We start from the raw sequence: 144,179 nt of genomic DNA on the forward strand, positions 1-144,179 counted from the left end.
CGCGCGATGGTTCATTTGCCAGGTGGTGGTCAAAGTCAAAGCTTTGACCATGGACCCTCGCGGGGTTGGCTTAACCCTCGCGCGATGCTCTCACTTCATCGCGCGATGGTCAACACCTGTCATTTTCACCCAGATTGCGTGTTGGTCAGGGGGCTACAGACCCATGTGACCCCGTTTTCTCGGCTGAACAGCGTTCTGGGGGGGCTCCCCTTGCACCACCTCACCCCCCACTCTCCCATCACCTTTGCCACCCCACTCCTCCACCAAGCATTTGTAACCAGCATTGCTGGCTGGTTACAAGGGCTTGGTTAGCCACCCACTAACCCTCTTCTCCTATAAATACACCCCTTTGCTTCCTTGCAAAGGGTTACAAAAAAAAACCCCTCTTTGAGAAAGAAGAAGAAAAGCTCAAGCACAAATATCTCACACTACTCACTCCCACATAATCACTCTCCAAGTCTCACCATCTCATCATGCAAGCCATTTCCAAGGCACTCAAAGCAAAGGTATAATATCTTTCTGCTCACTGTTCGAACCCCTGAGGGGGGCTGGCAGGGTCAAGGCTGGTAATTGATACCAGTTCTGGCCCTAAAGCTGGCAGAGTTTCAAGAGCCGCTAGCAGGGAAACCCTCGCGCGATGGTCCCAGATGCTCGCGCGACGATTCTGTCTGCGTGAGAATGGACCACGTGGGGAAGGGACCCTGGTATTTAAGTTTATTATCGTGCTTATAGTCTGTTAAAAGTCTTTAAAGGAGATTTAGCTCACTGCTTTGCTATCTTGCATGTTGAAAATCATTGTTAGGCTTAGTTTATAACACCTCTTGGTTTGGAATGCTTTTGGGATGCTCCTGAACATGTCTCAGAGCCCCAAGTATGCAAAGCAATTCCTGGAAGTCCAGTCAGAACAATCGCGCGGCTGTCTCATACTGTCGCGCGATGGTTCTCTCTCTCCCAGGGAATGCCCTTGCATGAGCAGCTTGGCCTTGGCCTTCGTTTAGACACCCCCACTATTTAGGGGTTGCTTTTTCATAATATTTCTATCTGTTGGCTGTAATATTGTTTACTTTCAAGTACCCATAAACTGCTTGGTTTGCACCTGGGTGAGCACTGGTCCTTCCAGAGCCCAGAAGGGAATGAAATTCAAACCATTGGTGAAACATGAACACTCGCGCGAGGGTATGGATATGTCGCGCGACGGTTTGCTTGCATGCGGATGAACTCACGCATGCAAGCTGGCTGTTTCTTCGTGCCAAAATCATACACAAGCGCTGTCTTGATGTATGATCGATGTTTTGAACTTCGTTCCATTTATTACCTGTCATCTTACTAATCCATGCCATATCTCATCACATCCTGCAAACTGTTACAGTTTTAAATCCCCGATTAACTGTTCCCCCGCCCTAATTGGCTAAAAATTGATTAATGAAACAGAATCGCAAAACAAACATTTTCGCAAATGCCTAAGTAGAGACCGATCTCCGGATTGGGCGAGAGGGGTGCCATAAAACCCTTCCCCTCTCGTAACCTGGCTCCCGAACCCAGATATGGTTATGACGGACTGGTTCTTTAACTTTTTTTCAAATCAAACAGCGCGGCAAGTGCTTCGAAATACGGTTCCTTGGGTGTCGGACCTTCAAAACCCAAGTGGCGACTCTGTATTTTGCGAGCGCTTGCTTCCCCGCTCGCGCTCCCTCGACCCGGGCATCTCGCGTCTCGGAATCCGGAAATTCCGAAGGGCACGCTGCCCACAGGTTCGTCGTCTGGTGGTGATTTATATGCAGTCCAGGCGGGTGGGTTACTGGTGGTGGGGGTGGTCTAGGTGCTTGGGGTGCTGATGGTGGTGGATGCATGCTCGGTTGAGGCAGGAGGTCGGACTTTGGGTGGTGGTGACTGTTGAATAGGTTTGGGATTTGGTTTGAGCTTTTTGGGTTGGCTTGGCCCATACTTTATATGGACTTTACTCATTTAGGTGTTTTGAGCTTGGCCCATAAGTGTTTTTGGGCTTTGTTCCATCAGGTGTTTTTCTTAATTTCATCCAATCCTTGGTTCGATTCCCCTCCCCCCATCTTAATGTACCATTTGTCAAGATTTCATCAATAAATTTGTTGTTGTTTAAAAAAAGGGAAATTTAGCCATAAGGATGGTAAAATAATTTTCATTTAGGAGAAAAAAGCCAACAAAATAATTTTCAGTGGAGGTTCTTCAACTTTTTAAATTTTTTAGCCATAAGGCCAAAACATGTTTAAACACTTTTGTAGGGTTTAAGGGTTTTAGTAGTTTAGGCACTTTCATCTGGTATTCCCCTCCCCCCATCTTAATGTACCATTTGTCAAGATTTCATCAATAAATTTGTTGTTGTTTAAAAAAAGGGAAATTTAGCTATAAGGATGGTAAAATAATTTTCATTTAGGGGAAAAACGCCAACAAAATAATTTTCAGTGGAGGTCCTTCAACTTTTTGAATTTTTTAACCATAAGGCCAAAACATGTTTAGACACTTTTGTAGGGTTTAAGGGTGCACTTTCCTATTATAGGGTTTTAATAGTTTAGGCACTTACATCGGGTCCCTTAAGATTTTAGGCACTTTCATATATAGAGTACCCTAAGATTTTAGGCACATTCATAGGCATATTTGTCCTTATATTTGATTGCAAAATGTGTTTGTCCTTGAAGTCAAAAAATATAAATATGAGGAATTTTTGGCCAAGTCTCCCTTAAAAAAAAGAGGGCGCTGCTATTCGCAGCCCTTTATTTTATCTCACAGCCCACTACGTTTCGGTAAATGGTTGTTGAAAATCATAAATAACATTTCGGTAAATTGCTGTTGAAAACAAGATTATATTTCGGTAACTACATGTTGAAAATATGTTCAACTTTCGGTAAACAACTGCCGAACATATATTTTCGGTAAATAGCTGTTGAAAATATATCTCAATTTCGGTAACTAACTGTCGAGTATAATTGAAAATTTTTAACGAGCTATGAGAGAAAATAGAGGGCTGTGAATAGCTGCGCTCAAAAAAGAATGTGATAGAATCTCCAAATTTTCTCAATAAACCTTTTGAATTGCTCCATGAAAGATTTTTATAGGATTTAATGTAGCCTTAAATTTCCAAATCTCACGTAGAAGGGCCCCATATATGCATGCAATAGTACTTACGGTAGAGTAAAATAGGTGAGATGTCTGCCGACTCATATGTCATATTTTGGGATATTTATTAATCTACACCTATCTTTTTAGTATTTATAGAATGATCCATTTGTTTACGAGTCTATTGAGCCAGACACCCATATTCTCAACTTGACTTGAATTCTTAAACAAACGACAAAACGTGATTGAGCTTGGCTTGTAATTTTTATAAACGAGTTTGAATTCTTTTTTCTCATTTTTGAGCTCTGACCGTTTGGCTACCTCATTCTAGAACTCATTGTGCAAAAATGAGTTTTTGGTTTTTAGGTTTAGAGAAGAGAAGTATGAAGTAGGGGAAGATGAGTTTTTTAACTTCTCATTTTCACTATTTTCATTCTTAATTTGTTCTTGGCGGATATTAATTATCAAAACACGTCTTTAGCCGTCATTTTCCCCACAGAATGTATTCTGCATATATCTTCCAAACACTAATTATATTGCAAAATACAGTATGCACATATTTCTCAAACACTTTACCACATTCAAAACATATTATTCTGATCAAAATTAAAAAAATTAAAAAGTTAATACTCAAAATACAAAAAGCCAAAAAATAAGTTAATAAGGTAACCAAAGTACCAAACACCTCCTGACATTTTCTAATTGAAATTTACGTTAAGCACATCCCCCAGCAAGAGGGTCTTTCCAAACACACTCCCTCTCGCCACACACACACACACCGGAAAAATGGCAGCCCCGCTTTTCCTCCGAGGGGTTCCACTCCTCCGCCTACGTCTCCACCAACACCGCTGCTCCGCCGCCGCCATACTGACGCCTCGACCGCAGTCCGCCGTCCCCGAGCCGTCGACGAGGAATCCGGACGAGCACAAATCTTGCTCAAGTCAGTCCACGGCGACGTTGGGCGTCAAAGACCCTCCCAAGTACCCTAGGTTGAACGATCTTGAGTACAGGAAGTGGAAAGATAAGGAAGACGAGATTCTCAGAGACGTTGGACCCATCATCCTGCTCACCAAAGATATTCTTCACTCCGACAGGTCCATCTTCTTGTTCTGCGGTCTTTTGCAATTACTTAGTAAATGTTTGGATAACGTTTTTCTAATAACTCCGACTAATCCTGGGGACCAATTCCACCGTTCACCCATCAATTAATTAAAGTCGGGGCAAAGCTCCGTAGCAACTGCCCAGGGAGTTGATAAAAACACATGGACGTTTCGAACATCTATACTACTCCATAAAGGGAGAGCATTGGTTTGATGTCTCCCATATTTGAAACCCCTTCCCAATAGTGATTTTGATAATTGCCCCTCTAAAAATTAAGTATTTATGACTATTTCTAACTGGCCATAAAATAATTGCTATGGGCAAAATAGTAATCAATTTAAAACCAATTATCATAATCACCACCCCATTATCCCCACCCATCCTAAAAATGTGCACACATGTTTGCCCACCTTCTAGTGAGAACTTAAGTCCTAGGCCCGACCACGGGGCCAACCCCGTGGGTTAATGTTTGGAGAAATTTTGCATGCATATGTTTTGCCTTAGGTATAAATAAAGGTAATTATCGGGTAAGTTGCAGAAAATATTTACGAAGACATGCATGTTAATGAATCAACTTTGCTGGTATGGATGTAATTTGGAGAAACCTATGAATTGTGAGACTACTCACTGTCTGTACTTAGGAGTTTGGAGTAGAGACATCTTATTTAATTGGGGAGGAAAGACTTTGAAAGATGAATTAGTGTATCAAGGCATGGAGCAAGGAAACGAGATGGGGAAGGATGAGGGAATGTTTCCGATTACTGGAACTTTTTGTTTAGGGCAAGGGGGCATGGTGAAGAATGTGTAGTGCCACCGCTGGGAGGATACCCTTGGAGATAACAATGAACGTAGCTATGTTAATGAGGTTTGCTGAAATTGATTGCGCAACAATAGGAGTGTAGGGACTTTAGAGCCTGAAGGGATGATGTAGGAGGAAGCATCTTAGGAGGCATATGACGCCGGTGTAGCTCCTTTCCATGCATTACCACATTGATTACTCACTCTTCAACCAAAACAAACATGGTTATAACAATTCCTACCTCCAATAGAAAGTACCAACTTCACTATTCATCCCTTCTCATTACCAATGTCCTTCAACCACAACATGCCTCAAATGAGGCCTTAGGAAGAAGCGGCTCTGGCTGGCAGATGTATGAATGGCTTCTAAATAAGCTCTCCTGCTTTACATTAAGCGTAGAGCGCCACTGCATTTATTGGTAGATTGGATTGAGAGTGACTTTTTCCCCTACCTATGTTTTCAAATTGATTTCACTAGCCTAAGATAAAGTGTAGGACGGTTAAACCTTCTAATAATTATTAGTGTTTCTACATTCCTTTAAAGTGAAACCATCAAAGTGTACCTATGGGGTTACGCCAGACACCAGTAACTCGGTGTTGGTTCCTTCATTATTTTAGTAAAAGTTCACGCGGCTCAAGCCAGCTTTGCGCCTTGACCTCGATTACATTACATATTTTATTTGTATTTCATATATGTCATTCCACTAAAAAATAGGCATTTCAAACCGAATGCAGGGTCCGTTTTCCAAACCAAAAGTACAATGGGCATGTTTTCGTTTTGGGAATTTCAAGCTCACACCTACCTTTGTGAGAGGGATTCTCTTGACTCTTGGACCTTCTGCACGGGCGTAACAAATAGGTACAACTTATGCTTCGTCATTCTTCCTTCTCGAATTCCCTTCAAGACAGACCAGGATAACCAGGGAGGTGTCTTTCCTTGCTTGGGACAATACTCTTATATTTTTCAAGCTCAAGAGTCCGTGATGTTGAGGCGATGAAAATCTCAAAGCTAAAAGTAGAACGGCAGAGTAGGTAAGCCAATATTCGTAATTTTTAGGCTAATCCTAGGACCAATTCCATCGTTCGTGAGCGGGGGTCCAATTAAATTCGGCCCAAAGCTCTGTAGCGACTGGCCCCAAAGAGTTGATAACACATGGGATGTTTCGAACCTGAGAATTTAAGTACCAGGACCACCAGGCCAACCCTTTGGGTTAATATTTGAGATAGTTTGCGACTTTGCGTGCATATTTTTTACCTTAGGTATGGATAAAGGTAATTATCTGGTAAGTTACAAAACATATTTACGAAGATATGCATTTTAATGAATCAATTTTGCTTGTATGGATGTAGCTTAAAGAAACCTATGTATTGTGAGACTACTCATTGTCTGTACTCAATAGTAGAGACATCTTATTTAATTGGGGAGGAAAGGCTTTGAACGATTAATTAGTGTATCAAGGCATGGAGCAAGGGCACGAAATTGAGAAGGACGAGGGAATGTTTGAACTTTTTTTAAGGGCATGGTGAAGAATGTGTGGTGCCACCGCTGGGCGGATACCCTTGGAGATAACGGTGAATATCTCCGTGTTAACAATGCTTGCTGAAGTCAATTGTGCGTGAAGAGGAATAGGAGTTAAGGGACTTTGGAGCCTGGAGAGACGATGCAGGAGGAAGCTTTGAGGAGCCAGATGATGCGGGAGAAGCCATGCAAGCAAGGGGTCTGGGTGTTGAGGGGTGGGGGGTGTTCGCAATCCAATCCGGTCGGTCTAGATCCTTTCCAGGCATTATCACATTAATCACCTCTCACTTGTCAACCAAAACAAACATGGTTATAACAATTCCTACCTCCAATCGAACTACCAACTGCACTATTTATCCCTTCTCTTTACCAATCATCCCCTTGAACCTATAACACGCCTCAAATTAGGCCTTAGGAAAAAAAGTAGCCGTGACTGGCAGATGGAAGATGTCCTTCTAAATGAGCTCTCTTGCTTTACATTCACAGCATTTATTGGTAGATTCGATTGAGAGTGACTTTTTCCCATGCCTATATTTTCAAATTGATTTCACTAGCCTAAGAGAGAGTGTAGGAGGGTCATATCTTCTCATAGTTATAAGTATTTACCCATTCCTTTAAAGCGAAACCATCAAAGTGTATCCGCCGGGTTACGCCAGTAGCTCAGTGTTGGTTCCTTCATTATTTTTAGCAAAAGTTCCTGCGGCTCAAGCCATCTTTGCTCCTTGATCTTGACGACATCACATATGTTATATTTATTTCTTAAATGTCATTCCACTCGAAAATACACTTTTAGAACCGCAGTTTCTGTTTTCCAAACCAAAAGTACAATGGGCATGTTGTTGTTTTGGGAATTTCGAGCTCACACCTACCTTTGTGAGAGAGACTCTCTCGCCACTTGGACCTCCCGCATGGATGCAACAAGTTGCTGCAACTTATGCTTCGCCACTCTTCCTTCTCGATTTAGTCAAGACGGATTGGATGACCAGGGTGTTGTCTTTCCTCGCTTGGGAGCATGCTCCTATAATATATGGGGCCGTAAAGGCCAAATATGATGGAGAAAGAACGAGATCTGTGTCATCACCCTTGAGTTCATATTTGAATCTGACAGGGGATGAATGATCAAAATGTTAAAAACATGCACTTTTGTCTTGAAAGGATGTGAAATCGTCAACATTTCCAGACTGACTAGTTGAGCCACTCCATTCTGCCTCTCGAGCTTGACAGACTGCAATGTTAAGATCGTGAAAATCTCAAAACTGAAAACAGAAAGGCGGAGTAGGTAAGAGCCCAAAAAACAAGATTACGCTAGCTGGCCGCCCCATATTTTTAATTTTTAGGCTACCTCATCTTGCTTGCTTCTAGCACGAGAGAAGGCACTGTAGTATGGCGTAAATACTATTTTTAGGTCGACCTCTATGTAGGAGCACCAGCGAAGGAAGGTATATAGACCATTCCTAAGTTGATCAAGGCAGGGGAGCATTATATGTGTGCCAGTTGATCAAAATTGTTGTAAGAAAAACCATTGATAATACGGAGTAGTCTGATTACCACACTAACTGTTCAATTTCGTCCATTGGCAAACATTATTTGAGTAATATTCTGGTTGATCCACATGAAACACACCATACTTTATTCTTGTAAAACTATACACTAGGTAACAATCAATCGGCCACTTGCACCTCCAGACTTCTCATCCCAGTTGTTATTCGTTAAAGTCCCTAGCTACTAGCCAACCAAGGTTCATCACGTGTAGTGATTGTGGGATATTGCACGGGACATCTATATGACTATGGTGGTTTCACGAGCTGGACTAGAAATCATCACCTCTTGCAATAAGTCGTTCTTGTGGTTCATTAGGATGGAACAACATGATGTAGTAAGTTCAAAAGAAGCAACTGTTGTAGGTGTGGTAGCTAGTATAAGAAGGAAGCATAAGCCACATATTGCCCATGACAAATCTTCTATCTGTCTATCTCTGGTGTGGTCCGTACTAGGTTATTAGTTAAGTATTGATCCACATGGGGGCTAAGTGTTTTCGTGCCAATCCATTGGGCATGAAGTGTATCTACCCTTTCTGTTTTCGCTGTAATTGATATCAATTGCCTAAGTCGAAAAATAACGTTTGTAGTAAGTTTTCCATCCATAAAACTAAGTTGAGTGGCACTGCGTTCGTGAAAAGTTCTTGCGTTACGAGGGACGTAGACAACCTTTGTTTCAACTTAAATGAGTGAACCTTGGTCATTTATTGTCTCCAGTGTTCTAAAACTCGGAATTACTCGGCGACGATTAATCGCTACTTGGCGCTTGGCCGAGGAGATTAAGGGCTAGTTGGTGAGATTAGTTAGCTGACCAACTAATTGGTTAGTAGTCACCGACAAATCGGCGAGTAGGGGCGCCAATTTGTTGGCGAGTCGCGACTACTCGGCGAGTCAACAAATTGGTGTAAAAAATGTAATTTTCAAAATTTAAGGGGTGTAATTGTCGTGGTTGTATAGTTTAAGGGTTGATCGTGTAGTTTTACTATGATATACTCATACCCAATGCACAAACACGATCAAAACTCTCTGTAAAATCTAAACACACCTGGTCGATAGAAGTACTAGAAATGTTGGAGTACGAGAGTTAGATGAAGAAGATTTTGTGTCGGAAGATGATACCAAAGAGGAGGTAGATGAGGATTTTGATATGGAGAAGAAGAGGAGGAGTAATTGACCAGCAATTTCGTACTTGGTTTCATTTGGTTTGAATGTTGAACTTTGCAATTGACTAGTAATTTTGTACTTGGTTTCATTTGGTTTGAACTATTAACATTGAACTTCTCATTATGGATTGACTAGTTATTTGGTAGTACTTAGTTTCTATGTCTCTATTTTGAAAAAAGTTTGATCTTGATGGATGGATATGGGATATATGCATGTTTAATGTTTTCATAATGGATGTCGTTTGGGGAATATTAAAAAAAAATTCTGAGTGATTGCTAGGCGCTGTGTAATCGCCGATTACTCAGCCTTGAAGCTCAAAGGTGGCCGGCCGCCCAAGTAGCGCCTAGCGAGTTTTAGGACATTGATTGTCTCGTATAGTATCCGCTCAATTACTCTTCGCAACCCCGTGTTGTCTCCACTTTGGTTAGGCTTAGGGTAGAAGGGTGTTGGCTAAGATACCCATCTTATAGCAAGTATCATACCTAACGTGTTAGTCTGAGGGTGATATTGCCGCTAGTAGGCACCAACCACCTCCCTCTGGTATTCTCCCTCTCGGGGCAATGCCACTCTCTCCTGCCTAAGAATGTCCAGTCTCTTCTCAATCCGTGTTCTCCAACCAGCCAAGCGCCTGCTATCTTCCCCAATGACCAAAGGCCATGTCACATCCGACATCGTACAGGCACAAATCAGGTGTTAAATGCCCAGAAGGCTTCCATTATACAAGGACCTTAAGTTAGGGGATTTCTCCATTTCTCCATTACTTTGGCTCATCTTCACTGTTGGAAGAATATGTGGATTTTGATTGATTTGACACTCTGATCCACTTCATCTATTGGGGAAGTTGAATTTAGTCTATGTCCAGATTTTAACTAGCAACTACCTGTAGAATGTTCACAAGTGCTGCTTAATCACGTCATTGTGCTCCGCAATAAGAGTGCATGTCACATGCTTGTGTAACTAACTGTTACAGAAAAAGAGTATGATATATAAATGTTCCAGTCAAAATCTAATCTGAATGTCATCTTCTGATAGAAATTTGAGAAATCTTTTTAATGTTTGTCGATATGGCGCAAAGAAACTTGCGAACAAGTTGTTTGATGACTATTTAAATAGCAATTAGCTGAGGAAGGTATATTAGTCATGAAACTTTGGTTGTCTAAAGGTCCTGCTTAATAGTGATGCAGTTTCATGTTTATTTCAATATGTCCGGCTGCGGATAATGTTTTTTCGCTTCTGTATCTGTCTAACTCCTAATACAATACAGGTAATTTACTTCTAAGGTGTCTGTATGTCTTTTCACCAGTTATTACATCTGATACTAAAGCTACTATTTTGGGATCATGGTTTTATGTCTCATATCCTCTGGGGCTGTTAAATGCTCCCAAGTCTGACTGATTTAGTTTTTAGGTACAAGGACGGGGAATGCCTCACAAGTGAAGATGAGAAAGCTGTGGTAGAAAAGCTTCTTTCTTATCATCCACATTCATTGGATAAAATTGGATGTGGGCTTGATTCCATTATGGTGAGTTATCCTTCTGCATATTCTTTTGGAGGATGCTTTAATGCAGTTGTTTGAGCTGATGAAATTTAGCTTTTCCTTTCTATCGTGCCTCGGTTTGGTTTATCCAAAATCAGAACAACTAGCTGCTGAAATTAACTTTAAAGTGCTTCACTTTTGAGTTATGAATCCTTCGTGTTTTTTTTTGGTACTTCGGAATATTATGTTATGAATCCTTGTGAATATTTGCAACCATGCCTCATATTTACTATTTATGGCAGGAGCAAGTAAAAAACAAGGTAAAAGATAAAAACGTCTGATTGCAATTATATAAGCTTTTGCTTTTCCCAATCCTCAACTCCATGTTACCGTTCTTCTTGTCTAGCACTGTGTCTTCGGTTAAATATGATTTGCCAATTCATCTCTGCAGCTCACTATCATCCACATTAAGTGATACTGGTTTCTTCTTGTGCTCAATCAATGTGGTTGGATGCAGGTCCCACATTCTTTGGCATGCTGATGAATGAATAGAGCAATGTCACCCTTTGCCTTATGATAATTAGAGTTCTCCTTTGTTTTGTCTGTCTTCTCATTCTCTATACTAGGGCATGCATATGGCATCCTATTTCAAGCACCAACACCCCTAGAGATCACTGTATCCATATCGGACACTCTGAGGACACGCAACATGCCGGGCAGCCGGGGACAAGTATGGGACACTCAGGGATAGGTATGGGACACACCATGTGGCGTGTCCATTAAATTGTACTCCTACTATTTTTCTCGTGGGACATGCTGGAAACACATGGGGACTCTGCAGCTTAGTTACACGAAGCGGGAGCGGGGACAGGAGCGGGGACGGGGGAGCGGATGATCACAGAAGTGTAGGAGCGCCATTGGGAGCGGTTAGGAAAAATTATTAAAATTATAAATATATTTTGGAATTTTATATTGTTAAATGTCAATATAAAAATATTATTCTACCACATAAAATATTACTATTAAAATTATAAGTTTCTAGTTATATTTCAACATTTTTATTGTAGCACATGATTACACAATAGAGCTCTTTGTGCATATTAAGTAGGCGTAAAAGTTAAGGGCATTAATATGACTCTAGAAGGTTAATATCAGATGTGCTCATTAACAAGATCAAAACAACTTTAAAGGTACCAATTGCAACTTGAATCGTAAGTCTCTCAACCGTTTTTTGGGTGTAAGTTCCCATATAGGTAAGGAACGAGTTCCCGTCGTCATTGGGACAGGTTTCTTGGAGTTTCCTTCGATGGGAACGCGGAAACGCGTTTCCGTCGAAGAAACGTGGGCATAGTTGAAGGTTCCTGCAACTAAGCTCTGCAGTTTTTTTTATACAATTTTTAAAAGCTTTTTCCTAGGTACAATGGTGATAACTTCAAAAGTGTTGGGCCAAAAGTGTAATATAAAAACATGTGTATGTGCATAGGCATACACCATCGGTCGATAATGTAGTCAATGTGCATAATCTAAATGTTTAGTGGTTAAAATGTAGGTTTGAATAACTAATAAAATATTGGGAAAAATGTTGTGTCACCTGTCCTGTCTGTGCCCTTATCTTTTGAGAATTGTATACTATATCCTTATCTGTGTTTCCCACCCTGTCCGTGTTAGTATCCGTGCTGCATAGGTTGTCCCTAAGTTAACAAAAACCAGCTTATTTGTGAGGTTTATGAATTTTAAAAGCTTTTCCAGGATCAAATATTTATAACTTCAAAGTGCGGGGCTGAAAGTGTAATGAAAAAAGCATGTGTATGTGTATAGACATACATTATTGGTCAGTAATTCATTTGATATGAGTCCTAACATAAATATTTAGTGGTTACAATGTAGGTTTGCATAACTAAAAAAATTATTTAAAGAAATTGTTGTGTACCTTCTTGTGTTCATGTCCTGTACCCGTTTTTGTGTGCCCCGACGTGTGTGTGTCCGTATCCGTGTTATATAAGATATCTTCAAGTTAACAAAAACCAGTTTATTAACGATTATTCATACATTACTTTTTCCAGGAGTATTTGTAGTTATGGATTGCTGTATATTAGTTGGATTAAAGGCCCCCTAAATTTGTCATCTGTGAAGGTTGATCGGCATCCTCAATTCATCTGCTCAAGGTGTTTGTTTGTTGTAAGAATCGACGGTGGATGGATAGACTTCTCCTACCAGAAGTGTCTTCGAGCATACGTTCGACTCAGGTATCCATTGCATGCGGACAAATTCATTAGAAAACATTTCAAACGTTGAAGCTGTTTATGGCGCTTCAAGGTACAAATCTTGATACTTAATTCCAATCATGATGGAGCCTTATTACATGGTTCTCAGAGACTGAGAAATAAAGATCTTCAAAAACCCATGAACCTGGCCATAACCATTGCTCGAGTGACCCACATACCCCGTTGCGCTCCCTCTTGTCAATGTAGTAGATATTAGTTGACTTACTACTCTTCATGTTTATTTTCTTCTCATGTGGACAAAGAAAAATGATTGCCATAAAATTTTAATATCTTGACTTGCATCTCTCTGTGTTTTGCTCTAGTTATAATACTTGTGGTGCCTTTTCTTTTCTCTCTCCTCTCTCTTTCCCTTTCCTATTGGCTATTGCTTTCAGCTGATAGTTAACTACAGAAAATCTGGCATAGGGGATTATTAAAGGTGCCATTTTCATATTTATGAGAGTATCATATTGCCAACTACTATGAAGAGTGCATGAGTGCCTGTCAACATGCATCATAGCCATGTTCACATTGAACCATGGGTGTTCCAAAATCCAAATCAAGTGCTCAAACCAATATCGCGATGCTCCATAGAGCGATGAGCAAGTATGCGCTCACGTGATGATCCGTCATGTAAAATGGGACTCATCATCTTCTCATTTGACGATCCAAGCCATTCGTTTTGTAAATTTCAATGTGATTATTATCTTTCTCAAAGTCAAGCTGATTGGTATCCATTTGAACGAAAACATATTGTTGCATGTTTGTATTATGCCAAGTAAGATTTTACCAGTCTGGTTAGCCTGAACTTATGCATGGACGGTGAACAGAATGAATTGCCTGGATCGTTAAATAGAATTGTAGTAGTCCCATTTTGCTTCGAAAGAGGGACCACATAAGTGATCTTCACACGAGAGTATCTTGATTTGCGAGCGATGCTCCATTTAGAGCCTCCAAAAGGCCAAAAAAAGGGATTGATTGCATTGTGACCATTTGATCGGACGACCAAGAACATGGGTCACATCAGGTGGGGACAGCCCGATTTTGGTGAAGACTAAGAACATGGGTCAGTCACCAGTAGTGGTTGAGGGCCTTGGGGGTCTTCATTTGAGTGGGTCAAAAGAGACCTACTGTTCACTATCCTCCTGTTGGGGGTGGAGTAATTTCATAAGCTTTGATTAGTCAAAGCGGTGGAGCATTGGCCGACAATGAAAAATCTCCATAATCATTGCTGGATGAGAAAATATGACACAATTCCATTTCCTTTTTGTTTGGTGTTGGTTTTTGGTAATGTCTCACGGTCTCAGAAAATCTCAATTTGGCATTGAGAGGTGCGAGGCTAGGGGTAGTGGGCTGAGCTGAGCGTTACAGTGCTTGCTTAATAACCGGCTTGCTTAATAAACGAGTCTAAAACTCAAGCTTGGTGATTTATCAAACGAGCCGAGCTTATACAAACGAGTCAAGTTTTTTTAGTAGAGTCGAGTTTTAGAGTGTTGAGTTCGACTCATTCACTATAGGAGGCTAAAACTTGAGCTCAGCTCAATTGTTAAACGAGTCGAGTCAAGCAGAACCCTAGCAAGTCAAGCATGGAGTTGCTCATGATCAGCTCGGTTCGTTTGCAGCCCTATCTGGGGCATGGTAGGGGCAAGGTAACCCTTCCTAATAGGCTGCCTTTTTAGGTGGCTCTATATCCTCCCTCTCTCTCTGTCCCATACCCATGAAACTGCAGATATTTTTAGTCGAAAGATGCTAGGAACACATCTACGTTTAGATTCGTTCTTACCTCCTCCCTCATATGCATCTGACACGGCCATGGTGAGGGCATTGTGTAGTTGGAGCGGACAATGTCACGGTTTCTCCAGTTTCATTGATGCTTGCATGGGAAGAAGTCTTGGACATACAACACGGATCGTTGGTCTCCATCAACGCAATTGTTAATTTTGGCGTGATTTTATGGTTTGTTGTTTTTTCTTTGTTTTGTTCGGATCTTTTAGATTCTTTGTACTATGTTGGCCTGTTTCAGAACACCTTGTCAAAAAATAAGTACTTATTTCATATTTTCAAACTCAAAAATAATGTAAATGAAAAATAAATTTTCAATTTTTTTTTTGCAACGTATAAAAGATCTCAATGAGATCTATCAAACAAAATTCATATCGATAGGAAAATTATTTGCGTAAGTATATGATTTTTGAGCTTGAAATTATATTTTAAAAAAATAAGTAATTATTTTCCTTTCGGGAACAGGGCGTAGTGTTTGGTCAAGGTAATTACACCTAATAGACTAGTCTTTGGATTGGGGCTTGGGGCCCTTGGCATAAATACTCATTCCAAGGGTAAACCTTTTAGAGGGCTACTATTTTATCCCAAAACGGGTTTGGGCTCTTCTGGGCATCGATCTTCTTGTATCTTGTGTGAATTCCCAATATATCTCAAAATGTTAGTAATTCCCAAAATGGGACTCAATCTTGCCAAATTCTGAGTTTTACATGCACTAGAAAAATGTTCTGGACACAGATACTTACAATTCCCCAAGGGAGAAAGTTCCTGAGTCAGTCAACTCAAATTAGTCATGAGTGGAGGAAATGCATTGCATTGCATTTCGAGGGTTTTGGTCTTGATCTTTCAGGATTAGTCAAGGTTAGCGTGTGTTGGTCCGGACGTTATCAAAAAATTTAAGTCGTGAATTTATGTTTATTTCTGGTAGCCGGCTGTGTTCGTTTTGGGTCTCAAAACCCAACTCCTCTCTTTGTGATCTCTCTCCAAACACAAACCAAACAAATTGTTACTACAAATTAATGTAAAAGGATTGATATGCATCTCTATTAGAAGATTGTAAAGGTGAAAGCACGAGGAAGAGAATTGTAGGGTAAATTGCAAATTTACCTTCTGGTAACAAAGGTCAACCCCCTTGTAATATGATGGTACAAGCTTATTTAATGAAATCTTTCTAGGTAGTTATGATGGTACAAATCATTAATGGAAAAGTAGTGTTAGCTATGCTATGATTAAGGGACAAACGTTATCATTTGAGTTCAGACTATTTGATAGATGGGACCCAAATTCCTGAAATCGTCCTAACCCAGCTGAAAGAAAACAAAAATTTTACTATTTTACTACATTAGTACTTCATCCGTCCCATAAAGTTTGGCATTTTCAGGAATGCGTGCCATTTTAAAATTGCATATATCTTTCAATCCATAATGTTTTAGGCGATTTTTTGAACTTTGTTTAATAGAACAAATTAAAATCTATCAAACAAGATCCATATTGCTTATAAAAAACATCACGGATTAAAAGATATAGCTAATTTTTTCATAGGGCTGGAATAGTGAAAGTGCCAAACTTTATGGGACGGAGGGAGTAGTAAACAAACATCTACTCATAAATGCAGAAGCGAACAAATTTGAATATAGATGCATTCGGAATTGTTAGACATGTATGCATTTTACATCTAACTTGTAAGATTCACGTGGATCGAATGGTTTTAAACACATCTGCTTCTGGATCCATGGATCCACGTGCTTCCGTATGTGTGTATAGCATTGGTTGGAATAAAAATTGACAGTGGGCAACACTCCACCCCTTACAATATTGAATTTTCCGACACGACATATGGGACTTAGGGGTTCGTCTAGTAATTAAGGCTTGAGATTTAAGGTTTTGTTCCTTCCTAAGATCTCAGGTTCAAAATCTTTCGGTGTTATCAACTTTTGTGGGGGCCTTTAATTGAGACTCTAAGAAGTAGGCGGTAGAATTGGTCCCCTAGGATTAGTTGAGGTGCACAAAAGCTGGGCCGAACACTTGAGTTATAAAAAAAAAATGAAATCAGAGTTATAATGTTGTGTAAGGTTTAAAAATGAAGAGACAAATGAAAAATCTCCCTATTTAGAAGTTAATGTTGTGGAGCATTTCGACTACAAATCTCTGCATTTTACCCTAGTTAGGTACTACGCATGCATTTGTTGTGCATTTCTCTTATTGCCCAGCATTTAATTATTTCTGCTCATGATCAATTAATTGGAGTACTTTAAATGGTGGTATCGTGTTGGTAACTAGGAATTAAATGACTTACCAAAAAAATAAAACTAGGAATTAAATGTAGCAGTAGTGAAAATTGCATAAATGCATTAGGAAGAGGCAAAAGTATCCAACTAGATTTTAGTTTCTGTTCATTCAATGGTGATATAGGATTATATGAATTTATACTAGTTTCACTTGGATATCATGTTTGATTTATTATGCGCATAAGCTGATTCGGACACCTGAGTTATAAAAAAATGTTCGGTTAATCATAGTATTAAACATGAGGTATCATTTGAATTTTTTTTTGATAGGCGAGGTGTCATTTGATTTAACGGAACACGTATTACCATTCAGCTAATACTAAGGGAAAACCAAGTGGGACCAACTTTGTTGACTAATCCCTCTGTCCCTTTTAAGTGCTCAAAACGACAGGATGTGTAATTTTTGGATAAAAATGCTTTCGTGCATAATTTTCTCAATTTCTTGGCACCAAATTAAAATTTTAATTATTTTTTTAATTTGGTGCCAAAAATTTTCAAAAATTATGCACGTATACATCTTATTTTTTTATCCGAAAATTGCACATCTTTTTGCATGAAACACTTAAAAAGGGATGAAGAGTATAAATAATTCTTGTTTCTCAATTGAAGGACTCGAGGACAATACTTCAAGTTTTCAGATGAGCAAGATTCAACCCTTCCCTAAGTTAGGTAAAATAAAATCCCCCCCCCCCCAGAAGTACCGTTAAATACTAAGGTAATTGATTTTGGTATTCCACTTTTAATAACTGGCACTCTATATTGTGTCTTGATCATGTGAGATTACAAACACAAAGTGGAGTACCACTGTCTAAAAATGGAGTGCCAAAATTATATCCCAATTCTTGTAAGGAATGATATTCCGAAGCACTTAAAAAATAAAATACTGATAACTCAAAGGTTATTCGGCTAAATAAGGCAAATGACTTATTTTTTTGTCATTATTCAAAAAAATTTCATTTGTTAGCTTTTCGTTAACTTTTTGTGGATTATTGATTCTTCATGACGAGAGAAATCTAAAAAGTAAAAAATTAGGATCGAAACCTAAATTTTTTGAACAAAGAAAAAAATAAGTCAATAAGCCAATTTTTTCCGTCTTTACGCTCAATCTTGTACTAGTGAGCGTATTATTTTTGTCGGTATACTATTTCGAATCATTGATATAAGGCCCGTTCATCTTGGTACAGGTGGTTAGGATCGAATGCATGCAAATCTCTAAATCATCCATTACTCCATTAAGATCTGAGTAGTCGATTGCCGAGATGAACGAGCCATTCTGCACCGCTTTACTGCAGCATCTCCCATTCCTTGAGATAGACTGGGCCTATTGGCTGGACCGTACGGTTTACGGATAGGCAGGCATGCATAAAGATGTTGTGATGATTGGTGAGTTCCAACAAAGGAGAAGTATAAAAAGTAGGAAATGGAATTGAAGAGAGAATTTTAAAGTGGGAGAGATCTAGTGGACTGGAGGGGTGATCTGACTTTGACCATGATCTATGAAACAGCTTTTGTGTTTTCAGATACCAAAAAAACAAGTGGCGTTTAAAAAAGGAAACCAATATACTGTAATCAGCAACAGTGAAAGAGGAAAACAGAAACAGACAAACAGTTTCTGTTAATGGTTTTTCAGAACTCGACAATTGTAGCAACCACTTGTTGGGGCAGCTCACTACCGAGCGGGTGTAGAACTGCCGATCCGGCCGTTCATCTTGGCGTGAACGGCTCGGATCGAATTTGAGCGCTTGCAAATTTGAACTGTTCATTGCGCGGTTAAGATCCGAGCTGTCAATTGCCGAGATGAGTGGCCGGATCGGCCGCTTTACGGAAAGATGCTCAGCTGCATCTCCCATTTCACAAATGAAGGGGCTCGGCCGAGCCGAGCTCTGTGGTGTTCGGGTTCGGGTCAGTTACTAAATGAACAAAAAACTCGGCTTGGCTGTAAACAAGACGAGCCCGATTCATTTACCAAACGAGCCTCTATAAACCAACCGAACCTACTTTTTCGAGCCCAACCGAGTTTTGGAGTGTTAAGCTCGGTTCGTTTGCTATACAAATTCAAAACTCAAACTCAAGTTCAGCTCCATTACTAAGCGAGTCGAGCCGAGTCTGGAGCTGCTAAATTCATTTGCAGCGCACTAGTGAATTAGTAGTGATTTGCTGCATCCACCGGATAGGTAAATTCTGCCACCAACCCATGAACTCGCTCATCAACCCTCCACCATTTTGCATTGATTTTTTTTTTTTTTTTGGTCAAGCGAAAATTTTTTTGCATTGATTTTCATCTCACCTGCTTTCGGACCTCTCCCACTAGTCTTTTCTTTTTGTCCTACTTTCTTTCTCTAGCTCCAGTACCCTTGGATATTGAGCCCTCTCTCCCATCTCTGGAGAGCAGAAAAGGTAAGGAAAGAAAAGAAGAAAGCAACCTATCATAGCTGCCATCCATCAATTGTGCACTGGCCGACAGTTGATGAGAAGTTAAAATTTACTGGGCTGGGCTCGATTATTATAGTAGTGCTAAATACAAACGTTTTGTTCGTTTGTCATTTTAGTTTTGTTTTAGTTTTATTTTTTAATTATTATTTTACTTTTTTTTCAATCATTATTCTATTTTTTTAATTATTACTTTTACATCTCTCTCTATCTCTCTCCAATCATTACCCCTATCTTCAATCATTATTCTATTTCTCTCTCCATCCACTATCAAAACTAAACAAAACTCTTAACCAAACACAAGAATTTATATTCTGAAATTACTCTGAAAAAATAAATTAACAATACAGACGCACTTCAAAATGAATTTGTACCGTTGATTTATCTTTTTGAGATACATTTTTTTTTAACTAAGAATTTCTCTTATTATTGTGGATGATAAAATTATCTTTTCGAGATACATTTTTTTTTAACTAAGAATTTCTCTTATTATTGTGGATGATAAAATTTTGGTACTGCAAAAGATCCTATTTTCCTGAGAATCCCGAATATGATGGGTGAGTCCAACTCGAGTGAGTCTCACCTAAATGACCGAAGTATAGAATACTTATTACTAGGGCTATAAATGAATTAGGTCATTCATGAACTGTTCGAGATTCTACTCAGTAAGAGTTCGTTCAAGTTCGATTTGTCTATTAAATGAATCAAACATGAACCTCATTGTTAGGTTTGTTTGATAAATGAGCCGAGCCTGAACCTTATAGTATTCTGCTCGATTAGGCTTGCGAACCTGTAATTAAATATAATTAATAATTTTTTAGCTGTCTATTTGTAAATATAAATTTTTTAAGGTTATATATATAATTTTAATACTTATTTTTTTCTCAAATTCTATACAACTAATGAGAAAGTTTGGGTTTAGTTGAGTTTAATGAGCCAAGCCGAATCAAACCCAAGTCTTGACGAGCTCAATTTGAGCTTAAATTTGGCTAGGCTCAGTTCGTTTGAGTTGAGTGAGCCGAACTCGAATCAAGATGTTCAAGCTTGAATCGAACTCGAGCCAAACTAGTACCTTAACGAACCCAACCGAGCTGAACTCGAGCTTTGAAAATTTTGAACGAGCCGAACTTGAGCCAAGTTGTTCAGACTAGTATCTTAATGAACCCAACCTAGCTGAACTCGAGCTTTGAAAATTTTTAACGAGCCGAACTTGAGCCAAGTTGTTCAAATTAGTACCTTAACGAACCCGAGCCAAACTTAACAGGGTTCGGCTCGTTTACAGCTCTAACTTAATAACAATGAAGCAAGGGTACTTCTAAAACTCCGTTGTACGTACTCATATCCGTAACGTACGAAGGAATACTTATTAGTACCAATGAAGCAAGGTACCTCTAGAACTCCATTGTACTTATATCCATAACGTATTGGGTGCCGGTACTTGACATGGTACTTGTAAATTCGTAACGGGTAACGGGTAGATGAAACGCATGTCAGAGATTTTTTCCAGTCATTTTTGCCATACCTATATACATATCAAGTCATACCCAAATGAGGCTAAGTTGATACAACTTTGTGTTTCTACACTTAGCATGATGGACTAAAGATTTTGGGCCATAAGTTCTCTAATGATATTAAAGTTTAATTTGCACATCAAAAGGTTGACGTTAAGCAGTTCTATGTTGAAATCTTATCGCCCAAGTCATTTTGCTAGAGGAGTGGATGACAGGAGGTCTACGACAGGGTATGTGTTTACATTGGCAGGTGGGTCGATTTGTTGGAGATCCATGGTACAACCTCTAGTGGCGTTATCTACTACTGAGTCTGAATACATGGTAGTGACTGAGGCTGGTAAGGAAGCATTGTGGTTGAAGGTGTTCGTGAAAGAGCTGGGCATCGATCAAGGTGGAGTTCAGTTGTATTGTGATAGTCAGAGTGCCATTTATTTGGCAAAGCACCAGGTGTATCATGCAAGGACCAAGCATATTGACGTGAGATTTCACAAAGTGAGAGAGTTGATTGCTATGGGTGATGTGATATTGGAAAAGGTGCATGAGAATGCAGCTGATATGTTAACAAAGATTGTGACCGCGGACAAGTCTCCAAGTGCTAGGCAATCGGAGACGCCCCTCACGAGTTGAATGGATGAGAGTGGGGGGGGGGGTGTTTATCTCCTAAAGGGGCGAGTGTGTATTCGCCAAGGTGGAGATTGTTGGAACTGTGGCTCATATGTCAAGTATGAGAGGTACCGAGGAGTTCCAAGAATAAGCGTGTTGGATGTCGCCGAGAGAAGTCGACAAAAGGGCTGCTAGGGCTACAAGGTATTTCTGTAGCCCTACAGATGGGACTAGCTGTTGGCCAGGGACACGCGTAGCTCTACAGCTTTGAGCTGTAAGGCTACCGCAGTAAGTAACGGGTTAGGATTATAATAAGTCGAGTATAAAGGCTCTTTATTGTAAAACCCTAATAATATACACTGTGATAATAAAGAACAGTAGCCGCTCTTACTCCCGTGGACGTACCCGATTTTGGGGAACCATGTATATCTTTGTGTCAATTTCTTTACTGTTTTTATACTCGTGAATCGTGTGTGTTGTGATCCTAATAATAAATTTTTTAGGTTATATATATAATTTTAATACTTATTTTTCTCCCAAATTCTATACGACTAATGAGAGAATTTGGGTTCAGTTGAGTTTAATGAGCCAAGCCGAACCAAACCTGAGTCTTGACGAGCTCAATTCGAGCTTAAATTTGGCTAGGCTCAGTTCGTTTGAGTTGAATGAGCCAAACTCGAACCAAGATGGTCAACCTTGAATCGAACTCGAGCCAGACTAGTACCTTAACGAATCCAACCGAGCTGAACCCAAGCTTTGAAAATTTTTAACGAGCCAAACTTGAGCCAAGTTGTTTAGGCTCGAATAGAACTCGAGCCGGACTCGAACCAGACTAGTACCTTAACAAACCCGAGCCGAACTTAACATGGTTCAACTCGTTGACAGCCCTAACTTATTAACAATGAAGCAAGGGTACTTCTAAAACTCCGTTGTACTCATATCCATAACGTACGAAGGAATACTTATTAGTACCAGTGAAGCAAGGTACCTGATCTTTCTCTCCATTGTACTTATATCCATAACGTATCGGGTGCCACTACTTAACATGGTACTTGTAAATTCGTAACGGGTAACGGATAGATGAAACGCATGTCGAGATTTTTTCCCGTCATTTTTGCCATACCTATATATACATATCAAGTCATACCCAAATGAGGCTAAGTTGATGTACAACTTCGTGTTTCTACACTTAGCATGATTCAGGACTAAAGATTTTGGGCCATAATGAGCTCTCTAATGACATTAAAGTTTAATTTGCACATCAAAAGGTTGACGTTAAACAGTTCTATGTAGGAATCTTATCGCCCAAGTCATTTTGCTATTTTCTTTATTGAAGTGTAATTATTGCATGTAGTAGTATACTGCTCTATATTATTAAAGTACATACATTTGTTATAGTTGTACCAGTACCCCAAAATTTCCTAGGTTTCGCCGTACTACAATACCCAATGCTCAGCTAAATCGAATGCTGTAAGTGCTCGATCAAGTAGTGGATGTCTAAAGAATAATACAATTAACACAATGGTACACCAATTATGATTGGTGGTTGCAGCCTAATTATACACCCCACTGCCAATCATGCAATGTCACATTATTGCATTGTACTATAGATTGGTAGACTTTTTCTCACATCTAAACGAAGAAAACTCTCAAACACTCTCTCCCCATCTCTGCATAAATGTCCACAGGCATGCCTCTGTCTAGAGAGAGTAACTTTCTAGGTACAAAGAATGGGAAAGGCTGAGAAGTTGTCCTTCGCCATTAATTCTTTAAAGAAAACAACTCATTGGGGACTGAGCGGTAATATTTCGTAAGTTACTTATGCTGAATTGTGCAATATGAATCAGTGAAAGTGCTTTAATTGGAGGAAAAATTGAATGACATAAAAAGAAGGGGAGAGAAAGGAATGGTATTTAGTATACGTCTCGGTTTTATGCTCAGTCACATAATTCTTCAAATGGTCTTCGTTCTCACTCTCAATCTTTGATACGTGCTCGCGTTTTCAATCTTCGTACTCACAAATTTTATTTGTTTGATAGATTTTTGAACGATGCTTTCACGCCCGCATTCGCGCTCTGGCACCTGACCACGCATTATGTTCATCTCTCTGAACGTATAAAATACGGAAGTGTGAAAATCTTCTTTGGGCTTGTAGGCAGCAGAGTCTACTCCAAAAGCTAAACATATTGAGTACTGTTGGAGAGCGTGCTGTTCCTTTTTTCTGTGCTTTTGGACAAGTCTCTTATGAGCTTTTGCTAAAGAGAAAGAAAAATTCTAATCCTACCGCGTTGAAATGAACGTAAAAAGCAAAAATATCATATTCCTTCTGAAAAAAGAGGGAAAAAATGAGAGAGAAAAAGAAAGTCATGGGACGAATTCAGAGGGAAATTAAAAAAAAGTTTTAAAGTGATTTAATTTATCAACGTAATTTTAGCTGGCATGTGTTAAAACATTACCGGACCGGTTCGGACACAGAATTTTCATGCTTTTTAAAAAAAAAAACAAGTACAGTACTTGGATATATATGGTAAAATTTATTGCTCCATTAGGTAATACGGTAACAATGTTTTTAAGGACTTGTAAGGGTCATTCTTGGTCTGGGATTTAGGTGTTTGCTCCATTCTATGGTTTCAGGTTCGATTCTCCTTGCCAACAACTTTTGGAGCCACATCACCCACACGCGTATGCGTGTAAAATGGTTGTGGGAGGGTCTATAGAGATTAGTCCGAGGTGGGTGCAAGTTGACCCGGAACACCTTGGATTACCAAAAAAAAAAAAAAAACTTATTCATTTTATGTTGATCGATTTGATTTGATTTTTATATGGTATTTCACAATTTTCCGAAAATTCATGACATTTGCATAAATACTCCCTCGAATGCCACCTTTGCCCTTGAGCGCTCTCTCTCTCTCTCTCAATTAATCAAAGTAGCTAAGAACAACACCCTATATATCCCAGCAATGGTTGGCTACTTCTTGTGTTACTAATTCAGAATAAAGCACGGCTACATCTCATGCTGCAACCACCACCGCAACCCACAACCATTGCAACAGTGACCACCGCCACAAATACAGATCAATTGTCCCAATTTTGTTCAATCTATTTTCCCTCTGAAAACCCCTAGATTGCCCAAGTATATAGATTTGCTGTGTTTGATCTTTTAATCAACAACAATCATTATTTTCAACCAATAGCATGAATGGAAATCTTGGAAATCTTTGATAAGCTTCAAAGATCCATAGATTCATGGAAATCTCTAATTTTTTTTTTGTTTTGATCAGCATGGAAATCTCTAATTAGTACAATCAAAGAAACCATCTCCAGTCTCTCTTTTGATATTTCTTGATTTTTTTCGCACTTGGGAGGGTTAATTGTAGCTTTGAACGGTAGTTAACGAAGTTTACTGACAAGGAGTGCAATGTGATTTCGAAGAGTAAGGGAGTGAAAATATGATTTTAATGAAATCGAGTGGTGTCGATGAAATTTACCCAAGAAATTAGCCAGATCACAGTCTCACAGATGGGTCAGGAGAGATTATTTGTGCTCTTGCGACATGTGCAGTAGAGGGGAAAATGTTATTTATGGAAGTGCTGTAAACAAGTCGTAATTGTTCAAAAGTGTTCTAAATTGTCGGGATGTTAATAAAAATTTTCCGGATAAGAGTTAAACTTTTTCGAAAAAAAGTTTCATTAAAATCAGGACCGTCCATAACATTTTTGAATGGTTGTGATTGGTTGGTGCTGCAAACATGCTGTTTACAGCACCTCTGTAAATAAGGATATCTCGCTGTAGAGAAATCAAGCTTATCAAGTTGGTTGTCTCATTTTTTTCTCCACTAGTGACCTGAGTTTGATTTCTACGGAGAGCAGGTTTGGGGTTCAGGGTTATGAATAACCTCTGAATTTCCCGTTGACTAATGTACTAACAATCCGCTGACTCTCGTTGATATATACTACATGAAAAAAAAAAAACATACGCTGCAGGAGTCCTCCCCATCGGATTGGGGTGGGGCGTACAGGCCTTTTTTTTTTAATCCGCGGACGTACAGGCTGTGAGAGCCGATTTTGGGCTTATTAGTTTGATAGTGAATTTCTTATTCTATTCGGCTCATTGAGTTGATAATACCAATAAAAAAAAATAGTTGGGCATTTCTAACTATACATGAATGAAACTTGTTTTCATTCTCGAACTCATATCCATCAATGAAATTTCAAGGGAAAAACGCATTTCTAGCTACCAATGCTTGATCAATACTCCCTCCGTTCACATTTGTTAGTTCATTTTCAAAATTTGTGTTATTTTTTTATTACTTATATATATATATATATATATATATATATATTAATATGAATCTCAAAAGATGTGGATTATGGATTTTATAGATAGATCTCAATTAGTTCTAGTATACAAAGTTTTTAAAATTACGAAAATAATTATAAATTGAAATATATAAGCAATAAAAATGGAAAAGATTTCAAAAATGAACCAACAAATGCGAACAATTGTGCATGACATTTTGAAAAATTACGTGACTAAAAGTTAGACCATATAATGTAGTGTGCCCAGCGAGAATTTTTTTGGTGCAAATAGGATACTGCTAAAGTGGTACTCGTGCAACTCATGCCGTCTAAACATGCAACCGATGACTTGGATTAAAATGTACCGAACAGATTTTAAAAAAAAGAAAAAAGAAAAAGAAAATAGTGTTTCAATCCAAACCGTCGGTTGCATTGCTTTGACAGCTAGGATGTGTTGCACGGATACCACGTCAGCAGTACCCTATTTGCACCCAAAGATTTCTCGTGTCCATTAGGCCAGGAAGGCCCTCACACCCCCGACTCTGTCCCTTAGAGAAACTTTTATGTATCAGGGGATACCAGAGGTGGTATCCCCTCCGGTACGTTTCCACTTTTTTGGTCATTTTTCTGACCACATTTGGATGATCGACTCCTTTCATTTTGAAGAATTCGGCGAGAACTTTAATGACACCAAAAATCATGTTCGTCGGATTTTAGTAGGTACATGATCAGCCCACGTGAAAATTGCAAAAAAACAAAAAATAAAATTGGGTTCCGATTCAGTGTGATTTTGATCCAATTTTGGGTTTTCTTCTATTTTCAAGTATGGCGATCATGTATCTACTAAAGTCCGATGAACAGAATTTTTGATATGATTAAGGTTACAAAATGAGTAAAGCCGATCATCTAAATGTGATCAAAAAATGACCAAAAAAATGGAAATAAATCAGAGGGGATACCACCACCCCTGGTATCCTGTTATACATACAAGTTTTTCCTGCCCCCTCAATCCTCATCATCACACACTAGTGTGGAAGTAGAACCTACCACACGGTTTACACTCAATAATTTCCCCTTCGTAAGATCCAATGATGCAATCGCCTGATGCGATACAAACAGCAAAGGAACATCATAGTACTCCTATCTTGGACGGCTGATCCAGCTCATTGTGCTGGGTTTGGGTTGGCCCACTCAAATGTGGGTCCATCCATAACATCGAAGGGTACGAGTGTCACGTGTCCAGTTATTGTGCTGCTTGAATTCAGATCTGCTGCTACAACACTCTTGGCAATGGAGTCCTCCCGGCCCATGGTCTATTTGCTCCTCGTATAATTGATTAATGTTCGATAATATTGATTCTTGAAGTTAGATTGCAAAAGAATAATAATAAATTTTTATAAATTTTTTAATCCCAACTTAAATAATCTGCTTCTGATCGGATTAAAAAAATATGCCAGTTTTGTTCGGTTCTCAACTTAATTTTAATTTTAGTTTTGTTTTCAATCATTATTTTACTTCTTTCTCCAATCATTACCTATTTCTTCAATTATTACTTTCACATCTCTCTCTATCTCTCTCCAATCATTACCCCTATCTTCAATCATTACTCTATTTCTTTCTCTACACACAACCAAAACTAAACTAAACTCCCAACCAAACACTACCATTAATCAAAATGCGCAGGAGCTGATTCGAAAATCCACTGTCGAAACAAAACAATTTTAAAAAACAGAAAATCAAAAGCAAAAACACAGACCCAGAACCGCAAATAAAACCACAACCCCTCAGTACTGCTCACTCCCCTCCCTCCTTCCTCCCATTTCCTCTAGAGTGAGAGAGAGAGAGAGAGAGAAACAGAGAAGAGGAGAGAGAAAGTGATAGAGAGATATGCCTCCTTCAGGCTTCAGTTTCTACATCATCTTCTTATTCTCTGCCCTAGAATGATTCCAGGCCTGAACCTCTTCTTCTCAGAAGAAGATGGCCCAAATCCCACAAAACCCTCCATTTCTTTTGGACTCTTTGTACTGCCAAGAGGACAACTACTCCTATTTCGAAGATGAACAACAAGAAAGTTACCACATTGACGAAATCACCCCTGACCCACCACAGAAATTACTTGAACAGGACTTGTTCTGGGAAGATGAAGAGCTAGCCTCTCTGCTCTCAAAAGAGAGAGAAAACCCACTTTTCAATCACACTGAAAAAAACTCATCTCTGATTAGGGCTCGAAACGACGCCGTGGAGTGGATTCTCCGTGTCAACGCCTATTTCTCCTTTTCTGCCCTCACTTCACTGCTTGCTGTGGACTACTTAGACAGGTTCCTCTTCAACTTCCATTTCCAGAAAGATAAACCATGGATGACCCAGTTAGCTGCTGTGGCCTGTCTCTCTCTAGCGGCCAAAGTGGAGGAAACCCAAGCCCCTCTCCTGTTAGACCTCCAAGTATGTGTTTTAAAACATCAATCTTGATAGATCTTGTTTTTTGTTTTTGTTTTTTGATAACCGGTTGTCCGGGCAATTTTCGCGCCCCTCAACTAATTCAGGTTTCCGAACATGTGACCTCAGAGGAGCACCTATTGCTTTCTCATAACCACTTGGCCAAATCCCTTGGGGTTGATAGATCTTGTTTTTTGTTGATACCCATGTTTTGTATTTGGAATTAAGTGAGGGATTTTTGTTGATTTGTGAAGGTGGAGGAGAGTAGGTATGTGTTTGAGGCGAAAACCATTCAGAGAATGGAGGTGCTGGTGCTGTCCAGTCTTCAATGGAGGATGAATCCTGTGACCCCAGTCTCATTTCTTGATCATATAATAAGGAGGCTAGGGTTTAAGGATTACTACATCTGTTTTGAGATTCTCAGGAGATGTGAATCTCTTTTCCTCTCCATCATTTCTGGTAATTAGCATTAATTTTGTAACCCCAACAATCTTAAACTCATCTGTGTTTTTTTTTTTTTGCTTTGTTTTGGTTTTAAGGATTACGGTAATGTCCCTTATTGTGTAAATTTCAATTGCAGATTCTAAGTTAATGTGTTATCTGCCTTCTGTATTGGCTACTGCCACAATGCTGCACGTTATCAATGGTGTAGACCCCTCTGTTGCAGAGGAGTGCCAAAACCAACTATTGGGCACTCTTGGAATCGACAAGGTTGGTGACGTTTCACATTTCTAGTTTCTGTTTTGATTTAGGGAGGTGGTTTTAGCACTTCATTTTAGCATTTCAGTGATTTCAATTCATACTCCTCTCTTTGTTTCTTAGCCTCTTGCAGTAGGATGGTGAAATGTTAAATGTGGATGTGTATTGGGCACTCTTTGTTTCATTTTGTTCTTTGAATCTTGTTTTTGTGTTCATGTGTATTGCTATGGGTTTGTCTGGAATTGAACCCTGATAACTTATGAGTCACACAATGCGTGTGGGTGAGGGAAAGCATGAAAGCCCTTTTCGAAAACATCCCAAACTACTAAAATTCGTGAGAGTTGGAGCTTAGAAAGAGATCGAGAGTAGGAGCAGAAAGTCCTTTGCAACCTCTACGAGCCATCCATTAAGTCCGACCTGAAGAGTAATGCAGGATTATCCTGTATATATATGGTGTTTTCGAAGGGTTTAAGTATTGTCCTTGCAGATTCATTGTATTCGTAGCATAGTTCCGCTGTTGATCTTTACCTAGACAAACCATGTAAATCTTGTACGTTCTGGTTGGTTTGTTTCCTATTCTTGTTTCCATCGTAACATTTACCTTTATCTTCGACAGGACAAAGTGGAGGATTGTTATAAGCTAATCCTGGAATTAACATCAGGATTTCTCAGCCACCAATCCAACAAACGGAAGTTTCGATCGATGCCTGGAAGCCCCAGTGGTGTCACGGATGTTTGTTTCAGTTCTGATAGCTCAAATGACTCGTGGGCCGTGACGGCATCCGTCTCTTCCTCGCCAGAGCCTCTATCAAAGAAGCTTAAAGCTCAGGACCACCATTTCCAGAGTCTCAACCATGGAGCTTCAGATATTCTGAGCTTCCCTCTCTAAAGGCTTCGTTGCACTCCACCTTTTTAGATTTCCTCATGGACCAGTCTTCTTTAAGTAGCATTATATGTTCTTTTGTTTATGTGTATGTTAAATTGCCTACCATCTCTACAGTTCAGTCAACGGCGGGTACTGAAAACCCCGCTTCATTCTCTAAGGCTGTATCACAGCGGAGAATGGGTATGGAGATTTGGAGCTCGCGGGTAGAGATGGTTGGCATTTTATCCGGAGAAAGTAAAGAACATTAGCTTATACTAGTAGCAGTGAAGAGAGTACTTCAAACCTATATGAATCTCTGGTCCTCTCCGTAAACCTTTCCTTGTATGCAGATAACTTTGTTTTTTATGTCAATAAATGGCCAATTTTAACTAGTCTTTCTTATCCATTGTGTTGAATTCTTTATCTGGAAGACATTTACTTTCTTGTTTCGAGGTTGATCGCTGTGATGTCGAAATCTGATGTATGTGTGCGAGAGAGGGATCAAATGGGAATGGTTACTCTCTCTAAATAGACTAATGGCTCTCTGGTTACTGGAGATCTTCTCTCCCGATTAATAGGACACAATTTGGTTGCAGGAAATGTCTAGTTTTTGCAATGCATAGGGCTTGTTTGCTTGACCGATATGAGTACCAGATTGGATTATAGATTCAATGGGATTACAAATTTGGCATTCGATTAACGTTTTTTTGGTTCGTATTACGTTTGCATCAGATATGTAATTTTACGTAGTGGGATATACGACATTATAAAGAGGGTTTTATCGTGATGAGATTATGGAGCCTTTGAGATTGTTTCTACCTTCATTAAAACAAACAGGTCCATAAATTAGAAGAATACATGGTCAAACGGAGCTAGGGCCTTCAAGGAAGAAGCGGATCGTCAAACGGAGCTAGGGCCTCCAAGGATCGTCAAACGGAGCTAGGGCCTCCAAGGCACAACATGATGTTGTACCCGTCGGGTGTCATCCCGACGCTATGAGTTTCAATTTTATCGGATGTTCCCAAAGGAACCCGACCCTATGAGTGGGATCAAAATCTTTTCATTTTGTTTGTATCCTGAGATTGTCATCTACATCAAAAATGAGATCAGTGCCATTTTTGGGAAATGAAAATTTTAACAAATCATACAATATGAATGATTTGAATCACACTTATAGGGTCAGGATCACACCCGTCCGAACGGCACATCCTCCATGCTGGGCCCCGATCGAGATCCACATCTGAGCCGTTGCCATACAAGAAAGACTCGTTCAAAATGACCATTACAACACATGGAATCGACAGTCTAATCAATGTGTAACAAAGCTCAATGATCACACCTAATCACACTGAGAAAAGACTTAACAACCACGTTAGTGGGTACATTCGTTAGACATAATGCAACTTTGAAAGAAACTGCATACTTTCCAACCTTTGTTTATTGAGCGCGCGATTCGAGTCATCTATCTCGGCAATCAAAAGCTCCAAATTTCATCTCGGCTCATGCAGACGCAAGTCGTCGATTGTCGAGACAAAACTCAAACCATTGATTGCCGAGACGGACGGCTCGAATCTCGCACTGCACCGTTGCCCTACATTTTCCAAGAAATTAGTTGGATCATCTTGTCTTTAGCCATTGTTGCAATCTCGTATACAATGACTATAGTCCATTAACATACTTTTGTTTCCCAATTCCAAGAGGGCACTTTTGGCTAGTATCGATCAAAGTCTACGGCACCTAAATTCATGTTTCTTTCTTGTTTATCTATACAAGTAATTAAAGAATCAGACGAATTGATCTTTGCTTTGAACTTGGTGGTAGCACAAAAAAGACACCCACAACAAGGCTTGCATGTGCTTTCCCTACTCTACTTTAAAACAGAGTGAATTATGACTTGGCTTTATTCTCTTGTCTTGAATGCAAAACCATTTGAAAATGGACTTTTTATTTGGGTAGGATATAAAATCCAAAATGGTATGTCAATGGCTTTAATTTTTCGATCAATGAGCCACAACAATGTTGAATCTTCATTTTTTTTTTTTTAATATCAAGAATCTGCATAGTTGAACTACCCTCAATTCAGACTGTGTGCTTAGCCCAACTGGCCGTGTAGTCCCCTTTCTGGGTGAGGTATTGGATTCGACTCCTATAATCAGGATGTCTCCCATAATCATAATCCAAACATGTACTAAAATATTAATGCTATCTCTAGGGGAAAAAAAAAAAACCGTGAATCTGGTTTTGTATCTGACGCACAAAACTCCTACTATTATTTATAAGAAGATTTACCCGGCTCTAGTGTCTTATCCCCGGCCCGGTTCTTTGCAACTCTCAAACTCACTCTACAATGCTCAGGCAATATCTTTATTTATTTTTTTCCTTTCAAAATTTTGTCATCGTAATTTAAACTTGATAATTTTGTCGATATACGCGAAACGGACATGTTTGTTGCTAGAGAAAGTAAAAGGAGATAGGCCTTGCCGTGAATGTCGGAGTGATACACATGGTACATACATATAAAGGTAGAGTAGTTCATTTCCGCTCATATTGACCATATGATCAAAGGGCACACTGGCTGGTGTAGATTTTAGTAATGGTAATTTTGATAGCTGCACATTAAATATATCCAACATTGACCCCTTGTCTCTTTCGTTGTTTTTGCCTTCTTTGGAGAAGTACACAGGCTGTGCATCAAATGAAATGGAAATTCGATCTATTGCCCATATCAAGATTTGAAGTCTTATTTAATTTTAACTAATGTCCAGTAGAAGTGTTAGATTTCTTGGAGTGTTCCAACCTATATTCATTTGGCAATGGGTAGATCAGTAGCGTCTAAATTATATTAACCAAGCTTTGGTGGTTTATGTGAGCGATGTGGTGTTTGCACGAGGAACGGGTCCTTTTTGTGGTGTTTGCGAGAAAGTAACAGAGCTGCTCATTGGCTAGCTGCGAAGTGTTTGAAAAGTCATTTTTTTAAAATTTCTTTAGGTTGTATTCCGCTTGATTTAGCTTCTACTGTAGATTTAGATTGGGGTTATTAGTTGTTAAATCTGTCGACCTTTTCAAAAAGATAAGAAAAATAGTGACCGATCTTAGATGAAATCTTACACTTCCCCTCACGTGCAGCTCAGTAGCATGTGGAGTTGTGAATTGACGAGGAGAGAGTATTGACTCGGCGAAGACTCGACCATGTGAGATGAGACCGACCACCCACCATGTTAAATTTTTTGGAGGGTCCCAACCTAAAACCAAATTGACAATAAGTGGAAAGTCTCTAAATTATATTAACCAAGTTTGAGTATCATAGATAAATGATGTGAGATAAAGCCTAACAAAAAGCTTAGGCGGAGCTATGCATTGGAAAGTGGGGGTCACTCTATCCCATTGAGTCCAAAGAAATTGTTAAAGTAGCCACAATTTTAGTGTTACTTCATATTTGATCCCATAAATTTTGCCCAAAATTTGAGAACTTCAATTTTTACCCAATGTCATAATGAATTGTTGATAATTGTAAGTAATTGGCTTCATTGTCGATTACCTCGTTCCACTAAGATTTTTATTTTTTAAGTACTTATTTTTCGTTTTACGAGACTGATCATTCTCTCACAATACATCCCCTTTAATTCAAAAGATAAGAGTATTTATTTTAGTTAGTGAAACACACCCTAATTAGCCTGGCTCCGTCCCAAATTATAGAAGATCAGTATTTTTCCAAAAACTGTTTATATATTTGATTGGGTGGGAGGGCAGATCTAATACATAAGTAGAGGGTAAAAGTGAAAGAATGGCATGATTAAGCAGAATTAACACTGTAAAGGAACCATAAGAAAAGATTTAAAAGAGGTTTTAGATGCAATTAGATTCACCAAAAGGCAAATAAGGGGGGAAGAAAGAGGAGAAAAGGGTAAAGGAAGAGGGAATGTTGAAATTGGGGGACAGTATCTTTTGATTTTGGTTGTGATGTCTTTGTTGGCCCTTTCATTTCCTGCTTTTGGTAGTTATTAATATTTCAACTCACAAAAAATAAAATAAAAAAAGAAGAAGGAGAAGATACAAAAGAGACAATGATAAGGAATGGATTGTTGATCATGAGAGGGGAGAGAGAGAGTTGATTCCAGTTAATACCTTCTCTCCTTTTCTTCTTCTTCTTCTTCTTCTTTTTTTTTTTTTTTACGAAAATGCTACAGATAGAGATTGAAGTGTGCATATCCAAATATGTGCAAATGTGTTTGAAACAGTTTCATATATGTGGACTCCACATCTACCGTATGAGGCCTGGGTGCATCGGATGTTTCCAAACACATTTGTATTTGGATCTGTGCACCTGTTTGTGTTCGTAGTATTGTTTTTTCTTTATTGACACTGCCATATTTTAAAACTAGCTCCAATTGGCTCAGCTTTGGCTTTGACCTGGCAAACACTTCTTTGTTTTTCCAAATTTTTTTTTTTTGGGGGGATTCCAGCATTAATATCAACGCAAACTGAATTTTGAAATGTATGAAATATTAAATATAGTTCTCCGTAAACAAGCTGTTCACGGAGCTGCGCGATCTTGGCCGTCCGTTTCGGCTTTGGACGGTAGCGAAACAGTTGTTTACGGAACCCTCCGTTAAAAAGATTTCCTCTTTCCTTCGAGATGGAAGAAGTAAACTGCAGATCAAAGCACATGAAGAATATGCAATAATTGTACTTAGAACTACTACAAGGACATTGTATGATTAATTTCACTAATGGATCAGTTTCTTCACATTTAAGGTTCCCTCAATTATATACCCTCTTTTAAGTAGTAGTACCTTGTAGCTCCAGCCGCACAGAAATTTGGCAGCCCCTTTAAACCCAAAGTCATTGTTTGCGGAGACATGCTCAGTGGAAATAAAATTGGTCTAGAGACCTAAACAGAGAATTTGACACCAAAATATAGGAACATGTAGTTGCAACAAATAGTCAATATAGCGACATGTGTTTTGAATTTTGGTCACTTTAAATTTTGTCAGATTTGACAAAGTAGTAGATGGGTCAGTTGATGATTTAAAAGGAGTACGATACAATTATGTGGAAATTTTTGGGTGTCGGGCAGGTACTGCCGGTCGGTGCTGACGACTAGCCCAGCACCAAAAAAAACTTATGTGATACTTGTGTTGGATTAATCTAAGTTGAAGGCTTGATCTGAGAGGATAGGCAACGGTTTGAGATTGTCATTGGGAAATCTTATGAATCTGAGAGGATAGGCAACGATAGCTTTTGGATTTACAGTATCTGTAGCATACCCTAGACGGGCAGGCCGTCCAGGGTATATTACGGATTTAAAAAAATAGAAAAGAAGTTAACAAAGCACAAATCATTTCATGTTTTTTTTTTTGCTAAGCCAAATCATTTCATGTTGTGTTTGGTTTTTGAGGATGGGTGGGAAAACGAACCCCTTTTGACAGGAAAGTCTTTAGAGAACATTAATGTCCATATAGAGCTCAGAGACCAACCTACAGACCTTATGCAATGGGCCCTCATCTGCTGAAATTTGAACTTGATTGGAATCGGTCTTGGGGGGTCATCAGTCATGGAGTCTTGGTTACAAAAAGTCTATACAAACGTAACTTCGGACACAACTGTGTTTGGGCAAATTTGATAGATGTGGGCTTATATGCATGGAACTGTTTCGGGACACAGTTCTATTCCGAATTGTGTTTTAAAGTTGTATTTGCAGAATCTACGGTCCATGCAATCATTTAGTGCTCCTGAAATACTCTATAGTATTTGTACGCCATATTCTTAATGCGACAAATTGTGCATATAGGACATACGTACTCAAATTTTTTGGCATAATTTCTCATTTTTGTAGTTACGAAACAAGGAGTATTGACTTTGGCGATCCATTTAACACAGTTATTTGAGATTTCATAATAACCTTCCTGACAATTTAACCCGCCCCAATTGGGACAGTTCCCTACTATATTTTTTGGGCTGTAGTTTGGGTTTGAGGAAGAAACATATAATTTTTCCTTTTCCGAGTTTGGGTTGGGATTGTTATTAGGTAAACCAACCACACACCATTATCCGCCCCAAACTCACCCCAACTAGAAGTATACAACTCTATTGTTTCATCGCTAATACAAAATTATTCACGTCGTTAACTTTTAGGATTTCAAAACTAGTCGAGCTATACGTGCGTAAGCCAATCCGGACATTCGCTTATCGAATATATATAGTTGTATGTACGTGGCTTGGCAGGAGATACCACATTCCATGCGTGAGTGGCATAAATTGTGAAGGAGACCTCTCTGTCCTGATCCAAATACAACGAGATTTTGTTGCAGGATCCAGTTGGGTAACATGGTCCATAGGGAGGAAGGATCATAGCATCTAATAATACTAGTTATTTTTTGCTTTGTTTTCTTACTCTCTGCTCCTATGAGGAGTCACCATCTCCAAAGTAATGCCAAGGATCCATTCAAGCCATGCCACAGTACATAAAGACACCCTGCATTTATTTGCATACATGGTGGGGGTGGTAAAATTTGTTCCCGCTGCGATAGGCCAGATCAGCTCTGTATTCTTTCTTTGTGTGGCACTGCCATTTGGCCCAGATCGTACACATATATATGGTGCAAACAATTTGATGTGGTCCAAACCAAACATCACGGATGTGCAAGACCCATAACAAATCAAGGACATCGTTTAGATTTGATTTCTTCGAAACTTATATAAGAAATTAAGTTGGTTTTGTTTGAATTTTTTTCGCATTTGTTAGTTTTGCGCTAAACTTTTGTAGATTATTGATTCTTCTCGACGAGAGGAATCGGATTCCCCAAATATTTTGGGAAATAACCGCTTTTTAGCAAAATAAGTGAGTCACTTATTTTGCTAAAAAGCGGTTATTTCTCAAAATATTTGGGTAAAAGTAAAATAAAAAATTTACTTTTCTGATTTCTCTCGTCAAGACAAATCAATAATCCACAAAAATTTGGCGCAAAACTATCAATGCGAAAAAGATTCAAATAAGGACAAAACCAACTAAATTTCTTATAGGCTTAAAAGAACTCACCTTAGAAAAATGTAACTGCCACCGAATTTTTATCGCTGTTTTTTTTAAAAAAATTAGCGGAATATAAGAGAAATTAAAACATAGTCCTGGGGAATTTCATCCCGATTAGCGTCGTCCAACAACAGCTGCTCGATCTAGGCAGTTAGGTAAGGTAAGTAAAACAACAAAATTACAAGTAGTACTAGTAAAAGCCTAGCTACGGCATCGACACAGAGACTAGCTTCAACGAAAACAGTATGGTTAGCACTGCAGCCTATTAGTTTTCGGTGTAAATTTTTGGAACCGGTGGTGGCACGTGCCCCCCAAGGCCCGCCGATTGAAGGGTAAGAGACGGTAACTAGTAGCCTTTAATACAATACAGGGGCCTTGCCTTTCATTCTTTGATCGAGCTGACAGCGTGCATGGCCTTGAGCAGAGTGTATTGACTATAGAGCATACCAACCGAGCATATAGGCTTGTAAGTGAGCGCATTGGCTTAAGCGAGCATATTGATTTGAAGGAAGGTGTTCATATACTTGAAAAACTCGTAACGGTGCAATACTCCCGGCGGAGGTGATGGGGTGCACTCCCAGTTTTAGCACCCAAAATAAAGGTATATGTTTTCTTTCCTTTATGTTTGGGTCGAGTCACAAGAAATTAGGATTTTTGGTTGGGCAGCAATTGACCAGCTTGGTTGCCAATGTTATCATATCTGGGCTAGTATTTTGGTATCTTTTGGGCTTGAAAGTGGGCCACAAAGTGGATGATAATATATTAGGCGGCCACAGTCTCTCTTCTGGGTTAACGAAGATTCAATTTTCCGTAAATTTTGGGCTTCAAAGTAAACACAAATTTGTAACTATCTCTTCAAATTCTAAGGCCCAATGTTAGGTAGGTCCTGAAGGTCGTCACAGGAATATAGATCTAAGTTACATAATCCGCGCGCATGAAGGTGAGTGAGCAAAAGAGGGGAGCAAGAACGCAACACAACCCCAATTCGGTACTTCCATTTTGTGATTCGCATGGTTGAACGGACCATTGTTTTTTCATCTAGATAAACTTGTAAAGAGCGCACACCTCATGTCATCACTTATACAATGTAAATCTAAGAGGATTGGTACATACATATATATATATATATATATATCACTGATCACTGCAATGGCAATGTACGATTCACTTTTATTCTGTAGTAAAATAATCTCTTTTCTCAACATGAAGAAACTAACCAGACATAGGACAGCAAAAGATGCGGTGATAGATATAACATATCTCTAGATCTACAGAGCTCGCACCTCATGTCAAATATACAAATACTACAAATCTACAAGGATTGATACTTACGACTGACTTACCGCAGTTGGTTCTAGAACCACGGCGGGAATGTTGGGCCTTGAGAGACGGGCTACAATTTGCTGTTGGGCCTTGAGAGACGGGCTACAATTTGCTATGGATCATGAGTTTTTCGGAATTATTGTGGAGACGGATTCTCTTGCGCCAGCTAGTGCAAGCTAGTGTGCAACTGCTCAAATGGGAACAATCTCACCAGCCACGAACTATAAGCAATATAATATACTGGACGCTGCGGGGATGAAATTCCCCAGGACTATGTTTTAATTTCTCTTATGTTCTGCTCAATTTAAAAAAAAAAAAAAATAGCACTGCAGCTTATTAGTTTTTATAATAATAATAATAATACAATTGAACGCCACATTTGTTGGTGGGATTAATTCACCTACCTCTCTGTTTTCGTGCAATTTCAGCAAACGGAGGCATAAAGAGATCTCAGTGTAGACGACCTGGTTCACACTTGTAGTAGATATCACACGTAGACGAATCATTAAAAATACATGATTATTGATTTTCTACAAGTTTGTAATCCATGGCCGGGACAATCAACACACATCAATAAAAAGCAAGGTTCTCATCCATTCTCTTTTCTAACAATTACCATCGATTTTATTGGTTTAAACTCGGCTGTTCCACTACTAGAAAAGAGTTATATGCTCATAATATCTTTGGTCCTGCCTTTCTCTCTCTAAAAATGAGAGCACATCTCTCTAATACTAAAACAGTCGCTACACTTCCTCTTCTTCTTCCCTTCCTTCCCCTTTGGGTTTATACCCTAATTTGGGCGGCGGGAGGGAAGGGATCAATCCCTGCCTTCAGATCTGATTTTCCTTTTCCTTTCTCCACCAAAACTGTTTACCATCGATTTTAGGGTTTGTAGCCGCATGGTCGCCGGTGGCTCCTTGGGTCATTGGCTTAATTGGGAGCTTGATCACTAGGGGGTTAGGTAAGAGAAAGACTGCTCAATGATGAAGTGAAGTGTATTTTTTGCTTTATTTTATTTTTGTTTGGATTTAGGCCGGTTTCTGTTTGGATTTAGTCTAGCGGTTTGTTGGTCATAGTATTAATTTTATTTTCTACGAACCTGATCTCGCTAGGCGAGTTTGAAATACGGATGCACTTACTGTGCTCTGATTACTCTCTTTAATGATTTGTCCGGTCTGTGGACGTCCATTTGCCCACATGGTTTAAACTCGGCTGTTCAACTACTAGAAAAGAGTTATATGCTCATAATATCTTTGGTCCTGCCTTTCTCTCTCTAAAAATGAGAGCACATCTCTCTAATACTAAAACAGTCGCTACACTTCCTCTTCTTCTTCCCTTCCTTCCCCTTTGGGTTTATACCCTAATTTGGGCGGCGGGAGGGAAGGGATCAATCCCTGCCTTCAGATCTGATTTTCCTTTTCCTTTCTCCACCAAAACTGTTTACCATCGATTTTAGGGTTTGTAGCCGCATGGTCGCCGGTGGCTCCTTGGGTCATTGGCTTGGGAGCTTGATCACTAGGGGGTTAGGTAAGAGAAAGACTGCTCAATGATGAAGTGAAGTGTATTTTTTGCTTTATTTTATTTTTGTTCGGATTTAGGCCGGTTTCTGTTTGGATTTAGTCTAGTGGTTTGTTGGTCATAGTATTAATTTTATTTTCTACGAACCTGATCTCGCTAGGCGAGTTTGAAATACGGATGCACTTACTGTGCTCTGATTGCTCTCTTTAATGATTTGTCCGGTCTGTGGACGTCCATTTGCCCACATGGGATTCCTATCTGTTGTGTGGGCTTTCGCCTCACAGTTGAATACAATTTCTCACATTTCTCAAAAACATAATAATAATAATAATAATAATAATAATAATCATCATTATCGATGACCAGATATTTTAAGAAACATTCCATAAGATGTAGGTTTTGGGAAATCGAATGGCTTCAAATCCCATTCAAATTATTGCATCTAGACTACCATTAAACAGTAAAGCAAAATATTTATTTCAACAAAAAAAATAAAAAAATCAAGTATCCGAAACTTGACAGACTGTGCCTAACAAAACAAAGAAGCACGGGAGAGTGAAAGTGAGCTTTCAACTACAACAAAAATGCTTTCCAACATAGCATCCGTGGGTGGGTCTACTAGTGGCCGAACAAGTTATTGGGTGCTCCCCGGGCTTGTCCCGACGTTACATATTTGTGTGAGTCCCATACTTTTTATAGTGAATTTCTCGTAACATGTGACTCGTTAATGGTGTTAGGTCATGTACGGAGAACACCGAATAAGTTTCCTGTGGTTTACAAGTGGTCCAATAACCCCAACTTTCACTATGATTCTTGATTGGGAGGTCCGTATAATTTTGGAACATATATAATTATGGTTTACAACTGGTCCGCCTATTTTGGCTAAAAAATTTGTTTCTATTTAAAAAAGATTGTATTTGTGAATTATTGATTCGTCTCGATGAAAGCAATTTAAAAGGTAAATTTTTTTGTTGAAGACTAAAATATTTTTGAATAAAGACAAAAATAATCCGAAATAGAGTAATTTTTGGATTATTTTTCTATACAAAAAAGCCTTAAAGACCGTTTTTTTCCGGTTTCTCTCATTGAGACGAATCAATAATCTACACAAAAACTCACACAAAACTAATAAATGCAATTTTTTTGAATAAAGACAAAAAAAATAATTCTCTGATAGTATTATTTAGCCAAAACAGGCCATCTTTTGATTAATGTCGGATGCTTGATGGACGAATAAGGTGCGAATTAAAATATGTATTCAATTTCAATATGAATCGATTCACAAACAAGAGGTTGAAAGAGAGGATGCAAAGAGCAAATATAGGAACAATTTCAATATGAATCGATTCGCAAACAAGAGATTGAAAGAGAGGAAGCAAAAAGCAAATATAGGGAAAAAATTTACACGGACATATCCAGATTTGCTCCAAAATACTTCATTCGTTCCATATTGAGGTACCACTTTCACTTTTTTCTGTTATTTTTATCTTGTTTGTATCTTTTAATTTATAATATTTTTCATAATTTTAAAATTTTTGTATAGTAAAACTAATTGATATCTATTAAACAAAATCCATATTGAATACTTTTAGCATTATAGATTAAAAGATATAAAAATTTCTTAAAATGTTCGGAACAGTATTATGGACACTCTCAATATTAAATGGCGGGAGCATCTCTTAAAAAAAGAGAAAACAAGGAAGAAAGATAATCCTAGGTAGTGCGAAAAACGGTATTCTCTTGTCAATTCTTAGGTGATGGACGAAAGAGATGTTTTGATTTGATTTGTCTCAACAATAAATAATAATCACCTATGATCGGGTTTAATTGAAAGTGGAATTCCAATATTTTATTTTGTAAACACGCACAGACCTCTCTTCGGACGGACGCCAAGTCCCTGCAAGGAGGGTTAGAACCCTCACTGGAATCCGCCCCCCCTCCCAAAGGAGCAGGGACTCGGCGTCCCCTTCTCTTGTTATTAATATACAGTTGAATTCTTATCTTGATTTGAAAAAAAAAAAAGGGAAAAAAAAACATCAATCAAATCTCCAGTACAAAAAGAGGTCAGTGGATCAAGCACTACTGCTGTGGGTATCTTTTTCACGGCAAAGCAGTGAATAGTTGTTTACGGCGCTAATCGAGACTATTCAAAAGTATTTGGATCGATGATCTGAATGTTAATGAAACTTTTCCGATAAAAATTTCAACTTTTCTCTGAAAAAATTTCAGTTAAATCTGGACCGTCTAAAGCCGAAATGGACAGCCGAGATTGCGCGGAGCTGTGAATAACTTACTCACGGCGAATAAGTTTCTCTCTTATAATCAGACGGGTTCAAATATTTATCGTGGATCTGATAATTATATGAACTGATTAGGAGTTTCTTTTTGAGAATTAACTACTAGTGAATAGTGAATAGTGAATAGTGATTAGTGTTTAGGTATAGGCGTCATGTGATGAACTGATCATGTCTGAGAAACAGCGAATAATTTTTCAGTGTTGATGTGGCAAAATAGGCGGCCGTACGAGAAGCCAGAAAGACGATGGTAAGGGGAGTGTTTAGTATGTTATTACTACGTATTTCTTTTGTTACATATTGAGAGTCTACCACAAAAAGTTGTGTCATTTTTTAAAAAAAAAAAATCAATCAATTTTGTGTATAATTTTTTGAATTTTTACACCAAATTAAAGTATTAATTGAAATATTTAATACGGTGCGAATAAAATTTGAAAAGTTATACACGGAAGTAATTGAACGAGAAAATGCCAACCGGACCGAAACCTATTGGCGCAGAAAGACAAGCCTTGAGACAAAAAAAGCGGAAAAGATTATAGGAAACAAACAAAATGACACTAATAAATGTCACTGTCGTGTGCAGAGAGAGAGAGAGAGAGGAGAGAGAAAGTGTATCCGCATCAAAAGATTCCACTAATGTCAGATCTCTGTGGTGGGAAAACAGAAAAAAGTGTTGAGAGAGTATTATTCCTTGAAGGAGATTCCACGGAGATATTGCATTGCACGCACGAAAGTGAAATCTAGTACTCCATCAGTGAATCTTCTAGTCTATACCCACGAGTTCCGGGATTGGGGGGTCACCTTGGGTGCTGTCTGATTGTAAATCCTACTACTATATTTTTAATTATCAATAAATAGATAGAAAAATGCTGTAACATCCGTCCTCCGGAGACGGAAAATAATAGGTAAAACGCGCATCGATATTCGAAAAAATTATATGAATACTATATGTGAATGTATATTAATGTTTGTGAGCAAAAGCGCGAGAGTAAACATGTTTTCGAACGTTTGAAACTTTTAAAATTCCCAAAAATAAAAATTGATAGATGAGAGCAGTGTGAGATTTAGGAACAGAAACAAAATGACATTTCAAATGACTATACATTGGGTCCCACCCTTCTTGATGTTTAGCTTTTGTACATTGCACAAATGGTAGAAAATCAAAAGTACTGTATATTGCACAAATGGCAGAAAATCTAAAGTACTGTACATTTTTTTAATCAAGATTTTTAAAAATATTTCAAAGTGTAGATGCCTCGAAGAATAAAGGAAGATCTATAAAGCCTCATTTGCTTCTATCAACTTTTATTAAAGAGTCATTTTTGTCTTCAGTTTTAAACCTTTTCTTGTTTTTAAAAATTTTCGTACGTACATAGCGCGGATTCATTGCTAATTAAATAGGTAACGTACATAGTGCAGATTCATTGCTAATTAAATGGGTAATTGAGATAGCAATTAAGCAATTGATTGAATATCGATATTTATATCAGAAATGCTACACACACATACAATTTGTGCACAGATTGTGCACAGATTTTGTTGTGGGGCCACCACGGGTCCCACACAAATCATCCGAGCCGTTCATTAAATGTAAAATATTTTTTCAAGGGTCCTCGTAAAAAATAATCTCAATCCGATACCTATAGATGCTCGATCCAATCGTATAACTTTTCATTATCCGAAAATCTGAATGAAAAGTTAGATGGTTGGACGAAGCACCTATAGGTATCGGATTGAGTTTATTTTTTACGGGGACCTTTGAAAAAATGTTTTACATTTAATGAACGGCTTGGATGATTTGTGTGGGACCCGTGATGGGCCCCACAACGAAATCTGTGCACAATCTGTGCACAAAAATCTGTACCGGTTACAGGACTCTATTTATATATCAGAAATACATTCGGTTTAATAGATAAATTTTAATACTGTTCAATTTTTTTTTGAAAATTAATGTTTCCTTGTCATTTGTTTTTTTAATATCCAACTGACTTGATATTTATATGATTTTTTTCATAATTTCGTAAACAAAATTACTTTTTGAAAGATAACACTTCCTCCATCCTTTTTTTTACGGTTCAGTATTCCATTTTAGCCTTCGTGACTCATGCATCCCATTGTTGCCTAACCTTTCAGTCCGAGTCATGAAAAAAGATTGTTTGCTAAATAGATGTAAAAAGCTGTTTGATTAATCGGATGTGCTATCTGCTTCAGTCTCCACCTAATATAAAACTTTCCACTGTTACATAAATTTCTACTTTAATGTTTGTTTGGACTTTGGAGCATCTCCAACTATTGTTTAATTTCTTTACAATTCTCAAATTTTTTAAAATGAAGTATAATTGAAAGCTTTCGAACCATTTCCTTTATTTTAAAAATGGGTATTCATGTTAGCTTGCATGCACACACCCTCTACTAATCTCGGGATCCCAAAGTTAATGAGCCATTCTTCAAAATGAATTTTTTTTGAAATTCATCTTTTAATTATAAGGTACAGTGTAGTACTAGATACAATTTTTGCATAGGATAACTATAGGTGGAGTGAAACTAGGCAACACATTTTAGAATTGAGTGTTATTTATGAGTACGTAAGAAAACTCATGTTCGAATTCCACGGAGGTTGTACATTTCAAATCTTAGGACTAGTGTAAAAAAACTCATGTTCAAATTCCACGGAGGTTGTACATTTCAAATCTTAGGGCTAGTGAAGGGTTTGTCCAGCATGTTTAACTTCTGAGGCCCGAAGTTAGTCTGGGTGCCGGCAAGTTAGCCTTGCATTCGGTTATAAAAAAAATGTAATTCCCCAAGGAGTAATTGTTTGCTAATTATATGTACCTTTTCTTCTCTGTTTCTCTTTGAGTCAATACAATTATAACACAACGATTGGTGTCTTAGTGCTATGATTTGTGTGTATCCTGCACTGAAACAACACTTTCAGTAAACAAAAGTGACTCTGATCACGAGTTGGAATCCTTGCTCATTTTTCATCTCCAATAAACAAAATAAACCTATGATGGACCGGGCTTACAAATTAAAAATCCTTTTACTTTTTTTATAAAAAAGAAAAAATTTAAGAATATTAATTCTTATGAAAAAGGGTGATTGTGATCTGACGAGTCTCACTTCCATGTATCGCAGTAATTGTGGTCTGACGCATTAGGGATTAATGGTCCCTTGATGGCTGGCCAATGACTGCATGTGGAGTCCACTTTGGGCCCCGCACGAATGATTCGAACTGTTTAATAATTTTAAAAAAACACCGAGTGGGCCCCACGGAAAATAAGCTCAATCTGATATATGAACCGTGTACGTGCTCGATCCAAATTTCCTAAAATCGGATGATTCGAGCCGTTCAAAAATGAAAGTTTGGAATGAGCACGTACACACATTAGATTGAGCTTATTTCCCATGAGGCCCACTCGGTTTTTTTAAAAAAAATTATTGAGCGACTCGAATCATTCGTGCGGGCCCAAAATGGACCCCACACACGGTCTGTGGCGGGTCACCGACCCTCCCAATCGATAATATAATACACTGATTCTGCATCCACGCATACATAATTGACTATTCTTACCAATTTATTTCACTACACGTATGTCGCAAAATAGTACGCAGAAATCATATGACAAATATATAAATACAGCTGGTTCCTCTTATACAAAAATTGATACAAAATTTAACACAACACTAATTGGAATTTCACACAAATGATCGGAGTCGTTCAATTTGTTTAAATAGGTTTTTCAAAGTCCTTTTAAAAAATCAATCCATTCCGATATCGGTAAGGACTTGATCTGTTTATTCAATTTTATCGTATAAATTTGGCAGGAACCAACTGAATGAACCGATCTAGATGTCCAAATGAGTTGATTTTATATGAAAATCCTTAAAAATATGTTTTAAACAAATTGAACGGATTCGATCATTTACGTGAGACTCCAAAATGGATCCCACAAAAAACTTGTGTCAAAATTTGTGTGAACTTTTATGTGAGGGGAACTAGCCCCATATATATAGATACACACACAGTCCGGTTCCTATCAGGGCACCCTGACCAGAGCTTAGGTCCGAACCACCACTCAGCCGTTAGATCGTGTTTTCAATGGTTCAGATTTTAATAAAAATTTTCCGGGGAAAAGTTAATTGTAACTCGTCATAAACCTTCCGCAAATCCGGACCATTGAAAATACAATCCAACGGCTTAGAATAAAAGTCCAGACCTAAGCTTATAGGAGTATCAGGGAGTTCGGTCCTGATCCGCAGTGTGTGTGTGTGTGTGTGTGTGTGTGTGTGTGTGTGTGTATAGCACCCCAAATTTTAATCTCATAGTTTTCGATCAAATTTTTATGATCCGAACCGTTCAATGTGTGCAGAGTGTGATTTTAAGGGTGCTCGAGAGAAATTAGCAAAAAAAATGACCGGGAAAGACTTGATTTGAGCATTTTTTTATTTGAACCGTTCAATAAAAAACTGTTCGAAACTGTTCGGATCAAGCCCTTCCCGGTCATTTTTTTAGCTGATTTCTCACAATTACCTTTAAAATCACGTTTTGATCACATTGAGCGGCTCGAATCATCAAAATTTGATCGAAAACTATGAGATATTTTTTTGGGTGTCCCCGGAACCGCCATGTATATATATATATATATATATATATAAATCTTCTATTAAAGACCTTAAAATGAGGACCTTATATGCGGATCTCCCCATTTCTCGCCTTTCTAGATCGGATTTCGATGATCCGAGCCGCTCAATGTGTTCAAAACGTGATTTTAAGGGTACCCGCGAGAAATCGGCAAAAAAAATGACCGAGAAGGGCTTGATTTGAGCAGTTTTTATTTGAACCATTCAATAAAAAACAAACAAAAACTGCTTGGATAAAGTCCTTCCATGTCTTTATATATATACACACACATACATACACACACGCATTATTTTGAAAGTGAGATTTACACTTCTCTTTTTACCATCCACGTAAACCGCAAAAAATGTAAGAGTAAAAAAAAAGTATTCTCTTAATATATATTCTCACTCATGATTGGAATATAATTCGGTCATGACGTGGATGGATGATTTGTCATCCTAATTTTGTTCCTTCCTCCTCCATATATATACTACCCCTATATGTCGAAATTAATTAAGCTCTGTTGAAGGAGTCTGATGATCATCCAATACAAACAACTAATTCTGGACTCTGGCTTTGTCATCATCAACCAGATCAACTACAAATCCATCCAATCACCCTCCTTATCATTTCCACTATTTTCACGTGACGTTTCCGCCATTGTTTTTTATTTTTGGTTCCAGTAATAACCCCTCCCAGTATCCAGCGTCTCTGGGAACACCAGCCTGAGCCTCCTCCACTTATTAAACTTATATACGTTCCATATTGAATTTTTTCTCTCTTTTTTGCGTGGGTACTTCAAATTAGTTCTTATGCAAATAAGGAAGTATATAGAGTAGATATAGATAAAAAGAATATGAAATAAGAATGGGAGGGAAAAAAATGGTATTAACATTAACAGTTAAGTATCTAGTACATAAAAAAAGAAGAAGGCGTGTTGGTGTTGTACCCATTGACGTACCCATGGCATACCGATGCCGTACCTGGATGCCAAAACATACCCAATATGTTTTTGTCATATCGGGTACGTATTTTGCCGTATCAGAGCCGCACACGTAACTAGTACTCGCGTGGTAGTATTTTTGGAGTACTTGTGCTTCATGATGGCCGAAGAAATAAACCAGGGACTTGTAGTACATGGGTGCACTGCAAGATAGGATCGTAGTGCACGATCTGAGCCGGACGTTCCTATCGGTAATCAATGGGCCATGTTTCATCTTGGTAATGGACAGCTCTAACATGTAGGAGCCGAGATGAAATCTAGACCATTGATTACCAAACGAACGGATCGGATCGTGCTTAGGGTCCCCAAATCCAGAAATAATCTCCAATTTCGATTAATTATTAGTATTTCTGTTCATGGGGTTGTCATATAGTGTCACAGAATTTCAAGAAGAATATCTTGGGGCCGGAATGGGGTGGGTTGGCTTTCATGAATTTAATAAATCCTTAACTGGGAACAAAAAAGCATCTCAGATTCTCAATAATACAAAAAAAGGTTTAATAAATTTGTGACACTGGCATGGGCTCCAAGATCTGTGGTATTCATGGAAAACAGTGGGGCTTTGACCTCATTAGGTTTGCCACTGTCAATCTCTCTCTCCCTCCATGTGAAAAATCATTGGGTGGTCCCGGGCAGATTACGTGATGCCCCAACTCTACATAACTATTCATTCATTCATGCATGTAGTTTTATGTTCTTGTGAAAGAGAATGAGCCACCACGCAACGCTACCTTGGAATCAATGAATAAGACTCCGTTCCGCTAAGATTCTTATTATTTAAATACTTATTTTTTATTTTACGACACAGGTTATTTTCTCACAAAGCATCGCTTTTAATTCAAAAAAATAAATACTTATTACCCTTAGCTGGACGGGGCTTAATTACTCTTGACTTGGTCTCTCTGTTGAGTAAAGTAAAACCTTTCCGTGGAGCATGGAGTATGAAAGATACCGGAATTAAGACAAAGTAGAGGAAACAGCCAAGAAAAATGTCGGAAAGGATTGAAGGCTGCATGCCTTTTATAAAAACAAACGTTTTATATATTTTTGATGCATCTCCCCTGAATCTATATTTTGAACTTTGAATCTGGGATTTTTTTCTTTTTGAAATTGCACTTTGAATCTCGGATTGATAGCAAGAAAATAAAGATAACCTAAAGGTTTTCCCTATTTAGTTTGGATTAATTATGAAATCATAAAGGAGAGGTAGTACTCTCTGGTCCAACAAGAGTTTAAATTGTGTTGTCAATAACTATATGAGATGAGACCGACCACGGTTCTGTTTCATTAATCAATCACCTAATTTATCCTTTAAATCGATGTAGATCATTCACATAAAGATTCAAACTTGTTTGATATCGTAGCTATGTTAGTTACCATCTCTTTCGGGATAAAGACAATGTGGCATTTTGAGAATATTCTATTATATAAAGAAATGTACCAAATCACGTGTTCACTGTCCTAAAATTGACTTGATGTTTTGTTGAGTCATGAACGCACCGGAGTCAAAACAAGACGTGACATGAAACTCAGGTTTGTCACTACCAACTCACTAATAAATGGAGTCCTGAGACAAGATTTAAGCGAAACTAGTTTCTTTTCTTAACTCCACGTACAATAAAGTAGTGAAAATGAACAGTAAAATCTTGTACCCGGGGTATAATTTTTCGTGCCGTTTAATTTCCCTCAATGTTGTTGAATATGGGAATTGAAGTGTTTTTTTCTTTGTATTTATTGGAGTTATTTCTTGCCTTCATGGGGCTTGTAGTTGAGTTGGGCTTATCATGTTGGTTTAGTTTGTTAGGTTTGGTTATCTTGTGGACTCTCTCACACAATGGATGTAGTATCCTGCGATTTGTACTTTGTACTTTATAGATAATGTAACGATCTATTCTACCGATTGACAAAAAAATAAAAAAATTATCACATGTGTGAAGAAATTATAGCCTCCTAACGAGTTTGACTTCTCTCCGATCCCTAAGAAATCGGAATATAAATACAAGGAAGCCCTAGTCTAAATACAAGGAATTGGGGCTTTTCCGCACTTGATGGCAGAAGAGAACAAGCTGTCTCAATTGTCTAAAAGTCTTTTCAATGATTTTACACATCATTTTTTTTATAAATGCACTATAAATTTTGTCATTTAATTTTTGTGTTGTGTGTAATTTTGAGCATTAAAAGACAAATTTCGATCGGATAAAAAGAAAAGAGAGACAAATTTCGAGGTGCCTTTATACGAAAGTGTAGTGCAAAAACTCATTACTACATACCCTTCAGATTTGTTCGAAGACCCTATTCTTATTCGTCGAATCTCTAAATAATCTATACCATTGATTGTAAGGATGGACCATCGGACTTCAACTGCAGAGGAGCCCGGTTCTAATTATTCCCTCCGTCCCAAATTCTTTGTCCGATTCGCAAAACGAAGTGTTAAAAATAATATAATTTTTGTAAGAAAAAATTAAAAGTTTTTCAACAACTTACTAGATATCAATGAGTATTTTTAATTTGTGAAAAAAGTTTGAATTTTTTCTTTAAAAAATTACATTATTTTTAACACTCCGTTTTGCGGACCGGACAAAGAATTTGGGACGGAGGAAATAAAAATCTACTAGTACAAGTTTGTAATTCATGTAAAAAAAAAAGAAGTTCGTAATTTGTAGTAATTGATAAATCGAATTAAAAAATGATTTGGATTCCGCAGTAACGTCTATAAATTCCCACCGGTTCATGTTTCGTAGTATCGCTTAGAACCAAAGCAAATCAAAAGCGTAGAGAGAGAGAGAGAGAGAGAATGGGCGGGTGGGCAATAGCAGTGCACGGCGGCGCTGGGGTGGACCCAAACCTCCCAGTGGAACGCCAAGAATATGCCAAACAACTCCTCACTCGCTGCCTCAACATCGGTATCTCTGCTCTCCGCTCCTCCCTCCCTGCCATCGACGTCGTCGAACTCGTCGTGCGTCCCCCCCTCCCTCTCTCTCCCTCACCTCTCTCTGTATATATATACACAAATATACACAAACATATACCGAAATGCATAAACAATCACCATATTTGACGGGTTTTGGCCGCTCAATTTTTGCATTTTGCATTTTCCGTTATGGGGTTTTGCATTTTGAGTGTTCAAAAATCGATTCTAGAATCCGTTCTGTCAAAATGTACTCGGGAAATGAAAAAAATGAACAGAAGAATAATGCGGAATTCAAAAATCATCTCGTTATTATTCCGACTATACTTCACTTTCACTAGCAAAACTCTTCTGCTAAATCTATTATGCATGCATCGTCCGAACTTACTTACAGATTCTCGTTAGAATCTATAATCTACAGTAGTTCGGTCGGCTGTGCACAACACCGTTTGGCAATCCAACAGTGCAGATGTCATCTCGGTAATGCACCGCTTGATAGCGACGATGAATTAGGAGTAAAATTTGCATCTCCTTCTTTTTGTTTGTTTTTTTCGTCTTCATTAATTGTCAAGCGACAATCATGAAGTTAACGATTAAGACACGTTTCTAACGGGAAGCGAGAGAGTTTTGCTACCATGGGACTCGGGTGAAGTGAGAGAGTTTTGCTACCATGGGACTCGGGCGCACGGCAACGGCGCCCGAGTTCGTGATTCTTTTGACTTTAAGGGGGTTAACGATGAACTCTTTTTCTGTTTGTTTGGTGAATGATTTTAATTCACAGGTGAGGGAATTGGAGGCGGATCCTTTTTTCAATTCAGGCCGTGGATCCGCACTCACGACCAAAGGAACGGTGGAGATGGAGGCCAGTATCATGGACGGGCCCGGGAGACGCTGCGGCGCCGTCTCGGGTGTCACCACCGTGAAAAGCCCCGTCTCTCTTGCCCGCCTTGTCATGGAGAAGTCCCCCCATTCCTATCTGGCCTTCTCCGGCGCCGAAGAATTCGCACGCCAACAGGTAATTATTTCAGCATTTTTTAGAAGCATTTCAAACATTTATCAGATGTCAAAATCTTTTTTGCAAAATTATCCTTTTTGGGGTAAATATTTCAAAAAGATTATTTGAGGCAGTATGGTAGTACATGAGTTATGATGCAATAATCGATACACGGGAAGTTTGTGAGCACAAATTTCTCCGGCCAAAAATGTGTCTATAACCGTCCGATGCACGGGGATCCACGAAATAATGAGAATCCAATATATATCGAACTTTTTAGTATATCGATGTTTGTATTTATGAGTGCACTTGTGTCTTTACACGTTTTGGCCAACCATCTATGAGAGACAGAGAGAGCATGTTTTAAGTGGATCCGGAGTGCTGTAGTGCACGTATAGGGCGGTACACAGCCATCGATCTCATCAATTAACGGTCCACATTAAAAATCAATTATGATCTGTAATAAATGATTTTTACCGGTTATAATTAAAAATCATATCTCAATCATTCATTGTCAAGATCGATGGCTCGTGTGCGCCCTACAGGATCCCTTACACTACAGAATTTCCCAGTCCGTTTTAATATGATATGATATGCGCCATCGATACCTTTGGTAAATGAATCCCACCCCATCAAAGCTCCAGCAATTCATTAGTGAGGAATGAGTTTGTACCAAGGTACTTTTAAATTTTGGTCATTATTTATAACAATTCTTACCAATATGCGGGACTCTGCTGTCCCCTAGCATGGGTGTTGGCCCCATCTGGACTGTCCATGCTCGGCAATGGATGACTCAAATTTCACCTTGACTGCCAGCATGGACAGCTCAGATTTCGTCTAGTCGAGGTGAAATTTGAGCCGTCCATTGCCGAGCATGAACGGTCGAGCCCATTTTAGTTATCAGCAATATATACATAATAATCTCGAAAAAGGGTTTTTAGCTTTGTTTGAGAATATGGGAAAATGGGTTTTGTACAGGGTGTGGAAACTGTGGACAACGAATACTTCATAACCGAGGATAACGTTGGCATGCTGAAATTGGCAAAGGAAGCAAACACTATCTTGGTACGTCTACTCATTCACACATCACAGTTCATTTCTGATCCTATCTATATACGGGGTTTCACTTAGTTCACATCTTGATTTTTGCCAAATGGCAACAACAGTTTGATTACAGGATCCCTACCCATGGATTAGACACGTGCAGCGCAGCCGTGGACAGCCCACTGGTGATGAATGGCCTCCCGATCAGCGTGTACGCGCCCGAGACTGTGGGGTGCGCGGTGGTGGACAGCAAGGGGAGGTGTGCGGCCGCCACCTCCACTGGTGGCCTCATGAACAAGATGGCGGGAAGGATCGGAGACTCGCCCCTGATAGGCGCCGGGACCTACGCCTGCGAGCTCTGCGGCGTGTCGTGCACCGGCGAGGGCGAGGCCATCATCCGCGGGACCCTGGCGCGCGAGGTGGCGGCGGTGATGGAGTACAAGGGGTTCGGGCTGCAGCAGGCCGTGGACTATGTGGTGAAGGAGAGGCTGGACAAGGGGAAAGCTGGACTGATTGCCGTGTCTAAAGATGGGGAGGTGGCTTTTGGGTATAATTGTGTGGGAATGTTTAGGGGGTGTGCTACTGAAGATGGGTTCATGGAAGTTGGTATTTGGGAGTAGAATTTGAATATGGTTTTACCCTTGAGCTTTGGATCTTGCTCTGGTGTTTTGTAATGGTGCTATTTAAGAAGGTTTTACTGTAGAAGTCCCTTCAAAAAAAAAAAATGCTAGTAGTAATCAGCATTGTGTCTAACTAGACTTGTTTCTTGCATCCTTTGGTGAGCTCGACTGAATCTACTAAATAGAAAAAGGCAATGTTCCCAAATTCGGTAAATTGTTCAGTATTCTCGGAGCACCATCCTGATGTGCACGTGATCTCTTTCAAAAGAAAGAGTTCATGCAACGGAGAAGAAAAGGGCCATGGAATAGCGAATGGTTGGCCGATCAGTTCTAGATGGTTCAATAACATGTTAACATGCTAAGTAGGCGCTGCAAGCATACTATGGAAATCATCGCCAAAGGCTCAAAATTATTGGCCAATTTCAGTTAAAAGTTCTAAAGGAGAATAGAATGCAGATAAGGGAGAGAATAGGGTACGCTTTCTTGAACTGGTCCAAAGCAGCTATTCTAAATGCTATCAGAAGCTATCCAACCTTGACAAACCTGTCATAAACAAAACAACAGAAGAATTAGAAGAATGAAAAATTCTTTAAAACAATTTACATGAGCTGTTTTTTTGAGAACACATTTGCTGGGTAACTTCCAAACAACACAATGTAAGTCGTCCATTGCTCTGTAGTTAAGCCGAGCCTTTCATCCTATCTTACAAAATTCTCACTAGTTCTGAGCGAAGTGTCTTTCTACAAGGAATGAGCTATAAGTATAGACCAGAACATGCCGTATTCCAAAGTGTATTGATCTTTCATTCGGCCAGATCTTAAGGTCACCCCTTTGAGAACAAAATCAGAACATAAGAGGACAAAAAACGGAGGAAAAGAAATTAGGAGAGAACTCGAGACAAACTCCTTACTCCTTGCTTTCACTTTTGCGTTGTTGCCAATGTTACCGACAGATCACCACCACATTCCCTTCATTGGGATGTTCTGAGTCATTCCCTGCTGGTGATGTGCACTTCACGTCTCCACTGCGCCTTTTTTGTTTACTTCTTCAGTTCCCTGGACTTCAACCCAGGCATACATTAGCTAAAAGAAAAAAATAAGCAAAGAAAGACTATACTTTAACTACATGATAGATTATTGGTAAAAAGAAGCAGGCACAAAGTCTCATTTTGTTCTGAACTGTTGTCATGCTCATGTCTTGAGTTCTTCAAATTGAATGCTGTACAGATACCGCCCCCTTTATGAATGTCATGTAGACATGTACTTTTCCTCTTCTTGTCTTGTCAAAATTATAGGGTTAGCGACAGACAAAAGCACATAGATGCATAGAGCTATATGGTTGAGGAAGCCTGCATATAAAGGAACAGCCTCTGATTGTAGCTCCGCACATGAGAAGGATTAAGCATGCATTAGTAAGAAAGCAGAAGGTAGACTTTTGCTAATGATGCTAGCAATTCAGGAATTTAAAATGAAGAATTTGAATGCAAAGAGCAATGAACTTGCAAAGATTTTAATCACATTTTACGACTGTACAGTGAACTGAATACCTTTACACCTAAGACACCTACCATTTCATCACATAATTTATCAATAAGATCGTATGACAGCCAACGTAGAGACTAATTAAGCACCACGCAGAATAAACTCCGAGTTACTGCAAAAGAAAGACAAATCCATTTTAATACCAGTCCATACCAGCAGTTCTGTACGATGAAATTATAAAACGGAGAGTGAATAACAATTTGGTACCAACGTTTCGCCTAAAGCCAATATTTCACCTCTAACCTGCATTTCACCTATAACACAATACCCTTCAAGCGTATTATTGAGCTAGAATAATACGGAAGTTATTTTCGAGGCTAAGCATAAAGCACTGTACAGTACAAGCTCCAATTCACAACAAAAGAAAGAGGTATAAAGAAAAAACATAAAATCGGTCATTCTTATGTACCAATAGGCAAAAGCAGTTTCACATGATTGGAAACCAAAGATTTTGCAACAAATTGCCAAAAATATTCACATTAATCAACCTCCTAAAAAACTTTACTTTAAATGGAAAACATAACATAACCCACGACAATGCTACAGGTGCAACAATTTTAAAATTGACATCCAATAGATGAGGAGAATGACACGAGTAAGACTGACCAAACCAGTATTGCATAAACTCCTCCTCTTCTTTTCTGTCCCCACCCCCCCCCCCCCCCCCCCCCCGCCCCATTGAATCTGAGGTCATTTCTAAAAGATTCATAACCGCATAACCCAAACAAATTGTCTTTAAAGCAATACAAATAAGATGTGTTCCTGTATCCATACTGTATTCATACCAAACTTTTGGATACATATCTGAACATCTGAAAATTGAAGTTTAGAAAATTCTGACGTTTGCCAACAACAATCGATACTCGTACCCGAGTTTGGACCCAGCTATAACTTAAGGAAAACAAATTCCTCAATGGCCTTGATCTCCCCAATTTTCTTCAGTGTTTCTGTATCAGGTTCCTCGTCCACACCTATTGTCATGACTGCTTGTTTCTGCGGCGCTATCCTCCCTACACTCATGAAGTTGACATTCACATTCCCCTCTCCGAGAATGCTCCCCACCTTTCCAATAATGCCCGGCTGATCTACTTGCTTACAGAGTATGAGACTTCCTTCCAAACTCACATCCACTCCAAATGACCCCACCATCGTCAAATGGGGTAACCCTTCTTTCACCATTCCTTGCACTTTTATCTCACCTAAATCCGAAAGAGCACCGGCGAATTTCGACTCGACATTTGCAAGTTGAAGTTGGATAAATTCGAGTGGTTTTTCAGGTGAACCATCCAACACTATCCGCTCTTCTGCTATTTTCAGACCTCTTTGTTTGGCCGTAAAGTCAGCATTTACCAAGTTCACAAAGACGCTAGAAATAGGCTCAATCAGACCTTTGGTAACCATGGCACGGAGTAACCTAGTGTCAAGATCATCTGGACCCCTAGCGGAAGCGTAAGTAATTTTCACAGATTGCACACCACCTCCTCCGGCAACCAGCTGCACAGCTAGCCTGCCAAGCTTTTCCGCAAGCAGGACAAATGGAGCAAGCTCAGCCAAAACCTGTCACATGGAAAGAAAAATTGCAAAATCTTTCATGTGCAACACAAATGGTCATGTCATATTAGAACCAAAGTTTCTCCAAAGTAAACATATAAATAGGACGGCTCAATGCCATCCAGGAATCACCCAACTAAAACTCCTCAACAGCTAAATGAACTTTCTAAGAGTCACTGAGAGAATGACCTTGGACTCAAGAAATGTCAACTATGGTATTCAGTGGGTGTGGCAGTAAAGAGCTATAGCCGAAGGTGACTGATTATAGCTTGTTTTAGGCTTAGTGTTCTGGGTAGTGCCCAGCATAGAAAAGAATTCAATACAAAGGTGCCGTCAGATTCAATCCAGCATGCATAAACACATGTGGAGAAAAGCAAATGGTTATGTACAAAAACTGATAAGTCACATAAAAAAATTGGTTTCAGTTATGGTACATTCAAGATATATGACAAAACATGTTTCACAATTCAGGCTAGAAAGAAAATTTTGATAACATTAAACTTCCACAAACATATTACTGGACAATATAAAGGGAAAGATATTCCATATAATACCTCGGCAGGAACCATGGGTGCATTAACTGCAGTGGCAGCAAGTTCCCCTTTCAAAGCACCCACAACTGCTTCAGCTATTTCAATGGCCACCCCTTCCTGGTTACAAACGCCCAGAATTACAACACGAGAAAATTCAAAACAAGAAATCAATTAAGAGCACCAGCAGCTGGAATAGGGAAACCAATATACCTGAGCTTCGAAGGTGCTGGCTCCGAGATGAGGAGTTACAGTAACATTTTCATGAAGCACTAACATATTGTCTTTAGGTGGAGGTTCTTCAGTCAATACATCCAATGCGGCCTGCAAAAGACCCCAAAAATAAAAAAATTTACCTTGTGAAATCGAAACTCCTGAATTATGGATCAAGGGAAACATAGACACAAAGGAATAACCTGTGCCACAATCCCCGAATTGAGGGCTCTCAGTAGAGCTTCCTCATCAATCACACCACCACGAGCAACATTGACAATACGAACACCTTTCTTCATTTTCGAGAAGGCATAATCATTGAGAATCTTGGACGTAGTAGCAGTAAGAGGCATGTGGAGAGAGATAAAATCAGCGGTCGAAAAGGCTTCATCCAATGAGACTAACTCCACACCTATTGCACGAGCACGGTCTGCAGGGGCATATGGGTCATATGCAATGACATGCATACCCAGTCCCTTGGCACGCCGTGCAACTTCTGATCCAACTTTTCCAAATCCCATTAAAGCGAGTGTTTTCCCTACTAGTGACACACCAACATATTTGCTCCTTTGCCATTTCCCTGGACACGTCAGATCATAAGTAAAGAAATATGAGGTCACAAAAGAAAAGACCAAAGACTCTCACAGTTTTTCCCAACCCTACTGACAACTTGCATGGAATGGAATCATAACCATTGAGTTGAATTTTGAGAAGAAATGTTCAGGGGGTATTTGTTACTACTACCTAAGTTCACAAATCATACTCCTTTTAAGCAAGTGAAAAACAGAAGTAAAGGCTACTCTTTTCTAGACAAGGACACATTCTGCACTACCTTTACAAGGTCGCAGGTATTTTCATCATACCGGGTTAGATGTGGGATTCAGGGATTGGGACCTCATTTCTGGCAATTGAATCCAAGGTTAGCATAGGGGTTACACATTACTTGGACAACTGACTCCACATAATATGAGAAATCCAATACACTATGAAATGATATCAATATTTTCTATATTATCCGACCAATGCATCAGGACCCAGGGACGGATGAATCAAACGACCGCCCCACTCATTGTTAAATTTACTGTAGAATGATATTAGTTTCAATCCAAATTTCTATACGTTCAGCTGCCCAACATTTTAGACAAAATCTAACCCTGCCCATCTAATTTTAGTTTTTGCAAGAAGTTAATAATCACTCTCCTAAGAATGTTTCACAGAATAACCAACCTAACATCATGAATTTTCTTTAGCAAAACTTTTATTTGTAGCAATACAAAATATCTTTTTCAAATGGCTATTGATGCACAAGAATATATGAAGCTATAAACATATGATCATAGCTTGTAGTTGTACAGGCTAATCGGAAACACCAATGAATAATCTTCTTGAAGAGAAATATAGTTCTCTGTGAAGATCAGTACATCCATGCATACTTGAACTAACCAACTCTAACTACCACTACATTACGCTACAATTACCAGAGATTCCCTAAACTGAATTCTGTTACAATGAGACCTAATCACCTACATCTGCAGCTACTCCACAACCACTTTCTTCAGCCAATAACCTATGCTGAGATGGTTTGAACACAGGTGACTGAGACGAGGGCAATACCAAAGGAGGTACTGGTCACTTTTCTTAGGACTTTTGTAACTAGTATTGCATAAATTGATATCACCTTTCATAAATTAAAAAAAAAATTCTTTCAACATTCACATATCCACCCCGAGCATGAGCAAAATTATGGAGAACAAATGAATAACAGAGCTCATCATTTTCACAACCAAGGACACCACCTGCTCAACCAAATGCCTGAACTATAAACACAGTAGAAAAGCCAATACAGTGGTGACACATCACACGGTAAATGTGGTACTTAGACATGTTCCCCAAAGCATTAGTGACCAGCTTATTCGAGTAGCTTAATTTTTTGATATCTCGTAAGTCAAACGAGCAGTAGCTTATTCAAGTTTTGTTTGATCGGCTAACGAAAAACTCCGTTTGTTTACATAACAAACCGATCATGAACAAGTTTTCAATGAGCCAGCATAACCTAAGCTTGAACTCGAATAGCTTGGTTCCCAAGCATAACACTTGTTCCATCAAATGCCTGAACTAGAAACCAATAAAAAAAACCTAAACATACACACTAAAAGACACTTACCAGCTTTAACATCGGGGGATGCCAGAGCAATATTCCTGGCCATGGCAGTAAGCAGAGCGATCCCATGCTCCGCGGCGGCGATGGTGTTCGCCGTGGGAGCATTCACGACGAGGCACCCGTGCTCGGTCGCCGCGGCCAGGTCAACGTTGTCAATCCCGACGCCGGCGCGTCCAACAACCTTGAGTCGGCCGGCGGAGGACTCAAAGACCTGGCGGGTGACCTTGGTGCCGCTCCGGACGATTAGGGCGTCGCAGAGGGAGATCTTGGCGCAGAGGTCTTCGGTGGTCATGTCGTAGGAGCAGTCCACGTTGGCGAAGGTCTTGAGGAGCTCGATTCCGGCCGAGCCGAGTTTTTCGGCCACGAGGATCGTCGGCTTCGCGTTGAGGGAGGAGAATACGACGAGGGTTTTGCGTAGGGGTTTTGGTGGGAAGTGAGGAGGGGTGGGGGAGGAGAGAGAGAAGAGGGTCCATGAGAGAGAGGAGGGGGAGGGTTTGGAGAGGGGTGGGGTTAAGGTGAATGAGAAGGCCGCCATTGACGTAATCTCTCTCCTCTCTGTTTTCTCTCCGTCCGAAAGGAAGGAAGAAACAGAGCAATGGAATAGTCGAATGAAGAGAACTCCTCTGTTTTCTCTCCCCACTTTCCACTCCTCTCACTCGGGTGTAAATGAGTCGAGTCTGAGTTGTATAGTATTCGAGCTCAAATGACCTGAAAACTTGAGTTCGAACTTGACTCATTCATAAACGAGCCGAGCCCTTAACAATCTGAGCCAGGTTAATTTGTTTAACGAGTCTCCTTAAATGAACCAAACTTATATAAATGAGTCGAGCTTTTGAGTGTCGAGCTTTTTAATGTCAAGCTCGGCTCAAATTAATAAATGAGTCAGCTCGACTCGTTTGCAGCCCTAGTCAATAGTTTGGTTTTCGTGAGTTTATTATAGACCCGCAACAAAGATCGGATCCGTCCACTTTGTAAAGCTCGTTACGAATACATGTCACTCATATACCATCATATGATTCATGATTTTACAAAAAAAAAAGTGAGAAACTATAAACCGTTTTCTGAGATTGAGAATCGTTCATTTGTAGTAAGTCTTAACATCTATTGCCTCCGTTCACTTTTAGTATATCAATTGTTCCTCTTGAAAGAATGCGCATTTTCGCGATAGAAAAATACTTTCATAGATGACTTTTAAATATTCTGTATACTAATCGAAAGAGCCGAATTAAATCTCTTAAGCATGGTACCAAAAAAAAATTAAAAGAATACTCACGAAAATATACCTTTTTTTGGGTATAAATACACGTTCTCCCAAGAGTAACGAACAATAGCGGGTCAACTATTTGAATGAACCTCACTTTTGTCGATGAAAATAAATGGGGGGATTCTTGCCATTATTTTCCTTCAAGAATCAAGACAAACATAAATGAGTCGAATTTTGTCAATTATTGACTGTCATGATTTTTAGCAGAGAGAGACTTATTCACGAGTGTTTACCGCGGGGATGAATCTGGACAGAAGTGTTTTGGGCTGTCTGGATTTTAAACAAACTTTTCCAGAGAAGAGATCCATATCCATCTCCGTTCTCTTTTTAGCATGGCTGGTGTATAAGATATCTGTCTGAGTTTAAAAAAGATGGAAGTTGGTCCCATTTACCTCACATGGGAGGCTCTCCGTCAATGCTAACGTAAAAGAAAATTCAAGGACAGACACATTGAAAGGGAATTAAAGAATTTTGTAGTATATTCGGCATTCGGCAAGTCTTTTAGAATTGTCAAGTGCCTGCAGGCACAAATTCTCATTTGGCTTAAGGAAAAAGAATATACTCTGAGAGGGTGTGGATTGGAAATTTTGTTTTCAATTTCAATTAGCCCCAGCCAACCCCCCCCCCCCCCGCTCTCTCTCTCTCTCTCTCTCTCTCTCTCTCTCTCTCTCTCCAGACCAGAATTCATGTTTTGCATTTTTCAAGACGTATATTAACCAATAAGATACTGATTTTTGCGTTTATGCAGCCGCTCTACTTTAACGTGTACAAAGTGAAGCGTCTGCATACAAAAGTGGAGAACGAAAATCAATTTTCTAACCAATAAAGTATCATAAATTTTTTCTATCCATAATAGGTATCAGCGAATTTGTTCTTTAACGCTTCCTGAAATCATACTTTCATGACTATACTTTGGTAAGAGATCCAAATCATCCTTTTTTGATTGTACGACTAACGTTATTATGCAACTAACAAAGTAATTATTAATTGCTAGGTTTCTTGTGAATCGAATTTTCCTGTAACAATATTGAATTTCGCCAAAACCTAGCTAGTTTCTAATATCTATCGCATTAGTACGCGCGCGTAGCAACGTGTCTAAGCTGCATATATGGATTATTACAGATACGAGATAAATGATCAGGCTCATAATGATGCACTTAAATAGTAAAAGGTCTACCATTTTCTTTTTACACTCGGGAAATAAATAAATGGAAAAAAGGCCTACCATTTAAAGCCAACAAGTTAAATGCAGGTTACCAGCTCATACCAAGATCCTCCTAAATATCCTTCTATGTGAAGATTTCTCATGGGACGTAAACTAATATTAATTACAGTGTGATGTGATGTGATGATCCAAATTGTTTATTTCGTAAATCATATGTGTTTGTCGACCACAAAAATAAAAAGGTTGCTCAAACATTTGCAAAGACGGGGGGGAATAATTTTCCTAGGAAAAAAAAAAAAAAAGAACAGTCAAACTTTGCTCATGCATTTCTCCTTTGTTTTAATATCCGATCAATATACATTTTTGGACAATTCGAATGTGCTAAGCGGGCATCACGTGGTAGCCACCCGGCACTGAAAATTTTTCTGACTAAATGGCTTGAGATCGTTAATCGAGCCCTAATGAATAAGCCCTTTGGGCTCATTTCGGGAGTAAAAGTTATTAAGAAGTCGTGGGCTGGACTAGGCCTGCTACTTTTCCGTAATTCAAAGGGAAAATGACAGCCCAAGACGTGTTTTGATAATTAATACCTGCTAATGACATTTTCAGCATTAACAAATGGAAAAAATGACGGCCAAGGACGTGTTTGATAATTAATACCCTCCAATGACATTTTCAACATTAACAAATGTTCTCAGTATGTCCTTGACGGGTATTAATTATCAAAATACGTCATGGGCCGTCATTTTCCCTAACAAATGTTCTCTAAGTTCTTGGCGGGTATTAATTATCAAAATGCTGTTGACAGTCTAATAAACAGTGAGGCCCAGCCCAACCATGTGTGGTAATGTGGACTGCTAGATCCAGCCCAGATACTCGTCGAGACCACTTGGACCCCGTGTCCCTGCAGCGACTTATGCTCGCTGCAATTTGCAGCTCCCCAGAAACGTGGTCGTTTTGGGATGTGATCAACACTTAGCCTATTTTCTTTATTTTCTCCTCCGGAACAGTAGCAATGGTTTATGTAGGACCCACCTCATGATCTCACACACAAATGATCCAATTCATTCAATAATCTTAAAATAATTATTTGAGTGGTCTCGTAAAAACATCAACTCGATCGAATAATTATAATTAATTAACCAGTATGCTACGTTTTTTTTTATTCAAAATTTAGAATCCTAGAGATTGAATGAATTTAAAAAAAAGTTCCACAACTGTGTGCTCAATATATTCGTGATCTAAACTGCAGGTATAAAATGAAATTTTTTATTATGATTGAAAATAAATTGTGATTAATTTATTTTATTTTGTTGAGTAATACTATGTATTATTTATGTACTCACAATTTTAAGTGATTTTTTTAAATTTGATTACTCATGAACAATTCAGTGCCGACAATATGAAAGAAAAATCAAATTATATGTAAAAAAAATGAAAATCCTATTGGTACCGATGGTACCGTAGGGAAAATGCACCGACGGCCACCGGACGGCCGATCTGAGCCGAGCCGTCCCTAAATTTTAAAAAACAAAACCGAGTGGGCCTACACAAGAATCAATGGCATTCGAGGTGTGTAGGGTACTTGATCCGAGCACCCTTTTTTCGTGTATATACACGTATATACATATATAGACGAAAAATGGATGCTTGAATCAAGTACCCTACACACATCGGATGCCATTGATTCTCGCGTAAGCCCACTCGGTTTTGTTTTTTAAATTTTTTGGACGGTTTGAATCGGCCGTCCGGTGGCCGTCGGTGCATTTTCTCTACGGTACGATCGGTACCAATAGCAGTACTTACAAAATTTTTGTGCATTTTTTGAGTTCAGGGGGTTCGCTTGAACCCTCTAGACTCCATGTAAAATTGCCCGACAATACCTACGGTTCAGATCAATGATATATATATATATATATATTTTTTTTTTTTTTGACATGCAGATCAATACCTACGGCTCGCTTGAACCCTCGTGGTCCCACATAAACGATTGCTGCGGTTCCAGAGGAGAAAACAAAGAAAAATAATAGGTACCCCGAAAGAGTACCCAGCACTCCTCGAAAACAAAAGGCTAAAGTGTTGACAAAACGCTCACGTTTCGGGGAGCTGCAAATTGCAGCGAGCACTGCAGGGACGTGGGGTCCCTCCCTTCTGGAAGGACCCGTAAAGGCCCCAAACTAATTTTGAAACGTACTGCTACTTTGTCTTGTACGGTGCTTGATGTGGGATGATTCGATGGTGTGTTTTTCTTCGAGTAGATTCAATGTCCCGACATAAAGTAATTTTACAGTACTAAAGTAGGTAAAATTAGTTTAATGCATATATATCTTCATCATCCTATCCCAGAATTTAGTGGTGGCATAGTCAGATAGTCTTGTCGAAAGAGAGAAACTTCTGACATACTATTATTAGTCGAATTAGAGCATGACAGTAAGTAATTAAGAAGATTCATCCTTTAAATTCGTAAGTTCAACTCCAATCGCAACAAGTCAACCAAAAATGGTTGCTATCCTTGGACGGACAGTTCATCTTGTATTTACAAAATTAATCACATTTTTCTGGGTAGACTAAGTAAAGAGAGATAATATGTCAACTCTCTCTCTCTCTCTCTCTCAGCTGGCAGCAGAAGGCTAATCAAAATGAAAGTGAAAATAGATCCAAAGGGAAAAAGCTCAATATCTAAATCAAGTCATCTTTACTTTTTTTTTTCTAGCGTTTGTCTTCCACTCCTACAACTCCATTATTCAAATTAATGACCATTAGGAGTGGTGTACTAAACATAGATCATTAATTTCTTCCAAGATAATGATATACTGAAAAACCAACCTTACCTTTTTATTTTATGGCACATGTAACATTAGCAGAATGGATGTTAGCTGTAAAAGAGCGTCGAGGCCTCCATTAGAGTTTTCGACCCTAGGAAAATGCGGGACCACGAGGCCATTGCAAAATAAAACAAAGGAAAGGGATCCAGTCCGGTTCATAAAAAATGGACTGGACGGTCCAGTTTGCTTCTTTTAAGATACTTTTCGGGTTCAATTTGATGATAATAAACCGTTCACCTGTTAGATCACTTCAAGAACATTCATCTAAAAAATCAGATTAATCAGATAACGGTGTATGTAATTCCTAAACGCATTTATATCTTGAATAAAATTACAGCATCGGATTGGAATCCATTGACCCCATGTATAAATACATTTCAATCCATATCAACCGGTATTGATCGAATCAGCTTGATTTTTGGCGTAGTCGATGTTTTCGACGATGTAAAAAGGGTGATCAAGGGTTTGATAATAAAAATGAGCACCGAAAGAACCCAAAAAAGAAGAAAACTGGACGGTTCAGTCCATTTTCATGTGGTGGAGAGGATCCCTTTCAATAAAACAAAGCTCATAATTTTTGAGCAAATTTCATCAAAAAAAAAAAATTTTGATAAATAATTTCATCAAGTTCATATGTAGCATTTTACTCTGGCTCTGACACCTTATGACAGAAGGCATTGACTTGGTGAGCAGCCAATGGTGACCCAGTCACCACATACATTAATTACGTACTAACACGTTTTACTTGCTTCCTAGGTTTGTTTGTCTACTTTAAAAATGGGTCAACCAATATCAATCCAAAATAAATTATGAACCTATATTTTATCGTATATATTTGGGGAATTACAATTGGAGTCATCTGGCTCCATTCTGCTAAGATTCTTATTTTTTAAGTACTTATTTTTCAGTTTACGAGAGATGTCATTATGTCACAATACATCATTTTTAATTAAAAAATAAATACTTATTTTAGTTAGTGTAACACACTTATTCGAGAGAAATATTCGTACTGAAAAATATTTAAAATTTTATCCCGAAAAGTGCATCTTTTCATCATATAAATAATTTCCTCTGTGTATGATAAGAAAATGCATCCGGAGGATTGTGCGACCCCAATTCCTGCTTGCATGAAGACACCGATTATTAGGGCCACCCTCTAAAATCAGTAACTCACGATCTAAAATGCAAAATGCAAAAATAATTATTCTCCAAACAGCAAAAAGAAACTATTGGTACACCATTTGGAGCACACTACATATGCACCGGATAGCGTGCGATCCACCTCGCGATCCCACACAAAATAATCAGATCCGCTTAATTTTTTTGAAACATTTTTCAAAAAGTCGTAAAAAAATCAGCCCATCCCTATATCGGTAAGAGCTTGATTGGTTCTCGTCCATAAAGTTACACGGACAAAAATTAAATGAATTGATCAAACTCTTACCGATATCAAGTTCAACTGATTTTTTTAACAAAAACCCACAAAAACATCTTCTTTAAAATTTAATCGAACGTTCGGATCATTATCATGGGATTTGAGATGAGCCCCACAAGACGCGGTGGTGTACAGAGTTAGCCATAATTGGACTCCCCAGGAAGTTAATGCATTGTGGAAGATTAAAATACTCCTAATTATTATTAGTCAATGCAAGTAGAAGATTGAGACGTAAGGAATTTTGTTTTGTTTTGGACAAATCCATGGGGGGTTCAGTTGATCATTAACTAACGTTTCAAAATCTACTTGGAATAATAATAATTAATGCAAGTTGAAACTCCCTTTGTTAGTTGTAACCCACTTGCTAATGTCGTTTTAATCAGCCAAGTCGATGAGAAAAAGTGATTTTTAAAATGGGAAAGGAAAAAAAAAGTGGAGATAGTGACAGAGCAAGCTGGATGTGAGCAGAGAAAAGCAGGACCGCGACAGATGTTGTAGCGGCGGATTCTTTCTTCCCAAATTGCTTAATAAAAAATTCTAAAATCAGCTCAATGAACTGATAATAATCGGATCAAAAAAAAAATGATAATAATAAGTATATGAATGTGTATTAAAGAGCGTAAAAAGTACACAAAAATACCTGTTTTTCTTATCTTTAAATGTATTTATTATCAGTTAAGTGGGCCGACAATAACAAGACTGTTGTTTAATTGTGGTTTCTGGGATTAATTGTGCTGCTACTACTCTCTCTATATACTCTCTAATTATGGATTATAAAAAAAGATTAGTCAAATTCTGATGGTCCAATTAGAGAAAAGATATAAAGATTAGTCAAATTTTGAAAGTGATTGGAGAAGGGTGAGTGGGTGCATTTTTCTTTGTGGTCCTGGGGTGTTCACGCTAATGATTCATTTATGCAACACAATTTTTTGATTTTGTCCTTATTTAAATTTATTTTATTTTTTTGCGTTTGTTAGTTTTACGCCAAATTTTTGAAAAATACGGGTGAGTAAGGTCGAGAGGAATCAGAAAAGTAAAAAAATTATGATTTTTACACAAGTAATTTGGGAAATATCGTAGAAAAAGTCCAAAAACTGACTTTTATATTTCCAAAAATACTTATGTCAAAGTCATAATTTTTACTTTTTCGATTCTTCTCATCCTTACTCACTCATATCACATAAAAAATTGACGTAAAATTAACAAATGCCAAACAAAATTAAACAAGTTTGAACCAAAAAATTATTCTACATAAGTTAATCGCTAGCATATAAACTGTCGAGATATAACAACATGCTCTAAATTAGTCTCCCAAAATACAAACCAAACTGAAAATAACTCAAGAGCAAAACCAAGAGGTCGACAACTAAATGCTTTTTCTTGATGACTACTCCAAATTACTGGCTGATTTCGTAGTCGTTTGGTAGGACACAATCTATAAACACTCAAAACACGAGTGATCCTAAGCTTTGGCTACGAAGTAGTTTTTATTTTAACCGAGCAGCAATCTTGTAGCCAAGCTACCATTAGACCTGATTGTGCAATCTAAATCTCAGGGAAGACTAGCACAGCAACCCATCGCTATGGCCCCCTACTTAAATCATGGTTTGCCTTCAAGGGGAATCGAACTCTGCTATGTTGCAAGCACGATTTGCCCTTACCATGTTGAAAATCATGGCGGGTCGTAGTACAAGGAAAGTTTCTCTCCCCCAAGCGCGTGTCGTCCTTCTTTCTTTTCGGAACATGTTAAAAATGTATTAGTGAGTGAGCGTATACTGTACAATTGTGTTGTCGCTCTTAGTAGTAATAATTAAAACACGCCAGTAATGAGCGAATACCGAATTAGGGTTTAAAGGAACAGAACACAAAGTATCGATCTGCTAAACACAAAATACCCAACAAACTATGCTATCGCCAAAAGATAAAAGCCGACAAGAAGCAAATGTGGACGACAAGCAAAGGCCAACAAATGCCTTAAGGAACAGAACATAGTGTCAAAAGGGTGTAATTGTGTGCGGGGCCAAAACAAGGTCCTACCGCAACTGCGGTTATTGAAAATTTGGAAAGACGAAAAAAGCATCCAAAAATTATCCAAAACACATTTGTAGAATTTATGACCGATCATAAATACTTTGTCCTTGGATATTTTTTCTTTGTACCTAAGATTAGCCAAAGCAAAAACCACCACCGCAGGTCCGCAACCATTCCTAAAAATCTGCCCACCCCCGTCCTTTGGTTCTCGGGAAAAACAAAAGTGGGAAAACAATTAGGAGTACTATACTAGTACCAGTACCGGTACTTTTAAAAAAATAAAATGAAAGGATAATTGGGTTATTGGAACTCGTGATCAATGTGATGAGTGGGTTATAGCTGGCAAACCCTTTGGTGACGTTATTTTATTTTTATTACTAGTTGCAGTTAGGTTCTTTCCTTGCCAAGTCAGTCATCTCCTGACGGACAAATTATTGTGCTTGCTGGTCCCGCCAATTAAAAAACCTACCCACTGAGACGTCCCAAATTCCAGGGCACTAGTACTAATCTTGCAAAACCCAACGTCCAGCGATTATTATCTCATAATTCTCCCACAATGGGAGGTTAGGGTTTGAATCTCGTCAAAGGCGAAGGGTTTGAGATTCAGAGCTATAGAAAAGTTTATAAACTCGCTTGGACTAACCTACTAATTTCCTCGTTAACCCTCTACTACTGATGTATACAATATATTGACAAAAGAATTAGTAGTCTTTGAGAAATTATTCCATGCCTATGGAGCAACGATACATGGTTCCCCAATCTCTCTTTCCGCCCCACGTTTTGTGATGAGTCTTACACAAATGTGTGATATGGAGAGGTGTTGAGATACCACACTGTGTACTTGGCCCTAGGGCAATGAATAAATTTTCCAAGTCTCTGGACTCTGTACACACTCTATGCAGTATTGATCGGGTCGGATCTAGACCGATTTTCGACTTTGTAATCTTGTTTTCCACTTTTCATCAATGAGGATAATAATTCCATGTCAAAAAAAAAAAAATGAGGACAATAATTGATGGAAGATAAAAATAAAGCAAAATGATGATGGTATATTTGAGCCAAGGTTCTCGGGTTTGACTGAGGTGTGCCTCACCGATGTAACTCTAGCATTTTTGCTTATTTTACTTATAAATACAATGGAACATAAACCTCTTTAGCCCGGTAGCAAAACTGGGCCTCAATGTACCGGCCATAGTACTGGTTTTCTTACGACTACGATATTTATTGTACCAATAAGATGCTGGCTATCGTTTTAAATTTATTGCTATCAGAGTTATTTTCTCACATTTAAATTGCTAGCATAAAATTTATTTATTGAAAAAAACAAACAAATTAAAATAGTCTTTTACCGTTCGAAATTTCAGCCATTAACAGAGACAGTTTTGACACTTGAAAGCACCAGATTTTACCGTTCGAATCATTTGGTCCTACTAGTACGTACAAAACTGAATTCAAATCCTAACAGTATTTCTCGTATTTGGCACTGTGAATTATTAAACATATATTTTGCCTTTTGTAATTACGACTCAGCTTTGAATGATTTTTATTTAATTTAATTCGTACATTAGATAGGACTATATAAAAATGTTTACATATACTAAAGAAATCAATAATACAAAAATGGTGAATCACCTCGATTTCCATTTAGAAAACATCCAAAAAATATGATAGTAGTATATATTCTTTTCTTTCTTTTTTTTGCACGCAACTAAAAACGATACATGTAATTAGAGATGGGCTGAGATAAGACAGACAGGATAATCGCTCCCTCAAAATGTAAATCTAATTTTGCCTTTTGTATTTTTTTCAAGATACATAAGTTTATCTTGCCAAATTCCAATCGCGAGTTTTTAAAAATACTCTTTGGAATAATTATTCCATACCAAGTACTAGAAAAACACACTCTCATTTTTAGGGTGGGTTTACATCATTATTCGCAAATTCCATCTTCTGTATATAGTTTTGATGTGTGCTCCACCCCCAAACTAATGGCATGTTTATTCCATTTTTGTGAAACGTTTTTCCTGTACTTGATATTATATGGAAAATAATTATCCAATGGTTCTTTTTCAAGTAGATTCGATCGATGTCCCAACAGAAGTAATTATTAAAGTAGAACATTAGTGAAAATCGTAATCGTCGTATACCAGAATTGTTGGCATAGAGTTGAAAGAGAAACTTAACAAACGTTTGTCGAATAAGAGCATGTCAAAAAGTATATATGGAGATTCATCCTTTAAAAAAGATGTACAAAACTAACCTGACAGCTAATTGCCGGAAAAAAAAAAAAAAAAACCAAGATGCTAATTTAATTATTCTAACAACACTACCTTTCGCCGAGGGAAAAAAAACGTTACATCTTTTTATCATCTCTCTCGTGGTCCTCAAATACAGTTACCATTTCTCTCTTTTGCTCTCCCATATATGCCATGTGTTTTCCCAGAACAACCACCTGAGTGAGAGGAAGTGCCCTTGTCTTTGCATACAATATATAATCTGGAGAGAGAGAGAGAGAGATTGATTTAACAATTAGTAATCGCATCTCTAAAGTCTAAGCCAATATTTAACACTAGCAACCATTTTTCCTACTGGCAAAAGTAGTACATACAAAACCGTAAACTTGAGCTGCATTAATTACTGGCTCACAACAACCAGCGAATCGAGGTGTAATTTCAAAGTTCGAAAGCATATTAAAATACGGTTTTATAATCATCTTGTTGAAGTTGAACGCTCTGTCATTCTACTTGATCATTCGGCTCAATAGGCCACTATTTGTGCGACGGGAAGTAAATTTGTTGTTTATCGATTTCTCCTACCAGAACAATTATACTCCTATATCTTACCTTTTTTTTTTTTTGGTGTCGCAACAATTAGTTGATGATGCTACAGGATTAAAATGGGCGAGGGATGTTGGGCGTGTGGGACAGGTCCGAACCAGGGTGGAAGAGAAGGAGCGTTCACACGTGTGGGGTTGAGGGGAGAGAGAAAGGGAGGTGGACTTTGAGTCACGTGACAGGCCTCCTTAAAAACGTGTATGGGTACGGGGAAAGGACAAGTATTAGGTGAGCGGTTGGCACGTGATGGGTACTACTCTCCACTGTCGTTTTTTACGTATGGAGGGGAGCGAGAGAGAGAGAGAGAGAGGGGAAAAGTCTACGTACAGCTGGATCCCGCGTAAACGACTGCATGCTAAAAGCCTAAAATATAGATATAGATGTTGGGATCATATCCATATAGAGAGAGAGAGAGATGAGACTCGTCCCCTCGCTCTCGCTCTCCCTTGGCTGTTTCTGTTGTTTGTTTGCTTTCCCTTTGCCCACCTTTTTTCCGTTTCTTTTCTGTTCCAAAAGTCCCAGAAAACATAGATAGCCCCACGTGCCTCCCTCCGTGCGTGTTAGTCAATACTGGAGTACTATACTCTGGTTCTCTCTCTCTCTCTCTCTACCTAACAGCTGCCCACAGCCCACGTTGTTTGGAGTACTTTATTAGTAAAAAATTGAAGTAATACAAGCGAGGTAAAAGTAATCAGAAGTTCTGGGATTACCGCACTTTTTTTCCCACCGCATGTCGTATTGGAGTCCACCACGAATGTCACGAAAATACAAAAAATTCATAAAAAATAAAATAATTATTTTTGAAATTTTGTAAAACATCAACTCCAACGAATATCGGTAAATATGTTTTTTTTGAATTTGTTGAGACAAAACTGCGATAATTTCAGAATTTAAAAGAATGAAATTCTTGCTGCGGAGTTGTTTATCTAAAATCGAGCGTGGACACCACTGTCTACATGACAAGGCGGAAATTAAATGAACCTTTTTGGTAAGACCAGAACGAGACTACTAAATTAGGACATAAATTACTAGTCATCAAAGACGTGAATCAAGTGTATGGAATGGAGAATTCACTTCAATAAATGAGGCAGAGAAGAGAAAACGGTGGGAATCCGTTTACGTCAGTTTTCAGAAAGTGGGAGGGGAGGGCCAGCCACGCATTGAAGATTTTTATTATTAGGCCGTTGGAGCTGTTGGTAAATTGCCGTTTCAAGGGCAGCTTTACAGCCTGTACTCACACACCCAACGGCCAAGCACTAGTTTCCCCGGATTCAAAATTGGAGTCCGACTATTCGTAATACTACTATATATAATATATACACATACGACCATGCGGGACGCAATTTTTGGTCTTGTACGAATAATTTAAACTGTTTATTGATTTTGAAATAATTTCTCGAATGACCTTGTAAAAAATCATGCTCCGTTTCAGAAATTTTTTTAAAAAATAAGCAGCTTATTTCACATTTTCAAACTCAAAAATAATGTAAATAAAAAATAATTTTTTTAATTTTGTTGCACCGTATAAAAGATCTTGATAGGATCTATCAGACAGAATCCATATTGGTAGAAAAATTATTTAAGCAAGCATATTATTTTTGAGTTTGAAATTGCCTTTTTAAAAAATAAGTACTTATTTAAGGTTGTAGAACGGAGCCTCAGTCCAATTGGATTTATGCAAACGGATTTGCTGGCTGACAATAAGCATACTAGAAACCAAAGAAAATACGTATTTCTGTGTACTTTTTACACATTTACTATTGGCAGCCCATTGGGCTCAGAGCCGGCCCTGACTCTTCAAGGGCTTAAAACGAAAGTTAAAAATAGGTTCTCTTTTGTTGGATTATAATAAAGGATAAAAAAATGGGAGGGACCCTTATAATTCAAAATTTTTTAGAGACCTAAAGAGATTGCAACACTTGTTTTAGGTCAGGGCCGGCTTTGATTGGGCTGATTTTAGAAATTTCCTGACGCAAATGATTGGTCCAAACTCTAAGACCTTGTTCGTTTGGAGTCTCAAAACTCTTGGGAAATGTCTCTAATAAATTTTTTCTGTCTATCTCTTTCAATTCATTAATTTCAAAAGCCTCCCTCAGAAATCCCAAACGACCAAGGCCTAAGTTTTTCATTCATAATTTAGGATTTTGAATTCTGAATGAAACTTGAAATATTGGAAAAACACTTAAAAGTCCACTAACTAAAATAACACACCGTCCACTAATTATTTATCTTTTGAATTAAATATGACGTATTACGAAAAAATGATCTGTCTCGTAAAGCAGAAAATAAGTACTTATAAAATAATAGAAAGTTACATATTCAATGGGCAATAAGTTATTTTAAAATTAATAAACGGTTGATATCATTCGTGTGGAGCCCAAAATTGAGCCCTCTATTGCGTATGTATACTTTCAGTACCCCTATCATTTTTAATTCAAATTTCGAAAGAAAGGAAAAGGAGGGGAAAATAGAATAATGGGAAAATGACGGCCCAGGACGTGTTTTGATAATTAATACCCGCCAATGACATACTAAGAACATCTGTTAATGCTGAAAATGTCCTTGACAGATATCTATATTATAAAATAGAGCGGTTTTTGTCTATACATATAAACCCAGCACCCTCTACAACCGTCCGATCAATATTTCATGTTAGTTGTAGCCGTCTGATCGAGAGGATACTTCCTAATCTAAACTCCCCTAACCTTATGACCGGTAAATCTTTTCAATTGATTGATTTTACGTTGTTTCCTTAACAAGATTTTCCTATTTAAATTTCCTACATCCAACTCAATAATTTCCTTTTAGGTTGATTTTTCTACATTCAAAAAGGAAACAACCATTTTTTGATTCATACACTAAAAGGAAACATTCTTTGTTTTTTAAAGTTGATAATTGTTGTTTATTTAAAACGGGGTAGCATTCACATACGTTTTCCTTCAATAATGAATCTCGTTTGCCTTAATAATCTAATTCATAAGCTTCTCTAAGAAGAGAAGAAATCAACTTCCTTCTACCTTGATTGGAGAAAGAGAGAGGGTCATTACCTTTGCTTTGTTAGAACAAAAGGTAATCAAATCTTTTTATTTTTTTCGTTATTCTAATGTTTGTACATGTTCTCTCCCTCTCTCTAGGTTAGATGTTTTGAGGCAATTTGGAGTCATGTTATTTGAAGTAGTACACTGTTTCTCTCCATGGATAATTTTTTTAAAGTTGTAATAAAAAATGTTGTGTCGCGCCCTTTTTTTTAATCGGCGTATTGTGTCGTGCCTTTAGGCATGGGCAATCACAAAATCCATGATACTGTTTTTGGAGCTTTTCTATGGTCATGACAGTATTACTATTAATTGAATTAGTGGTTTGGTTTGTGATGATATTGATTTTTATATTCATAAATGTGTATGGCTTGGTGTATGACCTGCGTAATTGTACATGTCTTCCAGTTCTTTGTTAATACAAATCTTGCTTATCCACAATGAAGGCTTTACTACTTATTATGAGTTAATTGTGGGATTAGGAATTTGTGAGACCGGTTGTTGGTCAGATTTTGATTCGCTAAATTATGATTAATATTGTAACGACTCGAATTGGGACGTTACAAATATAGTTGGGGTTCTGATTATAATTTTAACCCATTGTCGGTTTCGGTCAATCAAGGGCAAGGACTTGAAGTTTTTTTTGTAGTCCAAGATGTTATTTGTTAATGGGAGTAAAAAAAAAGAACATTTTTATTTTCCTTTCATGTGCTTCCTTTTTGATAACTCAGATATCCATGCCAATTTTCGAGCACCTCAATTAATCCTGAGAGCTCCACTGCCCATTTGCAGGGAGTTGCAGAGAGTACTCAATACTGACAATGCCTCAAAGAGATATGAATATGTTACCTCCAACAATTTGATGACATGAATATGTTACTTTATTGATGATTGCCGAGAAGTTGTAGTTGATATAGCTGCTATGGGTTACTTGACTCTCCTCTCTACCAAGGTAATTTGGGGCTTTTGGCATCTTTGTTTGTGTTGTGCCTAGCTATAAAATGTGCAGGGGCGCGCATGTGGTCTTATTGCACATGTTGGAGTTAATAAATTGTTACGTTGAGCTTGATTTTTCTTAGACTTCGATTGTGCTCTAACGTAGATGGGCTCACTTGAAATTTAACAAAATGGGGTACCTATTGTCATCTATTACTTCTCTAATTCTATTCAATTTTGGGTTAAGAATACGTTGCGCCGTGCCTTCAGGCACGGGCATCCGCTAGTTAATTATCAAAATACGTCATTGACTGTCAGTTTGCCAAGAATTAATTGTTTCCCCACAAATCCGCTGACTCCCATTTCCCGTCTTAAATGGTGGATGAATATTCCGCATGCCATATCTCTGATCAGCCCGACGAACACTCAATAATAGGAGTAGGAGCTACCCTCGCATTCACACATAAAAATGTTCAAATTCAAATTGAGAAATAATTTGTTTTTATATTTTTACGTTTTTCATTCTTTTTCATGAAAATAATAAACCCAGTTTCACTAAATTTTTTATTTTTTAAGTACTTATTTCTCGTTTTACAATATATGTAATTTTTTCTTACAATACATCACCTTTAATACAAAAAGAATGAAAAACCGAACGTGTATATTTTACATGCTAATTCGCTTCACCCATTCTAATTTTGAAAATGAAAAATGTCAAATTCAATTCTTAAAGTGTTCTCGGACATCAATCCACCTTCTATCTATTATTCTTTGCCTTTAGGGCAAATGTTACGAGCATTTTCCTAAGGATTATTCTAAAATCCGCCCAAATGGATAGGATAATAGATAAAAATGTACATTGATATCCGAGAAATGTGTATTGATATTTGTGAAATTGTATTAACATCCGTGAGACATGCATTGATATCCGAACTTGTTTAAAATTATGTGTATATTATCTTTCGCCTAGTGGGTGAAGGTTAGCAAAACCGATTTCCTAAATAGTTACCCGGTTCAGGATAACCGACATCTATAACATACTTCAATAAGAAACAAAAAAATTGAATTTTGGTTGGGCAGTCAGGATTTGATCATGCACTTCAAACTGAATTGATTGAGTGATAGTAATATTTTAAAAAGCATTTTTTTTTGTTGTGTTCAAGAAATTAATAAAAAAAATTAATTTTTTTTAATGTAAATCTCATAATTATTTATTGACTTTATAAAAAGTAGTAAAAAATTCAAAGGCGATATTCTGAAGGCAAATGATTAGACCAAAAAAAATGCTCAAACAAAAAAATTCAATCAGAATAGTTGACGTAACGTCCGTTTAAGTGTACTACTCTTTTTAAGATTATTGAAGTTGTCTACTTCAACTATTATTGGGACGGTGGATACTCTTTTATGATTGATTGGACTGTGATCAATAATACTGTATATTACAGTATTTGAAGATACGACGAAAAGCCTAAAAAAAATGGAAAATGAATTTTACATTCCATTTTTTGACATTTACACTTCTTTTTTTGTTTTATAGTAAAAAAGTTACACACACTTTCGATACTAAAATTCAAAAAAAGGAGTGTAGATATCAAAAAAGAGAATGTATAATTCAATTTTCTAGAAAATTTTCAAATTCTAGTACTGTGTATTCAAACCCAAATTTGCCAAGCCTCAAGTGTTAGTCTGGTTAGTTAACGAGTTTGTTTCCCCACACATTGACTAGAGTTTGATTTTTCGGGTTAAAGTGTAAGAAAGTAATTTTTTGTGAATTCTCTAATTTTGCATGGATGATGTGATTTTGACCAGATCGATGAAAAGAATAATAGAGGTTCACATGAGTTTGCCCAATTCGTTTCTTTAAAGCAAATTTGCTGTGGAGCAAGGTTCTGAATACCGTACTAGCTAGAGTACCGATTTTTTTACTGGTACGGTACGTACCGGTACCGGTAAAATACTGAGTACCGTTTCAAATTTATTGGTATCAATTTTAGTTTCCCACATAAATTAACTTATAGTATAATATAAGTATATACATTTATTTTTAAAAAAAATAGTCCGGTAGAGACAAACACCGACCAGCATTTGAGTCAAAATAAAATTAGAAGCGCAGGATACTAGATTTAAATAATACCAGTACAGGATTCATAACCTTGCTGTGGTATGTTTTGTCGTTTAGTGCCAACTCATCACGCCCAAAAACAGTTGTAGAAAAATCAAAATCAGTTTCACAAATGCCCTCCAGCCTGGCCTAGTCAAACTCCCAAAAAATCCTTCCCCACCTCCCAACGGTTCTCTTCCCCAATTTCTCCCGATAAATCCTCGCACGCCCATCTCTCATCAACTTCCAAAACGGTCGGTGATATTACTTTACTCCCATAGCCATCGCCTGCCTTTCATAACGCACACATTGATTTTTTCACTTTAAAATTTTTTCAAAAAAACAATGACAGCCCACGAGATTTTGCCAAATCCCATGGTAGGTGTACAGTACACCTCACCACATTCCGACGCGTGTTCCTCGACAGCTGGATGCTAGTAACGGCCGTGCCCGGAACCAGCTCCCCGAGCAATTATTGGGTGTTCCCCAATCACAATCAAAAAATTACGCTCCGATATCCAAATCTCTCCCCCTTTCTTTCGAAGATACAGTAGTTGCTACGTGAATGGGTGTGGAGTAAATTATTACAAGAGCCAACCTCCTATTATAGCAGTTCAAACTTAAAACTCGTTGCACAAACGGTGGCTACATGATTATTAGGCCGAATTTTTATGTGAGATTCTCATGTAGTCCTGCGTTGGTTTGAAATGGAAATTCTGGCATCATATAACCTAGGACTTTATATGTACCTAATAAATGACATTTATGTCGAGAAAATTCAAGAGAAGCGAAGTCGTATGCTGGCGACGTGGACGTACAGGTATGAAATCGTGCTTTGTGCGTGATAGATAATATTGTACTGGACGAGAACGGGTCGTCACACCCAACGTCGTCGTGTTCCATTATCCTAAACCCCCACACAATCATGTTGCATTGACAAAATTATGCATGAACCCTAGGGGTAGAAACGAGTGAGCCTAGCCTAATCAGCTTTAAAATATTCGATTACGACTCGTTTAGTAAACGAGCTTAAAACTCAAACTCGAGGTCGGATTGATCACTTAACGTGTCGAACCGTGTCTTAACGAGCCAAGTCACGAACAGCTTGGCTCATTTAAAGCTCTAACCCTAATGAATGTAGGATTTTTACAAAATTATGGAGCGCTAGTTTGGCCATGTTCCAGTAGTACCCAATAACTTTCCAGCTCCCCCACACGCTCCCAACGGTTCATTACCGGTCTCCCAACCGGTTCACCCGGTCATCCCTATCCTCTCTACCCCGTCTCTCTGTACATATCTCCTCTTTTCTATATAAATACCCTCTCCACTCGTAACCCCTCTCTTCAGAGAGAGAAAGTCGAGGCTACGCCTCTTCACCGTCACAATCCAACCCAGCCTCCGAAACCCTAATTTCCCATAAATTTATCGGTTCGATTTTCGATCAATGGCGACGAGGAGGGACGTGGATCGGATCAAGGGTCCGTGGAGCCCCGAGGAGGACGAGCTGTTACAAACCCTGGTGAGCAAGCACGGGGCCCGGAACTGGTCGCTGATCAGCAGATCGATCCCGGGCCGGTCCGGGAAGTCGTGCCGGCTCCGGTGGTGCAACCAGCTGTCGCCGCAGGTGGAGCACCGGCCGTTCACGGCGGAGGAGGACGCGGCGATCGTCGCGGCGCACGCCAGGTTCGGCAACAAGTGGGCCACCATCGCCCGCCTCCTGTCGGGCCGGACCGACAACGCGATCAAGAACCACTGGAACTCCACCCTCAAGCGCAAGTCGTCCTCCATGTCCTCCGAGGACTTCTGCTTCGACGACCCGCCCCGCCCGCCGCTCAAGAGATCCGTCAGCGCCGGCCCGGTCCTGAACGCCCCGGGTCTTTGTCTCAACCCGGGCAGCCCGTCCGGATCTGAAATCAGCGATTCGGGTCCTTGTAATATTTTCAGGCCAGTGCCTAGAACCGTAGGGGTTTCCCCTCCGGTTAACTTGAACGAAACGGCGTCGTCTTGCGCCGACCCCGTTACATCTCTTACCCTGTCCTTACCCGGGTCCGATTCGGCTGATCAGTTGACTAGCCCTACTCAGGTGGCGATGCCGGCGTGCCAGGTGGCTGCTCCGCCTCTGCCGCCGTGTCCTGTGGAGAAGCAGTTTTTCAGTCAAGAGTTTTTGGCTGTGATGCAGGAGATGGTTAGGAAAGAAGTGAGGAGTTATATGTCGGGGGTTGTGCACAATGGGATGTGCCTGCAATATGGTGGGTAGGGTAACGGAATTTGGAATTAGTGACATCGATCAGTGGATTAGGCTGTGAGCCCGGTTCGTAGAAAACCGAGTTGGGACCGGATATCTTCTTTGCTTTTGAAATCCCAAATCGTGCTATAGAAAAATAACTTTGGGTAGGTAGTGTACAGAAGAGAGAGAGAGAGAGAGAGAGAGAGAGAGAGAGGTGTGAAGTTATGTGGATGAAGTTTAAGTTCGTGTTGACAGAAAATGCCTGGAAAAAGAAGTGAAAAAATAAAGGATTTTCTTAGCTATCTTTGAATATTTTTTGTTTGGATTGAAAATGGAACAAAGAAAAAAAAAAAAAAAACGAATTTTGGAAATTTCAATGACTACATGAACATCAGCAATTCTCGAATTGATTTGTCCTCGATTCATTCTATTCTTGAATCCATTTCTCATACAGCGACGATGAGGAATTGGGTCACGAAACAGAATGACGGATGAAATCCTTAAATCAAGAAAAAGATGTGTGGAAGAGGAACTCAAATTCAAAGATGATGGAAATTGTCCTCGATTCACTATATTGATTGTTGTGTCGGTATAATACTTGAATTCAAAGATGTGTGGAAGAGAACTCAAATTCAAAGAGTACAAAGAGTGTGATAGTGAAGCTGACATGATTGTTCCGTCGGCAAACTTGTATTCAAAGATGTGTGGAAGAGAACTCGAAATCCTATCCAAATGAGTGTCAATGGCATGATCAATGGATCCGCAATTTGGATTTGATTATGCTTTGAACTTGAGAGTGTGTCCCGTAGAATCTGGAATAGGAACAAAAAATAAAAAATACTGTATAGACTTGCACAATGTAAGAAGGATCTAACGTATTTTTTTTACGTGCTGACTATTGATAGCACTTTTTCCGTGCCACTGTCAATTACCTCGTGTACGGGCCGTAAATGAATCAAATCGAGCTGAACCTTGTTAAGTTCGGCTCAGGTTCATTAAGGTACTAGTCTGGCTCAGGTTTGGCTCAAATTCAATTCGAGCTTGAACAACTTAGCTCGAGTTCAACTCGTTAAATTTTTTCAAAGCTTTGGTTCAGCTCGGTTGGGTTCGTTAGGGTACTAGTCTGGCTCAAGTTTGACTCGGGTTCGATTCGGCTTTGAATGTCTTGGCTCGAGTTCGGCTCGTTAAACTCAAATGAACCGAGCCAAGCCAAATCTAAGCTCGAATTGAGCTCGTCAAGACTCGGGTTTGGTTCGGCTCGGCTCATTAAACTCTAAAGAACCCAAACTCTCTCATTGATCGTACTATAGAATTTGGGAGAAAAATAAGTACTGAATTATATATACAACCTTAACTTTTTTTAATTTTACAAATAGACCCCTATTGAATTATTAATTAAATTTAATTAGGTTTGCGAGCTTAATCGAGCCAAATACCATTAGGCTCAGTTCGGCTCATTTACGGAATGAGCTTAGAATTGAGGTTCAGTTCGTTCAGCAAACAAATCGAACTCGAATGAGCTCTTGCCGAACCGAGTCTCGAACAGTTCACAAACGGCTCAGTTCATTTACAACCCTAGCGGCCCTCTTATGTATCTGGCCTTGTGGAACAAGCTGTGTATCTTGAATAGACGAAGTCAGTCTTGTACCATATGGTTTAGAAAAAAAAACAGTACCTCCCGTAAGTGTAGCAAAAAAACTCTACAGTTTGGTTTATAGGTTCATGATTTTTTGGATCATTTAAGTCAACCCGATGGGAAAATGACGGCTAAGGACGTGTTTTAATAATTAATACCAGCCAAGGATATTTCAGCATTAACAAATGTTCTCAGCATGTACTTGGCGGATATTAATTATCAAAACACGTTATGGGCCGTTATTTTCCTTAACCCGATTAGTAAATGGGTTAGATGGGTTGAGACTCATTATAACCTGATCAGTAAATGAGTTGAGTCTATTTTTCAGTAGATGAGTTTGGGTTCAATTTGCCAGCTGGCTCACCCTAGGTCGGAATGCAGGGCTCCTCCTTCGGCTCAGTCCAAAAGGGTTGGAATATGTTTTCAACTTTGTAGAACCTAAGTTCCAAATCCCACACATACGAGTCAATTCATTACATAAATGAGTCCAAAAGACTCCAATCCCATCACGTAGCTGATTCTCACTGCCTAACCAACAATTCCCAACCCCAAATGGTTGGCCTAGTAAGTTTACGCCCTCTTAAAATCTATACCGAGTTTTGCTCTACCTTTGATTGCGATTCCTATAAGTGCTCGGTGAGGTTGATTCACCAAAATTAGTCGAAGTACTGTTCGGCTCCGAAATGGCTCAAGCACTAAGCGAGCGTGTCAGGACTTGTCGCGTCCAATGTAAAGGACTAGATTCCCCATTTCTGATTTCGTAACCGTGAGAGCGAAAGTGTTGCAAACCTAAGGGCTGGATTGCAATATTGGTTGGTGGTTTTGCCTCTACGAGCAAGGACTTAATAATTTCCTAACCGTGTAGGAAAAGAAGTAACAACGTATAATAACTTTATTATGTCGTAATAATAAAGTTGGGGGTTGAAATAACTTTATTATGTCGTAATAATAGAGTTGGGGGTACAAGAGAGATAGAAACCCAAATTACTTGAAGAAGTAATTGAGTACCATTAAGCGTTGAGCTTGATTGGTATGGGAACCATTTTTTCTTTTTGTGAACTAGTATTTATAGGCCAAGGGTCTTCAGTTCTGCATGAGGTGGATTTTCCCGCTCTTCTCCTATGTTGACCAGTGTCCCATGTTGCACCATCATGTGTGAGTGGGTATTAACAGAAATTGAGAAAGGCTAGTGGGCCTCTCCTATTTTTTCTCTCTGAAATCGTGGGTAGTTAATGAGATAATGGGTTTCCTTTATCTCCTATTCTCGTGGGAGCTAACAGGTAATGGGCTATTTGACTAGGTCAAATGGCCATGTGGCAATTGTTACCATAAACTTCCTCTTTTTCTTCTCACAAAACTTCATTAGAAGCAAAAACAATTATGATAATGGGCCTTGCAAACAAATTAACATGTACAAGGCCTTGTTCCCATAATAAACTGATTGGGCCTCGGTTTGCCCCTCATAGAACATGGCCCAATACCCACGATTCCAATCTTTGACCAAAATGAGTTAAAATTAATTGGGCCCAATCAAGACTGCCTTGGCCCATTAACTTTAGTCCAATACATCACTACTTTTTGGTCCAATTTAATCAAAAGATAATTAAATGGCCCTCCAACGCTTGTTCAGGACTGGGTGCCAAAAACGGGTGTAAACAATGCTTCCCCATGCTTTGATCTTGTTCAAGATCTAGGTTTGTAAATTAGGACAGAGTACAGTTTTTGGCAAACCAAATGAGTTCTTATCATCAAATTTGAAAGAAAAAAGATGATTAGGCTTAGGTTTAGCCTAATATCCTTTTAAATCCTTGAACGTTTAAATTTAAAAGTTAATTAGGCTTAAACCAAGCCTAACAACTTTTCAAATTCCAATATACATCTTTAATTGGATTCGGACTCCTCACCTTCGTCTTGAACCAAATCCCAACAAATTCCGAGATAGAAACCCCATCGAAGAGTCCTATGAGCTGTAATAATCACCACCTCTTTAGGCCTAGGGAACACGTGGCATTACCCCGGGCCTTGCATTGGCCTCCATGCAGCTTTTGAAGCCGTCAGGGCTCTTCTTCGGGTCAATCAAGGGTCTTATCTCTTTAATTGCCATTTAAATTTTGAACATGAGGAGAGATAAGTGCAATGACGTCTCCTTCATCTTGTACCATCAAGCATAAAAACTCATTCTTGTCATTCTACTCTCTCTTTACATCTTCTCTGCCTCCTCTCTTCTTACTCGAAAGAAACCCAGAAAAAACCCTAACCCTCCATTGCTTCTGTCTGCGTTTCTGGTCCTCAATAGAGATGGCTACCCATAAAGCCCATGCACCACCTTCGAACCCTAACAGCCTCACTGTACAGATCCGAAAAATCTTGGCCGAGGAGCACATATCAATTACCAACGACATTCTGGTGATTGCTAATGTTGATCGGGTTGGTCTTGGCCTTGCTTTCTAGTTAGGGTTTCCTTCTCAACTCGCCCCAATGTACCCACTAGTGGAAGAGGTCCTTCCCTTCGAGTCCCTATGCCTTGATTGGAATCGATTCTCTACAGATATTCCCAATTGACTTTGGCATAGGCCTGATGCAAAGTACGTGGAATGGCTCGATCGAATGTTGGAAGCCAAAGGTGATTTGTGGAGACAAATAGGGATCCGAGATGCAATCCTCCTCAGTCAATCCCTAATTGACATGGCCTAGAATCTATTCCATGCTACCTTTTAGTTCTGGTCAGTCACAACGAACTCCTTTCACTTCAAGGTAGCCCTTATGAGTCATACTCTTTAGGATATTGCCTTTTTGACAGGCCTCTGTCCTCACGGGATTGAGGCCAACTACTTTTTGTCTCAAAAAACTCCCTACTTTGAGTACAAAGAACGTTTGTCTTTCTCCTCCTTCATAAATCGAAGATGGTGAACATGCAGCTTTTCTCATTTACTGGTTGAATAAGTTTATTTTCTGTGTCTCTGCAAATAGAGTTACCAAAGACTTCATAGATCTGGCCTATGCCCTAGCTTCGGGGCAGAAGCTGGCATTAGTCCCTTTAGTCTTGGCACATCTCTACCGTGGCATGAAAGAATTGATAAGCAACAAGTTTATTTTTGACCTCGGTCTACTGTGGATCATAACCCTGTGATTATGGTCCTATTTTCTCAAGTTCGCCCCACCCATGAATAAAAACCCATAAAATACTTGCTATGGTCTCCACTACATTGACATTCGTGGCCCCAGATATGCATTCGGCGTATATTTTATGTTTTTCTACCATGAATTTACGGGGATGGGAAAGAATTGGTTACCATTTGCAAGAGACACCGTACCTTGGTGGCTGACATGAGATGCGTCAGACCCTGGAGATGATTATGATGATCACATGGAGATCTGGACCAGCTTCTTGATCTCACGGGATCTTATGTATGGGATGGCCTTCACTCCAACAAATTATAAATGCGGAGTCGAGTATTATAATGCAGCTCAATTCGCCAAGCAGTTTGGCCTTTGTCAGCTTACTCCAGTGCCCCCATATCAGTCCTTAAATGAGGACTTTATTGATAGGCTTGTGATCCAACCGAGAGAATTGGAAAGAGTTAAGAACCTTCTCCCTGAGCTGAGGAAGAACTTTGCCCTCCATGCCTATGTTGAGCGTACTGATAAGGAGGCCAAATTTGATAGCTGGTGGAGAGGTTATATCAAGATGCACTTTTAGACTCCATACTTGGATGCCCTGACCAATCTTCTGTCCAAACCTGCTGGAGCTCTTGAACCTGGCATAATTGTACCTTACAACAAATCAGTCCTTCCCTGGTCTCAAGTGTCAAGAGGAAACGTAATTAAGAGACCTTTTAATACTTTGATCTCTTTAAGCTTCCAAAATCTGGACTAATTTTTTCTCTTCTTCTGCAGGTTCTGAAAATGTGCCAAAGGAAGTTTCTGCGATCCCCCCTGCTTAAAGATCAAAGAGGTAGTAGCCAAAAGGCAATGGCCAAAGGTATAAGCTCTTTAGCCCTTTGCTTAGTCCTTCAGAATAAGGTAATTATGCCTTTATTTCTTCTGGAGGCCTCTGAGAAAGTGGTTGCTGGTAGGATGAGAAGCAGTGCCAAGACCAGCTCTCCTAAAATTGACCCCTCAAAAAAGGTCTGTGTTCTTCTTGGCTCTGCCTCTTATGCCCTATTTGAATGCCTTACTAACCTTCCTTCTTACAGGCCACCTCTAAGGGCAAAGAAGGGCAAGCCGAATCTGCTCCGTCTAAAAAGAAGAGGTTGAGAAAGAAAACTTTTACAACGGCTGATTCTGAAAACACTGTGTCTGCCACTGAACACAATCCTATTGTAAGGATGAATTGTGACACAAATTTCACAGCATTTATGGCTCCATATTTACATCAACTTCTCCTTGTTTTCAATCCTTAGGAACTTGACGATTACTTTGAAGAAGAAGTAAAGTCAGAAGAGAAAGGACTAGATATGCCTGAGCAAGAACCCGAACATAAAGCATTCTCGAGGACTCTAGAGAAGCCTAGATCTCCAGTCATCCAGTCCATTCCGCAAATCGATCCCCTCGTTGAACCTGAGTTTGTCAATGTTCCAGAAGAGGAAAAAGACGAAGACCTGGATTCCTTGTTCAAGTCTGCCTAGGACTTGTTGAAGGCAGCCACCTCTGGTACCTCAGGCAGTGGCCTTGGCTCAACTTCTCAATCCCAGTTCACTTCAGAAGAAGTTATTGAGGCCAAAACAGCCCTCAGAATGGCTCTTCTCCAGAACTTTAAGGTAATAGTTCATCCCGCCAAAGCTTCAAACATAAAAAAGGCCATGGATGTGTTGGTAAAGTCCCAAGACTTGGAAACAGAGGAGACCTCTCTCCAGTACTTCCAGAAGGAGTTTCTGAGCATGATTAAGTCCCATGACTCCTTCACTCATGAGCTTAGCAAGGTAAACGCTAAGATGGTGGAACTGGAGGCGGTTGACGTAGAGCTTACCAAATTCAGTGCTGAATGGCTTCAGTTGAAGGAAGACATGCAATTCAATGAAGCAAGCATCATGGCCACCTCCAATGAAATTGCGGATTTGAAGACAAAACTAGCACAAGCTGAAGGTCGCCTGGTTGAACTTCGAAATGAAGCCACAATTCTAGCCAAGCAACATGATGATATGAAAGCTGGATCAAAGAGCCAGAAGATGAAACTAAACCTCTTGGTCGAAGAGATGCCAAATTTTCGTGGACAGAATGAAGCAAGCATCATGGCCACCTCCAATGAAATTGCGGATTTGAAGACAAAACTAGCACAAGCTGAAGGTCGCCTGGTTGAACTTCGAAATGAAGCCACAATTCTAGCCAAGCAACATGATGATATGAAAGCTGGATCAAAGAGCCAGAAGATGAAACTAAACCTCTTGGTCGAAGAGATGCCAAATTTTCGTGGACAGAATGAAGCAAGCATCATGGCCACCTCCAATGAAATTGCGGATTTGAAGACAAAACTAGCACAAGCTGAAGGTCGCCTGGTTGAACTTCGAAATGAAGCCACAATTCTAGCCAAGCAACATGATGATATGAAAGCTGGATCAAAGAGCCAGAAGATGAAACTAAACCTCTTGGTCGAAGAGATGCCAAATTTTCGTGGACAGAAGGAAATGGTTGAAGCCCAACTTGCCAGTTTTGACACCTCCTGGGAGAATCTCAAAAATAGTCTTGAAGGCCTTTTGTAGGTCTGGACCTCCAAAAACTTTATCTTTTGATCAGTGGTCTATAATAAATATAACTTTTGTCTCTCTTTGTGCTTGGCCTGAAACTTTTCCTTAAATGGCCAGAGGCACTTTTGGTAATTTGTGGTCTAAACTTGAGGCCTTTATGATTTTTTGCATGACAAGTATCATGGCCTTTGTTTAGGCCTTAATGGCACGTCTGCTATGGTTTGTTAGATTGATTTTCTCCAAAATCTCTCCTTTCCCATATGGTAGGATAATGATGCTTTGGGTACTTTCCATTTGTTAAATATTTATGTAAACCCCCATCTAAATCCATAAGAAGATAGATGTTACCTCTAAGGATTTTGGAAATTTGGTACGGTCCTTCCCATGTTGGGGACCACTTGCCATACCTTGAGCTCTTTTCCCCTAGGGGGAACACAGCCTTCCAAACCAAGTCACCTTCAGACAAGCTCTTCTTTCTCATACGTTTGTCATAAGATCTAGTAACTCTTCTTTTCTGAACCAACACGTGGTAAAGGGCTGCAAGTCTAACTTCATCCAAGTTCTCAAGCTCTATCAGCATGGCTTGAGTATAATCTACAGGAGTGAGGTCATGTTGATATGCTATTCTTGCTAACTTTACTGCTACCTCTATTGAAGGACTGGATCGTGTCCATACACCAACATGTAAGGAGTTATATTGGTGGCTTCCTTTTTGAAGTTCTGTAGGCCCATAAAGCCTCAGAAAGTAATTCGTGCCAGGCCCTTGGATTATTCACCACTACTTTCTCTATAATATTGATCAGAGTCTTATTAGTGGACTCAACCTGGCCATTCCCTTGTGCATAATAAGGAGTGGAATTGGAAACAATAATGTTTTGCTATGCAGCGAAATTAACCACTTGTTTTTCCATGAATATTGTACCCCTACTTACAACCAAGTGCAATCCAAACCTATGGATGATTCTTTTCTTGATCAACTTGATTACTTCTTATTGATCCACAGACTTTAATGGCACTGCTTCTGCCTATTTGGTAAAATAGTCCGTGGCTACCAAGATGTAAGTATGATTTCCAGAAGAAGAAGGATATAGTTTTCCAATTACGTCAAGGGCCCAGCCTGTAAATGGCCAAGATTTGACCACAACATGATTATCAGCTACGGGAACACGCTAAATTGGGCCATGGGCTTGACATTGCTGACATCCTTTGGAAACCTGAATACAATCCTCTAAAATGGTTGGCCAATAGTAACCATACCTTCTGATTAGCCATCTCATCTTTATCCCTGATTGATGGGCTCCACAGACTCCTTCATGGACTTCACTCATGACCCTCATGGCCTCGGAGTGCACTAAACACCTTAAAAGTAAGTCATCTTCAGAGTTTTTCTTGTATAATTCATCACCCACGAGGATATAGCTCTTCTCCTTACCTTCCTAGAGACCATATGATAAGACCTCTTTAGGAAAGAAATAATAGGTGTATGCCAATCGTTCTCGGGATTGCCATCTGATTCTACTCCTGTGAAGTCTGAATTAAATACCTCCAGTCCTAGACCTCTTCTCCTTACAGAAGGTAACAATCTATTTTGAACTGTAATGATCTTGTAAATAGTTTCTGGAGCTAATTTCAGGCTTGTTGAGGCTTGAACCAAGCTGTTGGCTTCAGTGTTCATACTCCTTGAAACGTGTTTGACAGTGACATTGTCAAAATCTTGAATTAATTGCACGGTTGCCATGTAATAAGGAGCTAAGTCCTCACTATAGCATTTGAATGTCCCTGCCAAGTGGTCGATTACAAGGTTTGAATCCCCAATAACTTTTACTTCTCTGGCCTCTAGATCCCTAAGGATTTCAAAGCCTATAACAACTGCTTCATATTCAGCTTGATTATTTGTACATGAAAAATCAAATTGAAAAGACAATTCAGTCCTTAGGTCTTGGGGAGAAATGATAATTACTCCACAGCCTAAGACCTCTTGAGTTCTTGATCCATCAAAAAGTAACGTCCAAGGAGTGAGTGATTTTCAAGAGCGCTCAGTCCTATCTCAGACTCATCGCCGATATCCATGCATGGATGATCAGCAAGAAAATCTGCTAAGACTTGGCCCTTCATAGCTTTTTGAGGGATATATTGAAAACTGAATTCCATTAGAGCTAAAGACCATTTGCCAATTCGGCCTCTCATGGTTGGTCGAGAAAACAAGTATTAAACTAGGTCTATTTTACTCATAATGTAAATCAAAACAGGAAGCACGTAGTGCCTCAATTTTATTGCTGAAAAGTACAAGGCAAGACAAATCTTTTCAATAAGAGTGTATCTCCTTTCATAATGAGTCAACAACCTACTTAAATAATAAACCGTTTGTTCCTTTCCGTGAGCGTTGTCTTAAGCTAAAAGGCTTCCAATAGAGTCTTCAACTACTGAAATGTAGAGTTTTAAAGGGTTGTTCTTAATGAGAAGCATAAGGACTGGAGCCGTTGCTAAATAGCCTTTGATCTTGTCAAAGGTCTTTTGATGGCTTGCCTCCCAAACCAAAGTGTCATGGTCCTTCAGCTTCAAGAGTTGAGAAAAAACCTGAACCCTTCCTGCTAGGTTTGAGATGAACCTTCTCAAAAAGTTGAATGAACCTAAGAGCTTCTGTAACTCCTTCTTGGTGATAAGAGGCTTAGCTTCCATGATTGCTTTGGTCTTGTTCTTGTCAACCTCAATCCTTCTATTGTGGACCAAAAATCCAAGGAATTTTCTTGTAGAAACTCTGAAGGCACATTTCAAGGGATTAACTTTTAAATCAAACTGTAGCATTCTCAAAAAAGACCCTCTCAAGTGTTCCAAATGTTCATCAAAGGACTGAGACTTAACCACGATATCATCGATGTAGATCTTCATGAAACGGCCAATAAAATCATGAAAAATGGCGGTCATTGCTTGTTGGAACAAAGCACTTGCATTCTTTAGGCCGAAGGGCATTATGACCCACTCAAAGGTTCCCAAGGCTCCAGGACACCTAAAAGTAGTCTTAGCCGTATAAGCCTCATCGATGAAGATCTGATTGTAGCCAGAATGTCCATCCATGAAGGACAAAACCTTGTGATCAGAAGCTCCATCCACTAACTGATCTACGACTGGCGTTGGGTACTCGCCCTTTGGGGATCCCAAATTCAAGTTTCTGAAGTCCACACATACTCTGACCTTGCCGTTATTCTTAAGGATTGACACAATATTAGAGAGCCAAGTAACATACCCGGCTGTGCGTATGAACCCAGCATTGAAGAGTTGTTCGATCTCATCTTTGACCTGCAAATAGACCTCATTGGACATCCTCCTTGGCGGTTGCCTGAAAGGCCTGAATTTTGGTTGAATAGGCATTTTGTGCTCTACTAGGTCTCTGGACAGACCTGGAAGCTCTTCATAAGTCCAAGGAAAACAGGACTTGAATGCTCTTAAGAGGTGGATAAACTTCTTCTTGACATCCGTTGGCAGAAGTTGGCTAATATATACAGGTCTGGGATTCTTTGAGTTTCCCAGATTAACTTCTTCTAAGGGATCTTACACGTCAGCGTTTAAATCATCCAACTTGGCTGGGGCTGCTTCAAGGTCTTCCAACCGGATTTCGTCCAGATCTTCAACCAGGTTTTCATCCTCATTGATTACTTCGGCCGCACAGGCCGAATGATCTTCCCCTGACTCTTGAATGCCCATCAGCCTCCTTTTAAGCAAGTAGGCTTCGAACTTTGACAGCGTAGCGTGAAGGGCCACACCCTTATCTTCTTTTGAAGGGTTTACTGACATTGAGAAAGGCATTTGAATGAAGCTGTAAGCGGCCTGCTTGACTCTGCGATCATAGGACTGATTAACTCTTGGAAAAGTGCATTCATTTCTTTCGCTGACTTGTTATTATGAATATGGGTTATTTTATGGCGGCCATACTTATCAAGACTTGCCACTTTCATTGGACCAACTCCTTCATCATATAAATGGGCCTCAGCATGATTAGAAGAGGTCTGGAAAGGTCTGCGGTCAGCCCATATCACCTCCACATCGTCTTGATTCCAGAAGATAAGACATTGGTGAAGGGTTGAGGGAACTGCTAAACAGGAGTGAATCCAATCTCTCCTCAATAGAACATTGAAGGAAGAGTATGAATTAACAACAAAGAAAGGTGTTGTTAAGGTCTTGGATCCTACTGTTAGGTTCATGATCAGAATACCTTGACAAGCTGTCTCCTTTCCAGTGAAATCAGTCAAGGTTGAAGTGCATGAGACTAGGTCTTGATCAGTCTTTCCAAGCTTCTGCATCATAAACCTAAGAATGAGATTGGTTGCTGTAGGGAGGTATTCTCGAACAGGTACAATTAATGCCCGAACAAGCGGTATGTAAGAATATGGTTTGAATAAAGACAGAATAGAGGCCGTGTAAAATGGTGCTCGGGGGTAAGGTCCAAATGACATGAGAAGTCTTGGACCAGAAAGGTTGAACAAAGGTTTGGTCCAGTAAACATGAGAAGTTGTTGGACCAAAACATTAATAAAGGGACAATGACATGTGAAGTCACCGGTCCAAGTGATTTGTTCGGCAAAGAGAAGGCCGAACAGGAGGAGAGCTCCTGACAAGACATTGGTCCAAGTGGTTGATAAAGGACCAGTTACATGTAAAGTGACTGGTCCAGGCAGTTGGCGATAAGATCGCCGAATAAAAAATGCTCTGGAAGAATCCAGAAACAATGGGATAAAATCTCGAGAATGTAGGATCTGGGAAAGATACCCAACATGAGTAGGATGTTCGGCCAGTCGTGGAAGAGAATCCTAAAAGGACTAAGGTAATGAATAGATAAGGAAATGAGAATCCAAGATATCGTGGGTTTCCTATACGAGATAGGAATTTTAGGGTAACAAGGATGCTTGGGCAGCAAGCATCCTTGAATCTATAAATATGAGGTAAACCCTAGAGGCAAGAGGTACGAAATACATTGCATTCATACGATACTTCCTATTGATATTTAGGGTTTTCTGCTAAATACGTGATACTAACTTAAGCATCGGAGGGCCATTGCCACGAGAGGCAAGGGTGCACTCACCCTTTGTTTGTTTTGCAAATTAGGGTTCCGACAAGAAGCGAGGCTTTCGGTCAAGAAGCACGTGAAGCTGTTATACCAACATATTGCTAGTTTTTGTCCACCTACAATTGGCGCCGTCTGTGGGAAACGAAAGAGTTCCCTTTGAAATACGACCATGGTGGAAGTAGATCCAGCAACACCACACGATCCAAAGAATCTGCTAGATGGAGGAAGAGATAGATCTCCACCCGGGGCTCCGAAAAAGCCCGAAGTCGGACTAGAAGGACCATAAATACGGTCGCCCCCTTACTGATCATGACAACTTTAAAAACAGAGAGGGAAGAACGACCTCAAGATCCACAAGAAGGAGTAAATCCCATCAAAGAGATGAGTCGGTTGCACACTCAAAAAGTGTGCACTACAGCGAGGATATCCTCGATAAAAAGAGGTAGGAAATCGAGGAATACGCTCGTTTAATCAAGAAATGAAAGTACGAGATTCGGGAGTTAGAAAGGATCCGAGAACACCAGGAAGACTCCGGACTCTCACGGAGAAATTCCAGGGGAGATGAGTATACCATCGTGAAATAGAGAAAGGCTCCTTCACGAGGAAGAAGGAGCAAAAGCAGGAGCCGAACACCAGAACGGCGAAGGGCTTCTTCAAGGAGAAGGAGGAGTAGGGGCCGAAGTTCTACTCCTGAAGAGGAAGGGGCCAAAAAACATCATAGGGACAGGTACGAGAGACCTGATTCCGATTGGGAAAAAAATAGACCTCACAAGACAAAGGGACTAAAAGACGAGACCATGACTGCACGAGAGGCAGCGCGGAAGGCACTTAGTAATATTGCATCTTCTCCCTTTTCCAGGAAGCTACAACAAGCTAGATTACCGAGCAGAGTGAAGCACGAGACCTTCATCGTTTACAAAACATATGCTGATCCGGTAGTACACATTCAGCACTACCAACAGGCGATGTTTATGCATGAGGGGGATGATGCAATTATGTGCAAGATGTTCCCATCAAGTTTAGGGAAGGTGGCTTTGTCCTGGTTCCATAAATTAGATCCGTGCTCCATACGAGGATGGGTACAGTTGGCTGAAGAATTTACTGCTCGGTTCTTAACAAGCAGAAGGGCCCCAAAAACTTTTGAAAGCCTCTCCGTTATGACGCAAAGAGAGGATGAGCCGATCAGAAACTATGCAAAGAAGTACTGGAAAACTTTCAACGAGGTTGAAGGTTGCAGTGAGGAGTACGCAATAGCAACGTTCAAAACTGGGTTGACTGTTCGGGGGGAGCTGCGTAAATCTCTGAACATGAGTCCAGTACGAACACTGGCAAAATTAATGGAACGGATAGAGCAGCACGCTAGAAACAAGGATGACATACTAAGGGAAAACGGTAAGGTGGTTGCCGAGCAAGTCAGGGAGCCTGCAAAGAAAGCAGATAAGTCGGAGCCCAAAACTTATCGGGAGAGGAAAGATTATGGACAGCCTAAGAAAGAGCCATACAAGGATAAACAAGCTATTGATCCCAAATCTTTCTTTTCTATTACCACGGTTTCGAAAGAGCCCATTTATAAAATTTTTTATCGAATAAAGAATTAACCTTACTTCAAATGGCCCCCAAGTCTAGGAGGAGATAAGAATACAAAACGTGCTACGAATCAGAACTGTAGCTACCACAAGGATTGGGATCATATGATTGAGGATTGTGAGATGTTTAAAAGGCACCTTGATGATCTGGTCTCACGGGGCTATCTCAAGGAATTTATCCAGGAAGATCCCAAAGACAAAGAAAAAACAATGGAGTTGGATTACGAGCAAAATTCAAAGGGCACAATCCATATGATACATGGATTGGCCGAGCCTTATACAAGGAATGAGGTAAGATTGCTCCAGAGACGGGTTAAACATGACCAAAATGTGATGCGGTTGGAGAGGAAAAGAGGACATGATGAAGGAGCATGCAACAAGACCATAGTTTTCACAGACGAGGATCTGGGAGGAGTCCAGGTACCACAAAACGACGCTTTGGTCATAACCCTACGAATTGGGGAATATGACAAGGAAAGAGTCCTGGTGGATTCAGGAAGTTGCACCAAAGTGCTGTATTATGACGCATTTAAAAAATTGGAGCTGACACAGGCAGATTTGGTACAACCCCTTTGGTTTTATTTGGGGCAGGTGCAGTTTGGCCATTGAGCAAAGTAACTCTTCCTGTTTGGGCAGGGACGGTAGTACTACAAATTGACTTCCTGGTAGTGGACGTGCCATCTTCCTATAATGTGATTATAGGAAGAACGTGGTTACACAAGATGAGGGCAGTCTCCTCTACCTACCATCAGATGGTAAAATTTCCTAGATCCAATGGGGTTGAAACAATCCAAGGTAATCAAAAGATAGCACAACAGTGTTTGATTTCCATCATTAAAAGACTCCCAAAAGCCCATCAAGTTCATACGGTAAAAATACCGGATCAACCGACTATCGAAGATGTCGGAAACAACCCAGCAGAAAGAACAATTGAGGGCTTAAAGAAAATACAGATCAATGAGACTGATCCAGATAGGTATTTTTTAATTGGGAAAGCACTACCAGCAGAGGAAGAGGCTGAATTGGTGAGCTTCCTAAAACAGTACATTGACATATTTGCCTGGGTACCAGAAGAAATGCCCGGAGTAGATGCAGATGTGATCTGTCACCACTTGAATGTTGATCCACAACATAAGCCAGTTGTTTAGAAGAAAAGAAGGGTAGCAGTTCAGCATGTAGATGCTGTTATCGAGGAGGTAGATCGTTTGTTGGAGGCCAAAGCAATACGTGAGGTTTACTACCCAGAATGGTTGTCCAATACTGTGGTTGTAAAAAAGAAGAATGGAAAGTGGCGTGTCTGTGTGGATTTTACGGACTTAAACAAAGCATGCCTAAAGGATAGCTTCCCTCTTCCGAGAACAGACCAATTGGTGACGCAACTGCTAGATACGAACGGATGAGTTTCCTCAACGCATATCGGGGGTATCATCAGATTGCTATGTTTGGACCTGACCAGGAGAAGACTTTTTTTATTACACCACGAGGGTTGTACTGTTATAGTGTCATGCCCTTTAGACTAAAGTATGCAGGGGCAACATATCAAAGATTGACGACCATCATGTTCAAAAAGCTGCTTGGCAAGACTATGGAGGTTTACATAGACAACATGGTGGTGAAAAGTAAAACAAGCCAGGGGCACATAACGGATCTACAAGAAGCTTTTGAAGTCCTAAGAAAATACAAACAAAAACTGAACGCCTCGAAATGTGCGTTTAGAGTGGGATCTGGAAAGTTCTTGGGCCACCTCGTAACCATGAGGGGGATTGAGGCAAAACCTGATCAAATAACGGCCTTACAAAATCTATAGAGTCCTAAGACAACAAAAGAAGTCCAAAGTTTAATTAGGATGGCAGCTGCCCTCAATAGGTTCATCAGTCGGTCAAGCGATAAGTGTAGACCCTTCTTCTAGTTATTGAGGAAAAGGAAAGGATTTGAATGGGGAGCAGGGTGTGAGCAGGCCTTCCGGGACCTGAAGAAGTATTTGGCTAAGGCCCCACTCCTATCAACTCCAGAGCCAGGTGAGTCTTTAGATTTGTATTTGGTCGTCTCTGAACATGCTGTAAGCGCAGTCCTGTTAAGGAATAAGGGATCCGAGCAAATCCCGATTTATTATGTGAGCAAGATATTGCTAGATGCAGAAACGAGATATCTGCCACTCGAGAAATTAGTCTTGGCATTAAGGACAGCGACTAGAAAATTGCCACATTATTTCCAAAGCCATAAAGTCATAGTTTATACTGAATTCCCATTTAAATCACTGCTACGAAAAGCAGACTTCTCTGGAAGAATTTCAACTTGGTCCGTCGAGTTAAGCCAATATGATATTGATTATCAGCCACGCACGGCAATCAAGGGCCAAGTGTTAGTTGATTTTGTGGCAGAATTCTTACCTGCAGTAGCACCTTTGCCACCTATGAGAAAGGGGCAGGTAACTGAACCACTAGCAAAGAAGAGTTAGGCCCCAGCCGAACAGGATCCTCTGGAATGGAAGCTATTCGTTGATGGAACAGTATGTAATACTGGATTAGGAATTGGGGTTGTGCTCTTTCCTTCTGAAGGGGTGATGTTGGAACTATCTGTTCGGCTAGGATTCAGTGCGTCAAATAACGTGGCAGAGTACGAGGCACTTTTAGTTGGCTTGAGAAGTGCAAAGACCCTGAAGGTTAAACGAGTAAGAGTTTATTGTGATTCACAGCTCGTGGTTAATCAACTGTCCGGGGAATATGAAGCCTAGAGTGAGAGGATGGCGGCGTATGTACAGGTAGCCAAAGATCTGTTTGATACCTTTGAAAGGGTATACGTCGAGCAGATAAGTTCTGGACAGAATGCTCATGCAGATTCACTAGCCTGGTTGGTTGCGGCCGTACCAACTGAGTTTAAAAGGAAGATAGCAATGGAGTATTTGACTGAGCTGAGCATTAGAAGAAGTGTGGAGTTGGTCTTAGACGTGAACCAAGGTTCAAGTTGCATGGATCCGATTATGGAGTTCTTATGGAATGAGATACTCCCTACTGATAAAAAGGAGGCTCATAAGATTAGAGTAAAATCTGCACGATTTTGGTTGTCACCAGAGGGAAAGCTCTACAGAAAGTCCTTCACTGGACCCTACTTGCTTTGTGTGCATCCCGAGATGGTGCAGAAGTGTCTCCACGAGATTCATGAGGGAACATGTGGAAGCCATGTTGGGGGCAGATCCATTGCAAGAAGATGCTAAGGTTTATGTGAAAATCTGTGAGAAGTGTCAGAAATTCTCACCAATGATTCGAACGCCGGCAGAAGATTTGGTGCCGTTGACGAGTCCTTGGCCGTTTGCCCAATGGGGTATGGACATCGTGGGTCCACTCCACAAAACGACAGGAAACAGGAAATTTCTGTTGGTAGCAACGGATTATTTTCACCAAGTGGATTGAAGCAGAACCATTGGCTAAAATCACTAAACCTATAGCGGAAAGGTTCGCGTGGAAAAACATCATTACTCGGTTTGGGGTCCCTTATTCATTGATTACGGATAATGGATCCTAATTTTAGAAAAAGTTTAAAGCATTTTGTGCCGAGTACGGGATAAGGAACTACTACTCAACCTCAGCCTACCCTCAGAGTAATGGACAGGCAGAAGCTTCCAACAAAACCATTCTTGACGGGATCAAGAAAAGGTTGGATAAGGCAAAGGGAAAATGGCCCGATGAGCTGCCCTTGGTCCTGTGGGCGCATCGAACAATGCCAAGGAGGTCTACGGGAGAGACCCCCTATTCACTAGCATATGGTACAGAGGCAGTTATACCTCTGGAAATTGGTTTACCAACCAACAGGACAACATTGGTTGAGAGTGGGGGCAATGATAGGGCTCTCGAAATTGAGCTTGATCTAGCTGAAGAAAGAAGAGAGAGAGCCCTGGTTCATTTAGCCTCTTACCAGGAGCAACTAATGAAGAGCTACAACAAGCACGTTCACCCACGGGAATTCGGTGTTGGAGACCTTGTGCTTTATAAGGTGCTCGGCAACACCAAAGTGGCAAACGAAGGCAAGTTGGGGGCTAATTGGGAAGGCTCATATCGAGTAACTGAGATTGTGGGCATAGGGGCTTATAGATTGACAGATCTGGATGGGAACCCGGTGCCAAGGCCCTGGAATGTCCATAATTTGAGAAAATTCTTTGTTTAAAAGAATCTAGTTTTATTTTTATATAATGCGCTACGTGATTGTGTGGGGGTTACGAATAAAGCTCCCTTATTTTTTTATTATTTTTTACTTGCAAGGGGTACGAATAACGCCTCCTTGAGTTTCAAGATTATGAATAAAATCACTTTTTTGCAATATATCAAACTTATGGAGTTATGCATTTTTACTTGTTTAAATATGGAGCTAGAAAGCACTACACCGTCCTTCCTCGCTAACGTATTGGGGAGCAGTGAGGTAATAGGTGTAGTTTGAATTATGAGCAAGTTTTGAATTACGAGCAAATTCAAGTTCTCAAAAGTATGAACATACTTGATTATTTACCTAAACTTGGAACTCACTGATTCTCTAAGTACGAGAAACTTAGGGCTATGAGAAAGTCCAAGTATGAACAAACTTGGGAATGCATACGAGAACATGCAATAAACTAGTACGAATAAACTGATTTGCATATGAATACATGCAATATTTTTCAGGACCAAGTATGATAACTTGGGTACAAAAGCAACTTAGTTAAAGTACGAGAGACTTAACTTTTTTCAAGCAAGATAACATCAATGCATACACACATATGCATTTAGAGCAAACGAAGAATGCCACGTACGAATATACGTATCCACTCTCTATTTTTAGGAATTTAAACTTACACAAGTACGAAACTGAGACTTGTGTAAATACTAGAAACTTATAAGTCTTCTAAAGTACGTGAAACTTATAGGATTGCTGAAGTACGAAATACTTACAAGCCAATATTGCTTCATCTTCAGATATGAAAAACTCAGCTATAAACATAACGAACATATGTTTACAGAGTCAATAAGCTAAATACGAATATACTTGGTCATAATTTGAGTGTGATTATTTAGATTTTCTTCCCTAAGTATGAATACACTTAGGGGTAAAATCCAAATATGAGATTTCTTGGGGGCATACGAGAACATGCAATGTATGTTACACAAGTATGACAAACTTAAAGTCACACATATATTCAACTAAAGTAGGGGCTGAGCAAAACACATTGTTATGCCACAAAGGGCCGAATACCTGTGTTATCAACAGTGTAAACACCAAGCAGGGCTGAAACGAACTACGGTCACGCAGGACCTGCAAAACTGACACTTGAGGGGTGGCACCACAAACTTACCATTCAGTCCAAATTTTGGACTTCTGGAGGAGTTTCTAATGGAACCTCTGTGTTGATATTAGCTGTAGGATCACCTCCAACAGAACTCTCATCAAGATTGATAGGTTCATTGGTGGTTTCTTGAACAAGTGATTGAATGGGTTGAGCATCTTGAGAGCCAGCTGGGATATCCTTTTCGGCATCAGCAAAATCATCAATTTGTTGCTCCACGTCATCCTCATGATGCCCTATAGAATTTTGAGTGCTTGGAAGGTGGCTGCTCGGAAGATCATTGTTCACCAAAGGGGTGAGTCTTCTGGGACACCTACCTATGTTAAGCACGCTTCTTAGCAAGCCCCCCATATTTGGTCCTGAATTGCTGGCATTTGGTCCAGATAGCTTGCCATTGCCACATCAAAACCCCTTTGATATCCATCATCATAGGCCGCTTTCTTGGTGCTATCAATTTCAGACAAAGCATGATTGAGACTCTGCTCCGCAGTTACAAGCTTCACTTTAGTTTCATTTGCCTCCATCTTTGCTTTATCTCTCTCTCTCATCTTATAATTGTTTGAAGCAGCCTTGTATTATCCCTTAGAAGCCTGTTCCGTTCAGGTTCAATTCCTGCAGCTTCTGGCCCAGTACAACCATCTTCTGGATAAATTGAGGAAATCCAAGTAAGATGGAAAGCATTAGTATGGCAGTATGAGATGCTAGGATTCGACTAAAAATTATCAAAATGCTTTACCTTTATACCACTGACGAGGCCAGTGGAGATTAGCCAATCATGTGGAGATTCAGACTCATTTTGCATGTCTACCGGGAGCAGCGGCCCTTGAGTAAGTGCGAGTGCCGTCTTTGATGAACTGACACTGTCTCCAACATGAACGGGACGATCCCCCCTGATGAGTAGAGGGGCCCATGTTTGGAGAAGTACCTGAATGGATGGTGATTGAGGCTGATGGGTGTTTGTGTCAGCTTGTGCAACGAAAGTAGTTAGATTTTCGGTCCTAGGGCGCCTATCTCTGTGGGCATCTCCGGCCTCAAAATGGTATCGGACCCACGAGGAGATGAGGTGGATCGATTAGAACCACCTCTGCTACGACAAACTGATGGGGGGGGCGTGCCTAGTGAAAGCCCCACGGCCGGAGCCACGCCCCCGAGCAGACACTGTAAGGAGGAAACTGAGATTGACGGGTTGACGAGTCATAGGACTTGAGTTTGGAGGAGATGGAGAATAGCCGGAGGAAGATGATTGACTGGTATCACGCCTGGGAGTTGGCTGTTCGGCTTGTCGTGAGGAGATTCTTCTAAGAATTAAACGAGGCAATGGAATGCCCTCAGAAATAGGTACTTCACTAGGTTGCCCAGTTACTGTTACTCCAGCCATGGATCTAAGGTTTCTTGACTGGGGAGCGGATGAGGTTGAAGCAGCACTAGTGCTAGGATTGGCAAGTCTTCTGTCAATAACGCCTCTGTAAGCAGGATCTTATCTCAGTAGTACGTCTGTGTTACGACCCCAACCAGCTGACGGGGTACCAGGCTCACCAGTGTATTGCAGAACCCTATTGATCTCTGCTGTTCGGACGCAGCTTGGTTCTCGTCTAGGACGCTTGTTGGTGTTATCCGCTGCAAGTCAAGGCACAAAATATTGGATGAGTAAAGTACAGAGAAGCAATAGAAGGAAATTACGAATTATGCAAAGGAAATTAGGAGCATACGTGGGTAGCCCCAAACATGGGGGCAATGAAGGCCCACCACTTGGCCATCTTCCTCCATTGGCTCGAATGCTCCGGTAACGAATAGGAAATCAATCTTGTGATCACAAGCCGAGTCTGGCAGGTTTAGCACGAGACACTTTTCTGCCCTCCTAACTTTGAAGTAGTATGTGTTGTATTCAGGGTTCAACACAATACTATACCACCACTGAATGTCCCAAATTCCTAGTTGGGTCCCTAAAATCCTATTTAGAGCTACAACCTTCATTACTAGCCTGAAAACATTGGTTGAAACTTACATGGGGGTAAGATGATACCAATTCAGAACTTGGCGGAGTAATGGGTGTAGGGGGAAACGAACTCCGCCCTCAACAATAGCCACGATAGGGATACACATTCTATCCCATGAACCACCATCCCTGTCCGCACCTAACGGGGCGAGTTCGAGCCCCACATTATTTGGGACGCTATATTTAGTCCTAAATGCCACCATGGCAGTAGGTGTTTCACAAAGTTTCCTAAACTTGCTGGGTTTCGGAGGATTTTCGTTATCATCTGCCATGGTTACAGGAGAAACGAACAGGACGGAATCTGAAAACTAGGTGCGATCGAAACCCTAACACAAAAGAATAAAATCTGGAACGAATCCCAGAATAAGATGCAAGAAGAAGCGAGAATGAGAGTCTTACGAAGCTGTTACGGCGATTCCTGAGGGTGCAAAAGAAAAATTGCAAGTGGCGATGATGGAAGTTGAAGCTTTCGCCTGGATTCTTAGAGAGAGAAAGGGAGGATTTGAGTTTTGGGAGGAAAACCCAAAAGGACCCTTTTTTTGGGTTTTAAAAGAAAGGACGGAGACGAAACGTCTCCTCTTACGCCGTTACTAAAAAAGTAACGTGAAAACAGGGATTGAACGGATGCCGTTCTGATACCGTTTGAAAAGGTGTCAGCAGAAATTAAATGTAAGGCATACGAAATATGCCACGTGGATTTACTATCCCGAGATGGTGTAATGATAACGGCGCCAAAACCATCAATAAATATAAATATTATGTCTGCACGGGGCCCTAAGGAGTTCGGCCCAAAATATGTTTTTAGAAGCTTCACACGTTGGCCCCAAACAGTGACGACGAGTAAAGCTGGGGAGCAATTGTAGGGAGGTATTCCCGAACAGGTACAATTAATGCCCGAACAAGCGGTATGTGAGAACATGGTTTGAATAAAGACAGAATAGACGCCGTGCAAAACGGTGCTCGGGGGTAAGGTCCAAACGACATGAGAAGTCATTGGGTTAGAAAGGTTGAACAAAGTTTTGGTCCAGTAAACATGAGAAGTTGTTGGACCAAAACATTAATAAAGGAACAATGACATGTGAAGTCACTGGTCCAAGTGATTTGTTCGGCAGAGAGAAGGCCGAACAGGAGGAGAGCTCCTGACAAGACATTGGTCCAAGTGGTTGATAAAGGATCAGTTACATGTAAAGTGATTGGTCGAGGCAGTCTGTTTGGCGATAAGATCGCCGAATAAAAAACACTCTGGAAGAATCCAGAAACAATGGGATAAGATCCTGAGAATGTAGGATTTAGGAAAGATACCCAACAGGAGTAGGATGTTCGGCCAGTCGTGGAAGAGAGTCCTAAAAGGACTAAGGTAATGAACAGATAAGGGAACAAGAATCCAAGATATCGTAGGTTTCCTATACGAGATAAGAATCCTAGGGTAACAAGGATGCTTGGGCAGCAAGCATCTTTGAATCTATAAATATGAGGTAAACCCTAGAGGCAAGAGGTACGAAAAACATTGCATTCATACGATACTTCCTATTGATATTTAGGATTTTCTGCTAAATACGTGATACTAACTTAGGCATCGGAGGGCCTTTGCCACGAGAGGCAAGGGTGCACTCACCCTTTGTTTGTTTTGCAGATTATGGTTCCGACGAGAAGCTAGGCTTTCGGTCAAGAAGCACGTGAAACTATTATACCAACATATTGCTATTTACACAAGGCAGTTTTTGTCCACCTACAGTTGCTGACCCATTATCCATTAGGAGACGGTTGATTGGCATCCCATCGAGACAACCTGTGATGTACAAGGGCTTGATGTGTTTATTCATCGTGAGACTTGGCCTCTCAAAGATCACGCTAGCTGCCCGATCCTCAGTCTTTTCTTTAGTCTCATCCTGTAGCACAATCACTGAAGGCCTGTTCAGTCCTACAGAGAAGGACTAATTTAGAATTTTAACTGTCTGCCCCATCTCCACAACATCCCCCTCCATGGCTGTTGGAGTATTATCTTTGGCTTCCAGATCTGCTGGTAGGATCACAACCACGTTGCACTGCATATTAGGACCCTGTTCAGGCCTGAACTCCTTGGCCTGTGCATTCAGATTTGACTTGCCCCCCAAGTCTGGCTTCCTTGGTTTAAGAGCTGTCTTCTGAAGCATAGTGACTTGCCTTGGTGGAGGCTGAATCCTAGCCTCCTTAAAAGTTCTTTCCAAGAGAGGTTATTTTTTGGATACAGTAGCTTGCATTGTTGGTGGTTGGGTAACAGCCTCCTTGTATGTCTTCCCCCAAAAGGACTTGCTTCTCAGGTAAAGTCCATGGAGGAGGCTCAGTGATAGCCTCTTCCACAGTCCTTTCCAAGGGCTTGTATACTCTTTAGCCTTAGGTTTTTCAACCATAGGCTCTTCAATTGGGGCTTCCATCATCATCTTCCCCTTGGGATTATCTTCAATCATTGGGTCGTCCAGTAGATTTGTCTCTTACTCAGCCCTTCTAGTTACTTGCCTGAATCGTTGGCGGTGCCTCTTTTGAGATTTGGACAAAGGCGGAGGTTCAGAAGGAAACTTGGAATGCTCAACCCTGTACCATTCATCTGGAGGAGGGATTGGAGATCTCACAGCCCTTGGCTTGTCCTTGGAAGGAGCAGATATCCTTAAATTCTCCAGCTCATCCTCAACTTCAACCAAACCTGGCTGAATTCGGTTGAAGACAGATTCACGTGCCACCCTTTTCCCCTTAGATCTGCGTGGCTTCTCAGGACTGGGTTCAGCCCTTCCCACAATGTTGCTCTTCAGGGCTGGTTTACTAGGACATGCATGATGGCCACACTCTGTGCATATCATGGAACAAGTTGGCCTTTCTGGTTTCTTCACCCCTTTAGGTCTGGACCATCATGAATTTTGCTTTTCAAACTTCTTGACCCGTTCAGCTCTGTAATCTCCTTCATCATAATACGAATCCCAGTACTTGCCTAGGTTGGACTTGTAAACTTCTCTGGAATCCCAAACTTATCTTCTGCCTAGGGGCAGTCTTAGGCATGCCTTTCATATTGACAGAGACCGTATTTGTACTCAACCCTGAAGGAAAAGGATTGCCATTCACCTTCATGGGCTGCTTGTCCACAGATTCGAGATGGATTTGACGATAGCATGATAGGTCTGCCAACGTCACTTCTGGTTGTACCCTGTAGAGCTGTTGGTGGAACATTTTCTCCAACTGTGCCCAGGTCTGCACTGAGTTAGGTGGCAAGTTAATGTACCAAGTAAAGGTTATCCTAGTAAGAGAATTGGAAAGAGCCTCAACTTTAGAGCATCAATGGTCCTAGCCTCTCCACATTGAATTTGAAACCTTGCAATGTGCTCCACTGTTAACTGCAAGCTTTCACCATTGAAGGTCTAGAATTCTAGAACTCTATAGCCCTATGGGAAAGGTGTATTATCTACCTCTTCGGTATGAGGCTTCCTATACATTGGCCTTCCCAAAGGTCTGAAACCAGGCCCTAACTGCTCCTAGAGCAAGTTCAGGACTTGATCCCTTTCCATAGACAGGTCTGGTACAAGAGGCAGCTGTACTTGTTGGTCCTAGACTGGACTTGCCCCCCGAGTATCAGAGTTTTGAGGAGTATGAGCAACTCTTTTGTCTTTTCCAGAGCCCTGGCTTCCTTGCAAAGGCCTTTTGTCCGTCTTGTCAGATTTGTCAGGTTTGCTCAGGTCTTCAACCAAAACAAATCTTTGATCGTTATTTGCTGGAGTCGTCTGGGCTCCTCCAATCACAACTCCTTTCTCTTTTGCCCCTCGAGTGCAGGGCTGCTAGATGAGGTAGCGTGGTAAAATGTTTGAGGAGGGGGAGGTACCCGCAATAAGCCAGCTTGGTCTTGACCGTTGCCATAAATACCAAACTGTGGAAAGCCCTATTGCTGAGGAGTGAGCGGTAGCCTCTCTGTAAGTGTAGCAACCATTTTGTTGACTGCTATGGTCAGAGGTTCCAAGGACTGAGAGAATGATTGCGAGATTGACTGCGTAACGTTGTGAGAGATCTCACGTCCTGCTAAAAACATATAATTTTTGACGCTGTCAGTAGCGTCGCTAAGATCTTGAGCGCTGATCTGAGGACCAGCTTCCTCGAGTAATGGCACGTCGACTGCCACTCCATCAGGACTCTATGGTGGATCCGGGATGGGTGGATCTACTTGTTGCTTTCTTGCCATAATAAAATCCTTAGACGATTAGGGTCCCATCGGGCGTGCCAAAAAGATGTTCAACTCCGAAATGGCTCAAGGACTGAGGAGGCGTGCTAGGACTTGTCGTGTCCAGTGTAAAAGACTGGATTCCCCTTTTTTGACTTCGTAACCGTGAGAGCGAAAGTGTTGCAAATCTAAGGGCTTGATTTGTAGTGTTGGTTCGTGGTTTTGCTTCTACGAGCGAGGACTTAATAATTTTCTAACCGTGTAGGAAAAGAAATAACAACGTAGAATAATTTTATTATGTCATAATAATAAAGTTGGGGGTACAAGAGAAATAGAAACCTGAATTACTTGAAAAAGTAATTGAGTGAATGTGAGAGAAGTGAGATAATTACTTCACTGGGAAGGCTTTGGTTTTAAGCGTTGAGCTTGATTGGTGTGGAAACCCTTTTTTCTTTTTGTGAACTAGTATTTATAGGCCAAGGGTCTTCGATTCTGCATGAGGTGGATTTTCCCGCTCTTCTCCTATGTTGACAAGTGTCCCATGTTGCACCATCATGCATGAGTGGGTAGTTAACAGAAATTGAGAAAGGCTAGTGGGCCTCTCCTATTTTTTCTCTTTGAAATCGTGGGCAGTTAATGAGATAATGGTTTCCTCCATCTCCTATTCTCATGGGAGCTAATAGGTAATGTAGGTCAAATGGCCATGTGGCAATTGTTCCCATAAACTTCTTTTTCTTCTCACGAAACTTCATCAGAAGCAAAAACAATTATGATAATGGGCCTTGCAAACAAATTAACATGTACAAGGCTTTGTTCCCATAATAAACTGATTGGGCCTCGGTTTGCCCCTCATAGAACATGGCCCAATATCCACGATTCCAATCTTTGACCGAAATGAGTTAAAATTAATTGGGCCCAATCAAGACTGTCTTGGCCTATTAACTTTAGTCCAGTATATCTCTACTTTTTGGTCCAATTTAATCAAAAGATAATTAAATGGCCCTCCAACACTTGTCCAGAATTAGGTGCCGAAAACGGGTGTAAACAATGTCCCCTAACATAACTGACTTGAACACTTGAGTCATCAAAATTTCAAAGCCTAATCATATCTGAAGTTTTTCCAAAGTAACTTCTCCGAACGAGTAAATACACTTCAAAGTCTTCCCACATTAAACTGCAACTCGCTCAAGGAAAAATTACAATGCCAACGCAGTCTATACACAATCCCTCTTTTGAAGTTCTAAATTCTACTCTACCCTTCTTGTATCCACGCATGGATTTCTCACTCTATTTCTTCCTCCTCCTCCTTTGTCTGTTCTATACTTTTATACCCCATCTTCTTCAACCCCACCTTCCTCCATATTCGGAGGCTCATCTCTCTCTGTGAATCGAACTGACAACGTTCTTGAAAAAGAGAGGCAATAGCAAAATAAAGCATTGAGCAGAGTAGCAATTGGAGTGGTAGCCTGGTGGTAAGCACATGAATTTGATTGGGGTTTGAACCTCGCTAATTACAATTTTACTATTGACTTTCACCGAGCAAAAGAAAAAAAAGCATTGAGCTGAGTAAAATTCTTGTTCCACTTTTCTCGTATTTCCCTTTTACAAGTCCAAACATAAGCTGCATGTCTAATTGTGTTTGTCACTGGCATGGTTGTTTATAAAATTATAGATTCAAATTGGTGGATGGGGCAAATTTTCCGTTAATCCTATTTTGTGTCATAACCTATTGGGAATATGTGTGAAAAGATTGAGTTCCTCATCGGAAAAATAAAAAAAAGAATTGGACCTTAATATACAATTAGATGGGCTTACCAATTAAAAGTATTTGGGTTATCCAATATATGTTGGACCCAAGTGATGTGACCTGAAATCTCTGGTTACTCCGTAATGAATTAGGCCAACGTGTGGACGTAAAAATCTTCATAGGGCGGGATCCTAACAAGTGGTATCAGAGTTGATGGCTGACGATCTTTGGTCAAACCTAAACTGGTTTGGTGGTTTGGTGGGCTTGCGGGAAAAAATCCAAGATGGCTCTCAGTGTAGCATGGATGGCATGTAGGCGAATGGGAAAAGCCCGCTGCATAGAGGCTCTTGATGGAGTGAGGGGGATGGCTCTCGATCAATGGAGTGAGTGTGGTGAAGTCAGGGCTAAGAATAGTGTTGGAGAGTAAAGAAGATTGGATTGAGGGAGAACTAGGCCCAATGCATGGTTTAGCCCAATGCATGGTTTAAGCATGAGGAGGAGATTGTTGAAACCAAGCATGAAAGATTGAGTTTCACATTAGATAAAAAATAGAAAATAGTTGGACCTTAATATTAAAATTGTCTGTCTCATCACTTAATAGTCTTGGGTCATCTAATGTATATTAAGCCTAAGTGATGCGATGTCGACTCTGTAGGCCAATGTGCCCAGGGATAAATCTCTCCGAACTAGACTCCAAACATAACTTCACATAAGGGAAAATGACGGCCCAAGACGTTTTTAATAATTAATACCCGCCAAGGACATACTAAGAACAATTATTAATGCTGAAAATGTCATTGACATGTATTAATTATCAAAACACGTCATTGACTGTCATTTTTCCTTCACATAATCTTTCAAAATACCTCCTCCCACTATCTCAATTCTTGCTCTCGCGGATTTGAGTACGCACAAGCGAATTATGTTATTTATAGCATAACTACATCTATCCATGCTAACTACATCAATGATGAGAGTCACGAGAAAATCAAGCCAAATAACTCATTATCCAATACAAGATATAAGCCCATTATAAAAAAAAACAAAAAAAATAAATGAAAGTTTGTCTAAAGAAAAAATACCCACATGCAAGTAGATACTAGATTCAAACTCCTGAGTTCCGAATGAAATGTAAGAGTCCCGATGGACTACCATGTCCATACGCGTCACAAGAAATTTCAAAGCCTGATCATAATCATAGTTTCTCCATGTATGGTCCCACTTCAATGACAAATCCCTCGAGAGGCAAAATTACAATTCCAACACAGCCCATACACAAAAAAATCCCTCTTTCCAAGTTCTAACCTCATCCCCCCTCCCTCTGTTCTTCCCCATCGAAACATGGATTTCTCACTCTGTTTCTTCCTAATCCTCTCTCTGTTCTTCACTCCATCTTCTTCAACCCCACCTTCCTCTATATCCGAAGGCTCGTCTCTCTCCGTGGATCGACCAAACGACGTTCTAACTTCACCGAACGGCGTTTTCACTTCTGGGTTTTACCCAGTTGGAGACAACGCGTTCATCTATGCCGTGTGGTTCGCCAAGTCGTTTGATCGCACTGTTGTTTGGACGGCCAATCGAGACCAACCCGTTAACGGGAAAGGCTCAAAGCTTTTGTTACAGAAAGGCGGTGAACTCATGTTAACCGACGCCGGTAAAAATACCGTCTGGACCGCCGCCACCACCACTTCAACCTCAGTGCAATTAAGTCTTAAAGATACAGGTAAGCGGGAGTGGACCCTACATCAATGTTTGTTTTTGTAGATTTATTTATCTTTGGTTTTTCGTCCCCATTAATCGTTAATCTTTCCATCCCGCTGCAACCCATGAAGTTTGCCGGCTCGTTTACTAAATGAGCAAAAAATTTAAGTTCGAGCCTTAACGAGCTGAGCCTAGCTTAGTCATTTGCTAAATGAGCCTCTTTAACCGAGCTGAGCCTCCCTTAATGAGCTGAGCTTTTGTCGAACGAGCCGAGAGCTGAGCTCCACTCGGTTGGTTTACTAAACGAGCCGAAAACTCAAGTTCGAGCTCAGCTCATTTCTTAAATGAGTCGAGCCGAGCCGAGCGTTACCAAGCTGGTCAGCTCATTTACAGCCTTTATGCCGCGTAAAACTTTCCAAAATTTAAGACCACACTTGGGGGTGTGGGGTTATACACATGGTGGATCTCGACCATTGATTTCAAATTTTTGGCTCTTAACGTAAGGCCTAAGGAATTTGGTCGAGTAGCAGCATGATAGTAGGAGTTTGTTTCTTGCAGCTTGCAAGTTCAATTCCCACGACCAGCGAAGTATTTTTTTTTTGGCGCCACTAAATTTTGTTTCGTCCTTGACTTCAAGTCCGGAGATTATTCGAGTTGTGTGTAACAAAAAACAAATGGTTTCAAATTCTTGGGAGTTCTCATAAAAAAAAACTTTATGAGACCCTTTGATACTGTCTTGGTGATATTATCTGGTTTTGACTATTGAGGGTGAGTTCCCCTATTAACTAAATTGACTAAAATACTGAATTTTTTTTTGACTAAAATACCATTTATCAGAAATAACTTGACAATTGTCATTAGTCATCAGTCAGGCGACAATAAATCCAGTGAAGGCTCACTTTGAATAATATGCTTACTGGCAGTAAAAAACAGTCCAAATCACGTCTTTGCAACCTCGCGCATTCAAATATTTTGATATTCTAAGCTGTAGAAAGAAATGTTTTACTTCAATATTTAGTTACAGTTTTTGAATATTTAAATCCTGCTTCCACTCATGTGCAGGTAATCTTGTTCTTAGCACCAGTTCAAATACTAGTCCCATTCTTTGGCAGAGCTTTGATTCACCCACAAACACCCTCCTCCCTCACCAACTTTTCACCAGATACACAACCCTAATCTCATCGCGAAGCGAAAAAAACTACTCATCCGGTTTCTACAAGCTCTTTTTCGACAACAACAACGTCCTGGAGCTCCTTTACAGTGGCCCGGAAGTTTCCAGCATTTACTGGCCTGACCCGTGGCTCATGGTATGGGATACCGGCAGAACAACCTACAACAGTAGCAAAGTTGCAGTCTTCAATTCGTCGGGTCATTTTAGATCGTCCGATAACTTGGAATTCAAGTCATCTGATTCTGGTTTGGGACCCAAAAGAAGATTGACCCTTGATACTGATGGCAACCTTAGGTTATATAGCTTAAATGAGATGACTGGTAATTGGACTATAACATGGCAAGCTACGTCGGATCCTTGCCGGGTTCATGGGATTTGCGGTCCCAACAGTATTTGTAGTTACGGGTCGGGTGCTGGCAGGGGATGCTTTTGTGTTCCGGGGTACAGGATTAGGAATTCGAGCGATTGGTCTTACGGGTGTGAACTAGACCAGGGTTATTATCTTTCTGGAGACGATCAGACGGTCGATTTTGTCTCGATGGGGTACTTAGAATTGTACGGGTACGAGTACGACGTCTTTAAAAATCATACCCTGAAAAGTTGCAAGGAAAAATGCTTGAATTCAGCAATATGCAAAGGGTTCTTGTTCAAATTTGAAGAAGGTGTGTATAACTGTTATGCCAAGTCACAGTTGCTTAATGGGAAAAGTTCCCCGAATTTACTCGGAACACTCTATGTGAAACTAAATGTTTCTGTGAAAGATAATAGTTTCAAACCCTCTGTTAAACAAATCCAATTGAATTGCTCGGGCGGGGATCCTGTCATGTTGAATCGAACTTACGAAACCAAAGGCGGAAGCAAGTTTTTGGAATTTTTGGCTTGGTTTGCCGTGGGGGTAGGAGTTGTTGAGATGCTCTGTGTGTTTACGCTATGTTTTTTCGTGTCTCGGGCACCCAAGGATTCCGGTCCTGGCGCACAAGGGTATTTCCTGGCTGCAACCACATTTAGAAAATTCAGTTTCTCTGAGATAAAGAAAGCAACCCGAGGTTTCAAAGAAGAGATCGGAAGAGGAGGATATGGAGTTGTTTACAAAGGAACATTGCTTGATGATCGAGTTGCAGCAATTAAACGGCTGAACGACGCTAAAGAAGGTGAAGCCGAGTTTCTAGCAGAGGTAAGCACCATTGGAAGGATTAACCACATGAACCTGATTGAGATGTGGGGGTATTGCGTCGAGGGAAAGCATAGGCTTCTAGTATCCGAGTATATGGAGCACGGGTCTCTGGCAGATAATTTGAATTCCTGCACACTTGACTCTGAGAAGAGGTTCAGTATTGCAGTTGGGATTGCAAAAGGCTTGGCTTATTTGCACGAAGAGTGTCTGGAGTGGGTTCTACATTGTGACATAAAGCCTCAGAATATACTTTTAGACTCAAATTACCAACCAAAGGTAGCAGATTTTGGCTTGTCCAAGTTACTAAACAGGGGTGAGGGTAGCAATACGATTTTTTCAAAGATGAGGGGAACAAGAGGTTACATGGCTCCCGAGTGGGTTTTCAACCTCCCAATCACCTCCAAAGTCGATGTTTACAGCTACGGGATTGTTGTGCTGGAGATGATCACGGGAAGGAGTTCAGTGGGGTTCCAGTATACCGCGATTGACGGTGGGGGGCTGGTAACTTGGATGAGGAAGATGCAGCAGGGTGCTGTTAATTCAAAGGCATTGATAAAAGAAATCATAGACCCGACTTTGATCGACGGATATGACATGGGCAAGATGGAAACTCTGGTTCGAGTTGCGATGCAGTGTGTGGAGAAAGACAAAGATGCCAGACCTACAATGAGAAAGGTGGTAGAGATGCTTTTGCGCCATGAAGACGAGGATAGCTGTGACAATGGTGCTGAGGTAAAAGACTTTGTTCCATTCCAGTAATCCTTATTCCAGCTAAAGTCTTGTAGAAGCGGTAGTCAGCGGCTGATAAAAAAAAGAAAAGAAAAAGAAAAAAGAAAAGAAAAGAAGCGGTAGTCAGCGCGATGCACCTGAATTTATGAACTTAGTAGAGAAAAACAGATACAGCATATTTGAATACTGATCTCTAGGTAATGATATTTCCTAAGCATGGATAAATGAACTGCCTAGTCTGAAATAAAATTAAGATTCTTATCCATGCGTGAATCTGATATTGTTTTTGTTTTGTTTTTGTAACATAACAATGTTTGTGAGAGAGGTCGATGGTTATACTAATGCTACTAATACAATATTTTGCAAAAAACTATATACATTATGCTAATATGATCACAAACTTTATTGTTGTCTTCTTGTCTTTAGCTTTGACCCGCTCTTTTGTGTTTTCGGTTTGTCCTTTCGGCTTCAGGTTGTTTTGGTTGTAAGATGTTGGGTTGTTTTGGTGGGTGTACGGTTCTTGTTTCTTTTTTTGTTGTGGTGTTTTGATTGGCTTTCTTGCCTTCCTTTGGGTTTGGTTCTCGGGTGGCATGTGCTAGTGTGCCCCTAATCCGTTGAATCTTTGTAATCCGTTTCAGAGATTTATAAAATCCTTTTTGCTGATAAAAAAAAAACAACGTCGTTGACAATTAAATAAGCAGCTGGTATTTTACAACAACCAATAAGATAGTGCCACCTGAGCAAGCTGTTCTATCCAATTTCATATTAATGGGGTAGAAGCCTCTCTACAACTTGTCTCATGGTTGGTCTTGCATCTTTGTCTTCCTCTAAACATTCCAATGCCACTTGAACCAATACCTCCATCTTCCTTAAATCACATTTCCCCTTCATCACTGGATCAATAATCTCTTCAAGCCACAGTTCATTCTCTCTAGTCCCATTCATCTTCTCCCTTACCCACTTCACCAGCCCTCTCTGTTCCATCTCCCATGTATTTCCAGACCCCTGACCACCCATTGTCATCGGGCTCTTTCCTGTGACCATTTCCATCACCACCACTCCGTAGCTATAAACATCGACTTTGGATGAGATAGGGAGGCTGGAAATCCATTCTGGTGCCATGTAACCTCTCGTCCCCCTTACTCTAGAAAAACTTGAATTCTTTCCTCCGCCCCCTCTGTTTACTAACTTGGAGAGGCCGAAATCCGCAACCTTGGGTTGGAAATTACAGTCCAAGAGAATGTTTTGAGGCTTCACATCGCAGTGGAGAACCCACTCCAAACACTCTTCGTGCAGATAAGATAGTCCTTTCGCAGAGCCAACCGCGATATCAAACCTCTTCTCCCAATTAAGTGTGCCAGAAATAAGATTCTCTGCTAACGATCCGCACTCCATATACTCGTAAACCAATAGCTTATGATTTCCTTCAAGGCAGTATCCCCAAATTTCTATCAAGTTCATGTGGTTAACCCTTCCAATGGTGCTTACCTCTGCTATGAATTCTGCTTCCCCTTGATTAGCCTCGTCAAGTCTCTTGATTGCTGCAACTCTATGATCGGATAAAACGCCTTTGTACACAACCCCACTGCCTCCTCTTCCGATTTCTTTCCTAAAATTTCCTGTCGCTTTTTTCAACTCGTCATAGGTGAATTTCCTAAACCTACTCGCAACTTGAAGGTAACCTTGAGTGTTTTCACTTGAACTTCGTTGGGTTTTGTACAACAACCACCATACGAAACAAATAAATATTATTTCAACTCCGCCAAATGCGGAGGAGAACCAAACCATAAACTGCAAAGTCCCGTTTTGTTTTGGTGTTTTGTAACGTCTATCAAGTAGCAAGTTTTGTGTGCTCGGGGGGCAATGTAACCCGATTTCTTGTTTTTGATTTGCATAAGAAGTGAGAGAGGCTTTGGGCAGTCTTATATACATAGGATTCCCAAATGCAGCGCATCTATGTCCGTTAAGCAGCCGTAACTTCGGAAAACATTTGTAATAACCACTGTCGCCGCTAAATTTGAAATTGACGCCGTAGCATTTGCAGCTTTGTAAGCATACTTCCTCACACCTTTCATAGGTGTAATTTTCATAGAGTTTGATATCATAGCCGTAGAATTCGACGTTAGGAAGTTTGATGAAACCGGATTCGGCAGCGTTGCAAGAGAGGTTGAACTCCGGTTCACACCCGAGAGACCAATCTGTAAGGTTTTTTGCCTTGTACCTGATGGAGAGTTGGCCGAAAATTGTAAAACAGTCAGTATAACTATATTGTAACAAAAGTGTCATGGGAATCAAGGATTCAATGAGCAATAACGGAACTGCATATATCAGGAGCAAATTGGTTTTCGTAATTCTCTTCTCGCACCCCCTGACACACAACCCCCGGCCCCACTCCTCCCTTTCCGAAAATACCCCCGCAGAAATACCCCTACCCATTTTCTCATATTTCTTTGTTATTTACTAAATAATCTTTATACTCCTTTTTTCATTTTTATTTATTTAATATTATTTAAATGTTCCGATTTTCAATTCAGTTAAATAAGTGCAAAGATCTTGTTTATTTTTATTTTTATTTTTTATCATTTTATCTTCAATGGTCATAATAAATTTTTGGATCTAAGGCCTTTCAACGAACACGCTAAAGCTCCTTATTTAGTTTCAGGTCTTTCTTAGGGTGCTCATTGAAAGGCCTTAAAGCCAAAAATTCATTACGACCATTTATGATGAAATGATAAGAAAAATAAGATCTTTGCACCGATTCAAACGAATTAAAAATTGGAACACTTATTTTTTTTACATAATTTTCCTTTTTATTTTATTTCTTAATCCATTTACGTTATTTAATTAATTATTCATTTATCTATTTATTTAGGTCTTTTTATTTATATATTTTACTCTTTATATATATTTTTAATTATTTAATCTATCTAATAAAACACAAGGGTGTGGGGACCACACAAACATAAGTTGAAGGAATGGTGAGATTCATTTGATCTAATGACTGATGTGTGCTCTCCAACTCTCTTAAGAAAAGACTCACATTTTTACAAATATACTACATTACAAAATGTCATCGGTTCTTTTACCTACTGCTCGGCTTCTGGCGTTGGCATAAAAAAATAAAAAAATATTACAAAAATGCCCGTACCTACGGCACTATCGGGGTGTGTAGTGCCGTAGGTACAGACAAGCACTAGTATTGTATACGTGAGTAAATTTCTTTTTTTTAAAAAAATTTATAATTCTTTTATGTTGTTGAATTTATTAATTTTGTATTTATTTATATCTTTTATCTATTTTATTTCTAACCTCTTATTCAGATTTCCTTTTTATTTTCTTATCTTCAACTAAAACAGTAATTAAAGTTTTTAAAAAGTAAAACAAAAAAAAACTAGTAAAAGTTAGTAAAAAAAAAAAAAAACTATAACAATAATTAAAGTCTTTTAAAAGTAAAACAAAAAAAAAAAACTACTCCCTCCATCTCTTTTTAAGTGTTCTGCTTCGTAATTCCAACTTATTAAGAAAACATCATCATTACACCTTTCACATCGACTTTTACCTCCACCCTATTTACCCTCTATGGAGACATCATCATTACACTTTTACTTACTAACTTTTCAAAATGAAATCTACTTTTAGGACCAAAATGAAAAATGTACCCACTTTTACCCACTAATTTTACAAAATGGACACTTGTTAAAGAACTTTCCAAAATGAAATACTGAACATTAAAAAGGGGACAAAGGGAGTAGTAAAAGTAAAAAAAAGAAGTAATTAAAGTCTTTTAAAAAAAATAGTAAAAGTAAAAAAAAAAAGGAGGACATAGAACGCGGGGGGGGGGGGGGGGGGGGGGGGGGGGTGTGTGTGTGTCCGGAGGGGAGGGGTGTGTTAGAGCATCTTTAATCCATCTCTATTCCTCCAAAATAAAGAATGAATGTGACACATTGAGGGGAAATTTTGTAATTTATTTCTTTTTTTCTTCACTTTTTGTACTTTTTGGGAGAATTTTTGAGGGACTCATCGTCCTTTTTAGAGTTTGAAGAAATTTTATACTCCAAATTTGCTTTTGGTCCTCCATTTTTAGAGGACCAAATTTACTTTTGGAGGACCAAACTCTAAAAAGGACGGTGGGTCCCTCAAAGATTCTCCCAAAAAGTACAAAAAGTGAAGAAAAAATGGAATAAATTACAAAATCTCCCTTCAATGTGTCACATACATCTTCTATTTTAGAGAAATATGGATGGATTGGAGATGCCCTTAGGGGGGTGCGAAAAGAGGACCCCTGCTTTTCCCACCCCCTCTGACACACACCCCCCGTGCGTTCCATGTACAAAGTCCGAAATATCCCTCCCTTTTAACTAAATTTTATTTTTATTTAATTTCTTAATTCTTTTATCTTATTTTTAAAATTCATTTATTTAATTATTTATTTTTCACTTTTTCTTTATATCTTTTATTTCTTTTATTTATTGAATATTTTTTTATCTATTTATCTCTTTCTATCTATTTCTTTTTTTCCTTCAACCTCACTATTGTAATGTGCGCGCCGATATGAGAAAATTGACATATCTCGGGACTTGATCGGACAACGTTGATAATTTTGGGCAGTTTAAAATGTGTTCGGGATAATTACAATATTGCAAAGATCAGTCTATTTAATCACTGAATTTGGGAAGCCAAAAATGTTAATATGTGTTTCAATAAATAAATGTGGCCTATTATTAGTTCAAAAAAAAAAAAAAGACCAGACAAAGTGGAACAAAAATGATGATTCGTATGCCAAGAATATTTACTTAATATTTTTTATATCTTTTATTTATTTAATATTATTCAAGTGCTCCGATTTTCAATCTGGTTGAACTGGTACGAAGATCTTATTTTTGATCATTTTATCCTAAATAGTTGTAATAAATTTTTAGCTTTAAGACCTGTCAATGAGAGGTCTAAGGCTCCTTATTTAGTTTCAAGGCTCTCTTATGGTGCCCATTGAAAGGCTTTAGAGCCAAAAATTCACTACGACTATTTAAGATAAAATGATTAAAAAAATAAGATCTTAAAACCGGTTCAACCGGATTGAAAATCTGAACACTTTATTTTTTTTACATTGTTCATATATTAAAAAATATAGTTAAAAAATTAAGTGTTTCAATTTTCAATCTGTTTGAACCGGTGCAAAGATCTTATTTTTTTGATCATTTTACTTTAAATGATCATAATGGATTTTTGGGTCTAAGATCTTTCAATGGGCACCCTAAGAGAGCCCTGAAACTAAATAAAGAGTTTTAGGGTGCTCGTTGAAAGGCCTTAGAGCCAAAAATTTATTATGACCATTTAAAATAAAATGATCAAAAAAAAATAAGATATTCGCACCATTTCAACCGGATTGAGAGCACTTAATTTTGTAATTATATTTTTTAAACCCAAAATAAAAAACCAGCAAATGAAATCATATTTATTTATTATTCATTGTTAAGATAAATTAATTAACTAATTAAAATAATATAAAGTTGTTAAATATAAAGTCAAATTTAATTGAAAATATAATTTGAGTTAACTAAATTAAAATTAAACAAGTAATTAAATAAATAAAGATATAAAATTAAGAAAATAAATAAATAAAAGAATTTAGTTGGGGGCGGGGGATAAGTCGTTCTCTTAAAGTGTACTCATCTTTATATATGCGGATTGAAAAGATTGAATTAGTACCATAGTAATACACAAATTTTACAGAGCGTCATTCTAAAGTTGTTTAAATACATGACAACGATATGACTTAAGTGAAAGAGAACAATACTATCAACACGTGCCAATCGATATGTATAACATGAAGTTACATGTTTTTCTATCCATTTGACTTGTTAGGGTAAGTTTGAATTTTAAAAAAAAAAAAAAGGTGTGGTTAATTAAGTGTAGTAGCCGAGTTAGAATTTTTTTTTTAAGTGTAATATGGTGTACCTTAGCATTGGTGTTGTAGTACTAATACACCAGACCGGGGGCTCTGCTGCGCCCATGAGGCAGCAGCCCCTACCCAGTAGTATAATAACGGCAACGTTTTGGAGTAAAAAAAAATTCTTATCTTCCATTTGCAATTTTATGGAAAAAAAATGTGATTATAAGAGTTTTAGAGACAAAATTTGATTATGTCTCTTTAGAATAATATGATCAGAATAATAAGATCTTCTCATCCGTTTAATTGGGTTAAAAATTGGAGCACTTAATTTTTTAACCATATTTTTTAATATATAAATGGTCTCAAAAAATTAAGTGTTCAAATTTTCACTCCGTTCGAATAAGTGCAAAGATCTTGTTATTTTTATCATATTATTCTAAATGATCATAATTATTTTTTATTTATAGGACTCTCATAATCACATTTCTGCTCTACAGGGTCCTCAATAAAAAAAAAATATTTAATATGAGAACCCTAGAGATAAAAATAAATTATGATCCTTTAGAATAATATGATAAGAATAACAAGATCTTTGTACTGATTCAAACGGAGTGAAAATTTGAGCAATTAATTTTTTGAGACCATTTATATATTAAAAAATATAGTTAAAAAATTAAGTGTTCCAATTTTTAACCCGTTTGAATGAGTGTGAAGATTTTATTATTTTGATCATATTATTCTAAAGAAATATAATCAAATTTTGTCTCTAACGCTTTCATAATCAAGTTTCTGCTCCAAAGATTTTGTTTTACTCCAAAATGTTGTGTTTTTAAAACTGGACAGGGGCTGCTGCCTCATGGCGCAGCAGAGATCCTGGGTCCCTAATACACACGTACGTATAGCGGATTTGGATTTGGTCGGGTTAAAGGCGAAGTAAATAAATTTTATCGGCGCCTAAACCGACCTGCTTAAAATTTGGATTTTATCCCTTAAACTCAACTTGTGCATGATTTCAACCCACGATTTTCGGCGCGGGTTGACGAGTGATTTTTTTTGCCGGCCCCTTACTTAAATTTCGAAACTCTGGGAACATTACCCGGGTAAACAAGAGCATCTCCGGCCAGCGTTCTCCCCGGGAAAGTCATAATTACACATCGCGTTAGGCCCACAAACTCCATGGATCTTGCACGGCTGACTCATGGCTTGCCAAGATACACTCCAAATCCTCTTCTCCTCATCCAAGCTATACAATTTCACGTTCCCATCCACATCCATTTTCAATCTTCTCCAAGCCCCAGTACCATAATCCGAAGCTTGAAACTCAAAATCATCACTCGATCTGAAATACCCGGATGAGTTAAGCTCCGCGATTCGACTACTGTCATAACTTGTCCGCCCCGCATCCCAGCTGACCACCCCAGGGTCGGGCCAGTAAACGCTGGAAATCTCCGGGCCGTCAAATGCTAAACGGAGGAGGTTATCGTCGTCGAAAAACAGGGAGTAAAACCCAGACGAGAAATTGTTATGGCTTCGAGAGGAAACGAGTCTTGAATTTCGGGTCATGGGTTGGTTTGGAAGGAGGGTATCCGTTGGAGAATCAAAACTTTGCCAAACATTCATTGAACCACTTCGATTTCGGAGAACGAGGTTACCCGTATTTAGAAGCTGTAATTGAAGGGGGGAAATTGATTTGGTGTTTGTCGACCAGACTGTGAATTGGGCTGCATCGGTTAGTATGAGTTCGCCGGATTTGAGGAGAGAGAGTTCTGAGCGTTTTCTGTTGACGGGTTTGTCGCGATTGGTTGTCCAAACGACGATGAGCTTGCCGTCGGATGTGGGTTGAGTGAACCAAATGAAAAAGCAATAGGCGTTTACGCCGACGGGGTGGAAGCCAGCGGAGAAGACCCTGTTTGGGGAATATAGGACGTCGGATACGGAGAGGGTTGAGGATGTGAGCAAGGTATGGGGTGAAGAAATTGAAAAAAGAGGTAGTGATGATAGGAGAAGGGAAATGAGAAGGATTGGAATTGGGGTATCCATTGTTAAAGTGTACTATAGTAGTTGTAGGAATTGTGGGTGCTGTTTGTGGATTTGTACGTTTTCTTGGGATGGTGGTCCCGAAAATATATAGAGATATAAACCGTTGGGGACGTTGTATCAGTTGGCCAGGAGATGAGTCTTTCTACTTATCTGCATGTGAGTTTTCTTTTATTTGTATTTGTTGCAATTATTTCTTCCATTAATGAAGCTTGTAATTGAGTTAGATTTATAATAATTGCGGTCTCTTTAATTAGCTTATTTATATTGTTAGACTTAGTTAACTCGTGAACTCTCATACAGTAGATGTAGTGTCTCGTGGTTTATATTTTGTACTTCCTATAGACATATTAAAAGTAAAGAAATAGTCACTCTCAATCAATTGGCTTTGGGGAGGGGGTTGGTGGGACCCACGCAAGGTTTCTTTTGAGTAACAATTGCTTTAAGTATCCCGAGAAGTAACTCCGAAAATTACTCCGAAAGTGAAATTAATAATTGAGATTCACTTTGATATGTGGGACCCAAACATCCAAGTAAATCTGAATTACTAACTTTTTTTTCGGGGACATTTTCGGGATACCTAGCATTGTTGTTTGAGTAATCGGTCACGTTGTTGAATTAGTCATGTTGATCGTGCATGTGAAAAATCAAGATGATCAGACAGTGATGGTGATATGGTCGAATTTACTCCTTGTATTTTCATGAAATATTTCTGCAAATTACGATGAAAACTGGTGCTTTCAATCCAATTTCCAATTTGGAGAGAGAGAGAGAGAGAGTGAGAGAGAGAGAGAGAGAGAGAGAGAGAGAGTTTTTCCATAATAAATAAGAAAAAGAAATCCCAGACCGAAAAAGAAAAAGAAAAAGAAAAAATGATTTAATAAATAAGGGCATAATTGGCCATTCTGTACCAAGAAAAATAGTACTCCATATACCAAGTTAATTATTGCGGTTCCTCTAATGGGCTTATTTATATTGTCAGACTTAGTTACCTCGTGGATTCTTATATAGTGGATGTAGTGTCTTGTGGTTTATATTTTGTACTTCGTCAGACATATTAAAAGTAAAGGAATAGTCACTCTCAATCCATAGGCTCTGGGGAGGGGATTGGTGGGATCCACGCATGGTTTCTTTTGAGTAACAGTTATTGTAAGTATCCCGAGAAGTAACTCCGAAAATTACCCCGAAAGTGAGATTAATAATTGAGATTCACTTTGATATGTGGGGCCTAAACATCCAAGTAATCTGAACTACTAATTAACTTTTTTTTTGGGGACATTTTCGAGATACCTAGCATTGTTGTTTGAGTAATCGGTCATGTTGAATTAGTCATGTTGATCATGCATGTGAAAAAACAAGATGATCAGATAGTGATAGTGATATGGTCGAATTTATTCCTTGTATTTTCATGAAATATTTCTACAAATTACCATGAAAACTGGTCGTTTCAATCTCCAATTTGAAGAGAGAGAGAGAGAGAGAGAGAGAGAGAGAGAGAGAGAGAGAGAGAGAGAGTTTTCCCATAATAAAAAAGAAAAAGAAATCCCAGACCAAAAAAGAAAAAGAAAAATGATTTAATAGATAAGGGCATAATTGACCATTCTATACCAAGAAAAATACTACTCCATATACGAAGAAAAATATTTCATGTTTTTGAAAATCAGTTCAATCAAACATGAAGAAAAATTGAAATTACTTCTATATACTTTGGAAAATTTAACCCCCACGCAAGGAGCAGTTTGAATCGGACTTTTAACAAATACTAATGTGAAAGAATCACTTTTCGGCTTGTGAACCTCGACTCGATTTGGTTCGCGTTTCATTGACTTTACCCAACAACCGATCTAATTTTTGTACACTATTCATTCAATGGATAACAAAAAGTATGTGAGTTGCAGATGTACTCATTCAACAAAACAACGTAAAGTTTGTGTCTTTAGTTATCTACTCCTTTTGTTCCAAAATGAGTGATTTTTTGGGACGTCGTGTTATTTTAAAATGCTTATATCTTTCGATTTATGAAGTTTTATGTTATTTTGAAACTTTGTTTAATAGAACTAATTAGAATCTAATCGGTCATGTTGAATTAGTCATGTTGATCGTGCATGTGGAAAAACAAGATGATTAGATAGTGATAGTGATATGGTCGAATTTATTCCTTGTATTTACATGAAATATTTCTACAAACTACCATGAAAACTGGTCGTTTCAATCTCATTTCCAATTTGAAGAGAGAGAGAGAGAGAGAGAGAGAGAGAGAGAGAGAGAGAGAGAGAGAGAGAGAGAGAGAGAGAGAGAGAGAGTTTTCCCATAATAAATAAGAAAAAGAAATCCCAGACCAAAAAAGAAAAAGAAAAATGATTTAATAGATAAGGGCATAATTGGCCATTCTATACCAAGAAAAATACTACTCCATATACGAAGAAAAATATTTCATGTTTTTGAAAATCAGTTCAGTCAAACATGAAGAAAAATTGAAATTACTTCTACTTTGGAAAATTTAACCCCCACGCAAGGAGCAGTTTGAATCGGACTTTTACCAAATACTAATGTGAAAGAATCACTTTTCGGCTTGTGAACCTCGACTCGATTTGGTTCGCGTTTCATTGACTTTACGCAACAACCGATCTAATTTTTGTACACTATTCATTCAATGGATAACAAAAAGTATGTGAGTTGCAGATGTACTCATTCAACAAAACAACGTAAAGTTTGTGTCTTTAGTTATCTACTCCTTTTGTTCCAAAATGAGTGATTTTTTGGGACGTCGTGTCATTTTAAAATGCTTATATCTTTCGATTTATGAAGTTTTATGTTATTTTGAAACTTTGTTTAATAGAACTAATTAAAATCTAATAAACAAAATTCATATAGCATATTTTTTAACACTCATATTGAAAGGTATAAACAATTGAAAATGATACGTTTTCTCAAAAAAGTCCCTCATTTTGAAACTGAGGAAGTATTACTTTTCTTAAATGTTTTTCATGCGTTGTGGATTTGTTCTTTTGACCTTTATCCTCAACCGGAACTAGCGCCCTATGAAGAGTTGATGAGTAGGCGACTAATTAGGGCTTATTGAAATTTTTTTTTTTTTAAATGGAGGCCCGACTTAGGCATTTATATGGGCGCTGCTATTCGCAACCCTTTATTTTTTCGTATAACCCACTACATTTCGGTAAATGGTTGAAAATCATACATAACATTTCGGTAAATAGCTGTTGAAAATAAGATTATATTTCGGTAATTATATGTCGAAAATATGTTCAACTTTCGGTAAACAACTGGTGAATATACATTTTCGGTAAATAGCTGTTGGAAAAAAATATATTTTGATAATTGGATGCTGAAAATATATCTCAATTTCGGTAACTAACTGTCGAGTATAATTGAAAATTTTTAACGGGCTATGGGAAAAAATAAAGGGCTACGAATAACAGCGCCCATTTATATTGATGCTAGCTTTATCCAATTGCGTTGCAGAAATGCGTTGCAGGGCAAAATGTAATTTACCTCCCAGTAGTTTGGGCTTTTATTACATCACCTTCCTGACTTTTGGAAACGACCAATTTTACTCGTGATTTTGGACTCAAGGTCACGGGCTAGAGTCGAATCAGCGACAATCATCTTGTCCATTTCTTGTAAAAAAAATTCAGTCTATACCTGATCTACCCCTCTCAGACAACCATTCTAAGGTCTGAGGAGCTGTGACCAATGTTATGAATACCGTATCGATCAAGGTACCGGTTTTTCTACTAGTACGGTACGTATCGGTATCGGTCAAATACCGGGTACCGTTTCGGATTGATCGCTATTAGTGTTATTTTTCTACTTAAAAGAATTTATAATATAATTTACACTTTTTAAAATAAAAAAATAAAAAAATCCGGTATTTGTCCGATACAGTCCGGTATTTGCCCAGTGCCGTCCGGTATTTGCCTGGTACCGTCCGGTATTGTCCGGTACTTGAAGAAAAAAATAAATTTAAAAGTAGTCTGGTACCATCCGGTATTGGCCGGTACCGGCCGGTACCAACCAGTACGGCCAGTATTTGAGCCGGAATGGAATTAGAGATGTAGGGTACCGGATTTTGTCAAAAACGGTACGTACCGACCGGTACAGAACGGTATTGATAACATTGGCTGTGACATGGTAGAAATTCAGGCATGATTCCCAGCCACTAGATACTAATTTTGAGTTATTATTGGTATTAGTGTAATAGAAAAAAGGAATATTTCAGCTCCTATGAAAGGTGTGTGTAATATTCCGAAATTTTTTAATAAATAAAAATTTCCGTAATATTATTTCAATTTCATTTTCTTTAATAATCAGTTTTAATTTAGATAATTAATTATTGTGCAAATGATTAATTTCATGCATGTTATTATTATTATTATTATTTTTTCTCGCGTAAATGTTTCCGCAACCAACGAGAATTTTCCTCCATAAACTAAGACCGCGGTTAACTCTGAAATATTTTTGTTACGCTACGGCAATATTTGTATATTTTATCGAAACCAAAAACCGGACCACCGTATACTGCGTGACATTTCCGCGATCGAAATAATTATTTTCCTCCCCTTTTTCCGTAAACACCCACACACATATACATATGTACACATTATACCTTTTTAATCATACACCACCCCACACACGTTATCACCCCTTACTCATTTCAACGCCACCTTCTCTCCTGATCTTTCTCAGAGAAATTACTACTCTGCAAATTTCAGCAGCTCCCATACTTTCATACACCCATTATTTTCACCGAATTCTCTCCCTCTCCTATGAACATATACAAATATGCACCCATATCACCATCTCTCCCACACACACCACTGTGCACTGTGTTTTCTTTCCAGAGAGAGAGAAAGAGAGAGAGAGCCCACCTCTCGGCTCCTCCTCCTGCCACCACCGAACCCGCCACCTCCGGCAGTACCCACCACCTCCGGAGATCCCCACAACTGAAATCCATAACCACCACTTTCGGCCAACCCACTGCCGCCACCACCTCTCTCGGCACCACCTCCTTTCGGCCACCTGCCACCACAACCGAGACCACCCACCAGCATACCCACGCCTCCCCCGCATTGCCATTGCCACCCGTGAGCCACCCCTTTCCCCAGCCGTGTGTATAGTGTGTGCACAGTGAGTTTTGGTGCACGCCGCCACCGCGAGCCCCGACGGAGTGCCGCCGGATGCCGCCTTTAATTTTCGGAACTACCACGGCGATCTACGGACACCGTACAACACTTACCCAGACTTAGAATCGTTTTTGAGGTAGTTTTCCGGAAATCCGTAACTCAATCTGCGTTTTAATGGAGTTTAGGACTAAAACTAGATTCCTATTGTAGATGATAACCTGTTTTTAATTCCAGAAGTTAATTAATTATTGTTTAGTCCTGTTTTCATTAATCTTTAGTCCTGTTTGTGATAGGAAATCCGAGGTAAGGCCTGGAAACGATTTTATTTGTAAATTGAGGATTTTCCTCAAGATTATGGTGAATTGTGGTGTTAAAATTCATGTGTAGGTGAAGGACTGCGTGATTAATAAATTATCGGAATAATCGTAGTTTATGTAGTAATTATATAATAATTAAATACGTAAGGATCTAGATTTAAAATGTAAATGAGGAGATATTTGTTCTAGCTAAAGAAAAATAGTTACTACTTATAAGCTAATTTCAAAATATTTTACTGGCCATATTAGTCTCATATCACCTCATTATAAAGATCTAATATTAAAGATTTATTGTATTTTGTTAAAAAAAAAGAGTTAAGTAAGTACTAAATTTAGTAATATATATTTTCGAATAAAAATTAGTTTGTAAAATCTATGAATAATAATATGGTAATTAAAGATAATATCTTCAATAGAAAAATAGTGGAAATATTTTATAATTTCTAAATGTGAGAAATAGACTTAATTTTAAGTGTAGTAATTAATTGTTTGATTGAATATTAATTTTGTGATAATAAAGGAATAGATAAATGATTTCGAGAATACTATATAAGTTGATATTAGGAATTTGGTAAAAGAAAAAGAAAAACTTTATCTTTTAAGATAATGATCTTATTCAAACCGCCGTTTACTTATCTTGGCTGGCTTATCGTCAATTGATATTTAATAAATTAGAATATTGTTATGTCAAACTTAATGCATGCAATATTGTGTTTGTGAGTTTTGTATGCTGTTGATTGTTACGTGGATTATTGTAATTTGAATTGCTACGTGAACGTAGAAATTGGACAATAGGTACATTGGGTGGTACCCGAGACTTGAATAAATGATTAGACGTTAAAACCTAGGGGAAGTGAAATGTTGATAGTCACTATTGTGACGGTTACGGTCTGGAGATAGCCAAAGTGGCCGAGGATCGTTGATTACTGAAAGAATGGGTAACGGTATTGGTACTTGTGGTTTAAGACCAGTGGATTTTGATATATCGCGAGAACCCTGAATATGGCACTGCTGGATTTATCTTCCGGAATTTTCGAGGCTGTTTCTATTGGTTGAAACCGGAGTATGGGTATCATTTCTCGCGGTTGATTGGTTTATCATTCGCTCCTTGTGATGGTACAGTCGAGTTCGACCCGACATGTAGTTTGGTCTTATTCGTTTGGGACCCCAGGCTGGGCAAGCAAGGAGAGGGTAAATTGGCAGAGTTGCTATAGTTCAGAGGTTGTTTGGGAGGAGTATTTCTTCTGGTGGAGAAATCTAGAACTCACATAAAGACAAGAATAATTCATAAAATACTACTTTTCGCTGCAACTTCATTAAATGCATTTGTTTGCTCTTTGTTATGATATTGCTTGTATGTTTTGGGTTAATGGGTTTAGAGATATCTATCGAGTGATTTATCACTCACGGATACGTTTGTATTCTGGCAAATTGATTGCTTTGGCGGTCAATTTGCTAGATTTGCCAGAGAGTGCAGAATTCGGTGACACAGAGGAGCAACATTACGAGGCGGACCTGTATAATACAGGAGAGATCCCAGGAGCGGAGACTGATGCAGAATATGCTTGGAATCCGTATCAGAACTAGAAGTCGCTCTGGAGTTGATTTCTAAATAAATGTCAGACTTTTATGTTTACTAATTCAGTATTATAAAAATTGGGTCTGTAATAAATAAAATTTTATTATGAAATAACCGTACTTAGTTATGGTAATAAAGTTTAATTAAATTAATCTTTTTATGAAAAATCATTAATTAATGCTTCCGAAATTCCTTAGAAAATCGGGGCGTTACAACATGGTATGAAAAATCACTAATTAATGCTTCCGAAATTCTTTAGAAAATCGGGGCGTTACAGTGTGAGAGTTTCTTTGTGTTATTTTTTTTCTTTTTTCCCCCTTTCTCAAGTTTCGATAAAGGTAGTGGTGGTGGTCCTTTAATGAAGCAAGGCAAAGGCACTAATGATGGTTCAATTAGATCAGTTGGATTGACGTACTATCAGTGCGTGGTCTTGCCCTGCGGAAGTGAAAGTAGTCATTGAATATATTTGCTGCGAAGTTGATCGGTTAGGATTTGTGATTCATTTTATTCATAGATCGGCGAATGTAATTGCATACACTTAGACAATTTCGGGTTAGCAAGGTTTTGGTATTTGTACTTTGAAAGCTAGACCTCCTTATTTTGGTTATTGGATCCTTTGTGTAACAATAATTGTCTTCTTTGATATACTACTATGCTCCTTTTTTTATCAATAAAAATTTCTTACCATGTTGTCCAAAAAAAATAAAATTCCGAACAATATGATTTTTTACATCAATTTTATCAAGACTTATAAAATGAACGATTTAGATCGCCGAGTGAGACTGCGGTAAATTTTATTCCTTATCCCATGAGGGTAAATATGAAAGGATTTGGATTCCATAAATTTACATATGATGGCATCTATTTTACGGGTTTGGCTCGAGTCCAGTACGTTAATGTCCATTGAATGGTTGAGATCAACTCTATTGCATCCAAAGGTCCACAGCATGCCATGTCATGTTCCCACATTTGCCTCTCAAAAGAAACAGAGAATGGTTAACGGAAAGTCCTGCCAAAAGTAACGGTACTCTGTAAAACCAAAGCAAACATTTTTTTTTGGCCAAAGTTTAGGAGAGATTGTATTTAAATCAGGAAACAATGAAGATCAAATACATCAGATGGGGCTCCCATCCTCACAAAGTGGATGGAAAGGCCCCGGGGGGTGGGGGTTTCCCAAGAACGAACCCCACTCCCTCTCATAGCATTCTTGGGCCACCGAATTGCCACTTCTTCGAACAAAGCTCACTTGCATCCCTACAAACTCTTGTTTCAACTGGTTCACGTCTACAATTAACACATCCACCGACGTGATGTAATCACCTATCCTTTGGATCATATTAATCATTTGTTGAGAATCACCTTCTATATGTACCTTTTGTATGCCAAGTTCTTGCACAAAAATCAAGCTTTCCCGAGCCGCCATTGCTTCTAGAATTACTGGCTCCATCAAATGCCCAAAATGAATTGCTCGTGCCGCCCGAAATCTGCCACATGAGTCTCTGATTGAAAAGAACACCACTCCAGCTAAACTAATTAAAAAATCAATCTTTTTGTTACCATAAAACTTCAATTGTCAAAGAGAAAAGTTTGTCCAGTTGAAGAACTCTTTTTTTTTTTTTTTTTCTTTTTCCATATGTCCAGCTAAGCACTTAATTTTAATTTTTTAGATTGTTCATATATTAAAAATATGGCAAAAAAAATTAAGTGTTCAAATTTTTAATCCGTTTGAATCCATGTGAAGATTTTATTTATCTGATTATTTTATTCTAAAAAATTATAATTAATTTTTATCTATTGGGCTCTTATAATTAAGTATCTGCTCATGTTTTGGGACCCTGTATAACAGATACTTAATTATACAAGCCCTACAAATAAAAATTAATTTTGACATTTTAGGATAAAATGTTCAAAAAAATAAAATCTCCACACCGGTTCAAACGGATTGAAAATTGGAGTACTTAATTTTTTTAGACTGTTTACATTATTAAAAAAATATAGTTAAAAAATTAAGTACTCCAATTTTCGATTTGTTTGACCCGGTGCGAAGATTTTATTTTTTGACCATTTTATGCTAGAGAATTTGATTTTAAAGGTACTCGCAAAAAACCTTAGAGAATATGATTTTAGAATGTTCAGAATATGATTTTAAGGGCACCCGCAAGAAATCAGCCAAAAAAAAAAAAGATCAGGAAGAGCTTGATTTGAGCAGTTTTTAATTAAACCGTTCAATAAGAAACTGCTCGGATGAAGCTCTTTCCGGTCTTTTTTTTTAGCTGATTTCTTGCGGGTACTTTTAAAATCATGTTCTGATCACATTGAGCGGTTCGAATCATTAAAATTTGATCGAAAACTATGAGATATTTTTTTAGATAATTTTATAGGTGTCCCTGGAACCGCCCCACTGTAAGAATATGTGCCGAATAATCACAGAAGTGTTGAAAATATGAACCCACTTTTGTATTAACGAGGGTAAGTGCCTCTTGTTTTTTTTTTTTTTTTAAAAAGGCGGTAAGTGCCAAGTAAAATGTGAGGCGACATGTGGAGGGGGGTTTGGTTTGGATTTTGCAGACTTTCGGTTAACCCATTCTCCGTTTCTTTGGAGAGGCAAATGTGACAGCATGACATGGCATGCTGTGGACCTTTGGATGCACTAGAGTTGATCCCAGCCATTCAATGGACCAAAATGGACATTAACATACTGGAGTAGAGCCAAACCCCTATTTTACAATTTTTTTTATGGTTGCAACTTTATTTTACAGATTCTCCTTTCTAGATTTGTTTTCAAGAAAGATAATTAACTTTTCCATTTGACGGTATTCGGAAGTGATTTTCAGAGAAAAAAAAGGAGTCATTAAAGATATTCCAAGAAAAAAAAGTTGCATCTTCTAATTTTGAAAATTTAGCCCCCACGCAAGGGGCAGTGTGAATAGGAATTTTACCAAACACTAATGTGAAAGAACCACTGATCTATTCCGCTTGTGAACCCCTGGTTTGATTTGGTTTGCGCTTCATTGACTATACGCAACTGTCAATGTAACTTTTGTAAATAATTCATTCAATAGATAATGAAATTTGACACGAACTGCAATGTACTCATTCAACACGGTAAGGAATTGAAACAATGTAAACTTTGTGTGTCTTGAGTCATCAATTAGTACTTTTTTTGAATGTTTTTGGTGCATTGTGTGCTTGTTCGTTGTTGACCTTTATCGTCAATAAGAACAAGTGTCCCCTGAGGGGTTGATGAGAAGCTGACCGCATAGGGCTCATTGAATTTTTTTTTCTTTCCAAAATAGAGCCCCGATGAGCCGGAAAATGGGGGTTTTCTGTCACCCCCACCGACCCTCTTTGTGCATTTTTTTTGGGTAATCTAAACCGTGCATCTTGTAGTACATGTAAAATAATGTATTTATGCAAAAAATTAGCTTGTTTGAACATCGATAAGTATGTCAAAAATTGAGTTTTTAGACGAAAAAATGAACTGCTGTGGACAGTTTAACTTAAAAAACAGTTGACAGATTTAGGCTGTCCATTTTTCATCTAGAAATTAACTTTTGACATACCTATAAGGGAAAATTTTAAAATACCCCCCAACCTTTACTCTAAATTTCAATTAGACTCCCAAACTTTCAAAAAAAAACAATTTTTACTCCCAACGTTATCTTCGTTAATCAAAATGACATTTTCTGTCCAAATGACTAATGGATTCGTTAAAGGCTCCGTTAAATAGCGTCCCAATTGAATTTCGATGATCCGAGCCGATCAATGTGTTCACAACGTGATTTTAAGGATACTGTGGAGAAATAAAAAAAAAAAGACCAGGAAGGGCTTGATTTGAGCATTTTTCATTGAATAGTTCAATAAAAAACCATTCAGATGAAGCCCTTTCCGGTTATTTTTTTGCTGATTTCATGCGAATACCCTTAAAATCACGTTTTGAACACATTGAACTGCTCGGATCATTGAAATTCGATCGGAAAAGGGGATGTGCATACCGAAGATAAATCCGAACGCCCTAACTTGAACAAAATCCGGATCGGTCCGCACCTCCCCTTTTCCGATCGAATTTCAATGATCCAAGCCGTTCAATGTGTTTAGAACGTGATTTTAAGGATACTCGTGAGAAATCAGCAAAAAAAAAAGGACTGGGAAGGGCTTCATCCGAATAATTTTTTATTGAACTGTTCAATAAAAAATTATTTGGTTGAAGTCCTTCCCGGTCATTTTTTTGCTGATTTATTGAGTGTACCATAAAAATCATGTTTTGATTATATTGAGCCGCTCGGATCATCGAAATTCGATTGAGACACTATTTAACGGGGTCTTTAACGAAATCCGTTAGTAATTTGGACAGAAGGGAGCATTTTGATTAACGGAAGACAACATTGGGAGTAGAATTGATTTTTTGAAAGTTTGGGAGTCTAATTGAAATTTAGAGTAAAGGTTGTGAGGTATTTTGAATTTTTTCCAACCTATAAATATCCGGACAAGCTGATTTTTTAAATAAATAAATTATTTTACAAGCCCTATAAAATGCACGATTTGAACTACCCAAAAAATGCATGACGGGGGCCCACGGGGATGCTGGTAGAAAACCCCCTCTGTCCGGCTCATCCGGACAGAATTTAATCTCATCTATATATTGGCGTTAGATTTATCCAATTGGATTTGAGACATGTGTATCTGGGCAAAATTTACTTTACCTCCCTATGATTTGTGATTTATTAGTACATCACCTTCCTAACTTTTGGAATGACGAATTTGACTCCCCGTGATTTTGGACTCGAAGCTCATTGCACCTTGAGTCTCACAACAATCATCTTGCCCATTTCTTGCAAAAAAATTCAGTCTATACCCAATCTATCCATCCCAGACAACAATTCTAATGTCGAGGAGCTGTACAGTTCGTGCCACCAGAGACTACTATACGGGAAACCATGTATTCTTCTCAAAGAAAAACTACAAGAGGATTCTCTTTCTGTTCACAAGAAAATGGGGATGAAAATTAAAGAAGATTACACAACTGTGAATTTTTACACAACAGTTCGTGTCAACTGTGAATTTTTACTTCACAGTTGAAAATTAGAGAAGATTACACAACTTAGGTGCCGAAAGCACATATAGAGATGTTATATATTTGGGAGATGTTTTATATTTTTGACATCTGCTAGCATTTTGTTGTATATCAGTTTTTCAGTAAACAGTGCTTTTGAAAGAGGCTGATGATTGGTCATTTTTGTCTGGTGGATGAGATGTGATTTAGAGTAATGATATTAACGGAACACATAGCGCAACAATGTATACATCATGCTAATATGACAATTTTATTGACAACTGAATAAGAAGCTATATTTTTGCAACAACCAATTAGATGGTGCTTCATCAACAAGAAGTTGTGCAGATTACTATCTAATAGCTAGAGCATATTTGAATGATGCATAATTATACAAAAGACTAGACTATTTTGAAAGGATGCATGCATAAAGTGAAAGTCAGAAACCAGATGATGGGAACCCTTGATTTCAAGTCAATCTTTTATACACTTTTCCTCTTAATAGTCATCTGTTTTAATGGGGTAGAAGCCTCTCTTTAACCTGACTCATGGTTGGTTTTGCATCTTTATCTTCCACTACACATTCCATTGCCACTTGAACCAGTATTCCCATCTTCCTTAAATCACATTTACCCTTCATCATTGGATCAATGATCTCTTCAAGCCATAGTTCATTATCTCCAGTCCCATTCATCTTCTCCCTAACCCACTTCACTAGCCCTCTCTGTTCCATCTCCCCTATATTTCCAGACCCCTGATCACCCGTTGTCATCGGGCTCTTTCCCGTGACCATTTCCAGCACCACCACTCTGTAGCTATAAACATCGAACTTTGGATGTGATCGGGAGGTTGGAAATCCACTAGGGCACCATGTAACCTCTAGTCTCCCTCACTTTGGAAAAGCTTGAATTCTTTCCACCACCCCCTCTGTTTACTAGCTTGGGGAGGCCGAAATCTGCAACCTTGGATTGGAAATTAGAGTCCAAGAGAATGTTTTGAGGCTTCACGTTGCAATGGAGAACCCACTCCAAACACTCTTCGTGCTGATAAGCTAGGCCCCTCGCAGAGCCAACTACAATATCAAACCTCTTCTCCCAATCAAGGGTGCCAGAAATAAGATTCTCTCCTAACGATCCACACTCCATATACTCGTAAACCAACAGCCTATGATTTTCTTCGACGCAGTATCCCCAAATCTCTATCAAGTTCATGTGGTTAACTCTTCCAATGATGCTTACTTCCGCTAAAAATTTTGCTTCCCCTTGATTAGCCTCGTTGAGTCTCTTGATTGTTGCAACTCTACGGTCAGATAAAACTCCTTTGTACACAATCCCACTGCCTCCTCTTCCGATTTCTTCCCTAAAATTTCTCGTTGCTTTCTTCAACTTGGCATAAGTGAATTTCCTAAACCCGCTCACAACTAGAAGGTAACTTTGTGTGTTTTCACTTGATTTTTGTTGGGTTTTGTACAACAATAACCTGTTGTGTTTCACCCACGTTGGATAATTTTCCTAGAGTTTGGAATATATATTCATGTGATTTTGGACAGTTAGCAAGGAATAGTTATTGGCATGGAAATCTACCATGGGTGGTATTTGATTTGAATATTGGTCAAACTTGGAGACCAAGTTTTTGAAGAGACCAAGTTCAATTTAATTGGAAAGGTGAATCAGAGAAGATATCATATTGGTTGGCCAATATATTGTTTTCCTTTCAGCTGATATATATTTTTGCATGTATATATACCTTGGTTAGGTACGAGATATATGCAATGTGTGTGAGATATACACAATTGGTGAGAGCAAGAGAAAATATATTGTGAGAGTGAGGGAGAGATAAAAATATTAGTGAGTATGGGCTTGGGGATTAATATTTTTCTATCTCATTATACTCGATCAATATAGAGAAATTTCTCTTTTGTTTATGGAGTAGACATTGAGACCGAACCACGGAAATCTTGTGTTCTTTATTTTTCTTGTGCTTGTTTAATTTTGTGGCGTGCTTCCGTTGCGGCGAGGGACTAAAAAATCCCAACATAACCATATGAAACAAATACAAAAGATTTCAAAGGCGCCAAATGCAGAGGCGAACCAAACCATAAACTGCAACATCCCGTTTTGTTTGGGTTTCTTGTAACCTCTATCAAGTAGCAAGTTTTGTGTGGTCGAGGGGCAATGCAACCCGATTTCTTGTTTTTGATGTGCATAAAAAGTGACGGAGGCTTTGGGCAGCCTTAGATATAAAGGATCCCCAAATGCAGGGGATCTGTATCCGTTAAGCAACAGTGACTTTGGAAAACAATTGTAATATCCATTGTCGCCGTTAAATTTGAAATTGAAGCCGTAGCATTTGCAGCTTTGTAAGCATACTTCCTCACACCTTTCATAGGTGTAATTTTCATAGAATTTGATATCGTAGCCGTAGAACTCTGTGTGAGGGAGTTCCATGAAACCAGATTCGGCTGCGTTGCAGGAGAGGTTGAACTCCGGTTCACACCCGAGAGACCAATCTGTAAGGTTTTTTTCCTTGTACCTGATGGAGAGTTTGCCAACAATATCATAAAAAGTCTGTAACAGAAGTTTTTCATGGGAATCAAGGATTCAATGAGCATTAATGGAACTCATGGTATCAAGATGGAAGTACTAAGATGGAACTTCATGAATCAAGTTATTTTGTGCTTTATATATATGAGTGTGCATGTATGAAAGTGGGATTGGTGGATCTTGTAGTGCAATAGTGTGGGGCTCTGGGAAAATTTTTCATTGCCGGGTGGGTACCACGGGCTACCTGCTCGGCACATCTAGGCCGTTTATTGCGTTTTTGGATGACTCAGATTTGGAGAGAGAAAAAGGAGAGAAAAAGTGTAAGGGTGAGAGGAGAGAGAGAGAGTTTCAATACGAGCCGTTCAAAAGTGTATTGAATGGTCTGGATGTGCCGAACAGGTACCACATGGGATATATCCAACCGGCACTGAAAAATTTATTGGGGCAAGGAAACTGTGCCGTTTGTGGTTCATGTAGCAAAAAACCCAAGGCAAGCAAACCAAGGAAAAATGACAAGGCTGAGAAATATGTATTGCTCCAAACAAAAAATTTGAAATCTTCATAAAATTGTATATCTATACACAAGAGAAGGAAAGAGGATTAAAAAAATTGAACCTGTTTGAAAGTCTCTCTTTTTTTTTTTTATCATTTTATTTTAAAGAGTCACAATTAATTTTTGTCTTTAAGGCTCTCATAATTAAGTATTTGCTCTTTATTTCGGATCCTATAGAGCAGAAAATTGATTATGAGAGCCCAAGAGACAAAAATTAATTATGACTTTTTGACCCCGTTCAGTTGTCAGGAAAGTACAGGAAATGATGGAAAAATCAATTTTCCCATATCTTTTGTAGTGTTCAGTTGGCAAAAAAGTAGTGGGAAACTTGTTTTTAGGTTTTCCTACAAGATTTACTTTCTTGCAAAAGTGATCCGGCCAAAAACAAAGGATTTTGCGTCATGGAAAAAGTTTTCTCCATTGTGGGGTCAAAATAATCGGAGAATAAGAATAAAAGTGATTGACACCAATACCAAAAAATACGAATTAGGTTCTTAGAAAGACACTTTGAGATTTACGTAAGCAACAACAATTTCGATTACTATGGTGCTTTCTATGATAATTGTTTTGGAAAAAGATTGGTAGTTTGTTTTTTTTGGAAGTATTTATTTATCTTGTCATTGGTCTTCAATTTTGTTTTGTACTAACTAATTTTCAGTGAGTTTTTGCATCAGCAACTAATCAAACACGGTTGTTTAATATTTATTTATTTAGTTATCATCTACTTATTTTTTAAACTTTATTTGTACGGTTGATTATTAGAGAATGTCAATTTAAATGAGGGATTTGTATGACCATTCAAAATATAGCAAATTGAATAAAGAATTACAAATTGATTTTTTTATTTCATGTTAAGGCTTTGCATTAGATAAAATACATTTTCCGTATGTGTCAATTTTTGAAATATGACAGCCTATTATTTAGCTCTCAAAGTTACTTTTATTTAAAATTCGCCATGAAAATAAAAATAAAGAAGTTTCTCATAAGTGTCTTTTCTCTGTAAATGAACCACTAAACTTTAGTTTTCCTGCAAAAAAAATTGTCAAATAAACACTCACAGGAAAATAGATTTTTTTTTCTTTTATTTCACTTTACTTAACTTTTCTTGAGAATAACTTTCCGGTACAATATTCCTGACAACTGAACGGAGCCTTTAGGATAAAATGATAAAAGAATAAGATCTTTACACCGGTTCAAACGGATTGAAAATTGGAACACTTAAGGAAACTTTGAGAGCAGTGTGGGAACTTTGTGCGGGGACTGGTCCGTTATGTTGTTATGAAAGATATACTTTTTCTTGGTATTTTGTTGAGTTCATACTCTATAGTGGGTGAGCAAGAGCACTGACCGTAAAAACGTTTTTAACAAAAATTCATAAACTACTAAAATTTGCTAAAACGAGAATTGAGAGTGCGATCACAGATCCTAATAAGGAGTGAGCACATGTGCCCACATCACATACATTAAACTGCTCGTGTGTGAGGAGTTATAGTTTGAAGTTGTGTTTCTTGACTCTTTAATTAATTTTCTTTTTTTGGTAAACATTTTTTGATTAAGTTAATCTTGTAGTTATACATCTTATGTCGCCTTTTTAAAAGCACATGACTATAAACATCATTATGTCGCATTTAGGCTGTGTTTTTGTAAACTCATAAGTTTGAAATTTATTTTAATATTATTTATTTTTCGTAACTTTTTGTTTAGCTTTTCGTCGTAATTTTGTGAGTTAATCGTTCTTCTCGACAGGAAGAATCGAAAAAGTATAAAAATATAAACAAACCGATGTTGAAAAAAATACAAACAATACAGCTGTTTGATACTTTTTTCATCTTCAGTGAATTTTTGTTTTGCGTTCCATCATAATTTTTATACTTTTCGACTATTCTCGTTGAGACAGATGATTAATTCAAAAAATATGAGACAAATTTGACAAAAATTAAAAAAAAAAAAACAGAACACATAAAACGATAAAAAAATAAGTTTACAAGAATAGAATTTATGGACTATAGGAACATTACCCGGGTAAACAAGAGCATCGCCGACCGGAATTCTCCCCGGGATAATCATAATTACACATCGCGTTAGGCCCACAAACTCCATGGATCTTGCACGGCTGACTTATGGCTTGCCAAGAAACATTCCAAATTCTCTTCCCCTCATCCAAACTATACAATCTCACATTCCCATCCACATCCATTCTCAATCTTCTCCAACCCTCAATCCCATAATCCGAAGCCTTAAACTCAAAATCATCACTTGATCGGAAATACCCAGATGAATTGAACGCCGCAGTTCGACTGTTATTATAGCTGGTCCGACCCGCCTCCCAGCTGATCAACCACGGGTCGGGCCAGTACATGCTGGAAGTCTCCGCGCCGTCAAATAGTAAACGGAGGACGTTATCGTGGTCGAAAAACAGGGCGTAAAATCCAGATGAGAAATTTGTATGGCTTCGAGAGGAGACGAGTTTTGAATTTCGGGTTATGGGTTGGTTTGGAAGAAGGGTGTCTGTCGGTGAATCAAAACTTTCCCAGACCTTCATAGAACCACTTCGATTTCGAAGAACGAGGTTACCCGTATTTAGAAGTTGTAAATAAAGTGGGGAAATTGATTTGGTGTTTGTGGACCAAACTTCGAATTGGGCGGCATCGGTCAGTATGAGGTTGCCGGATTTAAGGAGAGAGAGTTTGGAACGTTCTCCATTGACGGGTCGGTCGCGATTGGCCATCCAAACGACAGTGAGATCACCGTCGGATGTGCGTTTAGTGAACCATATGGAAAAGCAATAGGCATTTTCGCCGATGGAGTGGAAGCCGGCGGAGAAGATTCCGTTTGCTGAAATTAAGACGTCGGAAAAAGAGAGGAATGAGGATGCGGATAACGTATCATGTGATGATGAGATTGAAAACAAAGGTGGTAGAGATGATATGAGTAGGGAGATGAAGAGGATTAGAATTGGGGTATCCATTAACTGTTAAGTGGAATTTATTATTTGTAGGATTTAAAGGGGTGTAATATGTTGGTTTGTACTCCGCTAGTTTTTAGTGAGATTGGGGGGGTTTGTGAATATATAGAGATCGAGCACTACACATGAGTGTAAGAAGTAGAGTGAACATCAACCGAGGATTGATACAGTACATGTCACTCGGTCCATAAATGTAAATAAACAAATTGAATGGTCCAGATTCACAGTGCGTTTTCTTCCAGAGTGCAATTTTGTTCATTCTCCTTAAAAAAGGAGGGTGAACGTTGCCCTCCTTCTTATTGGTTGAAATGGTGTATATCCCACCACAAAGTGATATCATGTTTACCATGCAATATACTTTTTGGTAAGCATGATATCACTTTGTGGTGAGATCCACGCCATTTCAACCAATAGAAAAGATGGCAATGTTAACCCTCTTAAGTAGAAGGTGAACAAAACTCACCTTTTTCAACTTCTTGTCACATATTAGTTTTGTCACTAGGAAAAGCTGGGGTATTTGAACTGAAACTTAGGTTCCTGCATAACAAATGGATAGTAAGTGGAGATAGATAGCTAGATAGAGAGAGCAACAATTGGAGAAAAAACCTATTGAAAACTGTAATTTTCCCAAGTTGGCAGTATAAAACCATTCAATTTTGGATGAAACCTGTAACAACATGATTTTTGGCATAGATGTTCTCAACAAGTTCTACAAAACGAAGAATTTCGATCATCAAATTAGACTCGTTTATGAGCCCCAAAATGGGTCACCTGCACCGTGCAGTTCCATAAGCTTCTCAAGAGACCCGTTGCCTTTGAATCTAGACCATTCATATCCTTTTATGGACATTTTCATAGACCAAGTTTCATGTATCCTATCATTTTTTTACATCAACCAGTGAGGCCCGAGAAAGGGGATTGGGGGGACCCACGCGTGGTTTGATTTTGATTGGTATCGTAATTGATCATTTTGTGAGGTCGTCAAGTTAATCGTCTAAATTGATCGGACATCGACAATAATATGGTCGAAGTTGTTGGTCTAGAAAAATTTGACCATCTAGTATAACTATGAAATATATTGCAAAACAAGCGTGTGATGATATGTGGCTGTTGATAGTGTGGGTTTTTCTGCTTGAGTTTCTTGTGCGTTGAGTCTGTCTACTCAAGTGAGGCTTTGAGCCTTGGCTTAAAATATACAGAGGAAAAGATCTTGGTACTTCTGGAAGAATGTCTAATGAGTGATGACCTGTAACGATTCGGATTTTCGACCATATTTTTTTTTTTTATAATAATAGCGTTAATATTATTAATAGCATTAATAATATTATTATTGCTTTCTTGATACGAATTTTTTTTCTTCCTAAAATACATATTTGCATGCATTTATACCACACGCATGCACCTCACTCTCTCCTGTACCTCACTCTCCCGTCTCTCCCTCTCCAGCACTGCCCTCTCTCTCCCATAACTCACTCTCTCGCCATTTCTTTTCCACCAAGAAAACCACATTCATTTCCCCTTGCGAAAACCAAAAAAATCCTTCATCACCAAGGAAAAATCCGATCTTAATTCGTTCTTATCCACCTCTTGCTCCCTCTCTAACCCCAAATTCAGCCCCAATTCGTCAATTCCAAATCCCATGAACCCAACCCCATTAAATTTGATCCTATCCTACTCCACCAAAATTCACCTATAAATACCCCACCCCATTGACCCACGAGCACACCACAATACTTTCCACACTCCACCGACTAGAGAAGAAGAGGAAAACAAAGGAAATCAAAGCTCCAATCCATGGAGTTTTATAGAGAGAAAGAAAGAGAGAGAAAAGTGGGTTTGTATTAAAAAACCAACCGAAACCCAAATTGACCGTCCCAATCACTTCCCCCAACCCCAAGCATCCCCAAACATCATCCAATTCGGTTCCAAGGTTCTCTGATCAAATAAACCGAGGTCTTCTTCTCCAAAATTCAAGTTTCATTTTTGAATCAATTCGATCCAAACCAAGGTATTATAATCCCTTCCAACCACTTCTCTAAGTATATTAAGTGTTTATATGCTTGACCCTATGCCCCGAACGATCCCATGCATCGAAACCGAGCCAAAAAAAAAAAAAAAAAACCAATCCAGCGTTCAACCTTGCGGCCGCAAGGTTCGGGCCGCAAGAACCAGTCCAAGTTTGCGGTGGACAGATTCACCGCAAGGTTGACCTGGTCCAACCTTGTGGCCAGGACCTCCAGACACCAGGTTCACTCGGTTTTGATAAAAATGGTTAGAAACCAATTTGTGACCTTCCGAACATCATTTTTGACACCCGAACTATTTTTCCTAGACTTCTCACACTTCAAAGATCATATCTTGTTAATATCATATATATATATTTTTTAATATATATTTATTAAATTTTTACTTGTTTTCATTCAAAGTTTACAAACGAAAAATCTTTGCGACCTTCCAAACAATGTTTTTGACACCCAAACTATTTTTTCTAGACTCCTTGCACCTCAAAGACAATATCTTGTTAATTTCATATCTTTTTATTTAATTATCTATTTTTTTTTTCAAAGTTTCTAATCTAAATTACTTTGCGACCTTAAAAAACATGTTATTAACGCCCGAATAATTTTTTTTAGACTCTTCACATTCCCTAGACAAAATTTTGTTAATCCTCAACATATTTTATTTATTATATTATTTATTTCTTAATTATATTACTTTCTATAATTTACGGTAATATCTTTTTTTAAATTAATCTTGCAACCCTCCAGACTCAATTTCCGACACTCAATCATGTTGCATAGGACCATATGACTCCTATTAAGATCATGATAATTATTCTAATATTTTTTTCTATTTATTGTATGTAATTAGTTGTTAAATCTAATTTCTTAAAATACTAATGCGAGTTTACATATATGTATTTTTTTTGTTTTATTAAAACTTTTATTGATAAAAGTTTCTTACTTTATTAATAACATCTTGGCCATACAAGACTAAGGGCAACGGCCCATTCATAAAAAGTTATGTGATTGCATTGCCTGTTATTGTTTTAATTACCATTTTGATTAATTGTATATTGTTTCAATACTTGATTTGAATGTTAGATTGGACCCTAGAGATATGGGGTGGTATGCGAATAGAATTCATTTAGACGATGCTAAGTTAATGGAAAAATGGTAAAGTGTTGAAGATGTGAGATTGTGGATTATGATTTGGCCATGGTTAAAGGTGACTTGTGGGGCCCGGTGATGTTATTGTGGTGACCCTAACGTATGGTACGCCATGGAAAGTTCCAAAGGGTAATCGTGCCCTTGCAAGACCAGCAAAGGGGGATTGTCCCATGACACGGTCATAGTTAGTGGCTTAGGAATGGTGGCGACCTTAACGTATGATACCCGATGAGAAGTTCCAAAGGGTAATCGTGCCCCTGCTATGGTCTTAAATGAATTCATGCTAAATACATAATTTAGGTGTATTCATTTAGGATTCCGTGTGCAGGACAAGTAAGGGGGGGATTTTCCATGACACGGTCATAGTTAGTGGATATGGGAGGAAAGGATCTTGTGGAGAAGATCTTAGATTTCACTTAGGTTAATGGATAGTAACAAACCGGTTTATGTGTAAAATCTCTGCTTGATTTCTTCGATTCAATATTATCTTATTACCTGCTAGCTGTAAAGTAGGAAGGGTAGTTGGGTTGGATTATTTTACTGAATGATTTATCACTTACAAATACGTCTGTATCTTGGTAAATCAGTTGCTTCGGCGATCAATTTGCCAGAGGGTGCATGATTCAATGGAGGAGCAGTCGGACACAAGAGGAATACCAGGGATAGAGATTGAGTTCGCTTGGTATATGTATCAAGACTAGAGTCGCTCTGGAGTTACTTCAATAAAATTTTATTATTTTTATTGCCTCCGAAATTCCTTGGAAAATCGGGGCATACATGACCATTCTAATGCCCTGTTTGGATCAACCCTTAAATATCCCAACTTTTGAGTAACTTCTTCTAATAACTAAGCTTCTACCCTTGTTTGGATAAATAGTTGCTGTATGTAATTGTAGAAAATGGAAACAATAATATATTTGTTCAATGTTTATTTGTTTTACAGGAAACATTGACATCTCATGAAGTACAAGAGGTTTGGTATGAAAAAAGAAATCGAATCGAAACCTGGTAAAAGCCCATAAAAGAAAATAGGAAATTGGAGGGTAGATTTAGTATAGGAAAATGTCCTTACAAAAGAAAATTCAAACAGCAAAAATCTGATCGAAACAAGGCGCAATTGGATGGTTTGGGTCTCTGGATTGAAGAGGACGTTTTGGAGACAACTTGACTTTAATCTTGGCTGGTGGGAAGAATTGAAGTCGTCTTCGACTTCAAAAATAAGGACCTATTTTCAAGTTTAAAAATAATGGATTTACGAAAAAAAATTTTAAAATTTTTTTTACAGGGTTTACGAAATAATAGATTTAAGAAAACAAGATTCATATAGCATTATTTTTGATTTTAATAAGCTTATTATTTTTAAGCTCTAAAATTGCAAATAACTACAGAAACAGTAAGAGATGAGGATGTGGATAACGTACCATGTGGTGATGAGATTGAAAACACAGGTAGAGATGATAGGAGGAGTAGGGAAATGAGGAGGATTAGAATTGGGGTATCCATTTTTATTTTGGGAAATGATATTGGCACTCCAAAAAATAAAGGGAAGTGGCTTTAGAGTTATACTGATTTTGGAGTGCCTGCATCAATTTTTGGAGTGCCAATATCATTTTCCTTTTTATTTATTTATTAGAATTGGGGTATCCATTTGTTAAGTGTAATTTATCGTTTGTAGAATTTAAACGGGTTGTGAATACATATAAGGGGGAGAGAAATTTATTCATAGTTCTTATATGTTTTTTATTTTTTATCGGTCAAAATTGATTTTTAAGTAGAAAAAGTTTTTCTCAGAAAGCGATCAAGCACTGCACATTTTTTTTTGCTAAACATCAACCACAACCAGTTGCCCGCAATGCCCGGGAAAGGAATTGGTGCGACCCCCACGTGGGTTTGGTGGATGTCACTGTAGAGTAATAAAGTAAGAGAACAACAAAATTGACTTGTTCACTTGTGGGCGACTAAATTTAAAAAAAGAAAAGAAAAGAACAAAAAAAAAGACTTATGGGAGACTAATGAGTAATGACCATTCTAATACCCTGTTTGGATCAACCCTTAAATATCCCGTCTTCGAGTAACTTGTTCTAATAATTAGCTTCTGCCCTATCCTTGTTTGGATAAACAGTTGATGCGTGTACTTGTAGAAAATGGAAACAAGATACTAGTAGTAATACATTTGTTGTTTTTACAGGAAACATATATAGATTTTATGAAGAACTACAAGGGCTTTGGTATGAAATAAAAAACAAATCCAATCAAAACCCGCTAAAAGCCCATAAAGGAAAGAGGAAAATTAGAGGGCAGGTTTAGTATAAGAAAATGTCCTTGCAGAAGAAAATTCGGATAGCAAAAATATGATCCAAACAAGGTGCAACGGGACAGTTTGGGTCTCTAGATTGAAGAGGACGTTTTGGATTGAAGGCCAGGAAGACTAAACCATGTTGACTCCATGTACCCTTGGCTGGTGGGAAGAAAATATGCCGCATAGAAATTAAATTCCACAGAAAATGTCCTTGCACAAGAAAATTCAAACAACAAAAATCTGATTCAAACAAAGTGTAACAAGACAGTTTGGGCCTCTGGATTGAAGAGGATGTTTTGGATTGAAGGCCAGGAGGACTTAACCATGTTGACTCCATGTACCCTTGGCTGGTGGGAAGAGAATATTCCACATACATATTAAATTCCATAGAAAATATCCTTGCAGAAGAAAATTCAGATAGCAAAAATCTGATCCAAACAAGGTGCAACGGGACTGTTTGGGTCTCTGAATTGAAGAGGACAATTTGGATTGAAGGCCAGGAGGACTAAATCATGTTGACTCCATGTACCCTTGGCTGGTCTGAAGAGAATATTCCACATAGATATTAAATTCCATAGAAAATGTCCTTCCACAAGAAAATTCAAACAGCAAAAATCTGATCCAAACAAGGTGCAACGGGACAATATGGGTCTCAGGATTGAAGAGGACGTTTTGGATTGAAGGCCAAGAAGACTAAACCATGTTGACTCCATGTACCCTTGGCTGGTGGGAAGAGAATATTCCACATAGATATAAAATTCCATCCGGCTCACCAGGGAAACCATATTTTTCCGCCCCACAAGTCAATTATTGTCTGATTCTAGTACAAAAATACTACTCACACAATAATTCAAACACAATACTAAACATAACCTCTTACATACATGCGGGCTCTACACATACTACTATGTGTGGGCCCCATCTATGTAAGAGATTGTGTGAGTTATTGTGTTTGAATTGTTATATGAGTAGCATTATCCATTCTAGCAGTAATAGAATCACACCCATTACTCTCCAAATTTACATTATAGTACTAACTCTTTGTAACCAAACAAAAGTTCATGACTTCACCTTACACGGACTTGTTAATAATTTTTGGAGTGAATTTTGGCCAATGATAATGCCACTTCCTTTTTTTATCAATGCTACTCTTCTTTTGTCTTTTAATTAGGTGAATTTACTAATTTACCCCTCAATGCAATAAACTTGCACAAAATGCATGGACTATTGGTCATAATTTTGTACTTTTTAGACTTTTCTCTTCGAAATGGATAATTAATAAAAAATATATGATGCGAATAACAAGAAAAAAGTTAAAGAGAATGGGCCTTACTTTCTTATAGATTTTTTTTAAACTTCACATCAAAATATTTGAGTTTTTGAATTTATTTCAAAGAGAGTAATTAGAAAATAAAAAATAATTTTTTTTCTCTCTTCACTAGTTCATAAATTCACTCCAAAATTTGTTAACACGTTCATGTAAGCTGATGTCATGAACTTTTGCTTGGTTACAAAAGAGTTATAAAGTAAGGCAGTATACTACAAATTCGGAAAGTAATGGGAGTGTTAGTGTGATTTTATTAAAATTCAGG

General features: G+C 38.9%; 10 protein-coding genes and 1 long non-coding RNA gene across 11 annotated transcripts; 7 read left to right on the plus strand and 4 right to left on the minus strand.

Moving 5' to 3' along the window:
- The first annotated feature begins 3,778 nt into the window (after nt 1–3,778).
- On the plus strand, nt 3,779–13,253 carry LOC131331249 (protein DCL homolog, chloroplastic). Its single transcript, XM_058365132.1, has 3 exons — nt 3,779–4,184; nt 10,618–10,732; nt 12,821–13,253. Exons 1-3 carry the CDS (start codon nt 3,877–3,879, stop codon nt 12,980–12,982), a joined length of 585 nt encoding a protein of 194 aa, XP_058221115.1. The 5' UTR covers nt 3,779–3,876; the 3' UTR covers nt 12,983–13,253.
- A 14,350-nt stretch (nt 13,254–27,603) lies between these two features.
- Nucleotides 27,604–30,252, plus strand: LOC131331251 (cyclin-D3-3-like). Its single transcript, XM_058365133.1, has 4 exons — nt 27,604–28,302; nt 28,551–28,755; nt 28,877–29,007; nt 29,612–30,252. Exons 1-4 carry the CDS (start codon nt 27,838–27,840, stop codon nt 29,882–29,884), a joined length of 1,074 nt encoding a protein of 357 aa, XP_058221116.1. The 5' UTR covers nt 27,604–27,837; the 3' UTR covers nt 29,885–30,252.
- A 20,126-nt stretch (nt 30,253–50,378) lies between these two features.
- On the plus strand, nt 50,379–53,420 carry LOC131331256 (probable isoaspartyl peptidase/L-asparaginase 2). The gene is made up of 4 exons (XM_058365139.1): nt 50,379–50,605; nt 51,339–51,572; nt 52,530–52,616; nt 52,718–53,420. The coding sequence occupies exons 1-4, from the start codon at nt 50,444–50,446 to the stop codon at nt 53,213–53,215; spliced, it is 981 nt and encodes a 326-aa protein (XP_058221122.1). The 5' UTR covers nt 50,379–50,443; the 3' UTR covers nt 53,216–53,420.
- LOC131331252 (putative receptor protein kinase ZmPK1) lies at nt 51,791–111,300 on the plus strand. Its single transcript, XM_058365134.1, has 3 exons — nt 51,791–51,794; nt 107,602–107,985; nt 109,026–111,300. The coding sequence occupies exons 2-3, from the start codon at nt 107,604–107,606 to the stop codon at nt 111,065–111,067; spliced, it is 2,424 nt and encodes an 807-aa protein (XP_058221117.1). The 5' UTR covers nt 51,791–51,794; nt 107,602–107,603; the 3' UTR covers nt 111,068–111,300.
- On the minus strand, nt 55,450–59,871 carry LOC131331255 (D-3-phosphoglycerate dehydrogenase 3, chloroplastic-like). The gene is made up of 5 exons (XM_058365138.1): nt 59,215–59,871; nt 57,254–57,630; nt 57,051–57,161; nt 56,862–56,957; nt 55,450–56,313 (listed from the first exon to the last, which is right to left on the minus strand). Exons 1-5 carry the CDS (start codon nt 59,744–59,746, stop codon nt 55,642–55,644), a joined length of 1,788 nt encoding a protein of 595 aa, XP_058221121.1. The 5' UTR covers nt 59,747–59,871; the 3' UTR covers nt 55,450–55,641.
- On the plus strand, nt 78,154–79,366 carry LOC131331257 (transcription factor MYB44-like). Its single transcript, XM_058365140.1, has one exon. The coding sequence runs from the start codon at nt 78,282–78,284 to the stop codon at nt 79,092–79,094; it is 813 nt and encodes a 270-aa protein (XP_058221123.1). The 5' UTR covers nt 78,154–78,281; the 3' UTR covers nt 79,095–79,366.
- On the plus strand, nt 85,437–86,399 carry LOC131328321 (WEB family protein At1g12150-like). Its single transcript, XM_058361277.1, has one exon. It carries the CDS (start codon nt 85,437–85,439, stop codon nt 86,397–86,399), a length of 963 nt encoding a protein of 320 aa, XP_058217260.1.
- Nucleotides 111,301–111,309: 9 nt separating the features above from the next.
- Nucleotides 111,310–119,077, minus strand: LOC131331253 (putative receptor protein kinase ZmPK1). The gene is made up of 2 exons (XM_058365135.1): nt 118,024–119,077; nt 111,310–113,258 (listed from the first exon to the last, which is right to left on the minus strand). The coding sequence occupies exons 1-2, from the start codon at nt 118,965–118,967 to the stop codon at nt 111,803–111,805; spliced, it is 2,400 nt and encodes a 799-aa protein (XP_058221118.1). The 5' UTR covers nt 118,968–119,077; the 3' UTR covers nt 111,310–111,802.
- Nucleotides 119,078–131,158: 12,081 nt separating this feature from the next.
- Nucleotides 131,159–131,893, minus strand: LOC131331258 (receptor-like serine/threonine-protein kinase NCRK). The gene has a single exon (XM_058365141.1). The coding sequence runs from the start codon at nt 131,848–131,850 to the stop codon at nt 131,572–131,574; it is 279 nt and encodes a 92-aa protein (XP_058221124.1). The 5' UTR covers nt 131,851–131,893; the 3' UTR covers nt 131,159–131,571.
- Nucleotides 131,894–131,902: 9 nt separating this feature from the next.
- Nucleotides 131,903–137,212, minus strand: LOC131331254 (putative receptor protein kinase ZmPK1). Its single transcript, XM_058365137.1, has 3 exons — nt 136,172–137,212; nt 133,098–133,589; nt 131,903–132,536 (listed from the first exon to the last, which is right to left on the minus strand). Exons 1-3 carry the CDS (start codon nt 137,119–137,121, stop codon nt 131,918–131,920), a joined length of 2,061 nt encoding a protein of 686 aa, XP_058221120.1. The 5' UTR covers nt 137,122–137,212; the 3' UTR covers nt 131,903–131,917.
- LOC131331259 (uncharacterized) lies at nt 133,914–137,205 on the plus strand. The gene is made up of 2 exons (XR_009201341.1): nt 133,914–135,709; nt 135,786–137,205. It is a non-coding gene; the product is annotated as an uncharacterized LOC131331259 (long non-coding RNA).
- Nucleotides 137,213–144,179: the final 6,967 nt, after the last annotated feature.

Source organism: Rhododendron vialii, chromosome 6a (genome assembly GCF_030253575.1).
Source record: "Rhododendron vialii isolate Sample 1 chromosome 6a, ASM3025357v1".
In the NCBI taxonomy this organism is placed as follows: Eukaryota; Viridiplantae; Streptophyta; class Magnoliopsida; order Ericales; family Ericaceae; genus Rhododendron; species Rhododendron vialii.

Bases quoted from the DNA above. Each gene is read 5' to 3' on its own strand.
- LOC131331249 (XM_058365132.1), top strand. From the start codon at position 3,877: ATGGCAGCCCCGCTTTTCCTCCGAGGGGTTCCACTCCTCCGCCTACGT. The intron at 4,185-10,617 runs GTCCATCTTCTT...TTTAGTTTTTAG, and splicing joins GATATTCTTCACTCCGACAG to GTACAAGGACGGGGAATGCC. The intron at 10,733-12,820 runs GTGAGTTATCCT...TCATCTGTGAAG, and splicing joins GTGGGCTTGATTCCATTATG to GTTGATCGGCATCCTCAATT.
- LOC131331251 (XM_058365133.1), top strand. From the start codon at position 27,838: ATGGCCCAAATCCCACAAAACCCTCCATTTCTTTTGGACTCTTTGTAC. The intron at 28,756-28,876 runs GTAATTAGCATT...TTTCAATTGCAG, and splicing joins TTTCCTCTCCATCATTTCTG to ATTCTAAGTTAATGTGTTAT. The intron at 29,008-29,611 runs GTTGGTGACGTT...TATCTTCGACAG, and splicing joins GCACTCTTGGAATCGACAAG to GACAAAGTGGAGGATTGTTA.
- LOC131331256 (XM_058365139.1), top strand. From the start codon at position 50,444: ATGGGCGGGTGGGCAATAGCAGTGCACGGCGGCGCTGGGGTGGACCCA. The intron at 50,606-51,338 runs GTGCGTCCCCCC...TTTAATTCACAG, and splicing joins TCGACGTCGTCGAACTCGTC to GTGAGGGAATTGGAGGCGGA. The intron at 51,573-52,529 runs GTAATTATTTCA...GGTTTTGTACAG, and splicing joins AAGAATTCGCACGCCAACAG to GGTGTGGAAACTGTGGACAA.
- LOC131331255 (XM_058365138.1), bottom strand. From the start codon at position 59,746: ATGGCGGCCTTCTCATTCACCTTAACCCCACCCCTCTCCAAACCCTCC. The intron at 57,631-59,214 runs GTAAGTGTCTTT...TGACGTGTCCAG, and splicing joins ATCCCCCGATGTTAAAGCTG to GGAAATGGCAAAGGAGCAAA. The intron at 57,162-57,253 runs GTTATTCCTTTG...GGTCTTTTGCAG, and splicing joins ATTCGGGGATTGTGGCACAG to GCCGCATTGGATGTATTGAC.
- LOC131331257 (XM_058365140.1), top strand. From the start codon at position 78,282: ATGGCGACGAGGAGGGACGTGGATCGGATCAAGGGTCCGTGGAGCCCC.
- LOC131328321 (XM_058361277.1), top strand. From the start codon at position 85,437: ATGGCTCTTCTCCAGAACTTTAAGGTAATAGTTCATCCCGCCAAAGCT.
- LOC131331252 (XM_058365134.1), top strand. From the start codon at position 107,604: ATGGATTTCTCACTCTGTTTCTTCCTAATCCTCTCTCTGTTCTTCACT. The intron at 107,986-109,025 runs GTAAGCGGGAGT...ACTCATGTGCAG, and splicing joins ATTAAGTCTTAAAGATACAG to GTAATCTTGTTCTTAGCACC.
- LOC131331253 (XM_058365135.1), bottom strand. From the start codon at position 118,967: ATGGATACCCCAATTCCAATCCTTCTCATTTCCCTTCTCCTATCATCA. The intron at 113,259-118,023 runs GTAATGTTCCCA...ACTCTCCATCAG, and splicing joins AGATGCTCTTGTTTACCCGG to GTACAAGGCAAAAAACCTTA.
- LOC131331258 (XM_058365141.1), bottom strand. From the start codon at position 131,850: ATGGTCACGGGAAAGAGCCCGATGACAACGGGTGATCAGGGGTCTGGA.
- LOC131331254 (XM_058365137.1), bottom strand. From the start codon at position 137,121: ATGGATACCCCAATTCTAATCCTCTTCATCTCCCTACTCATATCATCT. The intron at 133,590-136,171 runs GTAATGTTCCTA...ACTCTCCATCAG, and splicing joins CGATGCTCTTGTTTACCCGG to GTACAAGGAAAAAAACCTTA. The intron at 132,537-133,097 runs GTTATGTTGGGA...GAAACACAACAG, and splicing joins TTTTGTATTTGTTTCATATG to GTTATTGTTGTACAAAACCC.